The 144,179-nt window shown below is 40.9% G+C and overlaps 1 protein-coding gene and 1 long non-coding RNA gene across 8 annotated transcripts; one reads left to right on the top strand and one right to left on the bottom strand.

Moving 5' to 3' along the window:
- Positions 1–41,890: 41,890 nt before the first annotated feature.
- On the bottom strand, positions 41,891–47,777 carry LOC129784484 (uncharacterized). Its single transcript, XR_008747273.1, has 3 exons — positions 47,641–47,777; positions 46,485–46,666; positions 41,891–45,845 (listed from the first exon to the last, which is right to left on the bottom strand). It is a non-coding gene; the product is annotated as an uncharacterized LOC129784484 (long non-coding RNA).
- A 20-nt stretch (positions 47,778–47,797) lies between these two features.
- Positions 47,798–141,861, top strand: SATB1 (SATB homeobox 1). Of its 7 annotated transcripts, none has more exons than XM_013296994.3 (13): positions 66,324–67,045; positions 67,138–67,207; positions 69,974–70,209; positions 74,026–74,202; positions 75,036–75,162; positions 75,890–76,013; positions 93,928–94,039; positions 96,732–97,186; positions 105,838–106,050; positions 114,423–114,578; positions 136,755–136,958; positions 137,445–137,540; positions 140,157–141,861. In XM_013296994.3, exons 3-13 carry the CDS (start codon positions 69,999–70,001, stop codon positions 140,631–140,633), a joined length of 2,352 nt encoding a protein of 783 aa, XP_013152448.2. In that variant the 5' UTR covers positions 66,324–67,045; positions 67,138–67,207; positions 69,974–69,998; the 3' UTR covers positions 140,634–141,861. The 7 variants fall into 7 exon arrangements, with proteins under 7 accessions (XP_055660383.1, XP_055660387.1, XP_055660386.1 ...); XM_027782774.2 differs by lacking the exons at positions 66,324–67,045; positions 67,138–67,207 and adding exons at positions 71,887–72,032; positions 73,289–73,388 and having other exon boundaries at positions 70,081–70,209; XM_055804408.1 differs by lacking the exons at positions 66,324–67,045; positions 67,138–67,207 and adding an exon at positions 47,798–47,930.
- Positions 141,862–144,179: the final 2,318 nt, after the last annotated feature.

The raw sequence follows: 144,179 nt of genomic DNA, 5'->3' as shown, positions 1-144,179 counted from the left end.
TACACCTTGAAAGGAACTGGTTACAGACTGAAGTCTGTCCGATTTGGCCCAGGAAGAACAAGGTTTAAAATAAACACAGCAAAATGGCATTATGAATGCCAGTCTGCATCATCCAGCTCTGCAAACTGCTCTTGTATTCTTTCCCTGGGCAAAATGAAAAAGTGGAAAATGAACGTGCTCTTGGGTATGATATATTCTCATAACGATCATAGTCAAAGCATAGGAAGTCGACACAGTTAACAGGGGAAAGGAAAGCCTTCTATTAAACCTATGGTAGCATAGGAAAAACAGATGTTTTGGGCACACAAACCCCTCTTAAGATAGAAATAGAAGCTTTATAATTACATTATGTTTGCAATTGTTCAGGCAGAGACTGGGAGCAATACCATGCTGCTGAGGTGACCAGTAACACCACAATGAGCACAGCCCTATAGTAATCCCAAAGCTCACAGTCATTCTTCAGAAAGGTTTAACGAATACACACAATCATGAATTAACAAAAATACATAAATAAACAGATCTATTCAAAAATAATCCATAGAACAGGGAAAGACAAACTAATGAGTCTGTAAGCGATAGACATGGGTGTGAGAGGGAAAATTCATCTAGCTGCATGTGTATATTCATTACGTCACCCAGATTTAATTTGTACCACGAAGAAAGGAGGGGTCTTATCCCCTATCATCTTGCACATGATGAGATCATTCTCGTGTGCAAAGTGAACATGGGGTCTTACTCCATCAGAATTCTGCATTCCCATTGAAGCATTTTACACCTACCACACACTGGTCTAACTGACCAGACATATTATCACCTCAGGCATATTGTCAGCCTACGTATGGAGCTAGCTATGATTAGCTAAAAGATATAGTTGAAATTATTTTAATATATATGAAATGCATAGCAGGGGTGTGGGGGGAGAATAGTGGCTTAAGATAATAAAGGCCATTTAGTATTATATATAGGGAGAATTTATAGTTTGTTATAATTTGTTAGCACTCTGGACACATCATTTTTCATCATGTACTTTGAATGAGAGAAAGATACACTTTATAAGAATCCTCCATGCTTATATTATAGCATCATTCTCTCTTAATAGCCTTCTGGCTATCCACATGCTTCATAGTAGAAATTATCTGCCAAAATCACTTAATGTTGAAGATATCATGGGACTGCAGGAAAAAGTCCACATTATAGTTTGTCTTCATTTCTTCTTCAATTTCTTTATTTTTCCATCAATCACAATAGTTGATTCCTTAATGGTGCCCTTGAGTATCCCAACCAAGAAAGCAGAAAGTCCACAGACTCCCTCTCAGTCAGATGTTTCAAGCATACTCTGAGGATCTTGTAAATCTTCTCTAATACAGAATGGATCATTCAGGTCTCAAAATGTTTAATATAATCTCTCCTCCAGTCAGCCTAAGAGACCACAATCCTCAGGGCTACAGCCCCTCCTCTAATTTTCTGAGCTTTTGAAAATGTCAAAGCCAATCTTAGATTCACATAGGGGTTTTTTTAAATAAGTTGCTTGACCTTTGTGTTTCACAAATACTCTGACTGACCCAAACCAATCACAAGGAAAGTTTGTCATATTTTTTTTTTCCTTGAGATATTCATGGTCTTTCTTGCTACTGTCATTCAGAAGCAGCTTTTAAGACTTGTGAAAATCTATAGCTATTGTTGATCTGACCTCAAATCATTCTGCAGCTACAGATCATCTGTAGCTACAGCAACTACAAGTTCCCTCCTGGCTGCATACTGGCAGAGGAAATTTTTTCTCTCATAACCTTCAAGAATTGCCACAATAACAGATCAGTAGTAAGAATAATACCCTACTCCTGTGAAATTCTTTTTATTAACTGCTTTCCCCGAGTTTTACAAAGGTGAGGAAAAATTATTGTCATTTTTAATGGGCAAAAGCAAGCACTGGGCAATGCTAAGTATTCAAGGTCAACGAGTAGGTGAAGGGCAGAGCTGGAAATACAGACTTGGTCTTTTAAGGCCACACAGAGGATACCAACCTTATTAACACGAGTCAGTGTCATTCAGTAGGTTAACCAATCAATCAAATACTTCTTCCATTTTTCTGTTTTAGCACTGGCTCTGACACCTCGTCCCTCTAATAGCCTTGGTTAAGCCACTGAGTAGAATCACTTTGAATAGGCTAATGTCAAGGTTTTTTTACCCGCACATGCAATTTCGGCTTTCATAATTTTCTTCCTGATTTTGTACTTGCACAAGGACACACATATTTAATAACTGACTTTTTCAATTGTGTAACTTACACTGACAAGTCTTGATTGATGCAATCTGTAGATTTGCACACATAACAGAATTCAAGGTGCAAAACCAAGTCTTCCAGCTTTCCAGATCTAAATATGCATACACAGGAGAACTACCCTTCAGAAATATGACCCAGAATGATGCCAGATGATACATGATAGTTGCCCATAAGTCTCTAAAACTTCATCTTCTTTAAATTGACATTTAAGTTTCCTAAAATAGGAGCACACATTCATAGACCACATTGTGAATAATATAATTCAGCTAAATTTGCCAGGAGGTTGGAGGAATTATCTCATTGACCCAAGACCCAAAACTGATCTTCTATTTGCTTATTCTGGCTGAAAACCAGTCAGTTACAGCTACAAAGAATACAAATAAGTTTTTCAAGGATTTCACAATATTAAGGCCTGAGCAGGGTCTTTCAACAGTTTTCAGTGTCACTTCAATATTCTGTCACACCATTGTGTTCTGGCAACGGATACTTACACACATGGAGCCTATGTGACTCAGCAAAGCATTTCCCTGGATTTCTGTGCAATCAGCCTTTGCTGGAGATACACCCTTGATTGTGCATCCAGCAGCTGTGATACTGTCACACCACTGATCCTTAGGAAGTATATCTGCAACATGTTATGAATTCCAGGAAGGGTCACATGATTTTTCCCTTTTCAAACGCCTTGTTACGATAGGCAGAAAGATAAGAGCTGTTTGAAGACAATCTCTAATTTTGCCCAACGTTCACTCTACAAACATCATCTGAAGGTGATGGGATAATCTAAAGGCTCTCTCAATGAGAACAACTTTCCTACTCAAAGATGTAACAACACCATTAATATTTCCTGAAATTCTCATCCACTTTTCTCATCATTGTCCCTATTCTGTCAGTACGGAGCCTGAAAGCTAAGAGAGTGTCCTTCTACCAACAGCGTTTCTAACGTGGCTGTTACTGTAGTATTTCTAGACATCAGGTAAGGTTTGGATCTTTCCTTACATTCCTTGGTTATGTATGATGGAACTGATGGACTGACTGTAGGAAGTCTTGCAGCTGTTTTGTCTTAATGAACATACCTTGGGACACATTCTTTTCAATGGATATATCCCCTTGATTTCCTATTTTTAACATTTTTGGTGGAGTTCTTGAGAAGCAGCAGGTAGTCTACCAAAATTTCAAATAGCTTCTCCCTTTTATAAGAAAGGTTGTAAATACAAATATAGAAATAAACACCTATGTGAAAAGCACAGTCTGTGAAAGGGGAAATATCTTTAGCAGAAGTAGATTTTGCAAGTCTTCCTGATTTTATTACATTCCTGCCAAAGTTACTAAGCCATCATTCTGCAAAGGTGTAACACCTAGTGTGAGTGTCATGGGGAACTGTGAAGTTTTCTTATACAGTATAGCACTATTACAGAGACACCTGTGTTAAAAATAACTTTGAGCTTATTTACTTTGAAGTATTCCTTAACCTTTAAAATGTTTCCTTTCTTACCTGATGGTTTAATACCTGCATTATGTTCCAGACCACAGCTGTGACGGCAAAAGCATCATCTTTTTTTTCCTGTTCTTCTGACAAAGGGTAGTGTTTCTCTTTAATGACAGATAATTGCATCTTTTAACTGTTGTAAACACACACAGAAGTCTGTCAAGTTGGGATGAAAAAATCCACAGTGCAGCTCCTACTCAGTTTGTGTCTGTCTCCCTGTCCTCACATAAGGTGACTGCCGTGACCCTCTCCCACAAGTGGCATCATGTAGGTCTCTAGCAACAAGGCCCCTGGCTGGGGTGGCTCACCCTTCTCCATGGCACCCACTTCCACTCCAGTGTCCTACAACACTGTTGGAGTGAAACAGTAAGCCCAGTGGAAGTCCTGGCACGGACATGAATTGCTTCTAAAGAGGGGAATGAGTGTGACAGAACTGAGCTGAATAAACTTTACAATATCTGACCATCGAACAGGTCCTTGGTGACCAGAACAGACTTGCTCTACCTGAAACAGCTCATAGAGGAGCAGAAAAGAACAAGATTCTTCTTGCAATGGTCCTCATGAGAGTTTCTTCTTTTGGGAGTGTATTGTCAACCAGCAAAACTCATACATCTGACCTTTACTTAGCCTTCTTAACCCAAGTAGGTATGGCAGACATTTGACAGGTAAGAGAAGTGAAGAGCGTTAAAAAAGAGTGAAGTGCTTACACCTATTCACAGCTGCAAAATGCAACGAGTTAGGGACAAGTAAGGCAGCGAGCTGAGGCAGCGTGAGAACCGCAAAGCTTTTTACTTTTCACCCTTGTCCTGGTGGTTGTTAACACAGAGTAGTGCCTATCCTACAAAAGGTTTTCTTTGTGTATAATACAACATTTCTCTGTAGAATCAATAACAACTCAGACCGAAGAAAAACCACCAACAATCTTCTTCCTAGGAATACCACGTTCCTGATTCTCATTCACTACTTTATCCACCAGCTGTTTTAACTGATTAGTCAAAGGCACACTCCTTGTTGACATAAAATGTGTGGCAAAAACAAGTGTATAAATGAATAATTATTTCCAACACTTGCAATGAGATTAAGTGCTTATTGGATTAGGAAAATAACAGGATTTAATGGGGTCATTTATGCTGCAACTCTACTATAAAAATGTACAGTGCATGCATACATATCAGATTACTATCTTTATAGTCCATCTAGCTATAACCATTTAAATATTTTATCTATCCAGCACTAATACATTTCTGGTCTCTTCCTTTTTAATACACTACAGGTGAGTGCCCTTGGGCATCTCTGTAGTGAACACGTGACACAGTTGTTGTTGCCATTAGTGAACAAGCATTTTTCAGTATGAGATAATTTTGGTATCTTACAACTTTCCTAGATCTGGGGAGCTGCCTTTTAAGCCTCAGGCACATACGACAAATGCTTCTCTCCCTGCTTCTCCCTCTGAGTATTGCTGGAGTCACTGCAAGCTCTACCAGTCTTCATGGCAATGTCCCTACAGCTTCCTGGGAAAAAGAAAGGAACAGGAAAGGATGATTTGGTGAACCCACATATGTACCACATATGTACCTTTGTCAAGGTTTTGGTGGCAGGAGGGCTGTAGGGGCTGGGGGCTGCCCCATGCTGGTCGCAGACAGCTCCACTGAGCTCCCCTGCAGACACAAAGGACACAGCTGAGGCTATCAGGGAAGACTGTGGCACCTCTATGAAAACATACTTAGGAAAGGGTAGAAAACACTGGACAGACAGAGGAGTAGCAGGGAAAAGAGAAGGAGCAACAAGAAACACCAAGGTCAGAGGAGGTGGGGGGGAAGAGGTTCTTCTTCAGGCACCAGAGTACATATTCCCCAGCAGGCAAAGAACTACCCCAGGGCAGATGGATATTCTTGAAGGAACCGCAGCCCATGGAAAGCCCACACTGCAACAGGTTTTTTTCCCTGAAGGATTGCAGCCCATGGAGAGGGTCCTCACTGGAACAGGGAAAAGTGTGAGGAGGAAAGTGCAGCAGGGAGAAATGGCTACGTATTGACCATAACCCACGTTCCCCACCCTCCACGCAACACTCAGCAGGGCAGTGAGAGGAGCTGGGAAGGAAGGAGTGAAGCTGAGCCTGGGAAAGGAGGGAGGAAAGGTGTTGTTTTAATGTTTGTATTCTTGTTTCTCACTACCCAAATCTATTTAAACTGGCAATAAATTAAATTAATTTTCCCAAATCAAGTCTCTTTTGCCAGTGATAGTAATTGGTAGGTGACCTCCCTGTCCTTACTGAACCCACAAGCTTTCTCATTCTTGTCTTTTTCTAATTTTCTCACCTTGTCCTGCTGAGGAGGCGCAGTGCAGCTGGGTGCGCATTTGGCTGTTAGCCAAGATTAACCCATCATACCATTTGCAAATTCTTGATCGATTTTTTCAGATCCTATGATCTACAGATGGCTTCGTGGTATAGCCTATGTCTCTGCTTTCCAGGCTAATTTGAAAAAGAATGATCCTGAGTAACTGTTCCTTACTGCTAAGATCAGTATGGACATCTGAACGGTGGGAAAATAAGCTTCTTTTTTTCAGTCTAGATTGCAGAGCAATGAACTGCCTGAAGCCACCTTGATCTGGAGTTATCAGGCGAGTCAAAAGCTAGATGGTGCTGGAAACTGTAAGAGGATCAGAATAAAAAGAGGTCCACAAAAAAAAGTCTGTCTGAATCCCAAAGAACACTCACGAGTGTAGAAGCAACCAAGGCAGGGAATAGCAGTGGGTATTTCTCTATTTTGAATGACTCTCTGTCTTTTGACTTGTCTAAACTGAAGGAAGCTTGGTTTACATGCCATCTACACTGTGCCTTCTGTGTGCTTAATCTGCTACGTGTCTTCTAAAAAGATGTACCTGGCTGCTTAAATTGCTGAAAAACAAGCACTAGCATTGGCTGTAGGACTCAACTTCTAAGTGACAGAAAACCAGCCTTTTTTCCAGGAATAGAGTTAAACAAAGAGCCAGTAACTACAGCTGAGTGATTGTTGATGCTTCCATTCATAGGACTTTCAGTCAAAATGAAAAATGTTGAGCAAATCTCATTTTTTTACCAACTTTTTTAACTGCACAAAATATTTAACTTAAACTGAAACAGAAATTTCATTGTGATTTTGAGAGTTTCTTTACATTTTTAAACTAAATTTCAAAGAAAAATGGACACGTATAGTATTTTCAAACTGGAAAATGATACTATTTATTTTAAAGTATTGCTATAAAAAAATAAAACTTTTCTAATTTATTTTCAGGAGTTTAAGGAAAGTCACTTTTTGTTTGGTTGGTTTCAAGAAGTAACTTGATAAAATGAAATTAAATTCTCAGAGTTGTTTGGTACTGCTGAACTTGCCTTTTTCATGTATATGAAAAATACATACACTGTATCAGATGAAAAATATTGACAGACTCTACCTGGAGCCAGACACACTCCACCTGGAGTGTTAAAGCTCTGGAGCTGCCACAAGAGAGAAGTCTGGGGAAGGCTGAGGGATGCATCAGTGCTTCTTATTGATCCCAGTAAAGTTCCTTAGGTCTGTAAACACTAGTCAAAGCTGTAAAGCACGTAACAAAACTGAATAAACAAAAGAACAAATATGCCTTTTGATGTCATTTTATTGAGGGAAACCTTCCAACAAAGTAAAAAAAGACTGTATCTTATCTCCTTGAAAACTGAATCTATAATTTTAATGAATATATCTCATATTTTTTTAAGCTTTGTGAACAAAGAAAAAGCCTAGCCAAGAGAAGCAGACAACACACCATGACAAACTGATTGCCCCAAATCCAGATTCAACAGGTATAGCCAATATTAAAGAGTAACTACATTTTCACCAAAACCATCTTCCCCTCTTATTGCTACAGATGACACACCTCTCACATTTGAACTGTAACACAGTCTGAGGTTGTGTGAAGGCAAGATATAAAGACTGAACCCTGCTCAGAACCATATACTTAGCTTTAAGAAAACGGATGATCTTATAAAGTTTAGGAAACACTCTCATCCTGAGAGCTGAGCATGTATCTAGAAACCTCACCATCAGTTCCTAGCAAATTCCTGTGTCTTGCAAGTTTAATAAGTATCATGTCCACGTAGTTAAAACCAACCCAAGAGGTGGTCTACAAGAGGTACCCAGCTCTCATTTAGCAGCCTGACTTTTTTGCAGAGAGAAGGGGAGCAGTTTTGGGGGTAGAAAGGCACGGCTGATTTGGACCACCAGATGACTACCTTATCACAAGAAAATTGGGTTGAAGAAGGAAGAAAGAAGGATGCACACCTCTGCCCATACACAACCCTAAAACCTGCTTTCATATTTGAAGGAGGGAAGCAGACAGGCAGAAACATCTCTAACAGCTCACAGACAGAATGGGTGGAAGAGGAACGAGGTAGCAAAGGTGGAGCTGCTTCCATGTTTTAGCAAAGTAGAAAGGGAGAGTAACCTTGCCACAGCCTGCTGTAAGTGGGACAGGGCAGGAAGGAAGCTGGGAAAGCGGGACACGGATCATCTGCTCACCCAGCACCCAGAAATCCAACAGAAATTCTGACCTTCAAGCTCAGAATCCTGTCCCTAAAGATGCCAAGGCTGGAACATGGTGAAGTAGGACATGAGCTTCTTTGGGCTGGGTCTATGGGCCTACTTGGTTCTCGTCTTATCCCGCACAGCATGGGATTTGCTGAACGCCATGCATCATCTATGCCTGCAGTAACCATGACTGGATCAAGCCCAGCTATTTTTGAAAGTTTTCTGTCTTTCCTTACCCAAATACAGGACACTTCATGTTGTGAAACCCCAGTATCTCTCTCCTTTGTGATTTTGCTGGTAGAACATGGTGTTCTTCACAAAACATCACACAGCCAAAATCAATAGGGATATTTCCCTTGCTTTCATGCACTTACCCTGCATGAAGTGATATGAGGTATTCTGACTATTAGTACATACTACAAAGCTATATAAAGCCCATAATCAATTTTTCTTAGGAAAGGAACACTGTTACGGAAACCAGTCTCCTACTGGTGGAAGGCAAAATTGCTACCAAAGCAGGGTAGCAATTCTCAGGATCAAGTGAAGCCACCAAGGCAGCAAGTTCCTGGAGCAGTGAAGGATCTCCTGTGTCCATGATGTGAAACATGTTCCCTCCCACCAGACTCTCCCACTGATAAACACTCAACTCAGATTTGTGGACAAAGCCTGTCCTATGCTCTTTAGTGAGTTTTCCTGAGACCAAACAGATTCCATTGCTGCTGGGTTTTCTTAGTTTTTTCCTCTTCTTTTTTTTTTTATAAGACTGGCGCCTTTGACTTTTTGTACTTGCTCAGGCAGTCTGTATATAAAACAGAAATATATATGCATGTTCATCCCCAAAAATCTCACCACATCCAACTGGTCACTGACTGAATAAACTGACTGAATTTCTCCCATCTCAGGATCAAATCAGAAGGGGAATAGCTTATCTGATACTCTGTTCTATATTCTCATACTGGACAGTACCTAGGTCCCACCCTCATAATTTGTTTTTGAGGATAAAATCACTGTTATCTAAAAGAAGGCAATGTGTTCCCAGTAGTGTGCAAAACATTGGTTCAAATACTCTAGGTCTGTGATTTAATCCAAATACATTCTTTAGACTGTATCATCAAATCTTTTCCCTTTTCCTTTTTAAAATAAATCTATAAAATGTTATGATAGTTTGAATTGTTTTAACCAAGAAATTGGACTCACGGACAGAAGCTGGGAAACCCATAGTTGTAGTTTCTGCAACTAAACTACAGCAAGATATGTCATAGACCCCTCCTATGTATCCAACAGGCAATACATAAAGTCGCATGCTGTTTCAGTACACACACTCATAAATAACAATGAAATAAAATAACTTCAGGGTTTTATGTTCACTTTTAACCCTGGTTCACATGTGCATTTGCTGTGCAAAGCTAGGTGACAGAACTTTTATGAAAACTTGAGGTAAATTCACTATGTGCTATTCTACTTAATACCACACAAACACACAGATGTGCACATACACTCACTCCTGTCTAAATCAGTGACCGAAGCTGAAAATAAAACTGGTTTTCATGTTGTCTGTGCCTATATCACAGTGATGTTGCAAAGCTGGGACTTGAAAACACCTTCCTAGCTTGCAGGTGTCTTATATACGAGGATTCCTAAGCTCAGCATGGAATTTCTATTTTTAAACTTTCTTTTTGTTCCAATAAAGACAAGAATAAAAAAAAACAAAAAAAAAAAACCCAAAACATGCATGACTCAAAATAATTTGATTTAGCTTTTACTTCTTTTATAGCATCACTGTTTTCCTATTTGAAGGCCTCTTGTCATATTTTCCTCATTCTTTTCCTGCTATCCTCTTTACTGAGCTCCTCACATCTGCACTCTCCCAAATGTTCCCTATGTTTTTAATCATATTATCCATGCAGAGACAAAGATGTGATCACATGCTGCATTCCTCATCAGAGGATTTTGTAGATGTCACCATCACCCACACAACAGTGTCTCCCCTTCCCAGAACATCTCAGATCACTACAGACGGGCCCAGTCTCAGGCTTCCTTTGGACACCTCTCTCTTTGCACACAACTCATCCTTGTTTTCAGAAATGCTCTCTTCCCTCTGTGGATAGGGGATGCATTTCTATTTACAGTAATCCATGTATATTTTGTGGCCAAAATTCACAAATATCGTTCAAGTATCCAGGTTTGAAACAGCTAATCTCAAGAAAGTTGATTTAGATCAGAGCAGCCTCTCTGCTGAAAAGACGTCACACCATCACTTCATTTCCTCTGCTGGCTTCCTGTTGAAGAAAAAGTCATATTTAAGATTTTAGTCCAGATTTTCAAATCCACATAACTGACTAGTCTGAATTATGCGTGGGATTGCTTTGTCCTCTGTGATCATGACACTTTGCATCAGCTACTCCCCAGATGTGCACGGTGTCTCAGTGCAGAAACGTGTTAGTGCAGGAGACAGAACTTGGCCGGCAGCTGGTGTGCATAGCTAGAAAGGAATTCACATCCGGTATGCACAGGAGGACCACAGACTCATCACCTCAAACACAACATATATCCCACCACGTACCCCTAAAGCAACATTTCACAACAAAAGAGTCTGAAAGCAAAGCCAGACAGAAGATGGATGGACAAATAGACATCTTTGCAACTATAAGTGGCAGACTAAAATCATGAGTTGCTTTACTCACAAAGGATAAAGCTTTAACAAATATACCCAAAAATTATCCTTGGACTGCTTAAACCACTGGCCCAATATATTTGTCATGCATACACTTTGTCATGCAGATAGCAACCACACTGCTCACACATGGGCACATACCTATAGGCCAAGCACAGGTCAAACACACCAGTGTCACACTGAACCCATCCCCCTGTGCTCATTGCAAGTGGTTATTTATACATTGACTACTTCTGTGAGGAAAAGCAGGTGGGATCTAGACATAGATTTGCATATTTTGCCATTTACTTGAAGCCTCTTACACAGGTTTTAACTTGTGTCTCAATTCCTGGCTTCTTATTAATTTTTCACTAGTTTGAACATAAAAGCAAAAAAAAATTATGAGTCAGTCAGTAAGAGTATGTTCCCTTGTAACTAGGAGCTCAGATTTCAGACACAGGATCCGCTTTGGCTTTTGTATAGCTTGAACAAATTTACATTAAGTGACAAGTGATGTCATGCAGCTGAAGGACATAAATGTTAATAAGTGATGTATGGTTTTTATAGTCACAGATTCAAAAAAGAACTGTAGTAGGAAAGTGGGAGCGATTATTTTTCAATATCCAGAAAATTTCAGTTCAGCCCCCATTTATCTCAGCAGGTGCTGCATATGGTCTGCACTACAGAACCAGGCCCCTGTAGCCCTACTGCTGTAAGGACAGAAACACAACCTGAGCAGTCTCATCCTTCAGATATGGAAGGATTTACTCAAAATGTTTGTGAACACATTGTCTTGGCTATTTTCTGCCTTCAAGAAATGTACAAAGCAATCTGTAAGGATGTATAAATGAGTTGCTTCTCATCAGCTGTGGGATTCTGTAGCACCCTTCATGCATTTGGAGGTTGGAAGCTGTGTTATCAGTTAAGCCCACCACAACAAAATCAGTATGGGGTCAGAGTTGGAGGTTCAGAAACCATCAGCAAGAGGGAGGTTTGCTGTTCATGCTGGTCTGTGTTACCTTTACGGAACCATTTCCACCAATGTGTACGAGGTGAGGTCTCCCTCAGCTCTTCCTAGCCTTTTCCACCCCAGTTCCAGCCTCTCAGAGAATAGTTTGCATGAATCTTGAAAAATGACCTTTTATCTTAAAGTGCATCCAGTACCTTCCTTAATGTTGCATCGAAAGCAAGGACATGTTACAGAGCAGGTTTTGAAGACCCCTTTCTGATTTCTAAGTTAAATTAGCTCCTTTAATACAACCAAAGTAGCAATGTAACAGTGGAAACCCTGTATTTGTGCAGGGAAGGTAAGACCGCTAAGAGAAAATAAAATTAAAAAAAAATCCCCTAAATATCACCAGTTTGCAAAATGGCATGAAAATATAATAAACACGGCTATTTAAGGGAACAGGACATTAGTATGACTGGATGCAGAAAGAAAACTGATACACATGCATATCAATATGATGTTTAACCTCTTGGAAATCAGTTAAACAGAGTGGCTGAAACAGTGTAAAACAAAGCGTTGCCACTTCAAATTCAGAAATAGGCAGATGGTGGTAACGGAGCTGCATCTCTGGTCCACAGTTTCTTGCCATACTCTGTACTTCAGGGTTGCTTGAGCAAAGTGAACTGGTAACAGTGGGAATAGGAATGCTTCATCTCAAAGGCAGCTGTATTTTTAAATATATTTTTTAGCACTTCGTGATGTATTTGCCTGTGTCAGGAGACTTAAATATTTAAACAGGGTGACAAAGTTCATTTCAACCTCAATGACAGTCAAACCCCCTGACATCCCCCTTTTGTAATGTGAGCAGAATTTTCTTCATAGAAATAGCTTACCTCAAAGGAGCGGGGGTGGGGGGGTGTGGGAAGAAAGAAAAACCACCACCACACCGCACTTCTGTTCCAACTTTTAAAGCCCTGAACGTCTTTTGCAATGTCTCTCTCACCTTTACCTACCTAGTCACCCCACCCGTCCCCTACCGATAGCCATTTCTTTATCAAACCGAGCGGCAAGCACGCTCGCCGCGGACCCCAGCCGTCCGGGCGGGCGGGCCGGGGGGGACCGGGCCGGCGGCGGCGGGCAGCGACGCGCGGGCTCCCGGGCAGCCCCTCGCCCTCGTCTCAGGCCCCAGTCTTCCCAGGAGAGCCCGGGCTGCCGTTTTCTTTCCCAAGCACCGCTTTCAGGTCCGCCGGAGGGGTGTGTCTGTCCTCCGGCAGACCCGAGGATGAGCAAGCGCCTTTAAAATGTGACAGAACAAGAAAGGCGGATCTGTTTTCTCACCCGGCGCGGCCTCCCGGGGTTTCAGCGGGCGCCAGGTCACCCCGCGCGGAGCCATCTTGTGGCCCGCCGCGGGAACGGCAAGCGGCGGGCCCGGCCGGCACCGCAGGCCTCCGCAGGCTCCCGCACGCCCATGCTCGCCGGCCCCCCGCTCCTCTCCTTCCCAAGGAGAGGTGACAGTCCCTCCCCGTTTTGCCTTTGCTGCGCACACGCGTGTCCGTGTGCCCGCTCGGCGCCCGCCGCCCGGCCCCCGCCGTGCGCCGCTCGCCGAGGCGCGATGTGACTTTGGCTGGTGCGAGCCAGCGCGGGCTCTCCTCGCCGGATCACTAAGGGAAGGGCGGGCAGCGCCGCGCAAAGAGCGTTCGCTTGGCTGCGAAATGGTGATGGGTGTCCTCAGGTGAAGTGCTTGGCTCGTCTTATGGCACTGTCACTACCAGCCTGAGAGGAGAGGCGGGATGGAGCTCTCAGCCCCGTCCCTGCGCCATCCCTTATCGTGAAGCCGCGGCACCGCTGCCCGCCGCCGCCGGGCCGAGCCGAGCCGCCACGGCCCCCCGGGCGCCCCGCGAGGGGGCACGGCGCCGCCGCGGGGGCGAGGGGGGAGCGCCCCGGTGCCTCAGCCGCTGTCGGGGGCGAAGGGACGGGTTAGCCTCGGCTACAGCCAGAGGAAAGGGAAAGTCATTTGTTAAGTGAAATACCTTTTAAGCTGAATAATACAAAGGTACGGAAAAGGTACTTTGCATGGAGAGTCAGCAGCAAGTTCGCTGACAAACATTAACTGTAAGGGGAAATAACACCTCAAGAACGGCTCGGTCAAAAAGAATTTAATCTGCGGAAAGGGCTTGACTTCGGGGTTTTTTGGTTTTTTGTTGTTGTTGTTTTTTGTATTTTTTTTTACCAGCAACAAGCAGTGGGTGCGCGGAGGGGCTGAGAGGAGCGGGGCGGGCAGGGGAGGGCTGGGGGTCCCCGCGGCTGCCTCCCCCCCTCACAGCGGGGCGGGCGGGCGAAGCCCCGCGCGGCGGGCGGGAAGGGGACGGCGGCGGGCTGGGCGCGCGCAGTCCCCGTCCCCGCGCAGTGAGGGGGAAAGCGGCAGGACATGGGAAAATGGGAAAATGGGAAAATCATGCCCCGTGCTCTTCCAGAGCGTGGCAGTCCAGCACACTGCCAGGCCTGTTTTTCCAGCACTGGGGTGTAAAAGATGACAGCCGGCACACCCCGCGGCTAACACGGGAGTCCCCCAGACCCCATGTCTTCCAACAGGAGCATGACTGAGGCAGCTGGTTACCCGCCATTTTGACATTTGTGTCTACCTTGGCCTCTTCTTCCTCCTTTGAATCTTCCATCCACAATCAGCCAAAATGGACATGGTTTTCCACCCAACGGACACGATTTTAACTATGTCTAATGGGCCACTGCCTCCCTACCGGACAGCAATGCCACTGGCCAGGGGAGTGAGGGGGGAGCAGAAGATGCCTACCAGGAACTTCAGCTTCCCATGCAGGCAGGGAGAAGGCGAAGAAATTAAGTTTCTCCTTCCCCCTCCACTTCCGACTTCCCCTGTGCAACAGCCAACGTGGCTAAACAAGAACAAGAGGATCTTGTTATTCCAACATACTGCCCTAGAAACAAAGCAAGTCAGACATGTTCCTACCTCTCCCATTCTGCGGATGGTTTAAAGACCATATTGGTGTCTGCCCCCCCATCTTGCTTGTGCAAGTGTTTGCGGAGCTGCTTCATAAACCAGTAACTGAGACAGCCCAGCCTGAAGAAATACTTCGAAAACAACAAAAAAAAGTGCGGTTGTCCACAAAACATTTGTACCCATTACATTGCCTCATGGGGCTATTGAAATAAGCAGAAAGACAGCAGTCTTCAGCCAGCTTTCCCCAAGACAAAATGTCTGCTAGTCTCCACCATTGTTGAACTGTCGGAGTCACCGTAAATAGAAAAATGTTCCCATTGTTCCTGTGTGAGACACAGAGACGTGGGCTTCAAGTCCCTGCTTGGTGACCCTTAGAGATTCCTGTAAGCCCCACAGAGCCTGAGCCCGCCACCTGTTAAAAGCAGATTCCCTGCGTGAGACAGCAAGTAATCAAACGACTGTGACACACTCTGACATAGGCAACATGAGGCCCATTAAAGCACTGGAGTGAGAAATAGCACTGCAACCCTCAGGCTAGGGGTTCTGGGTAGGATTTCTGGCTCTGAGGGACAGTGACCACCTGGGCCAGCACAGCAAGCTAGCACAGGGCAGCTACATCGGTGTGACACTGTGCCCAGCTCGTCAGCTCCTCCAAGAGAGTTTTCTCACTGCCCTGGGTCATGTCTTTCTCAAGAAGATTTTACAGGGATGTCATAACTATACACATCCTCCCATATGCACAGTTAAGACTTAGAGCTTTCCTAACCCTGCATAATTATTAACATGAGAGCAATTAGATAGAAAGATCAAATAGCTTGTTATTAAAAGACAATGAAGAACGTAAAAAGCTACCAATTGACATAAGAAATCTTGATTCCAGAATACTAAAACCCATGACCTATGGAGTGTTTACTTAATATTGTATGATTTATGTGCTATGTGATGTATTTTTCAAATCCTGCCTGTCCTGTGCTATGTGGGAACAGTATAATTCATGATGTAGGTCTCCAGGTAAAGGAGAAGTGACACCAAGTGTGGCTGGCTTTTGCCTAATCCCACACTTTTATGATCAGACCTTAGAATATTATTTGAAGTTCAACTAAAACTTTAATTGGAGATTCTGATTAATAGCTAATTTTTTTTCATACTTTTTTTTTGCCTGATAAAGTAAGCTATAATGAGAACTTTCAGGATGATAGATGTCATTCTCCTGAGCGGTGCTTTTAGCACTTGTCCAGTTTCAGGAATATATATTAAGGAAAAAAAAAAAAAAAGACACACATATGGCTCGGTGTAACTATGTAGCCCATCAGAGTAAAAGAACTATTTAAAAGAACACAGCTTCATAAAGCTATGTTTATGTCCTTTTAATTTTTATTATTTTTTCCAAGTCTGTCAGCTTTACAGTAATTTTACATTTTGTCAAATGGAGCTGATAACGCTAATTTCACAGAAATAAAGGCCAACATTCATAAACTACAATAACAAGCCAACACATGCCTGCATCTGTGAATAGGAAGGGGGATAAGAAAAAGGCCTTGTTTTGGTAGGCAAACAAATTTCAGCTTGCGTTTCACAAGGGATTATCATTAGTCTTGAGCAAATTCAATGTCTGTGAACATCTTACATTATTGTTATGGTCCACAGGTCTTGCAGAGCTAGATTGACTTTGCAGACATTTCTTTGATGTAATTTAACTCTTCTCTCTTTTTTTTTTTTTTTTTTTTTTTTTTTTTTTGAGTAAGAATTAGGACTATACTGTAACTTAGCAGGTGGGGGAAAATGCACAGCTACCTAATGTGCCAGATATTTCTTTGGACCGTGGCTGGAAGCTACTACTAGTATTCCTTTCAGATCCTTAGTCCCTACTACCTAATCCTTCTTCACACTATGTTCATATTTGTTTTCCCATGGTGCTTTCTTCTTTTCTCCTTCACTTATTTTATCATTATTCTATGTGATCATCTTCTGAAAAGAACAAGAAGCTAATAATATTTCATGATTAGAAATGGTCTTTGAATGAGTTTGTAATGAGGTAAAATGAGTTCACCTATCTCTAGTTGTTTCGTATACAATATTCTCCTAATGGTGCAAAATACCTTGACAGAATCCCCTTAATTAAAACATTCAACAAACTGAGAGTCTGTGGTAGCCGGCTTTATGGATTTACACAGTACTGTACCTTAAGCAGTGGTTGGGTCGAATTCTAGGTCAAGTTGGTGTGATTTATGCTTTCTTTAGTCCAGAAGTATTTTAACACTGTCTTGGCTCTCTTTTAGTGTACTTAAACACCTTCAGACTTACTTAATTACCCAGAATAATTTTGATTCACAATCATTGACTAATGTGTTAGTTACATTCTTGTCACTTTACATGAATCCTCTACCCTTAGTCTATTTCACTATAAAAAGCTTTGACAATTTTATGGTGTGATTCACAGGATGCACTGTTGTTACACTAATGAACTCCTAGTGAATAGTGCAAATATATTCAAGAATTGTTACTCTGTTGTAGGAATCAATTACAATTTCTTTCCTTTGCAGCAACAGTGGCGTTTGCAGCTCTTTTCATAACATGTTTTTTTTTAAGGGAAGACATACAAAAAACTAGTGACAGAAAGTTACTTTCCCATTGAAAATTACTACAGCTCATATGTGGGCAGAGAGATTTTCATTTAATAAAGAGTCCAAAAGAAAATAAACAAACCAAAACTACTGTTTCATTGTAATATCCATGGCCCTTAACCATAGGTGATCTAAAACCAAGTCAAAAGCAGAAGCCGGCCAAAATGTATACCAGCCACTGTTTGAAAAAGCGAAAAGAAAATAAGCACATTGAGAAAGGAAAAACACATCTTTGGTGTCAATGTTTCTGCAGACTTCTCTGTAGCTGTAACAGTTGCTCTCCCCATTTTCCAGGGATGTGTGATGGACAACAAGGAACAGGACAGTGCCTGGAATAAGTGGTGCATCTGTTTGAAGCTACAGGCAGCAGCTGGGCTGGGTTCAAATGAGTTCGTTGATGGTAATTCTTGAAATGACTTATTCTTGGTGGTGTACTTTGATTAACTCTTTGAAAAAAGTTAGATTTGGGTTCTATGAGGCAGGAACTGACAGTCATTCTGCAATAGCATGGAAGTTTATAGTTTACTCAGCAAAAGCTTGCATGCTGGTGTATTTTAGAAATGTTGGTCACCTCAGTACCTGAGAACCCATTCTTGCTGGATTCTCTTAGTTCTCTGGAACGGAAATTAATTGCATAGTTTCAGAGTTTGAATTGCACTTATTATTCATCGTATTCATAGAACCATGATCTGAGCAAGGTCTCCACTGTGCAGTTAAGAACAGTTATGAACTCACAACAGGCTGTCCTGAAAACTCACCTCATTTACTGAGCACTGCCAATGTAAATCTTGCACTGATAAATTCAAAGGCCAGGGTCTCTGTCTTGAGGAACTGGCACAACTGATCCAAAGCCTTCTGATGTCAAGGGAAGACCCTTACTGAGCTCAGTAGGCTGTGGATCAACCTGTAGTTTCACACATCCCAGAATAAACAACGGCAATGAAAAATAGGAATGGTTATTAGTACTGTAACCTTAACATAGAATATTAAACTTTTATAGATGCATGGTGTCAAACCATTAAAAACACTTTTCTACACATACATGTTGAGGACCAAATTTCAGTTACAGTTGCTAAAGAGCTATAACCACTAGAAAGGACTTATGGCATTAACCTTAGACTGCAAGAAATCAAAAAGCTGCTTGCCACAGCATGTGTCAGAGAAGAGCTTGTTGGTTTTGTGAGGAAGAGAACTGATGCACTCTCAGTAACAGCCCAGTCAGTCTATTCTTACCTTGACCAGACTGCATCTATATCCTCATCTGTACCCGTCTCCTGTATTACTTGGGCTATACGTGTTCTTGTTGGTGTTGAACTCACACTCTCAAAGGCCCGCTCTACGCACGGAGGACCTAAGATTCCTTACATGTCTTTTCCACTGTTTTGGGAATGTAGGAAGTGAATAATGTCCTTTGCATGACATGCCACATGCGCACATCCCTGGGTTGTCAGTTGGTAGTAAATCCAGATCGTTTAGTGCAGTGTACTTCACCTGCCACAGGAGAACATGAATCTCGTTGAGCCGCTTATATCACACTATGCTGGAAATGTCAGACAGTGTATCTATATATATCATATGTGTATGCTATAGCAATAGGAACCAGAACAGATCTAGCTGGTTTTATTACTATTGTGATAATGTTGCTAGCTTGTGAAGTTATTATGGGAAAACTCTCTGAATAATTTTCATGGTGAATCACAACCACTAGGTTTGGAAAATGATTAGGTGATGTAGACCATTTCTCAGCATTGCAGGGGCCAGTAACACTGTCGCAACATTTAATTACCAACATTCACTTCCACTTACATAAGGAAGGAATCAATCAAAATGGGGGTAATAGTAAAGAAATATTCAGTTAAGTCTAACTGTTATTTGGTTTTAAGTGAAAGTATGGTAGTGGTAAAACACAAGGAAGTCCTTGTTTTTTCCAAAAAATATTTGTTAGGCTCACCACTAACTTAAAGAGGCTGAAAAACGGTAGGCTCAGAAATACTTGGAGAAAGTTAAGCAAATGCCTGAATGTTTGTATATTTGTGAGAAGCTGCTTCGTTGCCAAAACTGTAAAAGTAATGAACTATGTGCATATTTACATGTTCTTTTCATGGAGCAACACAAAGACAGCAGCATCTTCCTGCGAATCCCTAGTTGCTGCAAGAAGTTTCAAGTGTCATCAGCACTTGATAAAATTAAAGTTTCCTCAATGTTTTGCAGCTTTATTTAAAGCTATCCTTCCTACAGCCTCTTTAAACTCCAGCAAGTTTATTTCTTCTACAGATACTAAGTTTTGTGCTGTTCCTTTCTGTGCTTCCTGTGCTTCCCATAAGCAGTGGTAGTAAAAGCACTTTATGTATCCAAAGTCTTGTATACAATTTAAAAGGAAAAACCTATGAGGAAAAAAATATAGTGTAACAACTAGCTGTTTGTCCCCCTTTGTGCAAAAAATGGGATCCATAAGCAGATATTTTCAGTTGTCTCACATGTGGCTTTTTCTGTGATGCTCATCGCTGTTGCCGTACATATTGATTAAGCCATCTTATGAGTCATTTTTTTATTTTTACAGATTATTTATTTATATTTACAGATTTTATTATTAATTTAAAGAAATTACTGTAAAATTTCTCTTCCAAATGTCTGTGAAGGGTGAATAGTGATTAAATCAGTACCTTTGAGAGGTGGAAAACCTGAGGCCACATCAAAATTGGTCTTGGTGATCAATACCTGACGACTCAGACTAAACTATGCTTTTCTGAGAACCACATTGCAAAGCAACACAAAAATGAAGGTTGTTCTTTCCTCCTTGTGTTTATGGCTAAAAGTTATAGAGAAAAAATGAGTCTCAGTGTGATGAGCTGGCTACCTTGTGATTCATTCCCAGTAACCAGAGAAAAACTTTATCTGACCTTCTGGATGTGTGAGAGCTGTGAAAAAGCACCTATCGCTTGTGGTAGAGACTGCATCCTGACTGCAAAAAGATTACCGAAGGTAGAACCCAGGCTCTAACCTGCCCTTCCTGGTTAATCCAGCTGGGCATTTTACCAAAATCAACCCTTGTTTGGGAGTAGAAGGGTTTTGGTGCAAAAATATTAGGGAGGGATGCAAGTTGTCATTAAATGATACAGAGGAGTTGGCAGTGAAGAAACTTTCTGTTTTCTCCTTCCCACTCGCCACTTCACAGTTTGCCTCCCCCTGGTCGTGCCGACACAACTAGATGTTGGGTTGTGAGATAAACCAGATCCCCAAAATGATCCAAGTAAAAATAACTCTTATGACTGTCTTACAACTGAAGTATTACTCTTGCAGAGCTCTCAGAGACCAATTTTAATGATTATTTTATTTAAAATAAATAAGATAAAAAATGATTAATTGTCTTATCAGAAAAACATACTGTTAAGCATTATAAAGCAGTGCATGATGCCTTTTCAATTCATAGATTTTTTACAGCCAGAAGGGACTGAACATTATGGAGATGATTTCAAGTTCATGGAGAACAAATGAATCAAATTTTGAGTGAGAAGTAAAAGTTGACACACTAAACCTACTATATTGGCAGGATACCTAAAAATGCAAGAGTGCTTATTTTAAAAAGAGAAAGAGAGTGAGAGCTAACCTTAATAACAAGAAAACATGCAAGACCAAGTGTGAGTTTTTGAAAGATAAATTTACCCCACTTACATATTACTGCTGCTTGCTAAAGCTGTCCCCACCTAGTTTAAATAGATTTTTGAAAAAACCTGCTAAATGATAGAAATGAAAAAGTGTGCATTTCATACAAGTGAAGCAGGGAACAAGAGAATAAGCAGATTACCTAATAATCAATGTCTGTCTAAACGCTTGGCAGGGATAACTTCACAAGCCAGTGCCCAATGTCATGCAAAAGAGAAGAGATGGAAAGTCATGGGACAGTTCCTTCAGTAAAATGGCAGTATAATTTTGTTTGCTATATTATTTATTTAATATGCATTGTATCGTAATTCTGTTACTTTCCCAAAATATATATTGTTCTATTTATGCTGAAACGCTTTCTTAAAGAGTTGTCTGTGAAAGACAAAGTGATCGGATGTTAGTAGAAAAAAATCATTATAAGTTTGCCCTTATCAGTGCCCTGATAGAAAGTGTAGTCTTAGAGCTGGGGGTTGGCCCTCAACCAGAATACTGCAATTTCTGCTTTCAGTCTAGCATAGTTTCCTGGATTAGAGAGCACAGTTACAAAACAGTTATTCAAGGAAATTTCATTTTTATTTCTGCAGCTGAGAAAGCTTCAGCATCATTTTCTCATCTGTTTCTCCATTTCACTTACTCACTTGGACAACTTTTTCTCCTCTGCTCAAGCTGAAGCAACCTTTCACCAGCACTGTTCCAACCATCGCTTTCTCTCAGCTTCATTCCTATCAGATGGCGGGGCTATCAGCATTAGCCTGTTTAGGTTTTAGAGCCTCTCCTCCCATACGGTAGGTAGCTGAGACTTCTTTGGCTACAGAAAATTAGTGCTGGGAGAAGCTCCACCATTCTTTAGGGAGATTTTAGAAGAGTGAAAAATGCTCTATATCTTTCAAGATAGAAAATAAGCTTGGATTTACTGAACACTTCTAGATTGCAGGAAATTTTATAAGGCTACCAGAGCTTAGAGTAAAAGAGGAGCACGGAAGAGCTTATCTACGATGTAATATAGTAACTGAGATGCTTCACTGTTTAAGATTATGATGGTTCATCCTTTTCTGGAACAGAAATATAACTTTTGAAAATGCCAGTGCCATTTGAAAATCATTTATTGCTGAACTGTAATAAAAACTTTTTCTTTAGAGTGTCATTTTACTCTTTGCATATTCATTGTGGTCTTGTTCTCAGCCATAACTTCTAAGACCTAATCTAACATGAACAAAATATTATTTAAATTAAAAAAAAATTTGAACTGAGATTAGAGCACTTGTGTCTCCTGCAAACTCTTTGCCTCGGTGCCAGGTAGTATATTTCTCCTTCTGATATAAATACACATATGATTTTACTAAGCTGTATGTAGCAGGTACTCTGGCAGTATTTCTTTCCCACATTCATACCTATCAAAAATCTTTACAAAATGCTAATATAATCTGAAATGTTGGAAAGGAAAGCATCAAAAAAAAGGGACTATTAACAAAGAGTCAATTTTCATTTCAGTTTACTGGTGGACTTTCTTTTTTATAAATGTTGCATTTTAACACCTGTTATTTTAATTTGGTTTCCAGGCTTTTTGTGGCCATTGCTACAGTTTGGAGAAAGACAAGAGGAAATTGAAAGATGGGATGAAAAAGATTTATAACACCTTTTCCCTTGTTAGTTACATCCATGTAATTGCAGCCAAGCACTGAGTGGGTACCACTTTGCCATGCACCTGAAGCATTTTTTGCTTGACGGTGCATTGATAGTTTAGTAACACAGTCCCTACTGTGACTGACAGTTTTGGACTAAACACATAAAATTGAATAGGAGACGGTGGCGATTGGCTAGTTCAGCCAAAGTCTATTTGGCAGAGTATATTAACCTCCGTGAAGCTCTGCATTATTGCACAGCTCCGTGTGCTGCTGCTGTCTGCCTAGCTCGGCTAGAAAGAGTAGCCAAAGGCAGTGCTGTAGAAAGGCAGAGAATAACTGAAAAAGTTTCTTTAGCTGCAACAAAGATTACATGTGTGCCAAACACATCAGTATGGCAGATGACCTGACAGAACTGGTAGTTAAAACAATTCAGTCTTCTTATGAAAGTTGTTGCTGGAGTAAAAGCTCAAACCTCAGCTCACTCAAAAGAAAATTATTCTAGATTCTAGAGCATTGTTTCTACATTTAACACTTTGTGAAAGCAAAATGAGAAAATGAATACTATTACTTCAACACTTTTAACTGGTTTATTCAGTATTTTTGAAGAGCCAGTTCAATGCCGTCCGAATCTGTAAATTACTGAAATGGAAAGTATTTAAGTCTGTTGACTGGAAAAGTGAATACCATATTTCTATTGAAGAAGCCAAATCTGAAGGTGATCCAAGAAATTGCATTAATGTAAGCTTCAGCCCAGAATCACAGATGAGGTTAGCCATCAATCACCAGGGAGAGATAAGAAAATAAACCAAGAGAGTGAGAAGAGATTGGATGGAAACATGGTATAAATCCTGCCATCTGACCTCTGCCAGAAGAGCCCAGTATTGATTTGAGCTCCTGCGTGAGCTTTCCTAACCAGGTCTGCGCTCTTCCCAAGGGTGCCAGGACTGCAAGATTAGGGCTCCCAAGGGACCTGCTCAGACCCTTGGGAGAGAGGACATTGTTGTGCTACCTATGTGGACACGCTTTACTCCGGGCATCTAGACAGTTGCTATTCAAGGTAATTAAAAGGAGGAGCCCAAGATTCAATTACTTTGTTCAGAATTAAGCATCAAATGCTTGGAATACTTCAGGGTAGCCCAGATATCAGCCCAAGGCTCACAGGTATAACGCAAGCACTATAGGAGGGCTGTCCCCTCCTGCTGCAGCTGCTGCAGGCCAGGCAGGTGACACGAGGGTATCTCAAACGGTGCTGGTCTCCTACATTCAGGCAAGTGATCCAAGAGCCTAATTTCTCTGTATAGCCCCCAGGAAGACGTCGGCATCTGCATTGGTTAGTTCAGGGCACTAAAGTTAAACAACACGATGATAGCCCTTGGAAAGCATTTACAGAGGCAGACAGCCTTGCCCATTCTCCCTTGCAAATATAAGTCGTCTCCTCGGTGTTAGTGACCTGTCACTCCTGCCATTGAAACGAAGATGGGACTGTGTCTGTTGTTGGGGAACGGTGCAGTCCTTTTCCCTCTGCTATCACCTGCCCTTCCCCAGGAGGGAACTTCATTAAAGTGAAGCAGTGACAAAACTTTGCCTACTGCTGAAGCCTGCAGGTTCGGGCTGTCTTAATTCAGGCTGGTGTCTGACACCTCTTCTGCTTGGCTTGTCTCTGACTGCCTAAACAATTCACACAGGGTGGAGGAGAGATTTGTGCAGAGAGGTGGGGAAAATCCCACCCTTGAAAAAATGCTAGGATGGTGAAAAGAAGACATCTGTTTTACATGGCCTCTGGCAGGTTCAAATGTCCGATTTGAATGAAGCAAAATCAGGGCTTGCAGCACGGGTCTGTAATTTCCATGTGAGTGTCCTAATAACCTCTAGGTTACTGGCTTCTCTGGAGTTGCCTTAGAACACTTGTTTCATCCTGATACAAAGAGGGAAATTTCTGAATTTTTGGCAGGATAGTAAAACCACCCAGCTACAGTCTCAAGGCATGCACCCTCTCTCCATGGGAGGTGAGCAATCATGCTCCACGCTGTTCCCTCGGGTCCTGGCCCAGCTCCATGGGCTGATAAGGAGGGATAATAGGTCTATGGCCCCACCTCCTTCCTTTGCCTTTTTGACATCCTGCTCCCCAAATCTGAGTGACAACAAAGACTAGTGCCGTAGTTCTCGGGCTGCCTAGGACACCCACAAGGCAGCCTGTCAGGTCCTGCACACATGCCAGGGCTCGGCCGGGAGCAGATCTTCCACTACACAAATAGCTTTCGAGAGTCAAACGCACTCGCTTTCATTTCCAGCCACTGGCAGCATCACCCTGGGTTACCTGAATTACTCCAGGTCCAAAGTTTCCTTCCTACCCTACCACCCCTCTCCTGCGTCATATATCCCCTACAGGTACCGGCCAAGCCTCACCTGTCGGAGGGGTAGGAAGGAGAGGGAAATTAAACAGATACTCAGAAGGCTCACACAAAGTGGAAAGATAATGACTGCTCCAGCCAGTGCTGGCAATCGCTGCGCAGACTTCTCCGCACAGCACTGCCAGTGTAGCTCGCTCCTGACTGCGACACACCTGCTTGCTGAGAGCTGCGCGTCTCCATGCCAGGGCTGCCCACTGCAGCGCCCGCCCGTGCCTGCGCTGCTCTGCGCTCCGAAACAATACTGTGGCAGAGGGGAATCACACAGCCGCATGCACTCCACTTTTACATGCAAAGAGCCAAATTTAGACCTATAGCTCTCAGTCCTGGTGTATAGTATCCCACCCTTCACTTCCTTACCGCGTGTATACATGCTATATACCAAACCAGGAAGTCACACTTTTCTGTCCATAGAATCCTCTGCATGATTTGCAGAACATCACTGAGCTCATTTTAGAAGAATTCATTGCTGGAAAATGATTTTCAGAGAATGTTTTATTAATCAACACATGCCAAATCATATCTGCAGGAAAAAAAATACTAAAAGAAACCCAAACAAAAATAATAGAACAATTATTGCTTGAAGATTCTGATTGCCTATAAATTATAACTCTATTCAGCTCCATGACAATTTATGTTTTCATTTATGAAACCATTCTTGTTATTAACTTTCAATCTTGTTTACTGGGGGAAGTAGGAATACACCAAGCAGGCAAATCATTTTAAACCATGTCTTGAAAACCTAGGGTTATGGCACACAGGACACATTTATTACCACTGTTTTAAAGCATATGATAAGTTTAAAATGGGGCCCTATTTCAAAAGGCAGGGGTTGTTTAGGACAAGGCAACTTACCATGACCGCAGTTCCTAATGTAAAAGTGTCAGTGTGCTTGGTATATTCATAATGTGTTTATTCTCATTACAGTTTTCAATTTGTCAGTGTTTTACTGGCATGCAACCACAGAGCATAGACTGCTATTGCTGGTTAACCTTGTTATTGCAGACAAGTTACAAGTCCTGACAAGAGTTTGATAACTGTGCCTACTTATTTTAAGCCATACATGAGGAAGGGGTAGGAGGTTCAAAGTTAGTTATGCTTTCCTGTATGAGTCCCCATATGATCACTCAAAGTTACTGTAAATATAAAAGCAGAAGTGCCTGATTGCCTTTTTGTCACTGTGACACTAGACAAGAAGGTAATCAAAAAACAGAATCAAACATGAGGCTGAAGTTAGAAAAGTGTAAAACCCTGGAGCCTCGATACTCTAAAGCAAATGTGTGGATTTAGTCACCTGTACAGGTGTTTGCAGGATGGAGGACTTACTTGCAAATAATCTTTACTGGAATCTATATCCCAGAAGAAACAGTGACCAAACAGGTAAAGGGTGGAAATTACTATTTCTTATGGAAACATATGCTTTTCTCCTCCCCCTCCTCCTCCTCCTCCTCCTCTTCCTCTTGACATGTTTACTGCCTATTTGTCTGCCTCAGCCCTTTATTGTATCCGGTTGTAGACTGATTATAAACTTGCTGGGTCAGAATAATCTTTTTCCTATTAACAAAAACAAAACAGCTTGCAAAAAAACCATAATCCAGCCCTGATCCTTGGCTAAGGCAACATATCACTGCTGGAATGTAAATACAAACTTACTATTTGACCAAATGCTCTACAGCAGTTAAATAATAAATAATACAGTGGTTAAGAAAAAGAGAAATTAAAAGTTTAGGCAGTTCCTGGAAGCAATTTCACAGATCATGGTAAATCAGATAATGCTCTTACAGCTTCGCAAAAAGACACACCTAAATAAATTCATTTCAATATTCAGAGGCACTGGCCATGTGCCGTTCTTTAAAAGTGAGGATCATGTGTTTAAAGGAATAAGAAACAGGCGAGAAGCCATTGATCTTTAACAAGCATCTGCCAGTGGCCATTTGCACATCAGTTCTGATTGTTGTCCTGCTGTGGAAGGAAGTGGTGCTTCCCCGTGTATACCTTTGGTCTGAGTCGAACTTCCTTATCATTAAGGTGCATTAGTGTTCATTAGTGTCCTACAACACGAACAGCCAACATATGGGAGGCCGAGCAGAGAGGCAGAATTCTGTTCCCAAACTGCATCTGATGCAGATTGGAAATCCTGCTTCTTCAGTCTGGGAGCATGCTGCCTGTGAAAAGGCAGTATCTCACACCTTGCTTCACATCAATGCAGGTCCATTTTACCAGGAATTTAAAAGGGAAAAAAAAAAAAAAAAAAAAAAAAGCAGCTGAACTCAGATAGCATGGAGCTGCTGTAAAATTAAGAAAATCCTTTTCTCATTCATCTTTTAATGCTCCCTCAAATTAGATGGGGAGGAAAGATAGTTACTGGCTTCACCCTTACCCTTCTCCACCCTATCATTTAACCACAGAAAAGACTGATTTATAACAACAGTAACTTCTGTACTATCAGGCATCTACAAGTTTTTCAGTCTGCAATTTTACCTCACATGAATAGGTACTGCAGACTTAACACGCTTCAAAAAGTTAGAACCACTTTAATAAACTACTTCTAATGTGACTACACTTCTGAGAACATGCAGTTCTTTCAAATGTGTTTCCAAGTGAAATAATGCTTCTGAGATTTATTATAATGTATATTTTTTCCTGAAAATACACTAGAATTACGCTTTAATTATTCTTAAGTATTCGAAAGCTGGTTACTTTCTTCTGTTTTGACCCAAGCTTGGTTTAAAAAAAATGTAAAAAATTAAATGCAAAACTGTCCATTTCTGCATTTGTTGTTTGCAGCCCTATGGATATTCTGCATTAGGATACTCCACCTCAGAGTAGAAATTTCCTACATCATTTCACAAAACTTCAAGATGGAACACCTATTTTTCTGATAAAATGTTTGTTTAAAAAAAACCTCCTTCCATAAGTGCAAGCTCCCTGGTGCCAATTTTGCCACCTCGGTAAATATTTATAGATGAGTCACAAAAGCTTTGGATTGGGAGCCTGACTGAAGCACTGATAGTCATATGCATATTCATTTTTCACTTGCTGACCCTGTATTGGCTTTGTTTTACGGGAAAATCAAATGCTTTCATTATTACATTCAATTTCTGTCCTATATTTCAAGCCACGTCTAAACTGTACTTCTTGAGGCTCATGCTGATGTGTAAACCGAACGTTACAGAGATATCAGCACCATGGGTCTTGAGTAAAGTTCACACACTTGATGAACCTAAATGCTGAGAGACTTTTTGTTGGGTCTGTGAGAGTGAAATGGCACATTTAAATTGATTGTCTTTATATCCAGTGCACAAAAGAGACTTATTTTTATACTCTGATACACCTCGGTATCAGGAGGTGAAACATCAAGAGTAATAAGGAATAAAGGTTGTCACAGGCATTCCACCAAAGCAAATATATTTTATTGTACATGAGATGCCATGCTAGTGTTAAGCTCATTTTTAGCTCCATGGCTGACAGTCCATAGGGACTGTGGTGTCTCCACACAGCTATGTTACACAGGTGGCCTGTGTAATTGTCATCGGGCTCGTAGATTTACATGTCACCACATTCTTTTGGAAAAACATCAGAGTTTATAATTAAAGTCGGTTGGTTTTGGTTTTGTTTTGTTTGGTTTTTTTTTAATTCAAGTGACAAGAAGAACTTAAGAACTGACATGAACAGTGTGAAACCCATCACCATGGGATTCCTGCCCACCTATTTCACTCCAGTCATTCCCCACTTTGAAAATGCAGGCCAAGTTTTCTTAACCTGTTTCATCTCAGGATCAAAACAGGATTCAGACCAACAAGGTCCTCTGAAAGAATAAAAAAACAAGTGATACAGTCTCAGTTGCAATTCTTACATTGCTCTTCAGGAGGCCAAGATCGTTCCATATACGTCAACCCCTATCCCTCGATGCAACTGGAGAGCCAGAGATGTCAGGCTGATTGCTTTACACGTCTCTGCAAATGAATGTTGTGGACATGAATCCCAACAGAAGTTGCATTCGCAAAATGAACGCCCTACAGAAATGTGGGGAATATGCTGGAAGAAAAAGACCCTTCCTTCAGTCATGCAAGGCAAAACCACAGCACATATTATCTTGCAGGTCTGTGCACTACCTGGGCTTTTCAGGTGTCAGAACGATACACTTCCCTTACCTATAGCAGAACAAAAAGAAACAAGCTTTAAAAGAAAGAAAAACATGTGTTCAACTTTTTTTCTGAGGTTTTAGATTGGCAGAGAAACCCTAAAGTTAAGGGAAAACAAGACCAGGGAAGCCATGGCTAAATAATTAACATTCTTACTACTAGAGTCACAACAGCTGATGCTCTTCTTAATAATGTGAGATATATAGGACACGACAGAGGAGGGGTTGGGTGGACAGTAATATAAGCATTACAGAGGAAAAAGATAAGTTATAGTCCCATCAGCGTGTGACCCGCTGACATGGTTTTAACAGCACTACTCTTACTTAAAATGTGTAAAAACATGGCAATTAGCCTGGATTGTAGCACGTCTCATGTTCCTAATGTTAAAGATCAGGACTGCAGGAAGAAAAACTATGAAAAACATAAAGCAAGTGCAAGCCAGTATGGGAATACCTCCACGGTTTGTGGACAGACTGCCCCATTTATTGCAAAGTCATTAACTGTGACATCCTCTCGTGGTGCTTGAAGGGGCAACAAGATTACCCTTAGCAAGATGACAGTTAAGAAGGTGTGCAATAACAGGCTGATTATCAGAATCGGCACAAATATTTTGTTTTTCTGACTGAAAATAGTTGAAAGCAATAGGAACAAGTAACTGGTGCCAAAAAAAAATAGGAGTAATATCACTCCAGCATGGGATTCATAAGCCAGCTCTCAAATTTGAGCCCAAACTTTACTGACAATTCTTTAAAGAAAAGTTCAGTAATGTTTTTAAAAAATTCAAATGCTTCTGCAATTACTGTTTGCATCCAGATCACAAAGAAGAAGTATCAAAAGTGAAGGGAAAGGTCTGGCAGTCCTGCTGAGGAAGATGAAAACACAACAAGAGCTAGAAGACTCACAAAAACAAACAACCCCTCTCAACCCTATTTTTTTTGGTGGATTGTTTTTTCTGCATTCCCCCAAACAAGAGATTAGGAAGAGTGTTCACATACTGAGGAAATTATCCTTACAAAATGTGAGAGATTCTTCTCAATACTGCTCATTAGAATGTTATTTATTCCTGCTTGCTGAGGGTGTTCTCTCAAACTGACTCAAATCAAAGGTGCATTAAGGCAAACTTCCGCCCCTTTTTTTCTGTTTTTCTGTTTTTCAGTTTTCTGGGGCTGCTGTGGGGAGCTGTAAGAGCCTGTGCTGGCAGGAGAGAAGCCAGTCCCTGGTGGTGGCTGCAGGGGTGAGGGAGGGTCCCAGGAGCTTGCACAGGCATCTCTGCCATCCTGGTACAGGAACCGTGGAGATTCAAATCCTGACTGTGCATGTTGCTGAGCCCTGGACTAGCTGGGGTGGACGGACAGTGGCTCGTCACCATTGCCCGCAGAGAGGAGAGACAGAGGGAGGTGTCTGAGCAGTTCCCAGGGCGAGATCTGAGAGAGGAGCAGGGGCTGGGGCTCTGGAGGCAGACAGAGGCACAGGTGTCCACAGCCGGAGTGCCGGAGGGAGGGTCACCTCGCCAGCGTGGGCCCAGATGGCACTGCACATGGCTCTCCCCTTGCCGGAGCCGTGTCCACTGAGGCAGCACCTAAGGTCATGGCAAGGCATGGCAGAGACCTTACAGAATCCCCTCTCCCCCTGCAGTTGCTTCAATTTGGAAGGCCAGTGGGTTTGCAAACGACAAGCTGCTCTCCCCCGATCTGGGGAGGGCTACCTGGTGACCTTCCAGAAGACAGTACCCACCAGCCTTTGCCCTGGGATGGGTGACCTGCCTGCTCCAGGCAAAAAAATGAAAAGGCAAAACAAAAAACAGTGCTGCTCCTCCAGCTATCCCAAAATTACAGGCGCAGGGACGATTGTTCCCTGCCTGGGAGGCCACTACAACATCATTTGGCTTGTGATATGTAACCAGAGCAGCAACGAAACGTCAGACCTGGGCTTGGAGGTGGCAGCTCTCACCAGCAAGGTGCTGCACAACAGGCATGGAGGTAACATCGGTGCTTGTGAAGGGGCCTTGGCCGGTAGATACAGCACCTGGTCAGCTGCTTTTGATGCTCCCAACAGAACTAGCACTTTCTACCTCATGCTTGAACGTTATGTTCCTCCGCCCTGCCTGCTCCAACCGTGTGAGTGGCCACATACTGCAACACGTGTGCGTATTGTTGGGACCCACGCAATGGGACCAAGTGTTAGATGGGCTTTGCCAGGGATACCACAGTGACTGTGGAAGTGGGGACAAGTCCAATAGCACATCACACTGTATGCCCAGGGACGAGATTGGGATACTCGAGGGATACCATAAGGGCACCTCTCTCATGAAGATATGAGAGGAGTCAGAGGAGGTGATCCCCTCTGGGTCACCCATAGTTAAGAAAGCCTTGAGAGTGACATAAAGTGGCAGGATAGTCAAACTCCTGGCCAAGAGTACAAACTCCAGGAGTCTTGTGACTTACATATAGTTTTTGTGGTTTTTTTTTCCCCACAAGTTCCAAGAGCATGAAAACATGACCTGAATATAATTAATACAGTTACAACTATACATCACTCAAGCTGAAGCAAGAGAGAGAGTGGACTGTGCTATGCATCTCAGTAAAGTAATAATAGAATAGGAGGTGTACCAGCTCAACCAATAAAACATTCCTTATTCTCACCCTAGAGTTTTATTTGCTGTTGAGGCACACGCCAAAGGTTGAGCATTTCAGCTCATTTAAGGAGTTATGACCCAGCACTGTACCAGGGCTACTGTATTCCAAAAGACTGAACATCACTGTTCATCACAGCTTCCCAGCAGATCCAGAGAGGGAATACCATAAAATTGTTTAGTAAACAGTACATCTGCATTGAATAAAGACAAAAGCTCAATTTGAAATATTTGAACGTAACTTTTAAATGAAAAGATGTGAATTCTTATTACACGTTTCCACAAAAGCCTTTTCTGCTGCTATTGCGGTGTACCTTCCTGGGATAAATGTGTGGTTTACAGCATCTACATTACAATGTATAACTTTTAGCACTCACACTTTATGCTGTAACACATGCACAGACACATTATTTTTTTTTTCCTCCTCAATCTTTTGGATACGATTTCTTAAGGCTTGTCTACACAGGGGAAGTTAAGCAGCATAGCAATTCTGGGATAACTACTCTGTGATAGCTCCCTGTGGACACTTCATTGCAATAAAAAAAAAGACTTTATTTGGGAATAATTACTCTGCATTGTGAGTGGAATAATTATTCTAGAATAAAAATCAGTCTAATTTCCAGATAAAGTGTATACACCCATGCAGGAGTTTTTGTCTGTTTGTTTGGGGTTTGGGTTTTTTACCCCAGATTATGAATACTGTAGGAGAATAGCCGGAACATACTTTTTTTCCCCTGGAACAGCTATGTTAGGCCATTTTTCCTTATAGATGAAGTTATGGTATCGAGTTAAAGAAAATGTCTGTCACCTGGATTCTTGTTAGTTTGAAGTGCAGTTTTTCTCAGTCCAAAATATTTGTGTTGGCAGCCAGTAGCAAGCTGGTGGGCCTTTCCTTGACATGGTTTTTCTGTTCCTTGGTAACAGGGGACTTGACTTCCTCAGCATATTCTTCAGATAGAAAATCCATAGCTGGAAGCCAAAGTGTCGCAAATTTTATTTTGTGGGATCACACTGGAAAATATCTTCTTTTTTGTACATCTCTAGCAAAAGAGAGCAATTGTCTCTGCCCCATAAATCCGGAAGAGTCAAATCGTGAGTAGCAAACTCTGATCTAATAGTGTTTTGTCTCTCCTTTCTCCCTAAATGCAGCTGGCTATTTATTTTAAGCAGTTAGGTAATAGACAAAGATCAGAGAAGACCATGATGGTTTTCCTGTTAAGCAAAGCTGAAATAGCTCTCCACCTGGCCAAGACACGGGCCAACCACAGGCATCTCTCCTGGTCTTTTATCACTGATCTTTCTCCAAGTTCACTCAAGCATCCCTTACCTCCTGTATTTATGACCTCTCCTGCCTTTGTATTTTAACTGGCTCTGCTCTCAGGCTGTGGGTGGAGTGAAATGTGTAAAACCACCTGCCCATGATGCTGTGTTTCCATTCAGCTTCAGGAAAAAAGGTTTATTCAATAATTAAAAACTCTTTTTTGCCCTTAGATGTGTCTAAGCATTTCTAGCAGAAACATAAGTCACGCAAACAAATCCATTTCTCATTTATCTTGCTGGCTCTCCTTTCCCTTATAAAGACATGTAATTCCGTTTGAAGGTGATCTTCAGGGTCCTCAGTCCTTTCATAATATGCCCTTTCATTTCCCTCCTTACCCTTTAGCTTTTTAAAGAAGTTCTGGCAGCAAAGGCTGTTTCAGATAAAGAATGTGTTCATGATACTAATAGTGTTTAATGCATAGTCCAGTGCAGATATTTAAAGCATCACATGAACGATAAGGAGTTAAATTCAACTGGCTTCAATATGAATCAGTTTTATGTGCAGATAAATTGCCAGGCAAAGAGCAAACTGCAAATGCTGCTCCTGATTCTGTGTACACCAGCATTTTTGGTAATATTTAAATGTTCTATATTATCTTTTAAACAACAGATGGTGTTAATAAAATTATAAACCACACCCCATAAAATGCCAAACAGCAATAGCATTTTCCACGGAAATAATACAAGGTATAATATTTCCGCATTTATGAAAAGCTGAGCATGAAAAACATTCACGTTGCAGAAGATAAGACCCAAAATACTCCTTTTCATTTCTTGTTAATGCAGCTTCAGCATTTTAATTAGTATCAATTACTGCGAATAGAGTTTTGGATGTGTTTTAACTTGTTCAAAAGTTTCAAAAAAGAAAGTTTTTATTTGTGTTGTATTAGTCTCTCTCATTGCAAGTTCAGATGTGCAATGTGAAAAAAAAAAGCATCTACTTTAAGAAACGGAGTTTGCTTTGAATCAGTTAAAATGAAAGAGATGGATGACAAGTTAAGTTTTCTGTGAGCTCTGAGTATTAAATTACTTAATAAAGAAAAGTTAAATTTGGCAACGCTGGGTAAGTAATCAGAAAATAATGAAAACACTCTTAAATAGGTGACAAGTCAAAGCTCTATCAAGGGCCGATTCTTATTCCAGGAAAACTCATATTAACTTTGATCAAAGCGAGAGCTTTTGGTACTTCCACAGATGGAAAAGTATACAGACTAGTTAATGTAGAGATCTTTATTCTACTGACATTTTTCAATGGAAACAGACTGGCTTCCCCTTCAGATTAAACTCGTGGTCTGAATATCACTCCAGGAGAACCACAGTTGTTTCTCAGCTACAGGATGGAGACATATGGACAAAACAAGTGTCTTCTATACACACAGGAGAATGCCACCAAGCCTGTCATCACTTGGGTCACTCAGCACTTCCTTTGCCTATTTTGAGCCCAGCCTGCTGCCTTATTGCATTATGCTGAAGAGAGAATCTGTTTCTTCTCTCCTCCATCTCTCTTTTTGATATTCACAAGACAGTCCTCTGCCCGCCGAGAAGCCCAACCATCATGGCAGCTCAGCCACTTATCTTAAACAAATGGAAGCGAAGTGTGTTTGTTAGAGAGCTGGGCAAGAAGTCTGGTATTGAGAGTCTGAGCATAGCTAGACTGCAGCACAATGAAGTGTGAACCCAGTCAGACTCTGCACTTAATTATGGAAAGTAGTGATTATGCAGGATGAAAGTCCCGTCTCAGCCAACTGCTGCCAGGTCTACCTGTCTTAAGGTGTTCCAGCAAGGTGTGTGGCTACATCGTCACGGCTCCACCCTCCTTTCACGGTCTCCTGTGGCATGTGTGCGTCTTCTTTTTATAGACTTCAGGGATAGTCCTCTGAGTGCAGTTTATATGAGTCAAGAGACTCACGCTGGCGTTACTGAGATCAGAATCTAGCCATTTGTATGTCTGAGCACATATTCTCCTTGAAACAAGTTTGTGGTAGTATATTCAGGAATGTTTCGCACTCAGGTTCAGATCTGGTTCCAGCTGGAGTTCCCTTGTAATGTTCCAAATCTCATTAAGTTAATGAGAGTTTTTTTCCAGCAATTTGAACGGGATTCCCTGTTTCTGTGCCCACATCCTCGGCTCAGCCTTGCACACAGGGAGCCAGGGCGAGTGTCGGAGCAAGAGGTCATGCTCCATCCCAGCCGCTCCCTCTGCAGCAGGACACTGAACCGAGGTGTCAGGGCAGACGAGCCAGAGGTGAACAGTAGCCTGTCTCACCTGCCTCCTTCATTCCCTGCCTTTCCCTGTTGCCCACTTTTCTCTGTTTACTGGTGTAGTCAGGGATTTGGGTTTAGTAGTTGGCGCTAGGAAGGTTGCACAAGTAAAGAAAGGAAAATTAAATGGGAGCTGTGTGTGTTACCAAGCTTGGGGAGTGCCCACTGACATTACAGCGATGGGCAATGGCATGACCCCCACATGCAGGTCAAGTTCAATCATCTAACACGTGCTCTTTTCCTTTCCAAGTATCTTATCAAATTGACCTGTCACATCTGGCTGCCTTGCTGACCATCCCAAAACCAGAGACTGCAGACAAAAGAGATTGCCCTCAGATGAACTGAGGGATGGCTGGAAACCTTGCACAGCTGGTGACAAAGCTGACTTATTTTCATGGAAAGAAGACTGCAGCAATCAGGACAGTCAAACCAGTACCTTTAATGAGAACTAGATTCACCCACACAAACAAGTTGTATGGACTCAGAGATACGTATCTTCTCATATCCAAATCATATACTTCCTATTAGCACTACAATTATTATACAGACTCACTAAGAGAAGAAATCTTCCTAAATATTTATTTAGTGTTGATAGAATTGCTTACAAAACCTCTCTCATTCTGAGAATCTCTTACAAGACTCCCTTGTTCCCAAGTTCATTATAGCTACTTATATTATTACTGTAAATCTTTCTAATGCCTTAAATGTTTGGCTCTGAAGAACATTTTTATAATGAGGGTGGGGCAATGCAAAACTTTTCCTCTCCTAATTCATTGCTAAATTGTATTTGCAAGTTCAAATGCCAGAGTGATGAAATCACAATATTATTCATTGGATTTTGTTTGATTATTTGGTAGTGTTGTAGGGAATGTATCTATAAAACAACATGAAAAGCAAAGCAACAGAGCTTCAGGGGTTTTCCGGATCTTCTCTTCCGCACACATCAATTTTACTGTATGACTGTCCTGAAAGATTTATGCTTTGTGTTTTGAGGGCCAGGTTTTAAATGGCTTCACAGAATAAAAATATTAAAATTTAAATGCAACTTTAAAAATGTGTGTTGGACCTTTGGGCCTTCTGAAGAGGTCAAGTTCAAGACACTTATAAAAAGACCATTCCCAGAGAGACTGCATGGGAAAGCCTATTATCATTACTGCTTTCCCTTTATTTCTCCTTTGATCATAAAATAAGGTTATGGGTGGCAAAAGCTGTAATGGTGGGAAGATCCCAAATAGGATAGTACGATTTAATCTACTTAATACTAAAAAAAAAAATCACCAACAACAATGTGGTGGGGTACCAAGCAAAAGTATGACTACAAAGTGCCTTGCTAAGGAAAAACAAACACAAAACCACAAAAAAAGCCCTGTACAAGTCCACAGTAGGAATGAAGTTTTTTTTAAAAAAAAAAGAAGAAAGAGCATTCGCATTCTACTTCTCCTTCTTCAATTAAATCTCATTTTGTCCATATGACAAAAATCATAACTATTATTTAAAGAGTTCCTAAATCCTGAATAAAAATAAACAAGCTCCACATCTGGCTTAAGAAATAACAAAGGACAACTATCTGTTTATGCTAGGGACATGACTCAAAATCTCTATATTCCATGCAGAGAATATTGAAACCCTCTTTTCCCTAGTTCTGCTGGCCTAATAGTGACAGTGACTGATTTAGGAGAAGAGAGGGAGAATATACAAGTCTGCATGAGCACTTCTGTGCTCATTTTCATCCAAACAAACTGGCTTTTGACTAGTTATATATATTTTATTCTAAAAGCTGGGGGCTTTTCCTCAATTTTACTCTATTAGGTAAAATTTAGAAAATATACTCTATGAACTGTCTTCCATTCCTGCTCAGGCCATTTTTTATTGTGTGGGTATCAAAAGGTCCCTAGCGCAAAACAGACTCAAGCTCATTGATTTTAAATAGTCCCATATAAATAAAAGCAAGATTTGGCTCTGAACACCTCTAGCAGAAAACTCTGTTATTGTCATGAATATCTTAAGTGTAATCGTTTTTCTTTTAATTAACATTCTAAAGAGAAGAGGAAGTTGGAAATCCAGATAAATCTGTTATGAGTCAATTAAGAAGCCATGATTAGCATATGCAATCAAGATGGGTGCAGCAAGATTTCATGGAAGAGTTCATGAGGAAGCAACCAGGATGTACCATTTGCATGGGCAACCTCCTTGGTTTGTGTTCTTCTCAACCTCAGTATTGTTGACTTGACTCAGTGCATGAATATTTCCAAGCAGTAGCAAACCACGATTTCATTTTCCTGCTTGCATGGATACAACTTACCATAACATGCGGTTTTAAAAAAGACAAATCATATGAACTAGGACAAGCAGTAGTGTTCCTTTTCTTTCTTCTGCAGATACCCTTTTTAATAAAATCTTTTTCTAAACCCCTTTTGTTAAAATCTCATCAGTAGATACTGCAGACTGTCCTACTCTTCCTTGATCAGGTAGATGATACGGAGTACCCCTCAAGGACTGAAGTGGGATACTTCACACATAGGTCACCTGAGTCATGGAAGCTTTTATCAGGGTGTGACTGATTAGTGGAACATAATACAAGGAGTTGATGAACTCACATCAGTTACTATCGGATGAGCCTTTATACTCTTAAAACCAATATCAGATTTCAAGGGAATGCAGCTTTTTTTTTTTTTTTTGTAGTAAAACAAAAAAATCCTGAGCTTTATGGGTACAAAGCCTGAAATCTTTAACATTTTTGAGCCTTCTTAATTTTTTGAACTATTTTATTCTATTATATTCTAAATTCAGGTCACCATGGAGAATCTTGCAAGTCCACTACCCATGGTGTACCTTTTCTGCAAATAAACTGTAGGCATGAGTTTCCTGGGGTGAAAAGCTAGTGTTTTCTGTTTTCCTAACTTCATATTTGACAGGAAGGAGAACTGAAGGCTTTTAGAATATGTTACCCAATGGAAATAAAAAATAATTTAATATATACCTGTGATCTCAGTTGTCCTGAAAAAAGCTGTCCATGGCGCTGCAGAACAATACAAATTTAGCACAGCTGCTGAAGGACAGTCCCTACTGAAATAATTTCCAACATATGGCATGATTTTTCTTAGATCTACAGATTGAGGGAGTTTGATGAAAACTGAACAATCATTCATAAATCCTAAGCCTCAGTTACCATGGTTCATGGGAAGCCGTACACCTAATGCCAGTTAAAAAGATCATTTGTTTTGTTATGGCTAGATCAAGAGTCGAGAACATGAAGAAATAAAAAACCCTGAATTTCAGCCACCAAAGATAATGCTGTGTTAGGAGAAGCTCATGTCTGCTTTTGCTGAACTTCATATTCACCAGTTACAGTAGGCTTTGCACAACACCACTTTTCCTCATACTGACCAAGATTTATATTGATATTAGTTTAACAAAAGATGTGATCCCTTCAAATTCAGAAAAGAAAATTATACTACTTCACAAATCTACTTTCCTAATTTGAAGTTTCCTAAACCAAAAAGCAATACTGGGTTTCTGGGTGTTTTTTTTTAAACATGCGGCACAACTGGAACTGTTTCAATAAATATGAATGATGGCATAGTCCTGACGTGGCAGTAAAGACTGACCTCTGTAATCATGGCAATGCTAAGCCCTTATTTTAAGAGAGAAACTTCAATGTATCGGAAGAAACACATCTACTGGACCTTTTTTTCCTCTTACTGAATCTTGCTCCATTATATTTCTCTACATCATAATCAGTCTAAAGGGAAAAAAAGAGTAAGGAATGCTGCACATCAGAAATGCTCTACACGGACTACATTTTTAGAAGTTACAAATACATTAGAATATATCAATGTATATGAACAAATTAGGGTAGAAGGGTGTGTTTCAGAGGCTTTTCAATGTGTGCACACTATTAAAATCTGTCTGAGATCTGTTTGGAGAAAGCAACAATTATATTTCTTATTAAAGAATATGCAATTACAGCCCTCTTTACACTTCCTGCTTCCTTCAAGAATGAAGACCTGTCTGCATTGAAGATTATAAAGTCCTGCACTGTTTCACTAGGTCACCAGACTAAACAGGCCAATCCACTTTCATGGCAATTTATTCCAGATTTTCTCTTTTGGGCCAGCTTCTTTTGTAGTAAAACTGGGCCTAGCTGGAGATTTACGGCATTGTCACTGCAGGAGAGTTAGGCCCTGTAAAATTAAGTAGAATGCTGTTTAAACTTAAATACCAAAAACTTTTGTGAGGACCCTAATGTATTATTCTCATGCCTATTATCTTTGAAATCTTTGTCAAACACCGGGAAGGACGGTCTTTGGAATTGCCAGTTTTCCACAAAAGCTACCACAGCCATAGCTGGTGCAAACAGTTTACGTACTAAACCATTATTTTAGTCCCTTTTTGTTTATGGTATTTGTCTGTCATCAGAAAAACCAGAAAGTCTACAGTTCAGATTTCTCAGGATCGTAAATGGTTTGATTAAACTACAGATGTTAATTAAGACCCAAATCTGTATCTTCATGCATAGCCAGAATAACCAGCTTGTTAGCTAGGGAAAGCCCATGATATTTAGAATATTCCTTATTGTAGGATGCAGATCACAAGTGGAAGGGTTCCAGGGCAGCTTTGTAACCTCCTCTTCAGTTGTATCAAGCAGGTTTGGGGAAGGAAACATCCATGGGACAGTCTGTCTGAACTGTGCCCATGCATCCTGCATGTGGCAAAAGCAGTCAGTCATACCACGGCAGGGGAAATCTCTGCACTGGACTGCTGGCACGTTGTTACCTTTTTGGAGGAATACATTGTCCCTTGATTTTGGAAGTCTACAAGTAGGTAAAATGAATTTAATTTTAAAGGAGAAATAAGCATCTTTGAATATCACTATACTTTTCCTAAAACAGGTCAAAATTTTAGTATGTATTTTAATTTTAATTTAGTTAAATTCCATAAAAATATAATTCCAACCTTGTATCTCACAGGACTCAAATCAATATAAGTGTCTAGCCATGCTACCATTACAGCTTCTAGTGGGAAACACACTGAGAATTTTCATTATAAATAATATGCAATCCAACAGTTTTCCTGTGCTGTCCTTTGTGATACAAAATAAAAATGGACTAGAAACTCTACTGAAAAGAACAGTTGTGAGCAGATGCTAAGTATTGGTGTTAATATGAAATCACCTGTTATGAATAAAGATACTGATTTATATGCTTTATGGCCTAATCCTATAAAGGCACTCCAAAAACCTTTGGTGCTCCAACATTGAACTTTTTGGCCCATGGTCCCCCACCAGGTATTCAGCATCATGTTTTACAAGCGCGACTTCCTGCGTTGTACATGGAGGCACCTGGGTGGCCTGGACAGCATGCCTTGACCTCGACATAAGATGACTGGAATTAACCAGGGAAAAAATGAGGTTTGTCCCATACCTAAAATCCTGCCTCCCTTTAAAGCCAGGGCTTTACCTGAGGGTTACCTCTAAAGACAGGGCTCTATCCAGGGCTGTCCTGAGAGATGCCTCCATCCACTCAGCATCTACACCCTGATTCTTTTTATGAAAATAGGTTCCTGTGATCTTTCCTTCAAAACTTATGTTTTATTAAAACATAGCTGGAGGAGAAGCCAGCTTCCCATCTCCCTCAATATAACGACTCTGTGATTAGAGCACTCAGGCAATCATGGGATTCATCTCTCATGCCCTGAAAGGCCCCAATTCACAACTCCTCTCACCCCAGGGAGGGCTCTGACCATCAGGCTGATGGTTATTTTAGAAAAGGCTGTCTCGACCCTTCTGCTGAAACAGTGCCCTTGAGCACAAACAAATTCAAGATTCTTTAGATCATAATCTAATGTTTAGGTTATTCCCAGGGCTGGGGCACACACCGAGTTTTCTTGGGATTATTTCTGTCTTCGCTCTGTTAAATTGTTGCAGAATACACACAACACCCCCCTCAAAAATGTCCTGGGAGTAGGTGCCATCATTCCCATTGTGACCCTGCTGCACTTTGTCAAGGAACCAGTCTGTGGCATGCTCCAGGAACGGCCAGGAGGTCAAGCCAACCGGGACACTTGGGTGGAGGAATGTCACAGTCCTGGGGTCCAGAGGACTTGCGCATGAGCTCAGGAGTCCCAGGTGGAAAAGGAATTAATCCAAGGCATGAATCATGAAAGGCAAACGTAGTTCTTTGAGGTTTAGGCAACTGCTCGGCAGAGGTTTTCGGAATCACACCTGTTTTTTCACATGCTTGAATTCTACCCAAGCCCCACTCTTCACACCATCCAGACCCTCTTATTGACCAAAATGCAAGTACTGACAGAGACATCTTTGCGCTCACCAAAATTTATTTTTATTTATGAAAAAAAAAGCGACCAACCCGCAGCAGTTAGTGAGGACACTTAACGTTGAAAATATTGAGTTGTTACCTTCACAGCATAATCCTTGTCATAGCTCAGCTGACAGATTGATTATTCAAAGTGTGGTGCACCTATGGCTGGGAATCATATTGCAGGGCTTAGGGCTTTAAACTAAAACTGCCCTGTCTGTCAATAAACCCCGAAGGAAGAATTGTGCTAAATCCTGTTCTCACTTCACAATATTCCTAAGGTGAAGATATAATTTTGCGTAAGTAAAATGTTTGGTTTGACATTGTGACTAATGTCTTGCACTCCATACAGAAGCATTAGTGGAAGGCCTTACTAACTAGATATGGTAAACTACAGACCAAAGACACATTGCTTTAAAACTTCCTTATTCTGGGCATGTTCTGCAGAGGCTTTTACAAAATCTCTACACTTCTAATAACAAGAGGTACTTGTGTCTGTAAGCAACTCAGTGGTGAGGTGCTTATATTCTCTCTATATGTAATAGCAGGAAAAGCCTTTCCACCGCACTTAGCAGGAATACAAGAAAAAAAGGTGATTTTCTCTTATTTCTTGTTTACATAAGCCCATTTACTAAGATCTAGTGGCACACCTTGTAACTCCTAGTTAGGTATTCAGAATAGCAACATGACTATAAGTTAAATATAATTTGTGAAATATATGCCATATTTGATAAAAAATGCATGTAGTCAGAATCATATGATGATTTTAATTTGCATAGATGTAAAACCTGAATTTATTATACACAACCTATATTTGTGAAAGTAGACAGTCACCTGGTTTCTCTTCACTGGTTTAATCTGGCAGTCCCTCACTAGAGGCAACAGAATTTTTAAAAGCAGCCAAGGCGAACCAGACACCAAGAGGAAGGAGAAAAGCAGAACAGACAATGTGCAGGTTCACACAAATAATAAAACAACTCCTTCAATCCTTTCAAAAGTTATGAATTTAGACTGAAAGAAGATGGAGAGGGCAGTCAGGCAAAAGAGAAGTGAGCCTGATGTCACTGATGAACCTGCAACAAGTTGATCTTCTCTTCCGTAAAGCAGATGTTTTAAGGAAACGTACAGGGTGCAGTTTACAATTTTAGGTAATCAAAAGATGCCCTGTAACAGAGATGTGGAGCAGAAAATAGTTGTCACCTTGGAGAGAAGCTGAATGGACTGAGGTACTGTGTAGCATCAGGGCCTGTAAACATGAACCTTTAATGAATGACTGGAAGAAACCTAAGCCAGTGTGGACACAGACAGATGAATTCGTTACTATTGACATGATGCACATTTCAGTCAACACATTTTCAGGAAAAACATTCAGGTAGTGAGGTGGCATAGGCCTAAGCTCAGGAGATTGGTGTCTAACCAACAAAGAGTAGAATAATCAAAAGACTACAGAAATGCAGTGAAAGTAGCAGCCACATTCAGAAAAAGTTATCTGAGTGTCTTCCACTGAGCCACCATTATGGTACCACTGTGGTAATGGCCACTTGCATTTAAAACATGCACAGAAAGCCACTCCAGCCTCGTTGTAGTCGTTCAGCGTCATTTTCATCTGACAGATAACACTAATACCTGTTGGAATATAGTTATTCAAACCAAGTCTTAACATTTCATCAAGGTGCTGAGACAGCTCTGTGTAGCCCGTGCTGGTAAGCAGGTTTTTTTGCTATGTTTCACAAGTACTAACATAAAAATAGATTACAAAACTTAGGCTGCTGTTTTTATATGTTAAGAGGGAAAAAAAGACGCAAATGTTATTTTCAGTTTCTGATGTGCTTAGCTTAAAGCAAACCATGAAGAAGGCAAGCAATCATAAGAAGAAACATGTAGTGTTTTTCACTGCTACAGCATTAGCCATATACAAGCTGGAAATAAACCATACTTGGTTAGATACATATTACTGGAGAATGACCTAAGCGTTCTGAGCGTTACTGAAAGCTCTGCTGGCCATCTGTAATTTCAGGCAGAAGATGGCCTTCTCTATCAACCATGGGTCAACATAACTCTCAAGTATGCACACGTCCATGCAGCATTTCTTCTTAATAATGAACATTTCATTTCAAGCCCCAGCTAATATCAGATACAGAAAAAAAACCCCACAGGTATTTATCTGGTTCCTGGATTTATGTGGGTGCTTTTAACCCCACTCCACTCCTCGCTGCACTTCCCACCCCTCTCTACTCCTGTCTAAAGATAAAGATATTTACATGTCTGAAAGGAACTGGAAAGCATCTGTGATATTTCCCAGAGGATCTGATAGCTCTTCTCACACAAAGGCGTATTTCCACATCTCTATGTCACAGCAGCACTTCAGTAAGGGGCACCTCAGGAAGGGCCTCTGACAGTTTCAATTAGCAGAACCACAACTTTCACTACCTCACTTGAAAGAGAAAGATTTGAACAGAAGTATTTTCAGTTAATATTGTCGTTCACTTGAATTGGCTATGTCTGTAGTCCTTATAGGATGGGTCATCCATAAGATGGTTCCTGGATAAATGCACTTTTACAAGTTGTGCAAATCCCTAAAACTCATAGCACTTTGAAATCATGTGGATTTCTGGTGCTCCTTGGCAGGCTCTAATCCACAAATTCATGAGTGGCTCACTGTGATTCATATGGCACTTTCATTTTTGGCAGGTAATGCTAATGGTATTGGAGAATGACTATTTGAATAAGATTTGCACCCACTTCCCTCAAATCAGGACTCTAAAAATGCTCAAAATGGAGCTGTCAGCATAAATACATAAAAAAATATGTGAACATTTATTCTGTATAGGGTTTTGACTGTACAATTCCAGCCATCAGGGATGAGCAGGATGAGCAGGACTTTCTGTAGTTCCTGTAGAAGGTTGGGCAAGCAAGCATCTGGGGGTGGACATTGCGGAAGAGGAAGTATCTACGTGTCAGTAATAGGAAATTTATATTGTACACCTGCTTTTTAGGCATGCCACCTGCGCTCAGTCATACCATAACATCGCTTTGATGACATGTCACAGCTACAAGTCCAGCAATATACATCTTGTTTCATTGATCTGAGTGACACAGCTTGGTAAAACTCTCTGCTTAATGGTATCAATCATAACTCTCAGCAGCAGTATGTGGTTGCCCCGTACGTTTTTCAGTGTTTAGACCCATGCTAAGTATTTTGATACCAAAAGCACTGAAGGAGCATGATGGTGAAAACAGAAGCACACGAAGTAAGCAACAGCACCTTATCTATACTAATGATGGACTGCTCATTATATTTTGTTGGCCTGGAACTACATAACATCCAGCAAACACTGTTTACAGTAACCTAATAATGAGCAATTCTGTTCCTGTTACAGCTCACAATCTCATATTAAATGTTTCTTGTTTCCAGAGTAAACGGCCCTATGTAGTTGAAAGGTATCACCACACTTTTAAAAAAGCTGGATAAATCTCATCTTTAGGAAAGGAAATGTGATCTAAAAAAAGGGATGTGTATTTTGACTAATATACAAAACTGACAAAAAGTAAGGTTTATGTTACTTTTTTTTTTTTTTTTTTAAGAAGCCTTTTCCATATTGAACTTGAGCATCTTTAAGAGGGAGCTTGGTCTAAATTCAGTTCCAGTCCTGGATCTACTCTTAAATCCATGTGTGGCCTCAGGCAAATGTGTTAATTTTCCTGTTTCAGTTTCCCTGCCTTTAAAGTGGGAATAAAATGTGACTAACACAAATAGCTTAGCTGCAATTTATGAGAATGAGTAACTTGATTATTAGATTTCTGAGACGTGAAACATGATTATTATTAGGACTTACTGACCAGCTAGTCAGAAGATACAAATAAAGGAGATGGGTCTTTGACAACAGAAGGATGCTGGTGAGTCAGTCAGTCAGTCTCAGTAGCTATGTGAGGAGGCAGCTCTAGGGTGTGGATAGTTGGACCTATAAAAGTGAGAATGCCCCGTTTGTACTGACTTTCTGTTTATTGCCCTGTGGTACCTAAAGACCATAAAAAGCTAAGTCCTCTCTGAGAAATGAACAGGTCCAAAGCGCTACAACAAATCATCTGCAGGCAAATAATTTTTTATCTGTATAAGAGAGCTCGATGTTATTTTCTAGTGGAAATGTCACAATTGATTAAAGACTTAGCATTTCTATTTAAAATGAGAGTAGTGGATGATACATTTTAAAGGGAGAAAAAGTCAGAGGCCTGATAACATGGAGATAATGGGGTAAATTAATTTCTGGTGTTGCTGCAGTAATTCGGCACTCAACATATGGGGTCCAAATTTACACCACCGTATATAGTATAAATAGGAGTGCCTGTTAATAACTATAACAAAAATACTCTCCCCACTGGCAAGGTCAATATTATTAATTGTTATTCCTATTATTAACCTTTGGGCTTGTGTATCCTCCACGGATTAATGATTATTCAATAACTGTGCTACAAGGTTGCACTTTCTAAAAGCAATTAGTGGAAGGGCGTACCACTGGTTAACTAGGAAAAGCACTGAGGTATGGACCTCAAGGTCTTGGTCTTGTTTCCCAGACATGCAAAAGCACCTGCAGGAATAGTACCTGTCAGTTCCCAGAGCTGAATGAGGAAATCTGCCTCAAATCAAGGCAAACAAAACCCGGAGATTGGGCTGACATCCAGGGTCCCCTCTTCTCAGTCTCCTAGGGAGCGAAACAGCCTCAGGTTTCGGGGAGAGCTGCGCTCCATCGCCAGGTTCACTCTCCGGGAACTGCACTTCCATACCCTGTACCGGCGAGGATGGGAAAGGGCTTAAAAACAAAAGAGGAGAGAACAAGTCCCTCCCCAAGGAGAAGTTAACACGAATAAAGGCAATTCTCAGCCCGCGTTACTGCGGAGCACGTGGTGCCACCGGCGCGCGAGCCGCCGGTGATGCGCGGTGGGACACGGCCCCGCCGGGGCAGCGGCGGGCGGCGACCCCCGGGGATGCCGCCCTCGCCCCGGGCATCCCCGTCCCGCCGAGGCCGCCGGCGCGGTCGCGGAGCTTCGGCCTCAGCCGCCTCTAATGGCCGGCGGCCGCGGGGCGCTGCCCGCCCGAGCGGGGCCCGCGCCGGGGCGCGGGGAGCAGCGGCGGGGGCGGGGGGCAGGTGCGGACATAAAGGAGCGGGGGAAGGATGCGGGGAGGGGGCCCGCGGGGCAGCGGGGAGGGGGCCGGGCGCGCCGTGCGCGGGGAATGAAACGCGAGGGCGGAGGAGGGCTCAGGCCCCTCTCGCAGGGCAGGGGGGGCGGCAGGGGGGGCGCGCACACGCACACACCCCCACCCCGGCAGTGCCACCAAGTCAGCCCCACCGCCACGCGGGGCCGGGGGCCGGCAGCGGGCGGGGACGACGCGCACACACGCGCGCACACACACACGCACACACACAGGCGCACACGCAGCCGCCGCTCGGGGTGTGTGTCTGTGTGTGTGTGCGTGTGCGTGTGTCCCGCAGCCCCCCGCCGCCGCGCAGGCGGGAGGCAGCAGGCGCGGAGCAGGCGCCGGCGCCCCCCCCCCCGGCCCCCCCGCGGCCTCCGCCGCCGCGCTGCCCCGACGGCACCGCCGCCCCCTCCCCGGGGGCAGCGCGCACCTCCCCGCCCGAAAGGGCCGTACGCGGCAGCGGGCGGGGGGGGCGCAGACACACACCCGCGCACACACACACAGGCACACGCACACGCACACGCACACGGCCAGCCAGCGGCAGGGCTGCCCCACGCCGGTACCTTGCTGCCCGGGTGTTTTCCGTCCGGGCTCCTCCTTGCTGAGGCAGCTCGGGAGCGGAGCCGAGCGGGCGGGTGTGTGTGTGTCTGTGTGTGTCTGTGTGTGTGTGCGAGAGCTAGCGAGAGCGAGAGAGACTCTCCCCCCTCCCCCTCCCCCTCCTCCTCCTCGCTCTCCTTCCTTTAAACGCCCACTCCTGATGGGTGAAAAGACAACTTGAACTTCAGTGCAATTAACTTCGCCGGCGCCTCGGAAGCCGGAGGTGTCGCCGGCCTCGCCCGCCGCGCTCCCATGAGTGAGTCGGTCCCGCTCCTTCGGCGTCGCTCCTCGGGGACGGGGGGGGACGGGGCCGTGCCGGGGGCACCCGCCGCCGTGATTTACCGCGGCCGGCGGTGCCGACCCGGGCGGGCGGGGGGGAGGCGCGGGGCGGGGGGCTCCGCTTGGCGCTGCCGCTGCCGGAGCCTCCCGGCCGCCACGGGCTCACACCTGCCGCCGCGCCGCGGGCGGCCGCCGGGCCCGCTCCGCTCCCCTGCCCGCCGCCGCCTCGCCCGCCGCCGACGCGGGGGGGAGCGGGGGGAGCGGGGGCCGGGGGAGAGCCGAAACCCCGGAAAGTTTGGCAAACTTCTTCCCCGGCCCCGCGCGCCTCCCGGCAGCGGCGGGCGCGGGGCGGCGGGGCGGCAGCACCCCCGACGGCGGGGGGCGCGGGGCGAAGCGGCGGCTCGGGGCGGGTGCGGGAAGGGGGTCGCGGGGTGGCGCTTCCGCGGCGGGGGGCGCGGGGGCTGCGCGGGCGGGCGCGGATCGCCCCGCCGGGGGCGCGCCCGTGGCGGTGGGTGGCACGTCCCCCCCGGCCGCCCGCGGCACGACCCGCCGCTGCCGCGGGGAGCGGTGCCAGGAACTCGCCTCTGTGCTCCGGGATTTTATTTTTGATTTTTCCGCTCCGTCTCCACACCCGCCGCCCGAGGTTTTCCTCAAACCGCCGTCCTTTTGTCGCCGGCTGCGCCGGCTGCCCGGGGGAGCGCTCCTGACGGGCACCTGCCCGGGCCGGAGTTTCCCTCCGCCAGCCTCGGGCTTCCCGGACCGCGAGAGAAACTTCGCTAAAACCAAGTTGGATGCGACACTTCGCACCAGCTCCTGAGCTGCGATGAGTTTAAGCTGAGGCAGGCTCTCCGCGGGCTGCAGCCGGTCCCACCGAGCGCAGCGCTTCTGTGAGAAGAATTCACAAATTCAGACGCAGAGACTCCCGGGCGTACGAGCCCGTAGTGCCCCTTTCCCTCCGGTCCCTGCTACTTGGGTGGGAGTTAGCGGCCGTCCCTTACTTCTACTTTATATTATTTCGGCACAGTGCATTCATATATTTGTCTGCTGTAGTCTGCTGGCAAACATTAGCATTCAAGCTTACATTTTTGACAAATGTGCAGACAGGAATAGCATGAATAGGCATCTTAAATATTAACAACCTAAGCATCTGTTGTGAAACAAATTTAATATATTTACTCTGTTTTTCTCACATTGTTAGAAAAGGTTACAATAAGTGTAAAATTTCAGCTGTAGTTAGCACAAGGAATGCTTGGATATTTCACTACCTCTTCAAGCATTTAACACAATCACCAGATAGAAATGTGTCAAATCAGGCGCACTATTCAAAAACAACTTGAAACAGTAAGCGTAAAGACGTGAATGTAGGATGTTCTCTGCAATTTCTATCTTCTAATTACTGTGCAGCGCTGTTTGTAGAATTTGAGAGTGCTCTTCTCAATCCCGTATTCCTATATGCTCTTTAGCAATTTTGTACTACGCTCATTTTCTCATTCATTTTCTCTGTGAGATTGTTACTGGTATTACCTTGCTTTTCAAGTCGAAGCAATGGTTTGCACAGAAATGTGTAATAACGTGGAGTAGGTAACAAAACAAGCAGGCAGCAAGTGCAATGTGTTCATGTATAAGCATGCGTCTGAGCAGATAGCGCACACACACATAATAAGGTAACAGAGGAGAAATTAAAAACACTGGCTAGTATGCTATGTGTGCCCACACTTGAATGCAAACAGCTAGTGGAAAAGAAACAACTGACTCCAAGGAATTCCTGCATCCCTGGAATAAAACTCTTCTGAGTAGGACAAGAGCACAGAAGAGTGAAGTCTCCAAAAAGACTGTAGAGTTATTTCAGGAATCAGTGCGTTCCTTCCCTTTTCCCACAAGTTCAAATATGTAATAAATAAGCCCTTTGTATGCAAAAGAGTTGACTGGAACAAAAAACATTTAAATGGAATGCTGGTTGTGCGTACACTTTGAAAAACTGGCCGTTTCCTTTTTATATTCTTTGTTCTTAATACTTCAAATAGGAAAGTAGCTCTCGCAGTTTCTCCTCTCCTGTTATTTTAGTGATACACGTGAGTCCCAACCTACTGCTGCACACTCCTGAGAAAGCACTGTGAAGGCAGGCAAGTCCATCTCTGACTCGCTGCTGGGACACGGTGCTTTGGCAGGATGAGACGCAGAGGGTCTGTCACGATAGCCCGAGCTTGTGCACGAGCAGGGCACCTTTGGGGTTTGCAGCCTAGGCCCAGCAGGTCAGCTGATGAGCACCTGCCCTCTCGCCGAGCCTCCCAAGGCAGGGCAGGCAGCACCAGCCCTGCCTGCAGCCCTGCCTGCAGCCCTGCCTGCAGCCCTGCCAGCATCCCACGGCCACCGCCACCCTCAGTCCTGCCCGCACTGCGGGCACAGCCACCCCTCCCGTGCAAAAACCTCTGCAGGGTAGGAAAGTCCTGAATAAGCACTAACTCATCCCACGTTTCGGGTTTGGGACAGGGAAGGGTTTAAATGTGTGTGACTGCCCTTTAGATGATGATCAGCTGAAGTCTGGTGTTCTTAGGGAAAAAAACCTCCAAATCTTTTAATTGTATCAACCACTCAGTTTTTGGAAGTATTGTCACCTGTTTTTATTGTCACCTGTTTTTTTACTCTAGACATCATCAGATGAATTTGAAGTCCTTCTTAAGGTTTCCAGCTGTATTTTGGGGGGAAAAATATAGGAGATTATTTTATTAATAAAATACTTTACAATATATAGAAGAAATATGTTAAAAGTAGATTTCTGGATTAGAAATGTAGGAAATAGGATTTCTGAAACGTTTCAGTCATATTTCTAGGAACTACGCTATTTTACCATAGATACTACTGAAGCATTATATTGCCTTCTTGTATATAACTGCCATTGCTCTCTCTAGGTATATTTAATATATATCCAGTGAAGCCACAAACTTTCCTTCTACAACAGTTTAAACACATCTGGAACATTTTACTTTCTTATAATTTATGTTAATAGATGTAGAGTGTATATACAATCTTCTCTGAAATCATTGCTTTTTCCAAAGGGGATTTTTTTTACTTTCAGTCAGGGAATATATTTATAAGAACAAAATAACTCAAAGTATAGGCAATTCTATATATCATTTTATTTTCTGTTATATTAGGTTGATTATATAAAGCTTTCATTTAGAGCGATGGGATGATGAAATTACAGAGGAGTGATTGGCTTTTGTTTTTTTTTCAAATGGTTCAAGTGGAGGGCTGCAAAAATGAATGTTTTTGGTAAAGTTCTTTGAGTACGTAGTATTTTTCATAGAATTCTGACAAATTAATTTAATAGAAAAGCCACAAGTCTCTTCACATGGGGGGCTATATTTTCAGGTAAAATGGAAGTTCTGCTTTTGCCATTATAAGCATCAGGATTCAGTAATCTGTTCCTCTTGTGGAATGAACACTTTCTACTTAAAGCTATCATGCACCTACTGTTTATTTACGCTGCATTAAACTGACAGCACGGCAATCAGAGGAAAAATATGACTTACTTTCCTGAAGTAAACACCAGTTTATAGGTTAGTGCATGTATTTATATTCCTGTCGCCACTAAATAATGACTGTCTCCATTTTAATATCTACCTGTGGTGTTATCCAGGGCAGCTGGCTCTTCCCTGTTTAAAATGAGGAAAAAAGGAATGGGGGGGTGAGAAGAAGAGAAAGTTTTGTTATCATTCCACTCCAAGAGGAACCTAATAGAAAAGTGATTCGGTATTCCTTTCTGTGGCATGCAGAAGCCAGTTTTAAAGACATAGCATTCAGTTTTACTTGGTGTATTTGAATTGCATCTCAAACAGGGAAAACAGAATTCCTTAACAGTATTTGTCTATCCAAGTCACTGAAATTGTATATTCAGGCAATGGCAGATTAAGGGCAGAAGCATTTTATTAATAACTGAAAGCACATATGTGTGTGTGATGAAAAATGTTCTGCAAATCTGTCACTATGCAATCAAGTGCATTTTTTAAACTTTGGTTGTCACAAAGTTGCTACTGATTCTAAAAAAAAAAAAAAAAAAAAAAAAAAGTAAAACAGTTTGATGGTTAAAGAGTAACTTCCAGTTCTTATTGCTTGTTTTACGGAAATTTTGCAACTTTATAAAAGTCTGTGTCAGAAAACGCTATTGATGTTACTTGTAATCTTGGACTAATGCATCTAAGTAGCTGGCTTTTGAACTGAAGATAGCTGCAGTCAGAATAGCCTACAGTTTGCAGAAAGCTTCCCTAAATTCTCCGTCGGAAGAGTCCATTAATAACCTCTACCTGGGAGGCCCATTTTTTCCTCAGATTCTGAAATTATTATACTTAACATTAAGTTAGCTTGTATGTCAGTTTCCATGTGAGCAGCATCATGAACTCTCAACAGCCCTCATCACAACTTGTGTCACTTCAAAAAGGGTATACTATCATGTTCCCTTAAAAAATGCAGGTATTTTCCAACATTTGCCATCCTGTGGCATCTACGTTTACCACAGTTATCACCAACGCTTCATTACTTAATTGATGTCCATTTTGATGCTCTGCCAATGTCGACTTCCTAATGGTTTCTGCACTGCATTGCTCTCAGTAGGTGTAAGTCATGACAGAGATTAATTTTAAAGAGATTTACCGGTACTGATCTTGGTCATGTGTTCTGCTCTGGTCCTTGTGCCCTGCACCAGCTGTAATCTACTCAATCTGCGTAATCTGGTGCAGTGTAGTAGGAACGGCATAGTAATAGTAGAGTACAGGAGTAGAGCATAGTAACACACCTCAGGGACCATCTGAATTGTAAATATCTCCTTTTAAACTTGCTGGGCCTGACTTTCCTCCCATGCACACTGGTGTATCTCTGCCGAGGTTGGTAGACCTTCGTTTTTACAGTTCTTGTAAGGGATGAGCGTTAGGTGTTCAGACAGGCTGAGGGACACGCTACCACTCTGTTTATGCCAAGGTCACCTTTCAGCATTTATTTAGGACACCAGTACGCAGCGATCTCTTCGGAGCTCAATTTTCCTGTGAGACTGTGTGCATTTGTGTATGCTGGGATTAGGACAGGCTGTAAGGAGGCTCCCTTTCACCAGAGCCTGAGCTAGGTTCTCTGAGCTGTGGTAAGGCATCACTGAAAACAGGTCTCCACAGCTGTAGGTTCCCAGGAGTTAACTCTCGCCAGCTTGTGCTTTTCTGTCGTGAACTGCGGGTTGGATCGGCAAGAAGCATCTGCTCGCCTGCAGATGGACCTCAGTCACCCCAGCTGCACCTGGGCGCAGAACATCAGGATGGGCCACGTCTGTCTATCGGCTGTGTTGGCCTTGCGTAACTCCCAGCGACTATCTGCTCTATCTCTTTCCCTTGGCACAGTGTGACATGATATGACCTGAGGAGATGAGGGAGGTGCTTTAAACCTCGAGTGCATCTCATCTTCCCAGGATCCTGCTCTGACAGGATTTATTTGGCCAGCAGCAATCATTTGTGTGTCCCACTTGCTGCTCACTAGAAGAAGTGGTGGTGCACTCAGATCGTGTATGCCTGGAGGATTGTCTCGTAATCTTTTCTGGTGTCTGGACTCTTGGTTCTGGTTGAGCCCTGACAAAAATGTGTGATCTTGGGTAAAAAACTGACCGCGCCACATTTGCAATCCTTAGTGCCGTGACCCTGATTTTGAAAATACCTAGCACTCACAACTTCATATGAAAGAAAAGGAAGCTGCAGCACACAGTCCCTCTATAAATGCAGCCTCAATATGCCCCTGGCTTATTTATCCACATATAAAATTACTAATATATATATATATGTTTCATAGAACACCGAAGGATTAAATATTTCTTTATATTTGTAACTCAGTCCTAAAGCAGAAAGCATGGTACAGCACAAGTGCAAAGCATTGCTGCTCTAAACTCAAACCCACATGCAAAGGTACAGCAAAGATATTTCCTTTTCAGTTACTGCGCTTAGAATATATCTCTGTTTGTAACAGCCAAGTAATCAAAAACGTTTTCCATGAGCAGGAGAAAAATTCTAAATATCATACATGCCCTGTATTCCCAATTGCAATGCATTGAATAAAAGACAGACAGAGAGGAGGGGAGAGAGAGTCTGTGTGTGCACAAACTCACAGAAAGACCAAAGGCAAAAAACAAAGTGGAGAGAAATTGCAGAGTGAGTTTTAAAATGTTTATAATCAAAGATTAAATTAATATTTTTGTGGAGAGCCATATTAGAAAGATTTTTAAATCATTAACACGTCTCATCATAGGTGGGCCTCCTTGATAAATGTAAGAAGTCTCAAGAATAATTAAAGGCATCTTAAAACTTAAAAAATGACAGTTTTAGCTTCTAAGAGTTCATTGTAATATAATAATACTGTATGCTTTTTGGTGTTAGTTCTGCACTAGACATTTAATTACAGTCTTTGTGAGACATGTTATCTGTATAGTAACCAGTGCATAAAAAGAATGATATATAATTTTACATACAAGCTCTTGCTTGCCAGCTTTCTTTTTAAGATTATAGATTAAGATCTCCAATCCAGAATGTTCATGTCTTCAATGAAAACAACTTAATTTTACAGAATTTTGGGGAGGAATGGGGCACAATGTAATAGTGTTTCTTCTGCTACACTTCTTTTTGCAATAATACTGAAACTGGCTTTTAGCAGGGTTGTTGTGGTTTGGGTTTTTTTCTGTGCAAGGGCCCAAACTCAGTGCTTCTTTGCTTGTTCAAAGGATAGATTTTAGAATACCAAATGAAAAAAAACACGTTTAAGTTCTATATTGAGAAGTAAGATTAAAAAAATCTAAGAGTAGTTTGGTAGGTTATTCACATGTACAGCTTAGTGCTTAGAGGAAATTTGGAGCTTGCCATGTCACATATTGAATATTGTCAGAATCACATTCTGGATAATGTAAATTTATGGGGTTTGTAACTTGGTCCACACATTGCTGCGGAAAAGAGAGTACATTTGCAAGAAAGATCAGGTGCATAAAATTAGAGGTTTTCTTTTGATACATTTGCAGATTCCTATAATTGTGCAGCTTGCGAGAAGTGCTCCTCCACATACTGAACTTCCCACAGTTCCCCGTGTTTTGCACTGCGGTCGTTGCAGGACGAGGCACAATGGAACCGCATCCAACCATTTCAGAGCAGAGCTTTTCGATCGATCATATTTATGTCCTCTTGCGGGTTCTGGTTTTCACTTCTTAACTAGCAGTAGTGTGCAGGAATGGTACAACATTGGTGTTGAGCCCTTAGTTTCAGTATGCTTTGTAAGAAAATCTCACAGTAAAATCAATCAATCAAAATCAATCTCTGTCCCATTGACTGTATTTTATTGACTTTTTCTTTTTTTCTTTTCTTCACTTGACTCACTGAATACCATAACCTTTTGTCCATTCCTGAAGAATTTTTTAATGATATTTTTAAGATAAGGATGTAATAATTTCATAATAATATTTTTATATTCAAAACTTGTGATTCCACTGCTTACTTTATTGGAACTGCATGTCCTGTGAGAGACTGACTTCTGCATTGCCACTTAAAATGACAGTTAGGATACTCATAGATGTAGTTTTTATTTTCTAAGCATTCCAGAAGAATTTTATAGATACCGTGCAAGAAAATTGAACCAGTAGCATTTTTTTTGTATGTGTAGCATGATGACAGATATGCCTTAAGAAACATTATACTGTCTGATAAATTGCATTTCCAAGCTGTATTTCATATAGGTTCTGTCTCTTTAAAAATGCAGTCTCCTCTATTTGCCCTATTAATTGTTGATATGTTGCCATCCACGAGACAAAAATTAGAGCTGTAATTAAATAATCATGTGATGCTCCTTAGTGCCAGTGAGAGCAAACTCATTTTTCCAGGCCCTGATGGTCACTGATTATTGTATTACTACTGGCTTGCTTTATTTTTTTTTAATGGCTCTATATTGCTGGGTTACCTAACCACTGCCCTTCTTTTCAAAATTAAAGGAATTGAAGAACATTAAGTCACTTAATTGGCCAGTGGTCTACGGGGGACACAAAGTAGTCATACCTTCTCTGCTTTTTGGTCACTCAGTTGGTTCTGCTGGGAGAACTACATCAGTGGTGTGGTTGCGTGCCATTTAATTTACACTGGTGTTTTGGCTGGGATGGATGCATATAGGGAATGCCAGGAGAATTACAAAAGGAGCAGGGTATTAAAATTCAGAAATGATTAAAATTGAAATAAAAGGATGCTGCTTCTTTGCCAGTACTCTGGCAGTCATAATGACACACACAGATTAGTTTCCACCTTCATCTTTTCCTTCTTTCTCATTTCCTCTTGTTTATTGTTGACACATTTTCCTTATGTCTCTGCTTCTCAGTGGTTTTTTTCACTGTTACATATTCCTACTTTTTCTCTTTCCTTAAGCATGGAGAAGCTTACTTAACCTTATTATAACAATAACAGAATAGGTTATTAATATTTAATATGCACATGATTAAAATTTCTCTCTTAAACATAGGTCAGCTCTATTATTAACTGACATGTTATTTTTCATTAAAAAAATTTTATTCTGCCCTTACGGTTTCTCAAACACCCTTTACTTTGGTGGTGATTTAACACATAATGTTTAGAAAACTCTGTTAGGCTAGTGAAAAAAAAGAACTTACCAGTCATGGATAATCAATTATGCATGAATTCAGATATAACAGATGGAAACTGGTGAGTTAAAGTTTCTCTTTAGCTTCGTGATTTTTTTGTTTTGTTTTTGTGACACCTGTCTCTTATGTATAGATAAACATCTAACATAGCATACTGCTTTTCAAGCATCTTTGTGTTTTTTTGCTTTTTGGGTTTGGGGTTTTTTGTTTCTTTTTGGTTTTGTTGGTGTGGCATAAACTCATTTTCCCCTGTTTATAACTTACTATTTTTAATTTGTTTGTCTGCTAGCATTTCTATACTGCCTTCCTTTTCTAGGGCTAAACTGTCCTATGATGAAGCCAGCATTTAATCTTCCAGTAAGTTACACAACATCGTTTAACCTTAGAATTGTGTCAGCATGATATTTTAAATTGTGTGAGTTCACTTCTGCCTTCAGCTGCTTATGGCCTATAGTGTTATGACATTAAAGCAACAGGGTAGACTGTGACTGTATATATATTCATATGTGCATATACACGCATTCTTGTGATTGTGATACTTAATATAGGCGTTCCCTCCAAAGGCATTAATTCAATTTCTTTCAATCATTTGACAACGAAGCAGATTGCTTTTTATTAAAAAGTTCAGTATGGACTGGGCATAATATTTCTTTTGGTCATGGAAAGATTTTCCCAGACCACAATCAAGCTAAAAATACGATAACCCTTTGTGATATGCCCACAGCATCAATCGGTTGGTATTAAGAAAAGCTAAATGTGTTTTCTTCCTCTTTTTACACAGGAATATTTAAAAGGGGTTTAAGCACAGGCTTAGGTGTGAGCTGACAGGTTTTTTTGTGTAGTTCATTCATGCCAGCGTGTTGAGGGATTCTTGTATTTGAAGGTGTCTCGTGTTTCAGAAACACAGGGGTAACTTGATTTGGACATTACTTTTCTATGACTGCGATCATTTGGAGCATATCTTCACCTGGCTCCACCCACCTTTGAAGCAGCACATTTTCCTATGTGGTGCAGAGAGATTTTCCATCTGTATACCTATAAAGAAAAATGAGTTGAGAGAACGCACCGCATCTTTTTCATGAGCAGAATATTTCAAAATTTCTCGTGAGCATCTTATTAACATTTGTGAAGAAGAAAAAAAATCTAATACAGGAAGGAGTTTGTTGTGTAACCTGCCAGAAACAAATTATATAGAAGAGATCCTAAGGAAATGAACACAGATGCTGTGAAAATAATTAGTTTCGAATGTTATTTCTTCTTTCACAGCTGAAGCTCTGCTAGGTAACTTCATGTGCGTGCCTCAGTTTCTTCTTACTCAGCTATTCTTACGCTCATGTAAAATACAAACGTTCCCCCCCAGTTTTTGTGTTTAAAACAGGAACTAATTTTTACACACTTACTCAGGCATTCCCTTCTAGTGCTTGCATGAGTATAAATGAACTATCATAAATATTAACCTCATTTTGCCCTAAAAATATTGTAATCTAGCGGGTTCCCAACTGCTGTTCTCCATCTCAGTTTGTTTCCGTTAGAGCTACTTAGCAGGATATCTAGAAATGTAGTTGTTTTAGCAAATAGATACGTTAAATACTTGAATACATTTTCGTTAATCCCCCCTTGCCCCCCTTTTGGTTTTGGGTTTTTTTTTTCCTGTTCTTTGTTTTTGTTGTTTTTTTTTTTTTTTTTTTTTTAATATTGAACATTTATGGGGTACTTAGAGTAACATTTTGGAGTGACTTGTTTTTGCCTGGTGTTTGCATTTAAAGAAAGCATTCCCTGACGCATGTGTAAGTGACCTTCAAGGTTAGTGACATTGTATATGCTAAACCTTTTTTTGTGTTAGTGCCTGTGTATTAACAGGTACTTCTTCCTGAAAAGAACTGTGAAAAACTCGTGCATTCAGTCTTCCTTATTGTGGAATCATCTGAGTTTGAGATTGGAACCAGCCCTAGAAGAAAAAGCAAATTCGGCCTAAACCACCAACTTTCAATTTGTTTTACACCAAAACCACACATTTTGCATGTATTTTATGTACAATGCATATTGACTTCTGTCAAGTTTGGCTGTAATTAGATGCACAGTGTTATTTAAAAGGTTTTGAACCTTAGAAAAAGTGTAGTAGAACCTGGGCAGAGTTCTGAGTTAACAGTGAAACTGGAAACAGGACATTTCATGTGGTTTTGGGTTTCATAATGAAAGTTTGACATAGTTCAAGTCATCAATCAGTTCTAACCATTTCCTCAGACTAGAATTCTTCCATGTTTTCAACTTTTATCAGTAGATTTTTTTCATACTATCAAGTAAAAGAAAAAGGTGGTTGTCCCCGTTGATTAGGTATTTCTATGTAACAAGTCACTGTGGTTTCAGCTTGACAGCATGAGCATCTAAGCTCTAGCTAATAATGCTTGAATAATCCTCTGTAGTGCTAACCACAGGGGTTCGGACTGTTTTCTACCATAATGGACAGCTTTGCTTGGGCTGTGTGAAATTCATCCTCACCCAGAACTGCTGGATGAAACTTCCGTATTCCTAAAAGCATCCTTTTTTTTTTTTTTTTTTTTGACCGGGAAAGAAATGCAGTTGTTGGATGTGATGGAAGAGGATTTGGGAAAGGAAAGAGAAGCGGAATTAGTCAACAAGGTTGCAACCACTTTAGAGATAACTTGGTGTAACATTGCTTTTAACAAGTTAAAAAAAATGAAACTACAGATTTATGTGTCTGGGGATCATGGCTCACATGCTATTCAATTAATAGAGTTTCTATTCAGACACATTGCTAAAATAACTGCTTATCACTAACTCTTCTTTTAGGTAACAATTGTATGTCCATTTCATGACTAGGTGTTACCTAGCACTGTAGTGATCAGGGGTTTAACAGGAACCATTCTTTTTTTCACCTCCCCCATGTCCCATGTCCAGTGTTCCACATTAAACATCTTCACACGATAGGCCTAAAAATTATACCTCTGGGGAGAAAGCCGTGAAATTAGTGAGCTGCTGAACATACACTTATGACACAGGTAACTTGGCTCATCCTAAAATGCCACTTTCCTCCTTTCTTCCAGCTGCCTAATTGCATTAAATATTATTATATAAAGTTCTATTGCGTTTTCTTTATTTGGTCTTTTTTGTGGAAGCAGTTGGCTGTAGCTACCACATGGAAATTACAAGCATGACTCATCAAGGATCTAGTCTGCTGTTATGGATGGAAGAGGATACAGTCCACAAAACACTTTTTTGGAAGTTGAAGCTTTTTATTTGAAGTAGTTCTGAAATCCATAGTCGTCAAAAATATTGGTTTATATTAAATAATGTGTAGATAATGTTTGTGGAAGTTGCAATGCATGTTCATTTAGGAAGTGAATTCAGAGTGTTCACGTACCAGGCAGAGCCTGTGCAGCTAAGTACAGAGTAAAATTTATGTGATTAACCATTAATATTCATTGGTGTGGTCTTTTGTGGGAAAGTGGACACCTGTCTATTAGAATTTCAACCAGCTAGGATTTCTCATGGCAGCCAGAGATGAAAGACTCTCTATTCTCATTAGCAGTCATGTTCACCCTTCACTTCATTGTGCCAAACAGTTTTGTTGAGTTTTACTTCATAATTTTCTTCCAGCATTTTGCCGCTCCGTGACTCATTTGGCACGAAGGGGCAAACTGAAATGGCTGTTGGGGCCATATCAGCAAATGTATGTATTTCCTTCGGTTGTACAAGCATCTTAGTCAAAATAGACATAGAGCTATGAAAGGGACTTGTGTAAAATGGTGCAGTGGTTTGCTAAAAGTAACTTGTTTTATCCAAAACCACATTTTGCATATTCTGATTCAACTCTATTTTTAAAAAGATTCCATGATTGAAATACACTGCAGAAAACGTTTGCAGGAGTAAACGAGCCTCGTCACAGAGGCAATCAATAGGGAGATGTCTGTTTGTATATGATTTTACATATCTGCAAGCTAGCTGAGACATCCAACTACAAAATGCTGCACCATGGGACACTGTGTAGGTACCTGATACTTTCCAAGGGATTTGGGGTCTGTAAACTAATGAATGCACTACATGTAGCCATATATGTAGGTTTTTCACCTCTGACGAATATGGTAAGGATAATTTACTTCACTTCATAAGCAATTAAGTGCAGTTCAATACAGCTGACTATCGTAAGTTAAATATTCATTTTACGTAACTGTTTCAGGACATCGTGTGTGAGAGAACACAAACGAGCAGAAATTGCTCATGCAAAATGTGAGAGGGGACGACAGCTTGTGTGCGATGCCTTTCAGTGCTATGAATTTCATTTCATAGCACTTTTGCTTTTTGACAGGCATCCTATCCAGGCTAGGGCAGGTTGCAGTCAAAAAAATCTAGGTTGGTATGCAACTTTTGAGTTCAGCGTGGGGGATGTCACAGAATGCTGCAGTTCGCATCAGTGTGCATCGGATTCTCGGGTCGTACATAGGCTGAGATTGCCACAGGCAGGTTGGTCACAGGGTTTGAGTGGTGTGAGGCAACTATTGTTCAGGGAAAAATGGAGGGGAAGTCAGTCAGAGGCGAATGAAAAACAACTTCAGAGGTGCAGAACTTGTAGGGCCAGGGGACTGCATCCGCACTGCAGCGGTGACTACGCTGAGGCTTGCGCAGTAGGGTGCATGCCCCTTCACACACACTTCTGTCTAACCCATGCGGCAATTAGGCGCAAGCCCATCGGGAAGCCATCCACCTTTTAGCCGTAGGTGTTTACCTTCAGGAAGCCGTGGATTGGTATTTTCATTGCTTTGCTGTCCAGCAGTTACCATTAGCCATAAACGTGCACGCATCGCCCCTCGCAGTGGGGAAAATGCATTCAAATCCCCACTGAAGTGAGTTTCCCAGCAGTCCTGCTGCTGCTGCACAGCTCTGCATCCCCTCCAGCATGGGCTGGTGCTTACAAGTTGCCCGAATGGCCACAGAGTTGTCGGAAGTACGTATGTATAAAACCCAATCAGCCTGATCTCCCCAAAGAAATCTGATAAAAGAGAATACACAGCCATGCTGGTTTTGCTTTGCTGCCAGGTCATTTCTGTTTGCATTGCACAAAAGCCAAGCCTCAAGATTTGGGCCCGTATTTCCTAATTTATTTTGAACAAGAAAAGATTGGAATAGAGACCTTAGGAAGCACCGAGGCGGCCGGCCTGCCACACTGGAGAATTTGTTTTGTTTTTCAGCTACTGAGACTGCTGCTCAGGAGTTAATTCACCAGGGGGTTGAAAAAACACGGTCCAACTTTTTAAGTATTTGTCTTATTTCAACACAACCTGGTGCAAAATGCATGTTCGTATCATAAACACAGTGCAACAACTTTATTAAGGATTAATAAGCTTTATTAAACGTATATTTGTCTGCTGTATGTTGACTAGAAGCTATGAAAAATGTGATGTTACTATTGCTGCGTGTTTAAATGATTGCCTGCGTATGTATCCATGACAATATCTATTCATCTTCTGTTCTTTATATATGTTTTTATTATAAATCTCTTTATTCTAGTGGAACATTTTAATATCAAAGTTGACACAGTGAAGTGCAAATTGGAATAGGACAAATGTAAAACCAGATATCTGTATCTTGAATTGATTCCAAGTAGTTTGGTATTGATAAGAGATATCTGATGGTTGTCTATACGTCAAGACGTAGCAGCCTTCAGTAATTCATACTTTCTAGTCAAAGCAAGGGTTCCACGCTGAGCTTTCCAAGTCTGTAGTAAATACTTTGCCAGGCATAAGTGATATATGGGAATTAGATTAATCCATGTTGTAGGGAGTTTATAGGGTTTAGTACATACATGCAGTTTCAAGAAGAGAGTTATATTCCATTATCATTTATCTCAAGCATAGGAAGCATATGCATGATTATATAATTAACAGAATATTTGTTTGTCAGTGTTTGGTTAGTGTGCGTAATAATATCATTATTAGGCCTTCTGTGCTCCTGTATTATCAGATTGTTATCTCCCTGCTCCTTTAATTCACTGTCTCTGCTTTTTAGATTAATCACTTTGTTTTAATCTGGACATTTTAAGGGCTTTTTTTGACCATGAAGGGAATGGTTTATGAACACCAAAGCGAGTTATTTTAGAACAGATTTTAATCTTTTGTTGTTGTTGTTCTGTTTTTTTTTGTTATTGCCATACCCTGTAATCGCTGGTGGTTTAGTCCCAAATCTTGTTCCAAATCATATTTCTAAATATCTGCTCTAATTCTAATCAGCTCTGCATTTCTCAAATTATCTTGAACGTCCTTTTCTCCCATCACACTGCAGGCAGCATACTGCCAGCTGAAACGCTCACCCTTCACGAGTCTCTTTAGTGGTCAGCCTTGCTCACTGCTCAGGTTCACTGTGTCACCCTTTCCAGAGAAGGACGGCAAGGGATACAATGTTGGTGTTTTCCATTGTGCCCGCAAAGTTTGAATTCAAGTAATTTAACACCGTTTTTCCTCCAAGTATTCGAACGTATTGGGAAATAATAATTCTCTCTTTTTCCGCGCGCACCCCCCACCCCCCCTTTAGAGGGACTGAATAATAATCAGTCTTGTTGGAAAAAAGATTGGTTTCTAAATAAACAACCCACCAGACAGTTATCCCTTCATCATATGTTATGGAAGATGTCATCTACATTTTCCCTTGTTTTTCTTTGTGAAACATGTTTCTTGGTTGGTTTTCTTTTTTCCTTCTCCTCACTCTCGGTAACAGTATTAGTAACCTTTCTCAGGACATGCCACCCAGGCACAACTTTTCACGTTTCCTCTGTGCGCCACCTCCACTTGCTCCGCTGTGAATAACAGCATTATGTAACACATTCATTTTCAAGCGCCGCATTTCTTTGCTTCTGAGATTATAATCTATTTTGTGCATTGCTGAATATGATAAATATTTCATGTATTTCACCCTATTACCATTTTCTGTTTCCTGCATGCCCTGTACGCTGTTTGTGCTCGTTTTGGTAAACGTCAGCTTGTTTCTTTACCTAGTCTCAATGCAATCCTCTTCTTTTATAGTAATATGCGTGTAGTGATGATTTTGCTCTTCATAGATTTATTGATTCACCTTTTCTTTGTTCAGAGGCCATGCTGTTTTGTGTATTAAAGAACCAGTATTAGCCTCCTCACTTGCCTACTCTTGCTGCTGCTTCAAGTTTGTGTGTGCAGTTCGGTATGGGGGGTGTGCGTGTATTTGGGTTTTGTTGGTGGTTTGTTTGTTTTTTTAAAAAGTTACTATCCCAAATATTTTCGTTACCTATCTGTGCAATAATTCACGTTTCCTTTGGTCGCTGACGCAACTTTCCTTTTCGACGTAGCATATTCAAACACTGTTCATTTTATCAATAAAGAAGTTTAATTTTTTGCTTATCTCGTAGCTTGTACAAACTTGTTGCTTTCAAGTTTGTCTAGTTGGGTTACTTTCCCCCCCCCCCCCCCCCCCCAAGTGCATGACGGGAAAAAGTCATGTCTGTCTGGCACTTATTTATTCTGTCAATACGTTTGCACCTTCCAGCGTTCCCCTTCCAGAGGCGGCTGTCGGTCCCGCTCCGCAGAGGCGACACGGGGGCCGCTCCGTAGCGTCCCGCGGCGCGGCGGCCCGCAGCACCTCACCGCAGGAGCACGGAGCGACTTACTGCGCCCACCGCGGGGTGCGCGGCCGCACGACGTGGCCAGCCCCGGCGCCCCCCGCCTCACCCCGCCGGGGCTGGCGGCCGGTGCCCTGCGCGGAACGGGGGCTGCGCCTCCCGGCCCCCGCCGCCGCCCGGCAGCGCGCCCTGTGCTGCGCCTTCCCCTCCGCGCTGCCAGGGGCGGGCGGCCCTCGCCCCCCAGGCGGCCCGGGGCTGCCCCCGCGGCGCGCCGCGCCCCCACCTGCGGCAGCGCGGGGCCGAGCGGCCCGGGCCCCCCCGCCGGCCCCGGCGCGGACACCGGCCGGGCAACGCGCCGCCTCCGCCGTGCACCTGCCCGCCGCGGCGCGGCCCGCGCAGTCTCTGCGCCGAGGGGCGGGGGTTGCGCGGGCGCGGCGCGCTCGGCGCGCCGGCAGGATATTGTTCAGCCTTCACCCCCGCCCCTCCTCCTCCTCCTCCCCCCCCCCTCCCCCTTTCCCCTCGCCACCCCCCCGGTCCCCCTCACTCCGCGCTGCCGCCGGCTCGCCCCCTCCGCCGCAGGCCCCATCTGCCATGTGCGTGCGTGCGCGCAGGGGGCGCGCGGCCGGCGCGGGGGCGCGCGGGGCGGCGGGCATTGTGCGCGGCGCAGCCAGGGCCGCCTCACCCGCACCCAGCTGGCTGCAAATTCGTGCGCGCCCGGAAGCCGCACGCCCTCTTCCCCCGGCCCCCCCGCGCACCTACCGGCGGCGGCCGCCCCCCCGGCCCGGCGCCCCCTCCCCGCGCCTTCTTGCGGTCCCCCTTGCCACCTCTCCTCTCCCGACCCCCCCGCTTCCCACCCCCCCCCTCCGCCGACCTCCCCTCCCCCCCCCCGCCTCTCTCCTTCACCACCACCTCCTCCTCCTCCTCCTCCTCCTCCTCCACTGCCACTTTCTCTCTCTCTCCCAGGACGCGTCGGATGATCCGGGGCCGCCGGGGAAGGGCTCCGGGCAGCAGCAGGGAGGCTGCGTCCTCCTCCCGTCTCGGGCTGTAAAAAAAAAAAAAAAAAAAAAAAAAAAAAAAAAAAAAGCCGGTGGCCTCGGTGTTATTTTGTATTAAAATGAGGAGGAGGAAGAAGAAGCAGCGGCAGCGGCAGCAGCGGCAGCGAGCGGTAGCGGAGAGGAGGAGAGGAGGCTGTGAGCAGGGGACGGCGGCGGCAGCAGCAGGAGGAGGAGGAGTAGTGATGAGTCAAGTAATAATTTAATGGGGACAGAAACAGAGAGAGAGGGAGAGAGCGAGAGGAGGGGGGGAGAGAGCAGAGCAAGGCAGCTCCGTCCGGGGACACACACACGCACACACACACACACACACACGTATATCCATGTAACATCCAGCAACAACCACCAAACCGGCCTAAATAACAACCATACTCGGCCAGCCAGGGGAAACGAGAATTAAAAAAAAAAAAAAAAAAGACAAAAAAACAAAGCCTACCATTATTATTCTTTTTCAATTATTATTGGGTTTTTGCTGGCTTGGTTTTTGTTGTTGTTGTTGGCTTTTTGCAACCTTTCTATTTTGTATTTTTTACCCCTTCTTGTGAGCAACTCTTCTCGGAGTTCCCAGATTTTCCTTTTTTTTTTTTTTTCTTTTTTTTTTCTTCTTTGCAGAAGCAGAACCAGTTTTTTGTGTTTTGGTGGGTTTTTTTATTTGTTTGGGTTTTTTTGTTTTTGAATAGAGAGGTTTGGGATATTTTTTTTTTTTTTTTAATTATAATTTCTCCCGGTTTTGGACTCGGAGGGAGTGAAACCTCGTCACTTTTTGTAGTGGTGGTGCTGTGCCTTGTTGTGTGTGTTTCCTTCCTCCCCTCTGTTCTTTTTCTCTCTCCCCTCCTCTCTCGCTCCCTTTCTCCCCCCTCACTCGCACAACAGCCCCCGGTAAATGAGAGGAGACAGGTCCTCTCTGCCTTTTTTTTCCCCCCCTCCCCCCCCCCCCCCCCCCCCCCCCCCTCCCCCGGACCGCAAAGGCGAGATTAAAAGTGGCATTTTAGTGCCTTTTCCTGCAGTTTTCTCTGCACTTTTTTTTTTTTTTTTTTTTTTTAATCTTCAGTAGCGATCTCTGGGGCTGAGGTTTCCGCAGAAAGTTTGGGGGCTGTTACGGTGTGTATTTTTGCGGAGGGGGAGGGGAGCGGGCGCCTTCTGTGTGTGCAGCTCCTCTGGGTGCCTATTGGAGAATAATAGTGTAAGTGACAACCTAGAAGTAGACTTTCTGCTCTTCACACTGGATAGAAAAGCTGCCTTTTTTTTTTCTTTTTATTTTTTTTTTCTTAATACCCCCCTTTCTCACTTGCTTTTGTACGCATTGGTTTTATTTTTGAAAGGATAGCTAGACTTAATTCACCCTCCACCTCCATTTAAACCTGCTACTTTATTTTATTATTATTATTTATTATTGTTATGAATTCCTTGTTTTGAGCGTTACACTTGTCTGATCAATTTGATCTTCAGCTCCTTCCGTTGCTAAACCTCGAAAACTGGCTTTCTCAAAAGACATTTAATCTGTATTTTTCGTCCATTGCCGGTTTTGCTCATGGCTACTCTGTTTCTCGCTATCTATTTTTGCCCCTCCCCGCCTAGAGGAAAATAGCAACAAGAAAAAAAAGAAAAAAATAAGGGAATATTAGGGGAAGTAGTCCTCAGGTCTGCTGCCCCCCCTCTCCCCCCCTCCAAAAAGGGGGGGACCTAGAAAACATCAGTCTTGAACTTCTTCCTCTTCAAGAACCCGGGCTGCAAAGGAAACCTCCTTTGTTTTTGTTATTTATATGCTGTCAAGTTTTGAAGTGGTGAGTTTCGGGTCGGTTTTGCTAATTTCACTCAGAAAACTGCAGTGTTTCTGTTTCTAGATAAGTACTTTGCTTCTTTGTCTCTTTAAAAGGTCACAGGGAAAGCTTGGCCTGGATTGTGAGAGCCATATGGAACGGATAAGTGCGGAGCCTCTCTCAAATGTGATTATGGGTTTTTATGGGGGAGGGAGGGAGGGAAGAGGAGGGGAAAGGCATGGGGAGGGGGCTGATTCAGGAGGAGAGAAAGAAATAATATAATACCGGTGGCGTTACGTCGCGACAAAAGGAGATACCGCACCGACTCTCATTCAGAAATTGCGCGGTGTGCCCGTACGTGTGTACGCTGTCTCTGGGAAACTGTGCCTTGAAATTGTGCTCTTCTCTCAATGCCTGTGATGAAAACTTGTAGTTGTGAGAGATGCCTAAACGCGAAACCCAGGGAAACTCTTGGCCTGGAACCGGCGGAGGTGATAGTTCCTCTCTGCAACCCTCTCCCTGGGCAGGCCACGCTGGTTGTTGCTCATCACTATTCCAAACTGAGGTTTCAGTGAACTTTAGCCTTGGGCATGGAGTTTAAATGAGTAAATTAGGTGTTTTATGTGCATGTAATTTTGCTTTGTAACATAAAGCTTTTTACAAGATGACTAAGCGGTGAAAGGATGCCGATGGGTGGGTATTCTCAGGCCAAGCAAAAATGACCCATTTGATGTTTTGGTTGTAGTCAGTGCATTAACTTAACTGCGTTCTATCACTTTTATTCACTGTACATGTTGTAGTGCGATTCTGACTCATGATGACTAGATACTTTTTGTAGCAAAGAATCTCAGTGCCTTAGACTACTTCTGAAGTTGCCAAAAGTGACAAGGATTTTCTTGTTTGAGGCATTTTTGTTTGGTTTGGTTTTACTCTTCCCCCCGCTCCCCCTTTTTTCCTCTTTTTTGTTAACATTCTTATTCTTGAGAGAGACCAGTCTTGGAAAAGCAGCTTTATAGCGTGTTAGCATCATCAGAAACATCGGAAGATGTTAATGATTTGAATCTGCAATTCTTTGCTTAGGCTGCAGTTAATACACTAAACAACGAAAAAAAAAATCTTTTCGAAAAGTGGCTAAAATAGGCACGTTTACTGTTAATGAGACACACAACCTAAAACAGGTGGGATCAAGATGAATGGTAAACCTTAGCCTGTCACCTTACAGCATAAGGGAAAATGATTTTCTGAACTTCAGCTATTCAGTGGCATTCTTGAGGTTGCTTGTAAATGTTCGGATTAATATATTAGCTCTTTCTTCACCATATCGGGGAAAAGCAGCATGATTTTCAAACAAGAAAAAAATAGTTTACAGAATTGTCATTGGCATATATACCGATGACAGAGAAATATATTAAAAAAAATCCTAAGATGTGTAGGCTTTAATAGCTTTGCTATGAAATGTCAGAAAATGTATTGAATTACTAGGCAACTGAAAGAAAGTAGCAATTAGCAGATTCACACCAGTCTTTCTAAATGTGACTTCCCCAGTATTAGTATTTTTACTTGCTAATGTAAATATTAGTTCATAAACTTATGTCTAGTCACCTGTCCTTAGTCATTATATTATATACATAACATAATTGCCAGTGTAGTCACACCTTTCGCAGTTAGAGAAAGTAGGGTGAAACACCTAACAATCACAACAGTATTGAGGAATGAAATCATAACCAGAAAGACGTCTCAGTTCTCAGCAACAGATTTTATTTTTTTTTTGGGGGGTGGTGGTGGTGGTGTTTGTTTGTTTGGGTTTTTTAGTATAATTAGCAAAACAGATTCTGATGAGAGACAAAAATCCTCTAAACTTAATCCATTATGTTCTAGGCTTGGGAGATTTTTAGTGATTTAACTGGAATCGTTATTCGTGGACGGAGGTTTAAAAAGTTTATAAAAAGGGTAATATAAGCATGCTAACATATAGCTTTCCTTAATTTGCTATTGAAAATACTGCTGGGTTTTGGTTTCAAATAGCTGTGCCAACACGTAAGCTATCATCCCCCAGGTTTGGTTGGTATTTTTTTTTAAAATATATTTAAGGGCTTCAAAAGTGCTGTAGAAATTGTGGGTTTTTTCCCAGCATTATGTTTTGTGAGATGCTCTCTGCTCTTCTCAATTATTTTTTTTAATTCAATAAATTACTCCATTTAACACTTAAAGCTTAACATCTGAAAAATTTCATAGACATATTTTGAACTTTGCAAAGTTGATAAACTCTTTGTATAGCATTGGTTAGGAAACTCAAAAGCAACCATATCCCGCCACTGGTTTCCGAAGTTAAATTATCCTCTAACTTCTATTTTTAAGGGGGGGGGGGGGGGGGGGAAGGAATTGTAAATGAACAATTTCCTACATCTCTGATAAATCTGTTGCTCCCTCAACTAAAGTTTTAACAGTCTCTCTATTGTTGTGCATCCATTTTTTTTAATCAAATAGATTGAGAAATATCTCACTAGAATCTTTTTCTTTCTCTCTCTTCCTCTTAACATATTAAAAACACCCGGGATTAATAACAGACCTTTCTGTGAGATTTGTAACAATAGCTGTGTTGGAGCACATACCTTGACAATCATCATTGTTTAGATGAGTCTTAGACTCTCTCAGATTTAATAGAATATCTCTGAAGATTATTTTTTTTTTAAAGGGTACTCTGGTTGGCTTTTAAGAAATAATTCCACCCGATTATGATGCGATCTCTCTGTAAACTGGGGTATGAGGTCATTTTTGGAGAGTAAGTTTGTTTCTTTTAAAAAAGGCATCTCTTTCCAGTTAAAATAGTTATTTATTCTTCTTTGTGAGCTTATGATACATATATATCTCTGTACATGTGCAGGCTGTATACGTATACATATGCGCACACGTGTACAACATATATTTTTTTTTTTTTTTGAATCATGGCAGGTGATCTTTAGAGGCGGGACTGAGTATGGATCATTTGAACGAGGCAACTCAGGGGAAAGAACATTCAGAAATGTCTAACAATGTAAGCGATCCGAAGGGTCCACCAGCCAAAATTGCGCGCTTGGAACAGAATGGGAGCCCATTAGGAAGAGGAAGACTTGGAAGTACAGGAACTAAAATGCAAGGAGTGCCTTTAAAACACTCTGGACACCTGATGAAAACTAATATTAGAAAAGGTAACACTTTTGATAATTCTGCATTGGAGAAATATGGATGATAATATTTTTTGGGGAAAGCATACTTTTGCAGACTCTACTTCATTTATATTTCAGGATTAAATCTCCATTCTAAAATACTATATATTCCCAACTCTGATATAAATCACATTTGGGAAATGTAAGCTTCATGCTTGGGTGGAGCATCTTGCTTTACAGGGTGGAGTCTGATTTTTGTTAAGGTAAAGGCTAGCTGCCCTGATTAAAGCAAATTCCTACATTGAAATAGAAGTAATGTAATGCATTAATTCTTTGAGTAGGTGTTGGGCTAGGAAACGCAAAAATATCTAAGAGTAAATACCGAACCCCCAAAACAAATTTTGCCTTCCCTCTTAATGATGGTCCAAGCTTGGAAGGGCAGCAGTATTTCCATAACAGTTGCAAGTTGGTTTAAAGGAGGGAGTGTAAATCTTTAGGTATCACATTGGAAAAGTCATTTATGATGTCAATCTTTGCAGTTTATTTTCTTAAGTACAATTCATTATTGAACAATGAACAACTTGGGTGTCATATTTTTCAGTGGCTGGTTTGCTGTAATTAGACATTTACACAAGGAAAAGGCACATTTAGAATCATTGATGTTTATATATGGATGGCTTTTGTTTGCACTGAAAATACTTTTAATGGACGATTATCTATAAATTTTGCTTCTCAAAATGTGTAAGTCTTTTTGACCATGTCCTGCAGGCTTGCTAATTTAAATCAAAATTCGCTGCAAGTAATTTGGCATTTGTTTTAAAACAGCCTCTACTTTCCTTAGTATAATCGGTGTATGTTTATAGTCCAGATTTTTCTTGCATTTGCTAAGCAAAGTGCAAAATGCAACCAAGACTATTAAATGCACAAAGTTAGAAGGCAGTGGAATTTCATTGTGTCTGATGCATAACATTTATCGTACAATCATTTATTTTTTCCTTGGTTTGGTGAAAACAAAGAATATATTGATCCTGAAATGAACAGACACAGCAGTCCGTATTGTTAGATCTTTATCTATTAAAAATGGAAAAACAGCACTTCAGCAAATTCTTTGGCCTCTGCTCATGATTACCCTATTTATTGATTGTTTGCCAAGAATGTATGCATCTTAAGAAAGCCAGGGTAAGAGCATTAAAAATATAATTTATTATGGCTTTTCAAGCAGAGTGCATTAACATTGTACAGTGAAGCAGTGGGGCTATATAAAAAGGACTTTCTGACGCCTGCAAACATATAAGTTCCATAAATTCCTAAATAGGAGATTTCAGCTGTCTCTGGTATTATGTGATATTTGCACAGCAAACTTTAATGCCAGGACAGTTTTAGACAAGGATTCTACAGACTTCACTGCTCCTTATGGCAGACGTGCTGTTTACACAGACTCGTAAACCTTCAGCAAAAGCTCTAACACTGCCTTCAGGTTTAAATCATTCTGTATTTTTAGCAGCAAGCACTGACCAATGCTCTCCCCTTTAATACTAGAAGGTTATGAAGTTGCTGCACTTGGAAGTCTTGCCAAGTACTAGCAGGAGTGATCAGCCAGCTGAGATTGTGCTCTCCTGTATAACATTTTTCACATTAACAGAAGGACACTAGTGACAGTTTGCTAAAAGATTTAGTGGCTTGATTTGTAGTCAGATGATACCTGTGTCGCACTACCAGGATCCACCTCTGATAATCTACGCTGTACATCACAATTTGGCCAGAAGGTTCTCCCGTGTTGTTTAAAGTACCACATTTTCCAGAATGCTGCAACTCAAGAGACTGTGTCCCTGGCAAAAAGTGTGCTGATATGCAGCTAAGTACCTGTGCGTTGCTAGTTTTGTGTCTGATCATGGCTTAATTTGTAGGAACTGATAAGGGGAAAAACAAATAAGCTTTAGCTGTTTTTGAGTGTATCTGCACTGTTTGTTAAAATGAAGCTTTGTTTACACTTCATCTTCAGGTATTAACTGTGAAACTACTTAAGAATTTTGAACCCTTACTCTGAGTCAGATGGTAGTAGGTCAAACATCAATTGTGAGAGCCTGGAAGGGGGGGGGTGGAAACACCCGCACCACCTTTTTGCAGATGAAGCATGTGTGTGCTTTAGAAAGCTCTCCACAGCTTAATTAAAACCAATGAAGAAATCGCCAATTTGCATGTACTGTTTTTGCTTTGGTCTTCTCTCCCTTCCTGACCAGGCTCACTTAGGTTTTGAAAAAACAGGACAAAAAAAAAAAAAAGCTCCTTCCTGCACTACATAAATATTGGCAAGCTTTTAGTCTTGTCTTTCATGCTGAGCCTATTGGGCAAACTGGAGTGAGTTTGTGAGCTTTTCCAAGCAAGCCTGAAGGGGTTTGTTTGCCAGGGATTGACTCTCTGGTGAACAGATGTAGTTTAAATATACGTGCTTAAGAGGTATCTTTTTTTATCGTGATTTTTCGCTATACATTAGAGCACAAGTCAACAGTCTCGGTCTTAAAGCATTTATCTGTTGTCAAGAGTAAATCTTCTTTTCAGACTACAGCACGTCTGGTGCACCTTAGCAGGTTAGGAGGTTTCCGTAAGTCCAGAGGGCAGTGGTTATAGAGGCATTAACATTGTAGGACTAATTGGAGTTCCTGGGTGCCCTGTTAAAATAACCCTTGTCATCATTTATGCTAAAGATGATACCCCTCTGGCAGGCTGCCATAAGACAGTTCTGTACATCTGCTTTTAACCCTTTTGCTTTCCATCATTAAGAGATCCTAACCTGTGCTGCTGGAGCCAGTGAGACAGGACCGGGGCCTAAAACGGCGGGTCCGAGGTCATCGTGTCATCGGTGTCCGGCTGGGAGGCTGGGAGGGGTTTTCACAAGGTCTAGGAATCTGATTGCTGGGAGAGACTTTGTCCCCAAAACAACTCAAGTCATTTGTTACTTCTCTGTCTGTTGTCAAAAGGGAGGGGAAAAAAATGAAAACAACAACAAAAAAAAAAAAAGGCAAAAGGAAAGGAAAAAGGTTATTTGCTTAATATTCTGTGCAACATAGGGAAGGGTTTGTCGTGTGATGCTACAAAACTGGAAATTAGTAATTACTTTCAGGCATATCAAAATAGCAGTGGATACCAGAAAGTGGAATGTAAAGGGCAGGAGGCAACAACAGCAGCAGCAACAACAACAACAAAAAAAGCGTGAACTGCAGGTACGCTTCTTAAAATGGCATTGAAATCATGATTTGATTCTTAAAGATGCGAGTGAAAGTAGTGCTCAAGTGCACTCAGTGAATGAAGCACGAATTAGTGTTAACTTTTGCCTTGTTTCCTTGTGTACTCTTTTCAGAGTGAATGTATGACACACAAGGTGATTTGTTGTTGATGTTGAAGGCAATTAAATATTTTTGGCAGGGCTAAGAAAGTTTTAATGTTAACGCACAAAATTATGTAGCTGGTACTAAAATGGCTTACAGTGAAGACATCTGCAGTATGTATTTAGGTTCTCATGCTGCCTGCTACTCACAACAAATCAGGCAGGACAGAGAGAATCAACTTCTCTTCAGTCAACCTTGTTATTTCTATAGAAGGTAATTCTTTAAATCTCTATCTGATCAAGCGAGATAAATTGGCATTTCTGCTTTTCAGAGATGTATGTTTTGTAGAACTTTCTGTTTTTTAGGGAGGGTGAGGGGAAAGGACTCGGGGAATATGTTTATCAAATATTTGTGATGATTCTTGATGCTTCCTGTGCCTGTTCGTACAGGTTTTATTTACATAATGCTGTATAGACCCACCTACTCTACTATAACTCAAGTTTAATACGTTAAATTTAATTTTTTTTTATAGGAAGTATGCTTCCAGTTTTCTGTGTAGTGGAACATTATGAAAATGCCATTGAATATGATTCAAAGGAGGAGCATGCAGAATTTGTGTTGGTGAGGAAGGATATGCTTTTCAACCAACTGATTGAAATGGCATTGCTATCACTTGGATATTCTCACAGCTCTGCTGCCCAAGCAAAAGGTAAATAAGATTATGAAATTGTACGATGAATTATGTTTTTTGTGCGGTCTTGGGGGAGGGGCAGGATTTCCTTCAGGAATGTGATGCAGGTTTTACTACTTAAACTTCTTGCAGATTCTATCTCTGATTTCTTTTTTCCTTAATGTATTTTGTTTAGTTAGTACATGTTTTGTTCATGGGGAATGTGGAGGTAAATTCTTTTTCTTTGGTTGGGTGTTTTTTTTGGTGGGTTTTTTTTTTGTGTTTTTGTTTAAAGAAAAAAAAAGACTTTGACTGAATCATTAGTATGCTTATTGACCTTAATAATCTGCTCCACTGAGGATCCACAAGGAAGTGTAAAGCATATTTGAGCAGATGGACTGTTGAGAGTCAACTTGCATTTATGACTGAATATCTAGCTCTGTTTCTTGTATTTTGTTCCTGATGATTTTATAGACTGCAAAGTTGTGGGGTTTTTATGTACACAGTCCTTACATTGCAAAATCCTTTCTAATTTATTAAGAGGGATGCTAACTATTATATCATGTCCTGTTGAATTCATGGGAACTTAGGAAAATACACTTATATACATATTAAAAAAAATCTCTACTGTAGTGCATTTGTATAATTTCATAATATAGATAACACATATCCTTGGCAGTGTGTGGGTGGGGGTTTTGGGTGGTGGTGGTCTTTTGTTTTGCCGGATTTAAGAGGCTAGAAACAAAGGTGGTGATCTTGTTAAAGTCAGAGATTTCTTTTGCCCCTAGGAATTAACAGGTAAATTACTTTTTTCAATTTTTCCTGTCTTTCTTGCCCACTCCCCCTCCCGTCAAAAAACAAAAATCCCACAGGGCTTATCCAGGTTGGGAAGTGGAATCCAGTTCCACTCTCCTATGTGACAGATGCCCCTGATGCTACAGTAGCAGACATGCTGCAAGATGTGTATCATGTGGTCACACTGAAAATCCAGTTACACAGGTAAGCTGCATACCAGTTCTGGGACGTGAACTGTTACTTGTCTGCTCTTACTGTTAATATTGCTTGTATTTAATTCCCACTGTGCTGTCTGCTCAAAGCACAAAGGCTTATCTAAATTCCTTTTTAGTTACTCTAATTCTTCTTTAACTTACAGTATACTATTGCAGAAAACTTTTATAGCTCTGATACATAGATTTTCTTTGGATATCTCATTAAAACTATATTGCATTTTAGTCAATTAAATGATGCATTACAAGAAGGCATTTTACATAAAGTTTACTTAAGAGAAAAATATTTTTGCATATCATGAACAGTACCATCTGTGTGCATTTTGTAAAAGAATGACTTGCTCACACTTATTGTTGCCATCTAGGTTCTTAAATTTCATGGTAACAAAAAAGAAAAAAATGGTTAATATATTAATGCTTTTCATGATCAGTCGTGAGAAAGCATTACACCTTAAATTGTTTTACCAAGCGCATCAGAGCAGGAAGGTAGAAGTAACATGAAAAAATAGTCGCCACATGCAGCTGATGTATAATTCATGCATCAATACAGCAGATGTGTTGTATAAAGTAATTAACTAATCGGAACAATCAGGAGACCGAGAGCAATCTCCAGATGCATCTGCTTGATGCGCAAAATGAAATCTGTCTGTCTTAAAGGAATGTTCTGCAGCAGGATGCAATCTTGTAATAATCCCTTTTCTAATCTGTGTTTCAAATAGTTGCCCTAAACTAGAAGACTTGCCTCCTGAACAATGGTCTCACACAACAGTAAGAAATGCTCTGAAGGACTTACTGAAGGATATGAACCAGAGTTCATTGGCCAAGGAATGTCCCCTTTCACAGGTACTTAGCATAACATGTAATAAATAATAAAGCACTATAGGCAACGCTGATGTGAGATTTGAGATTTCTACAGACTGTAGCAAGTAGTACCCGTGGAGTGAATCTGCCAAAAATGCAAATTCATTTGACCACTTTGTGATCTTTATAAATATGCCTGATTCATTTTGAACGTAGTCTTACAATGTTTCCCATGGGGAGTCGTGAAAGGTTGTTTACACCACACTAAAATTGTCTCACAGCAAACTGGATTTTAACTGGTTTTTGTCTTCAGTCTTTGAACTGCTTTGATGCAACTACTTTTTTCAAGCACATGTGTTCAAGATGTTAAAAGGCTCTTTACTTACTGCTGTCAAAAGTACTATTGAGTCTGAATGCTTGTTAGATAACCTACAGTAGTTTTAAATGCTAATTCATAAAATGAGACAGTCTTCGGCATGCTATATGAGCAGGGAATAAAGAATAAAGCTCTTTGGATGATGTGCTGTTGTTGCAAACAACCAAAGGAAAATCAGTCATTTATTAGTTCTAATCAAAATATACCTAAACAAAAATGAAACATCAATTTATGCATTGCTAAAAATTGAACTGATGCTTTCCTCGAGTCCTAGTTTTATTGTTCTTTTTTGCCGTTCTTTTTGTCATTCTTTTGTGAAATAACTGTGAAGGTGCAACTTGTTTTTTCTATGCAGTACTGTGTCCAGTGATGGCTGTGGTGGGAACATCATATTTATTTTTACCTTTTAAATTTTAAAATGCGTTTTGTTGTGGTGCAGTGGAGACAAATCCAGTATACAAATAAATTATGCTAGTTGCAGGGAGGGGGAAAAGGAAATTAAGGAAGTCATGGGATTTTTATGGGAATTTTATTTTGTTTGCTCAGAATATTGGAGTCTTTGTCTCTGAAAGACTTCAGTTAATCTATAGAGGACTACTCTCTTTGTCTTTCCAGTGGATATATTAGCAGGTTGTTTTCCCATCACTTTTTTTTCCCCTTATGGTTAGACTGTTTTCAGTGATGTGGCTCCAATATAGGAAGTTTTGAAGTGGAAATAATCAAAATTATCTTCACTGGTTGCAAACCATTCCAGTAATAGGTCTGCAAAGTTATCTTGTACATACCTACTATAAAAGCATGTGAGGTTTTGCACTGCTGGCTTATGGAGGCTGCAGGTAATTTGGGATTTTTCTCCATTTTAATCTAATAGTGCTGTGTTTTAATTGATACTGATAGAAAGCAAGTAAATTCTATCGAGATGGGATATTTAATTTCTATTTGGACATTTTTTTTCATGTAGCAGCTTCTGTATATATGTAGGTGATGCAGTGGTAAAGCAGAAAAAAGTTTTTAAAAGGAATACTTCACTAGAGACAGTATTATGGTACCGGAGACAATTCAATAATTACACTCTTTTAAAAAGTTGATTTTTAAACTATACTGCATCTTTATATAATAATTTTAATGGACAGAAAGCATCTTGCCTAATCACAGCTCTTGAAGTTAGCACTTGAGATGACCAAAACCCCAGATTACAGAACTCTCATTTGGGGCTGTTTATTTACTGTTTTGCACTTCGTTATTTGTAAAACTATATATTTAAAGCTGTGAGCTTCTTTCTGTTGTTAAAAGCATGCTTATTACTTTTGTCACCTCTGTCTCCACTGGCACTGCAGTAGTTGGGTTGCAAGAATGTAAATAGCTTCTGCTTTTCTTCTTTCTTTAAAGACCAAATCACATTAAGCTTAAAATACATTTATTTATTCTTAACTTTTAGAAGAACAAGCTGTTACAGCGGTTGATCGAGAGCCCATCAGTCTAAATCTTTCCATTTCCCTCCGGGAGCTTGAGGGAGGACGTGTTGATCTGACTGTGTCCTTTTCACATGACTAAACTGATCTGCATGCTTCCCGTATTTGCCTAAATAACTCATCGTATATTTCTCCTATGGAAGGGACACCGATTTAAGAGTGTCTGCGTTCTATTAAATGTATTAAAGTTTGTGAATTGCCCCGCAGTGGCGTGCTGCAGTGACAGAGGTGAGAAGTAAGGGCAAGGCAGAGGTCAGGAGGCAATGCTTCCTTTGAAGGTCCATCAAAATGCCAGCATGGGAGAGTCTTCTGAGAGCAGAGAAGTGGTGTCTCCTGTTATGTACTTCATGGGCATAGGTAATGCCATGTGAAGTGCTTCATCACGAATGCAAACTAATGCAATGACACCGTACCATAACTTATTAACACTGTTATGGATATCATTTATTAACCACATGATGAGATGACTCAAATTGAGAATGAGAGTAGTTATCGTTTTCTGTCACTGTCGTTAGCGGTACTCTATTTGGTGTAGATATGGAAGGATTTGTTACAAAGTATTCAAGTTGCTGTGCTCAATGCATGGCACCTCTGAAGCCCCGTCTAAGCACAGAAAACTGAGAATCATCATCCTTAAAATTTACTGTATTTTCATAATTAGTCTTGCATTTTGTGTATTAAAAAATTACTCAGGTTTATTCAGAATACTGACATTCTATGTACTGCAAAAAACCCCCAAGCAAACTATTTTTTGTAGTGCAGATATATTTAATAGCTTGAAAATATGTGAGCAAACAAACTTTGAGATCCAGTTTGTCTTTACTATAGAGTCTGGAAAACTTAACAGCATCATCTACCGAAGGTTTGTTTTTTTTTTTGGTCATAGTTTTTTTACCATTTGCTTTCTTGTCGAACTAAAACCTTGGAAGTGTACAGGATTAAACTCTTCATGCCTTCCCTTGCTAAAGCACCACTGTGAATCTTGCTTTCATTAGGAGAGTTGAATACATAGTCTCTTTTGAAGCTACTGTAATTGTCTTGCTCTGTGACTTCTGTGGCCACCCCTGAAGGCCAGGTTTATTGCTCAGTGTATGAGCCTGCATCACAGGGAATCCCTGTCAACATGACTTGGAGTGCTCGGCACAGACTGGATCAAATACATGGCTCTGAATTGCCATGGAATCGCAGGCATCTGTCTAGAGGTTTAGTCTCACATTTTTGCTAACAAGCAGGCAAGGTAAAAGGACGCTGCAAACTTTGTATGGACAAGCCAAGCCTGTTCTGAATTATGCGCTGCAGTATGTATTTTCATTCTTTACCTTGGGTTTGCAGATTTTATTGCTAGAGACTAGCAGCATACGCAGATGCCAGGTGAAAGACTTTTTGCATTTGATTCGCATGACTCGCTTAATTTCTGCTTCCTCTCCAGACCTCTTTTGATGGGGAAGGCAACTTGGAATTTAATCTGAGGCTCAATTTTGGGCAATCTTGTGCATTCCATTAAATTGGTGCATCTTGCGAGTGGCCTAGATCTCATTTCCCTCCTGTTTTGGCTCTTCAGTCTCCAAAGGGTTGTGAAGAAATTGTTCTACCATCAATGCTTATTTCCAACCCCTTGCACGGAAGCTCTACTCTACTCCAGTCTGTTGGGAGCTGCTCTAAAGTGATCAGGCAGGCAGGCTGGCCTGTTGCATTTATTTGTGTAATGTTAGTTCTTTCATGCCTCTACTTGACCTTAGTCCTAGCATTTTCATACTTCACTTCCATAGTTGTGTTCTGTTTTCTTTTTTAGCACAGAAGTCTCTTATTACTTCCACAGTTGAAATAACTGAAATACTACTGACAGTGTTTATGCTGATATGAATAGTTTTTGTTTTGTTTTGTCCCTATTGTATTATTCTCTCTCTGTATATATATAAATATAGTTAGATAAGTTGTTATGAGGGAGAGGAGAGCAGCATGGGCTATTGGCCTGAGAAAAGGCTGGAAATTCTTTTGATAATTCTGGAGCAAACTCACTGTGTGCTTTTGAACATTTAGATGTACCCCTTATCTTGAGTTCCTGGAACCTTTTCCTTGAAAGGAAGATAAGAAGTCACCTACGAAACGAAGAGATCGTACAGATTAATTAGTATCTGGGCGCTGCTTTGAAAATATGGCAGTGATCAAATGACATTGACTTTTCTACTAGTATTATCTCACCTGATTTTTATTTTTTTTCTACAAAAAGATTCTCTGAACGATTGTCATTAGTGTTCACAAACAGGCACTTTATCAAAACACTGCAAAAGCACTTCTGAAGCAAGGGATCCTTTTGCTTCTCTCCTAGTATCCTGGAATGCGAAGGTGGTTTTTTGCTGTGGTTTTTTTTTCTTGTTGTTTGTGGAATTTAGGGGTTTTTTTTCCTTTGGTCATCCTTTGAAACTGCTTGTGTCTAGCCTGACTGTCAGGGCAACCAATAGTCAGTGCGTTACAGATGAGAAATTCCAGGCCTTGATGTATAGTAGAATCTCAAATCTCATGATTTATTATTTTTTAAAATATTTTGTAGGGGACATGCAAGATTTCTGTGGAATATATCCAAAGGATGCGATACTTGCACAGTCATTTACAGATATCGCATTACTGTTTTAATTTTTTTGAAGATATTTGTGTGCACCCCCACCCCCCCATGTCTTTAATGTCTTTTACATAATTTCGCTCTTGATGATGAGGGAATGGTGTTTTCTCAGTTAGAGGGATATACGCTTGCATTCCATGAGATGTATGCACACACAGAAACAAGCGCTGGTATGATACCGAAGTCTGAATAGTTTTGCACTTGTGATAAATATAGCCATCCTGACTGCATTTTGATCAAACTTCTGTGCCGTAGTGAATAATTGCCTGTGTCTGACATGGGCATGCTATAGATCATATACTTCCCTTTTTCTTCAGATAACCTGCCCTGAGTTTGCGTGCTGTTTTATGCAGATGTTGTGCAGACTTTATGTGATCTGGCAGAGACACCAGACAGAAAGCCTGCTCAGAACATCAGTGTTTCTCAGTTCACCTGATCCGAAGGCACCTGGCCGTCATAGCAAATAAGCAGTGCAACAGAAATCCGCACGCGCCTCCTCGCTGCTCTTCTGACCCACCCACCCCCCTTCGAAACCCAAACAAAAAAAGTTGCATTTGCTAAAATTAAAATTTCCAGACCTATAAATAACCAAGGAATGAGCTATTAAGAGTTGCCAAAAATACATGCTTTTTATGAGCCATTTTTAACCGATGATTTACAAAAATGAAAGGTGTTTTTTGCCCTCCCCTTTCAACCTTACCTGCCCAGACCTGAGATCAAGTCCCTTGGATTTCTTTGTTCCTTGTCATTCTCTTCTCTCCTCTTCTCCTCCTCCCCTCCCCCAATAATTAATAACCTAAGCAAGGAATGCAGCTCCTTTTCTACTTTAGAAGTTACTGTACCTCAGATTTTAAAGTTGTCATTAATTATTTCAAGGAAGTAAATCCTTGAGGGCCTGGGCTCAGGTTTTGGCAGGTAGGGCCTTTCAACCCACCCCTCAGTTGCTTGAGAGGATTCACTCTGATGTCTCTTCAAGCTGACGTGTATCTGGATTTGTAAAACATTTTTAATTGACTATTAAAATTTGTGCCTATGTTTTTTAGCCATCCAGATAGAATGGGCAGTACTGAGCCTATTGTTGATGGGACAGGGAAGATGAAATACGTGTGTTGGTAGAGTGGTGTGAGGACATTGGCAGGATACTCGGCCTTTCAATCACTTGATCTTTTGATCATTGATTTATGTTCCTTAGATGACCTAAACTCTCTGTGTTAAAGCTCTATCTGTCTGTCTGCAGCTGTTTTATCTGAGCAGTGCCCTGTTAAAAGAGAAAAAACATAGCTATTTTCTTCTGCCTCTTCATTAGAATTAACTATAATGAGGGTGCCCCACTTATGGGGCCTGGACTTGCTGTGGGGAGGAGGGGAATATACCTTGTTTCTCAAATAAATGCAGTTTCTGACTTCAGAGGACTCTGCAGCATCAGTGCGTTCCTTAGTATCCGCGCTGCATGAGGCCTTGTTTCTGCTTCTGAAAAAGTGAGGAGTCCAATAGAGGGGTTGTGCTAGTAGTGTTTTTTGTTGGGTTTTTTTTTTTTTTTCTTTTACACTCCTGAAGTCAGCTGTATGAGGATGTAAGTAGCTGTCTTCTGCCAGGCTGTCCTGTGAACAAAGTACAAAATTCATGTGTTTCTAAGAGAGTAACATTTTTGGAACTGTGCTCCCCACTTTGTGTGCTAACCACTTGGGGTTGTATCTCAGCAATTTTGAGAACTGTGTCATGTGAATGATTATCTGCATCATATGGACTTCAAGTTTTAGGGAAGTGATGGAGCAAAAAAGGAACAGGGCACATTATCTTCTGATACATTTTGCTTCTGAAATGTGCACGTGTTGTAGAACTGAGCCCTACTCGACTCAGTGGTCCTGAGAATGTTCTATAGAATAACTTGCTTTTTAAATATTTGTGATGATGTTCTGCTTTATATATATATATATATAAAAACCTATGCGCTGCTTTTTTTTATTTTTACATTCAGTGGGTTAAGAAACAGTCAAGTAATGCATGCTACAGAAATCTGTATTCATTCATTCATGTTTCTTGCACACTTCTTAACGCAATCATGGCCAAGTGCAAACACTGATTTTTTTTTTATTTTTTTTTCCCCATAACTTTATTAGAGGGTTAACAAGCCACTCCTCCAGTGTCCTTTAAAGCAAGATTGCGAATAAGTCTCTTTTTTATTTTTTTTTCTTTCCCCTTCTTATTGGCAAATTGTTGGCTGTAGAGTACTGCACAAGTATAAACAACATGAGAGATCCTTTAACATAACATGAGAGAGCCTTTAGTCGCTTTGCTCCCTAGCTTTGGATCTCATTGCCAATTGAAGTAAGGAAAGCTCTGGCTGTTGGGACTTTTAAATCTAGACTTAAAAGTTATTTGTTCTGTTTAGCATTTTTAAAATGATTCTATTAGGAATTGTATGTGCTTCAGTTTTAATTTTAACTCATAATGATTGTAAAGCACCCTGGGATGCTTGCACGAAGGGCGCTACAGAAACCCAAGATTGTATTGTACTGTGTTGTAATGTATTGTATTATTACATGGTGCTGGAGTTGGACCACGGACAATTCATAGAGAAAGCATTTGAATACTTAGCTAAAGATAAGGAGTGCGTGTGTGTGGGGGTACTGTCTCTTCTTGCTGCTTTTTCCCCTTTTCTGTCAGTTATTTTATTAAACTAAATTAACATGGCAGTTATTCCCTACGAAATGCCAGCATAATTTACTGCTGCAAAGGGGCTCAAAATGTAAACCAGATGATAAACTAAAAATAAAAAAGTCCACATTAAGATTTAATTGCACTTCCCTTTCTATATTACGTTCTTATGTAAAATACATTACAAAACAGTACTTTCTTTATCACTTCCTTCACTTTTAACTGAATTTCATTAACAATAAAGAAATATATTGTCTCTGTTTCAGTAATGTCACTTGACAGTTAATCCCTTAACTTGATGTACATGTCTTTAAGATATTTTTTTTTTCTTTTATAAAGAACATGATAGCACTGACTGGAGCCAAGTATTGCACAATCATGTGATTTGCAAGTTTCCCAGCTCACAGCTTTGCCAGTGCAGGTCAATTCACACCTGCCACACTTATGCCATTCTGGTCCTCATGTTGCTTTTCCTCAGTGATTGTCAGAGGTAGAGAGACTTGTGCGTGCGGCTCCTTCCTTCCCCCCTCCCTCCTCACTCCAAATGTGTGGTAAACCTTGTGCATTGGAAGTGTCTGCTCAGGAATTAAATGGAGTTTAATTTCTGTCCATTAGGAAGCTGCTATCCACATCGCCAATTAAGCCTTCTATTTAAAGGGCGAGGAGATATGTATGTCTACATCTTAATCACTGCTGCGACTGGTTTGCAGAGACCTTCCCTGACTGGTTCATTTATTGCTAGCGGTGGTGGGAGGCACGGAGATCAGCATGGTTATAAAACCTACCAAAAGCTGAGCAAATGCTGTAGGTGCAGTAGCGTCACTGTCAGCAGACTTAAAGCTGAGGTACGCCTGTGTTAGGGGATGCAAGGGTGTAGGCTTAAAGATGTGTTGGGAGAAAATTACTTGAATTGGTAATAATTTTTTACCTGACGGGAATGAAAGCAAAGCAGGACCCACTTATTGAGAGGCAATGCGAAGAGAGCAGCAACCCTCGCCTTGTCAGACCAGACTCATTGCGTGTCTTCACTCTAATCATAACTTCGGAGATGTGTTTTTTAAACAGGCTCTGAGCAAAACTCTCAGAGCTTGTTCCCTCCCCAATGCTTTTTTTTTTCCCCTTCTTTTTTAATTAACAATTAGATTCTTCCTTTTTATTTCCAAGAAACATGGTAAGAGAACCTAACGTGAGGGTGAGCTTTGTCTGTCTTTCCTCGGACACTTCTTTAAGAACAGTACAAATACTATCAGATTCCCCTGGTGCCTTGCAGCAGCGATCAGAGGACAGGTTTTTCAGGACAGCAGCAACCTCAGACCTGCCTTACTGCAAGCCGTGGAACAAACTGCTCAAAAGGGAAAGTTCTGTTCCCCAGGGGTGGGAACAGATGAAAGGTTCTCCTCATATACACCGGTCTCTTAATTATTTTTATTTTTGAAGTACTAAGACTTCCTACACTGAGAGTTGCAGTTCTTTTGTAAGCTTGTGCCAGAAGAGGGGGAAAACTGCACTAAAGCATAACCTGTGCCTGACTGTGCCACCTTTCCAAAGGATTTGATACTTTTTAGTGAACTCATGGAGAAGGGTGGGTTTCATAATGATGAAAAACTGAAGCACACGCGAAGGGCCTAAGTGTCAATGGCCTTTCTAGAGTTGAGGAAGGGATTTCAGTTCCCTAAGTTTATGTAGTGTGTTTGTATTTGAATCAGTATATCTAGACTTTTTCAGAATTGTGGGGGGTTGTATGTATACACACACACACATATATATATACTTGCCAGCTAGTATGTCCCCAAGCTCTTAAAGCTCTGTTCCTTATTCTGAACTTTTTGTAAGAAGGAGCTTTGTGTACTAGACCTGATCGAGCTACATTTTTTAGATTTATTATATTTCAATATAAGGGGTAACTAAGAAAAAAAATTAATAAATAGACCCTGAAAGTGCCTGTGCGTATTCCTCATGAAAAGCTAGCAGGAATATTTCTGTTCTGTGATAATTTCATAGAGACTTGCATCTTTTTATGAATTCTTCAGAGCATCTATACTTTTGACAAACTCTTGTCAGTGAAAGGCAGCAACACAGAGGTGAAACTAGTATCTTGGCTAACATAGCTGCTTAAAATGTCACTTTCATAAGATTTTACTTAGCAGAAGTTAAGAATCCATAGCAAATTTCATAGTGTAACTCATTTTTCTCCTGACAAATTTTTACGTTTTTCTCGGGACAGAATGTAGTTTGTTTGTGTGCTTTTAGCAGCATAAATATCCTCACAGCATTTGGGTCTATGTGGTTAAGAATAATCAGATGTACAGGTGGCTCATAAAGAGGCACATGGCCTGGAACAATAAATCTGACACTTAACCATTTAAACAAAGGATAGGCAAGGGTTGTTACATTTGGCACTAGAGGGGTATTTAAGCAAGCAATCAGAGGCCTGAGAGATGTACTGTCTAGGAGCAGAAATCAATGAAGTTCAAACTAAAAACTAGTCATACATGAAAAAATAAAATAAAATAAAAAAGGTACCTATCTAGTGAAAGAGGTTACCATGGGATGTGGTGAAAGATCCAGCACAAGAAATCTTCAGATCAATATCAGATGTTTGCTCTATCTCAGCCACAGGTAACTTGGCCAAATTTAGAAATTCCTAGATAAGCTTCTAGGGTCTCTTTTATATAGAGTCCAAACAGATGCTCAAAATGGTCCCATTTGGCTTTAAAAATCTGCAAAAACTTGTGTAGAAAAAGGAAAAGAGATCAAAGAAAAGGCTTATCCTGAACGCCAAAAGAAATTCTGCAAGACAACTGTTAGTGCTACTGAGTCTGATGACTTCTTGTCTGGACATTGTGCCTTAGGGCTCAACTTGATGCCAGACATCTGATGCTTTGCCTAGCAGAACAGTGGAATCCGAGAAGAGACATGCTGAAAATCATGTCCTATTTCCCAGCAAGGAAGTCTTCTTTAACGTGGTGGATAATGCTAAGCAATTTTGAAGAGTCTTTAACAGAAACTGTAGTTAAAACAACCATTGCGGCTGGTTAAAGATAGAACAATTATCAACATCTCCATCAGCAGAATGTATATACTTCATTTTTTTGGAAGAGGTTTCTGTGCCTACAGCTGAATGTAATGCATTAATAGAGCTAAAATGTCCCCTTATCACACACAACATTTGCATTAGGATAGCATTTGGAAGCACGTGCATTAGGATTAGTGTTTCCAGATAGGAAACAAGTCAGAAGCACTCTGACCTGGCTGGAACAGAGTAGTTGGAAATAAAAGCAATCCACCCAAGAGGAAGGCTGAAGTACCTCTTACTCTGGATTTTTACTGGATCAGTCTGTGAGATCTCCAAGGCCCCACCTACCCCATTCTTGTACATGAAATGCTGGTTTGCCCTGTACGCGTCCATTGCGCATGATCTGGATTGTCCTTCTGGGCTCCAGCTTCCCATACTCACGTTCCCTGCGTCCTAAGGAAAGGAGGTGATTGTAGGCACGCAGGCTTCATGTGGCATTGCCACATGAATAGGAACAGCAACAACCTGGCAAGGGGCTGAGGACCCTGTCTCCACATTATGGCAGTGAGAAGGAGTGATGGAACTTACCCTGTGGACTTGAAGTCCAGCCATGGTTGGAGCGCAGCTTCTGGGTTTGGCTTCGTCTAGCAGAAATTCTGCCTGTACGCCCCAAGATAGCTTTGTGATGGGCACCGAAGTAGGAGCAATGGGGAGAGCCCTCGAAAATGTGCATTCCTAATTCAAGCTAAAAGAGCAGTTCAAAGCAATCTACTTCACAAGTTTTCTTCAAGCAGATTCCTGCCGAAATGGATAGTGCTTTCCTTACCCATGGAGCTCTAAGGTTTCGGAGCTCTTCTGGCAAAGGCACTTGCAGAATCAAAATCTTAGAGTGCAGTAATTCACCCCTCAAAATATAGGACCATTTTAATTCCATAAAGTAAACCAAGAATTAACTTACTAAATACTGATTATTTTGCAGTTTATATTTCATCCAGGTTGATTTTAGGAAGGATTTAGCCAGGACTTTTAGTACTAAGTACCTGCCATTTACAAATAGCATGCAATAAAAATCAGGATTCTTAAAAAGATCCATGTCGGACACCTGCCAATGAAGACAAAAATGTGTTACGTGTCCTTATCTTACATAGGTTGAGGTTGTGATTTCTTTTTTTTTTTTTTTTTTAAGTCTAAGGCACTATGCCATAAAGCTTGTAAAGCAGTTATGAAGTTCTTTAAATCTGTATTAACATTTCCCTCCTACCTATCTTTCTCTCTTTTAGACTTTTAACCTTTGTAGATATAAGACTAGTATCTTGGGAAGCAGCTTACTTGAGCTTTATTTATATCTGTCAGTGGGAGATGCTTGGAAAACATTGGGAGAATGCTGCTCTGTCATGCAGCAACCGGGAATTTACATTACAAAATGGTAAAAATAATCAGTGCAAGAATCAGTTCCTTCAGATGCTGAATCCTCATTTCTGGTTTTCAAAATCTTCTTGTGTGTGGGTATATTTCTGTACGAATATAAATAAATGTTCATAGATGTATATTTTATCTGGGTTCTTTTGGTTTTATATCTTCCCTCATTACATTCAATGTATCTTTGTTTACATTAATACATACATTTATAATACTTAAAGACAACATAAGGCAGAAAAGGAGGAGGAGATAATTTAGGCTTTACAAGGTTAGGAGAAAGGAGGAAAGACATGCTTGTGTATTGGAAGAAAAGCTTGTGCCATCATTTTAAATCTGCCTTTAGGTGATTTTAACTTAAATGACCAGCATTTGCCATGCAGAACCTTACTTTGCCTGACTCTGGCAGCAGTATGGAGGTCAGATAACCATCCAAGTGCAATGCCAAAGGCATAAAAATTTTTTTCCTCTCTGTTCCTCTGTGGGTTTTTCCCTTTCCTACGTGTTTATAGGGCATATGACAACAAATTCCCTTGCATTACTTGCTATAGTTCAAGGTAATAGACCAAGGAATTTAACATAATTCTTCATACTCAATTAAACTGTCCATTTCGTGATTCCTTATCCAAAAAAACAGCTAGTGGCTGGGTATGTTTGGTCTGCTTTTATTCGGAGTGGCAGATGATAATTCTCTGCCATACCAGAACACTAGGAACAACATTCTGCCCTGGTTGGGTTTTTGCAGTACGTGGGCTGGTGTAGGCTCCGACAGGCTAAAATCTTTTGATTTGGGGATAATCTTGTGTTATCCGGTTGGGGCTTGAATGTTCCCTTCTCATTTGAAAAATGTTAACGCAGAACCTCCTGAGAAATAAGCGCTCCTAAGTGTTCAGCTTGTATTAAAACTGATGCTTGTGATTTCCACGCAAACAAAAGCCAGTGATAGTGGCTAGGATAGGGGGAACAAAGTTCCTCTGTCCTTTGTGAAAAGATCCCTCCCCCCCTTGCCCAATCTTTAAGTTCTGTTCTGTTCTGCAACTTTATCACTATTCAAACTAGGTCTGGGGACAAAAGCCTCGTAGCTTGTCTCTCTTTTATTTTTTTTTTTTCCTTTTCCTTAAGGGTTGCAGCATTGGAACATGCTACCCTGTTGATGTCTAGGGATGTAAAGTAGAGGATTTATGAAAGAGAAAATAGAATAGAGCCTTAAAAGTTTGGCCTTAAAAAATGGAGCCAGTAGTTTGACAGATTGTTCAGTAAATGTTCATTTTATTGAGAATTATAAAAAAGGTGCTTAAAGCCTCTGTGCCATTAATATAATACATTAAAAGGTTACTGTCAAGATTAGTGTTTCAGCTCTGAAAATTGACTGTAGGGTTTATGGGCAGCACTGTTCATACTCTGCTTGGAAGATGAGGTGTCTTCTACTTACCACTTGACAAAACCATTATGTTGTTACAAGGCTTTATACTGAAAAACTTGACAAATAGTAAAACATAAATAAAATCTCATTTGAAAAGCTGGAGAATAGTTGCTGTCTGTCTTATAGCCAGATTTAGCAGATGCGGGTTTGAATGTAAAACAGTTGTGAAAATAGCCAGTGTCAAACTAGTGCAAAATTAAACTTGTGGGGTGTTCTGTTTTCAGTGTCTGTTATTGTTGAAGTACTCCATTTCAAAAGCATGCATTCCTTCCTACAGAAAAAAAATCAGATTCCTTAGTTGAAATTAATTAGCATTCAGAAACCAGATAGCATGTTTTTGGGTATTCATGAGATCTCTGTTTGAAAAAATGTTTTTAACTTGTAGAAATGTGTTGCAACACACAGATGGGAAGAAAAAGAAAAAAAAAATCTCTTTAGCAAGCACTGTGTATAAAAGGAATATTACATTTTGCACGCTCCTGATTACCCTGTGTAAACAGTTTTTGACATCTGTCTTTATAGTTTTCGAGGAGAGGAAGACTTTGTTAAAAGAACCATTTTTATACAGCAGTCACCATTTCAGTCTTGCTTTACCTGTATTATGAAAGCAGATGGTCTGCATGTCTTTTGAATATTTATAACTATCAAAAACAATCTCTTGCTATTCACCCTTAGGCTTATGAGATGTCAGGACTGTTCTGGTTGAAAAAAAATCATCTTGGGTGTTTACAGAAAGAGGATTACATTAAGCTGAAATGACTATACATTTTCCAGTTTAATATTTGTCCATCAGCTGTTTAATCGTATTTAGATAATTGTGTAAATAAGTTGTTGCAGCCCTTGCCCCTTCCACTGAGCAGGCTTGAAGCTTTAAACACCGATGAATGAGCTGCAAAAAAGCTCGGATTTTTTTTTTCCTAGTTAAACAACCTGGAAGGCCTAAAGAAGTTTTGGTTACAATGCTCCTTTTGAAGGAAATATTTCATTTGCAGAGGAATCCCCGATATCTAATTCAGCCGAGTTGTTTTAGGAAGCTGCTGTGTCTGTTACTCTCTGCTAAGTCTGCTAGCACGTATTTGTTCTGTGTAAATACTGCAGCCCAACTACCCCTTCATGAGGCATGAAAACAACCTCATTCTGCCCATATGAAAATAATTTTAAGGTTATTTAGGGGAAGTTTTGGGACTGTGGGGGTTAAAAGCTTTTTTGACTGGAAGCTGAGCAATCACTGATAACAGATTTTGCTGTGGTTGGTTGATTTGGCAGAAAAGCATGAACAGTTTTGGTTTAGATGATTGAATTAACCTGATTAACATTGTTTTTGTTGTTTTGCAAAAAGGACAACAGTATACTTTTAGCGATGATCGAACAATACTTCACCTGGTTGGAGAGCAGTGTTAGAGGCAATGACTCAGAAATGCCTCCCTTGTAGCACCTGCAGCGGTGGCTGCAGCGACCAGCCGGCACGAAAGGCTCGGTCCTGCCCGTGTCTTGCAGGATGCACCTTGCATTAGATTCTGCTGCAATGTGAAGGGTGCTGCCATTTTAGTGGGGTTTATTTGATGGGCACGTGAAAAGAGTTCTGGTTAAGGTTTAAGGTATTTCCCCAGGGAGTTCCCCAACTTCTTTGAGAGATGATGGTGTCTGATTTTCAAATCTCGGGTATTCAGTCTTGCTGAGAGACTGGGATTTGGTTCAAACTATGCTGGGTGAACCTCAGCTGAACTTCAGAACGAATTCTACCCCTACCTCCACACAGTTTTTGGATGCCTAATTATAATTAACTTATTTGGCTAAAAAAAGAGCACTTGGGCTGCAGCAGATGGTATCATTCCAGAATAGTGGGATTTCTGTGAAGGTGGCACCATTTCAGATGAGATCTCCTGGTTTTCAGAACAGGACTACAAGTGATGTGGTTGCGGGGGTGGGGATGGAGAGGGGGTAAAGAGGGAAATTTGGGATCTGGAAATCTCACAGCTTTCAAGGATAAACTTCTAGGAGATACGTTATGACTGCAGATCTGTGACCAGTTTTTGCCTTCTATCAATTTTCTTTGCGACGTGTGAAAAAGAAATCAGATTATGAGTGATGAATGTGATGCATTTGAGTATTTGTATGATATATCGATATTCATCATCCTTGTCCATGGAAAGCGTCTGCCTCTGTGCCTTACAGATAAGGAATGCCTATGTACAGTAGTACCTGAATATGATGTGCCTCAAATATAATAATTTTCGTTTTGATTATTGATAAGTATAAGCCAAGACATGGGGAGCTCCTCACATGTAATGACCCGGGAAATAAGAAAAACTTTAATATGCCTCCAGTCTAGATCGTGGCTCTCTGAGACCACTAACTCACAGGGCTGATCTTCAGTTTTAGGCCCTAAACATAGTGGGCATTCATATATGTAGATTGCCGTTAAAACATATAGGAATTCTACAGCAATAGGAATTTCATAGGAATTTCTATAGCAAAGTGCATCTTGCTGCACTGATGTGACTGCAGGTTTGATGACAATAAATAAAGCATAGAAACAATGAAATTCAATGTTGTCATGTTATTTTCTGAGTTAACAAGGTAGTAATATTTTATCTGGCTTGTAAAATTTTGCCTTCAGTGAATTAGTAAATAAATCATTGATTCCTCCTGATGAGGATTCTTAGCGTAGGTAATATCACTTGAATGTTTGCATGAAGTGTTCTTGAAGAAAAAGCAGGATAATTTTCATTTTTAAATGTGTTGATAATTTCTGTGGGGTTTATTTTATCTACTTTGAAGAGCTGGAGTAAAACCCCAATCTTAGCCATCAGAGCCTGACGTTCATGTTGTGTCAAAGCAGCTAAAATTCCTACCAGTGTTATTTAAACACACCAGTCCCCTATCTGGCTGTAAAATAAAGTAACTGCATTAAATTTATTCCTGAAGAAGCAGGGGATGTCACAAACTGCCATGTCATTGGCATATCTTCTTTGTAAAATGACATGGAAGAGTGGACTAGGAAACCCTAGAGAAACATCTTCATCAATAATAGGTAATTTACTAAAATTATTACTAATACACATGTTTTCATACTTCCTAATGTTATTTGGGCAGGAGAAGGCACCTGAAAGGGGCAGAGAAAAATAGAGAAAACCACCTGGAAGTCTAAATGACGTCCACAAAATATGCACAAGCTCATATGGGATGGTGGCCCATTACATGTGCAGTTCCCCATTTTGCACATGCGGATCTGCAGGTTTTGCATATACAGTAACTGTGCATTCACAGAATTTACCTGTTCAGATTCACGAGACTTTTTAAATCATGTCTTATGTAACATGTGCCATTAAAATGGTTTAATCTTTAAAAGGGCTTAAACAATAATTTTGGAAGTATTAGACATTAATGATACTGGTGTTATATTGGAAATTGAAATTGGGTTCAGCTGAGCTTGGTTCAGGTCATTCAGGCTAGAGTTGCAGTAGTCTATTAAGATTTCATTCTCCTTTTATACCACTGACAAAAGGCTTCAAGCTAATTTCAGAAATGCCAGATTAATATCAAGGAATGGTAAGAATTTTGGTGATTCAGAGAAACATTAAAATAGCTGCTTGGTGAGTAGAGGGTGTCCACGTTTGACATAAATAATACTGCTTCACTCTAGCAGTTCTAAGCCTCCACAAATAGCTTGTTACTGAGTAATATGTTAGAAAATGGTTTAGTGAGCTTCACTAAGATCAATAATCCAGGTACTTTTACTCAGAAGCTGAACTAGCCTTATAAAAGAAGACTTATAGTAATATTTATTGCATTTTTATTCCCAACTTTTTCTTCCAGTGGTTATTGCAGTTTGTGTAACAAAGGGTTGATGCTATACATCGATTTTACAGCAGCACATAGCTAAATGTTACATGCTGAATAGTGAAGAAACATAATAATCAGGGCTTTGTCCTCTTGACTGTCATTGTTTTCTCAATACGCTGGACAATTCCTGTAGTTAAGCTAAAAGTGACTACTTTCCACATAGAAATTGAAAGGGTGGCAAAGTTCAGTCTATTGAAATTATATTTGCTAATTTTGTTGTTCATACATCATATACTGAGTATAATTTTCAAGTTGAAGCATTATCTCATTTTTGCAAGGCTTAGTCTTAATTGATTTTGTAAAAGAATGTACTGGAACTGAAAGTTTTATGCATTGTAAATTCCACTATTTTAAAATTGGTCAAAACTGAGCAGAAGGTAAATTTCTCACTGTAGCTATCTGATATCTCGAGAACCTTTGAGAAAAAATTGTTTCTATCATCCTTTGGTCTATTTTACAGCTAATACTCAGTTACAGAATTAGACCTGACAATAAGTGCTTTTCATAAGCCTGTTTCTGCGAATCACTTAAAGTACCCTGTTTAGGAAAAGCAAGTCTGGGTTCATTTTGGGTTGATACATACATATTTTATTCTACTATAAGCTCCCTTATTTTATCCTGCAAATAGTTTGTTCAGATTAACATGCATCCTATGATTTTCTGGGGTCCACCCTGTGATAGGTGGCACAAAGGGAATGGGCACGGGTAACTTGGGGCATTGCTTTCATATTTGGAGTCAGTGCAGGATTTGTATGCCTGTAAACTTGTGTGGGTATGTGAAAGGTCAGTCAAGTTTAAAAGCAGAAATAGCACAAACAAAATGCACTTTCAAGATTAGCGTCTTCCATCCAGAGCCCATCCCATTGCCTGATATTTCTTGGTCGATAACTTTGTTCTTCCCTTAGTACATCTGCTTTTTTTTTTTTGCTCCCATTTACAATATACCTTGGTTAGGGTTTATGCTCAATTATGCTCAAAGTTTTTTAAAAAGCTTTGGACGATAGGATTAAAAATGCAATATGGTTCTCAAACTCTAAAAATATAATGGTTTCAACAATTGAAATAATTTGTGCTTTGACTTGTACTGCTCTGTATTACAGATTTTTTTTCTTCTCCCCTTTTCACACAGAGTATGATTTCTTCCATTGTGAACAGCACTTACTATGCAAATGTCTCAGCAGCAAAATGTCAGGAATTTGGAAGGTGGTATAAACATTTCAAGAAGGCAAAAGATATGATGGGTAAGCAGAAAAAAAAAAAAAGAAAAAGAAAAAAAAGCCGTGATGGTGGATACATACCATTATGTGTCACGTTGAGGTCTGTCACAGTCATATAAGAAGCCAGGTCCCTTCACGATGAGTTTAGGATGCTTTTGATGAGTAGATGTAGAAAGTACATATATAGTGAAAGAATTCATTTAAATAAATATTTGCTATTGAAACAGCCAAACTGACTTGAGTTGCCAGAGATGTGAAGCTGTCATTCTTTAAATCTAGAGATCTTCTACCACCCAGAATAATTGTTTAAAAAACCTGTTCCTGGAACTGTGATGGACTGATTTTTTTTAATGTGTGTATTTTTTTCTTGCGCTGGCTAATGTATATTTAAAGAATCAGGCTTTTATAACTATCACTGCCTTCCAAGAAGAATGCTATAATTTTATAAATTCTTATCTTTCTCTAACTTTGGGGCCATTTTCAATTCATTTTAAGAAATAGATGTTGTAACAGTTGTTTGCTTGTTGTAGTAAGCACAAGGAAAATAATGGAGAAAAAAAAATCCATCAGTGGGACATACTAATTCTGTAATACTTTTTGTCTTTCTGCGTTGTCCGTTTTTAAAACTATTTCTTAAACCTGTTAACACAGTTTTGAACATTTTATGTCAGAAAATTTCTATGTAGTTGTCAACAGAATGAAGAAATGGTACCTCAGTTTGGATTGAATTTTGAGCTTGACTTAGCTTTCCGTATTTGAAGCAAAATCATTCATCTACCAAAACTGGTTCCTTGCCTTTTATAGCTTAAGGCTGTAATGAAGACAATGCATCACTTTTGTGATAATTGCTTGAATTACTATTCCAAGTGAATGGCCCACTTGGGTTGATCTCTACTTCCCGCTAGTGAAAAAAAGGCAGCTTCTTTCCTTATCTGCTTTGTACCTTCTGTGCAACACCAAACCCTTCCTCTGACACCACCGAGGTCAGTGGTAAGGCTTCACTTGGTTTTGGGTGGTTCCTGTGCGAGGAGCAGAGTGTCTGCATGGGAGGGTGAACCTTTCCGCAGCAGCCTCTCCCACCTCCATTGCAGCAGCGCTCCTGCATGGGGCAACCCCTGCAAAAATTTCCTTACATGACCTGCCAGGACAGGTTCACCATCCATTCATGAGGGGACAATGAAGCCAATGCATAGGAACCATACATACGTGTGTGTGTGTGTGTGTGTGTCTGTTCCTGTGTATCCTAATGCTTGGCGGGAGAGGCACCATTGCCCCCAATGCCACGTGGGTGAGGAGCATCGGGTGCTCTGCTGGGGGGCTGGTCCAGGCTACGGACACCAGACCACTGTGCAGAACTACTGGCTTGCTTTTTGGTTTTTAGATTTCTGCCCATGATAGGAGTGAGGGGGAAGGCAGGGCTGCAGGTGGGAATCCAGGTGCCGATATCTTCTTCCAGCGCTCATTCCTGTGGAGGAAAGGGTGGTTTTACACAGAATGACTGTTAGTGGAGATCATAATTACTATGAAAAGCTCAGACACTGCCTTTTTTTAAGAAATATGCTTTACGCTTTACTAGCATAACAAAAAAATTGCTACGACACTTTTGTGAAGATACTGGCGTTTTGGTTTTTAAATAAACCATGTTTTCTTAAGGCTATTTCCAGACCAGCATTGCTAAAGCTCTAGAACTGAGATTGTTTAAAATGAAAAAGTGACATACATTGATAAAAAGGAGACTCCTTTACATCAGCCTGGAGTTATTTTATATTGTCTTATCGTGCACAAGAGGGGAGCTGGAAAAACTCTTGTAGTTTAAAAAACTGTGTTGTTAATTAAAAAGGAGGGTGTGTCAAGGCAGATGAGTTAATATAAGAAAAAAAATTCAACCATGTTGCAAGTCACTGAAAAAAACCATGCATACATGGTTGCAAGATAAAGCAGCCCATCTGTGTAATTTACATAAATTATACTAGTTCCTAGCAGTCCCATACAATTGATGCAGCATCTAGAAATTAGCAGAGCATGGGGAGGTCCACACCCCACCCTGCTTGTTACAGATTTCAAGTAGCTGGGGACTGCAGATGTCATGGCAGGGACACCATGGGAGGAACAAAACCAGTCACCAGGGGCTTCTCTCTCTGGTCAGGGTGTGCTTTCCCGTAACAGCCCTCCTTACCCTTTGTGCAGATGCACTTGCCTTTTCACATGCATCTTCTGCAGCACATAGAGTGGTTTCTCATGTCATGTCTTTGCCCCTTCTCTAGTTGCTTACCACCTTGTCTGAAGTCCCTGCATCCCTTGCTGCAGGGATGTGCTCTGCAGCCGTGCGCTTGCCGTTCGGTTGCGTTGCACCTTGGCAAAGCTTATGGGAAGTTACTCCTTTGCTGTACATGGCTTCCAGCATGTGACTTTTGCCTCTGATGTTCTGTTGGTTCCTCCGAGGGCCCAGTGAAGATGATGGGCACTCGGTTTTTTGTTTGGTTTTTTTGTTAAGAAAATATTTACTACGCCATTATTTGTAGGTAAATTTTGAAGGCAAATAGCCGCAACAGTGATGTTATGGGCCTACTGATCTAGGCTGAAAGTTCACTAAGCTTGATCCCGAATGTGTGCCATTTGATATGTGTTTATTTTTATTAGAATGTCTTGCAAGGAGTGTGAAGTTTGTGATTTTCAGTCTTATGCTAGCTTTTTTGATGTTTCTTTTCCACCGTAGTTGAGATGGATAGCCTTTCTGAACTATCCCAGCAAGGTGCCAACCATGTCAACTTTGGTCAGCAGCCAGTCCCAGGGAACACAGCCGAACAGCCTCCATCCCCTGTTCAGCTTTCTCATGGTAGTCAACCATCAGTCCGGACCCCGCTTCCAAACCTGCACCCTGGACTTGTATCTACTCCCATTAGCCCTCAGCTGGTAAATCAGCAGTTGGTAATGGCCCAGTTGCTGAACCAGCAGTATGCAGTGAACAGACTTCTAGCCCAGCAGTCCTTAAACCAACAGTACTTGAACCACCCTCCTCCTGTCAGTAGATCCATGAACAAGCCGTTGGAGCAGCAGGTCTCAACAAACACAGAGGTGTCTTCCGAAATCTACCAGTGGGTCCGTGACGAACTGAAACGAGCAGGAATCTCACAGGCAGTATTTGCACGTGTGGCTTTTAATCGAACTCAGGTCAGTCATCTTTTTCCTTACTTTTTTAGAATCCAAGATTCCCTTTCTTTCTCTCTCTATTTAGTCATTATCACCTTTTATGTCTCTCTCCTCATTTCTGCCTTGTCACTTAGCTCCTGTGAAGGAACCGCGTTTCCTTGCAGGACCAGTGTCCATGTTGATACAGTACAGAAATCTTCAGTGATTGGTTTGTGGAAATACCTGCTGTTCTTACAGACACCTTCGTTCCTCTCCAGTTGTGATGGTTTATGAATAGCTGAGTCTTCTCTGGAAAGGATATGAGCAGCTCTGTGCAGAACCATTCACAAAGTCACCCAACAGATTGCCTTTTGTGTTGCAAAGGTATACGCGTATTGACCACATGCATGCACTGAACAACCTGTCTTCTTTCACAGGTGTATGGAGACGGTCTTTTATTCTTGTTTCCATTTCTTTTTAGTATTTTCTAGTGAAAGTCTTAATAACATCTTCTCGGGCTTCTGAAAAGATTAAAAATTAAAAGCTTTATTTTTAGATCATCTACTCTTTTCATGTATTTTTGTAGTTTGTTGCAAAAAACAGTAGTTGCTGAGATTGCTGATGTCCACGTCAGAACATATACTTCAGCTCTTCAATGCAGAAAAAGCTAGCCCTAGCAAAGCTGATAAGTAACACTAAAATGTGTTATTTTTTACACCTGTTTTAGAAGCTAACCCTGTTATAATTTATTCTGCTCTATGAATTTAACTTAATGCCATGTTGCATGGAATTTAATCAAGCAGAAATTATGGAAGAAATTACAGTATATCCAATGCAAATAATAAGATCTCAAAATCTTTGTGTTCTGTTTTAACAGAAAATAAAATAGCAGTTTTGTAAATAGAAAATATTTTACAAAGACATTGTTAAGTTTGCTTTAGATTCCACATTTTTAAACCTAATGAACAAGTATTAGTCCATGGTAGAATATAGTAAAAAAAATCATAATTTGGGCTTCTCTTGCAATGTTGATGTTTCTCCCTTCATACCTTAGAAAATACAAATTCTGGTTCAAATGCATTGATGCCAGATTTGAATAAGCATGTCATTTGTAATTGTTCTGAATTATTATTGCCTTAAAATTTTTTACATCCTCCTCTAGCTAGAAGAAAGTAAAGTCATTGTCTGAATTTTCTGTAGAGCTCTGTGTGTTTGTGTCTTTCCTTTTAACAGCAGAGGAGGTTTTCAAGATCTGGGTCTTTCGTACCAAATTTCTTGGGATACATGAACTCATGCAAGGATTACTTAAGTAAGTTAGGTCCAGGCAGTACCATTTGTAATATTTACAAGTAAGTGACATAGAGTTTTGTTTAATACAATGTTTAATATTTTAACTGTTGATACTATAAAGTACTGAAGTAATAGTAGTAGCTTCAAGTTGCAATGGCTTGCAGCTGCCATCTTACCTGGACAAAAATCCAAGCAAATAATTCAGAAAATAGTTTACCATATATTTAGTTCTTTTTCAGATATGCCTAAAATCACCTTGTTTTCTCTGCACTTTCTTCCCCCTCCAAAGTAATTTGTTCAGTTTTTGTCAGCTAGTTTTGCATGCAACTTTTGGTCTATCATTTGTGCATGAGCAGTATTTGTTACCTGAAATACAAGGATGATTGATTCTGACTGGACATTGAATTTATGTGATGCAATATGAGAGGATGCTTTTGAGATGTGATAAATGCAGCTATAGAACCAGGTTTCTAATGCAAATACTGATTTTTGCTTACTATATATTTTTCTTACTACAAATGTTACTAAATATTTGGTTGAAGTTCAATTCATCCACAGATGTTGTGGTTAACCAGCTTGGTAAAACATGTTCAAAGTGACCCAAAACTGGGAGGAAACCCCAAAATGAACGTTGAAAACAAATCGCCTGAAGAGATGCGACATATACCTATAATATATTTTGGCAATTGTCAACCAGATCTACTTGAAAAAAGACAGGGTAGTATCCCTATATCCTACAAATAGTCTTAGCTAGTCAAATAGTATTTGCAGTTAGCTACATAAGATTTTCCAGTATTTGTTATATATTGTGGCAAACGTAGGGAACAGAAAGGAAAAATATTAGGAGCCTAGACAATATTAGCCTCAGCGTTGCCAAGAAATATCTCAGCATACTTTTCATATGAAGCAAAGCCCCACTGAAATCCAGAGTTTGTTGTAGGCACATTTCACCTTTGCAGAACTGAAAATTGTTAATTTTACCCATGGTAGCAGCTAATGTCCAAGTATAAACGTAGGCAGAGATACTTGTGATTCTCATATGAAAACATTTACATTTGTTCTGCTTGCTGTACTTTGGAATTCATCACAGCTTATTTAAGGATATGTCACATTTAACTAAAACTAGGGCAGTGCTTTAATAACCAATGCTATTTACATGTTATTTTCTAATATTGATGTAATATCTTTTTTTTTTTTTTTGTCTAGAGCAAGTGAAAATGCTTGTTTAAATTTATCTGCTGTTTTCTGAGATAAAAAGCTAACTCAGGCTTACAACTGACATTTTTGAAACTGTCATAAGCATATTTGAGCCGTGTCCAGGGAGCATATCATGCCATCAGTTTCTAAAGGCAGAAGATCTCACTGAAATTGGTTAGGAGTTCTGTGCAAAAAACCCTGATGTTGAGATATGGTCTCAGATGCGGGGAGAGATTCGCTTTCAGTGTAAAAGTTAAGGAAGGAAGTGAACTATAAGAGTAATCTAGCTTAATATTTTGGCAATAAAAATGGACTTTGGTGTAATTGGTTGAAGGTGTTGGCACTTCTTTTTTAGACTTGTGTTCTGCAGTATGAATACAGAATTTGCTGGAATTTTTGTGTGGGAAGGGGAGTTCTACCAGCTTAGTGTAGTAGTTCAACTTGGTAATTGAACACTTGGCTCTGATTTTCAAAAATTTTTGATTTGGGGGCAAAAATGTCAACTAGAAATATTTCTACTTCTTCCTAGCTCAAAGGAAAGAATTTAGTAAAATTACTTCTGAAAACTAAGGTGTCTTTTATTGTTAAATAATTATCATCTATTTATGAGGTAGACCCCCCCCCCCCCCCCCGCCACACCTCAGAAAATTGAAAGGATGTCTTTAATATCTTCTTGGATAACTTCAACAGCAACCCTTAACTTCAGAAAGGTAGTTTCAAAAATGTGTAGTTCTCAGGAATGTGCCTCGCAAAGTTTAATCAAAGAAGGGTCCAGATAGCTCTAACTTGAAAGAAAATTAACATATATACAGACACAATAGAACAGTTGTTGTAGGGAGCAGAAGCAGTTTCAGAGGGTGGAGCACCTCTCCACACGTGAAATTTCACAGCTTGCTGACTGCAGAGAAGCAGATTGAATCCTGTTAGCACCTCTTAGTAGTGCACCATGGAAGTTTGTCGAGTCAGGATTTGTACTAGCAGGTCTGAGTTTCACCTCAAGCATGGCTACCAAATGTGTCTTTCAGTCTCTTTGTTTGCTAGGGTAATTTTGGTAAATTGAGCTGCTTTTGTTTCAGCTGCCGTTTGACCAAATTAATAAACATTTCTTCCAGCTGATGCCAGTGCACTGTGCAGACACCTCTGCTTTCTTGAAATGGCAAGTTCAGTATTTCCCTGCACTCTGCTGGGCAGAAAATGGCATTTTTTCTGATGGCGCAGCCACGAGGTGATGGCACGGATGCATGGGGGCAGCTCGCCAAGGTGCAGTGCCCCACTGTCTCTGCCACAGCCTCCCGTCAGCAGTCAGGCTCAGACTGCCCCTGCAAATTTGCAGTCAAACTGGGAGGTTGCCTACTCTGTTTTGTTCTTCTTTTGGTGTTTTGTGCAGCTGAACCACCTTCGGAGCCCTAAACAAATAAACAAACTCCTCTACCCATTTCTGTCCTGTGTTTGTCAATGTAAACACGAGTCAGGAAACGCAAAGCTTTGGCTTCCCCCACGCAAGGCTGACATTTGACTTGAAGGTGTAGCTTAACCTGGCGCAGGGCAGGGTGACGTGTATGTACTGCGCGAGCGAGGAATCGTGTTAGTCATGGTTGTGGTTGGAACCGTAACTCGGGGCTGCCTGGCTGTTTGTGTACACTTTCAACCGTAACATTTGCTGCATGGACTCGGGTGCTGCCGTATGGAGATGACCTCTCAGCTCCATCTTCGCAAAAGGAGGGGGAGTGCTTTTTGCTGCTTTTGCCATCTTTGACTATTGTAATTTTTCTTCTTCCCACTTGTGATAGTTTTTCATCTCAAGGTTTTTGAGTACTTCTCAGTGTTTCTGCCAGATACCTTTTCTCTCCCCCTCCTTTCTACTTCACCCCCATGCTGCTTTAAAATATTAGCTGCCAGAATACATTGCCTTCCGTTCATGCATAATGCCTTTTCTCATATGTGGAAACTTCTGTGTATTTAGGATTGTGCTTGTGCAAATTCAGGGCAATTGCTATTTCAAGGGAGAATGCTTGGATGCAAGAAACAGCTCCATGCAATTTTAAAACAAAATCTAAGTTTACACAAACCACCTTCCCAGGCACTTTTATTTTTTTTCCTTCCACTTTGTCTTTGGCACACTTTATTTTCCAGTAAAATGAAAAATGAAGATGGATTATTCAAAATTGATAACAGTAATGGACCATCATGTAATGTTTTATTGAATTTGAGTTCTGTAAATTATGTGGTAGAGAGAAATTTGCCTGCTTAAGTATAACAGAAATTGCCACTGTATTCATATAATTCTTCGTAGTGTAATTTAAGAAAAAGCACACTATCCATATCACTATTGAATAAAAGGTAAAAAGGTGCTATTACACTATCATGACAGCTCTCCTCTTGCTACTAAGCGACATAGATAAATGTGTCTGCTTATAACTTACTTGGCAGGGATCCAGGCTTGTGGGTGGAGCTTGCGAATAATCTTCCACCTGGACATGGGATGGGAGCACCCTGGGATGGAGAGGGATAGTGTTCAGGGATGTTCTGCATGTTTCAGAGAGTTTGGGGCAAATTGCATTTTTCTTCTGGGAGCTTTGAAGATCTATCAGGCTGATAAAATCTACTCGAATCGGTGATTACATTCAAAGAGGAGACAAACTGGGGGCCAGACAAGCAGCGTTTTTGTTCATATTGGCAGACACTTTCATTTATCTCCATCTTTAAAGAATTCATAATTAGCTTTTGAAAGCCCTGATAATATTTATTGAACATTTTTGTGTAGTTAGTAATGAATTATACTTGTGATGACATGGAAACTTCCTTTTTTTGATGGGACCTGGTAACATTTTAAAAAAATATATTTCCAGTGCAAAAAGAATACAAGGGAGGAACACTGAGGAGGACTCTGAGCCTAACAGTGTTTATTATTTATGCAAAACAGCATTTAACTTCTATGTGACCTGAGGTACAATATCGGGAGATCACACCAAGACTTACATCTTGGCAAACCAGTTCCAGACTGGTAAAACAAATGGTGAATCTCTGCACATCAGCATGGGACAGGATGCAAGAGCTGATATTCTCTTTCTAGGATTTTCCCATTTTACATCATCTAATGATCTTTAGCTGAAGTTTTATGCTTAGAAAATTGAGGCAGTAGCAATGGAGTAATATCTGAAGCAGGCAAACTGTATTGTAAGACTTTGCCTGCACCTGGTACAACACTTTATTTTTCATGTTATTTCCTCACGTATTCTGACCTTTAGTTTCAAAGCTCCTAGAAGCAAACACCTCCTCCTTGCCTTCTCCCTGCTCTCTCATCTCCCCTCCTCGCTCTGCATTCCTGTGCTCTGCTCCCAGCTCATGCAAAGAGTCATGGAAGTGATGGGGGAAGGAGAGGGGAATGAATACTTAATGGCATTTAATCACCAAGAGGTGTCCTGCAGCAATGGTTACACTGACAAACGCTGGAAAAATACAAAACCCGTTTTTCTTTGTTTACTTATTTCACTGAGACAGGGAAAGTTACACAAGAAAACCAGCCTTTTCTGCTTTTTTTAGCTGCCTGCTATGTGGCAAAGGCTTATATGAGCAAATATTTTTTATTATGGGCTAAAGTATTTTTCAAGGACGTTGACTGTGGCCGGCAGTGGGCTGGCTGCTGGTAAAGTGTCTCCTTTTCTGCCAATGATCAGTCCAGCTGAGTTTAGTTTTTCTTTCTTCTTTTTAATCCTGATGATGTTTTTTTCAGCACAGTAGCAGTCAGAAATCAGGTGTTACAACTACCTGAAAGGAGGTTTTAGCGAGGTGGGTGTGGGCCTCTTCTCCCAAATAACAAGCGATAGGACAAGAGGAAACGGCCTCAAGTTGTGCCAGGAGAGGTTTGAATTGGATATTAGTAAAAATTTCTTCACCGAAAAGGGTTGTCAAGGATTGGAACAGGCTGCCCAGGGAAGTGGTTGAGTCACTATCTCTGGAGGTATTTACAAGACGTGTTGATGTGGCACTTCAGGACGTGGTTTAGTGGTGGACTTGGCAGTGCTGGGTTAGCGGCTGGACTCACCTTAAAGGGCTGTTCCAACCTAAACGATTCTGTTCCATTTACTGTATACATCCTGTGCTTTGCAGACAGCTTCGCCTTGTCTCCATGGCACAAAATCATTTCTTGCCTCCCTTGGAGGATGGGTTGTGTAACCCTAACACTGGCAAAACAGTGGTAACTGTGGGTTTGAGTACTTAGAAGTGGAAGCAAATGGTAGACGAGAATTTGATTCCCATATTTGCTAATAAGTGAATTTACTATTAGAATAATCATTAAGAAAAATTTTAAAAGTTATACTCCTCCCAGATGCCACTTTTTCTGTAACTTGTTTATTTACCTTCTGAGTAGTTTCTGCCTGGATACCAGAAAATACGAGGGATGAAGAATAGCGCTAAGGAAGTATCTCCCAGGATTATTTTATTTTTTTAATCCTTCTTCATATTATTTTTCCTGCTTAGTGCTGGAAAGACTGTTTGTGTTTTCCATCTCATTTCCCTCTTAGTTAGGCAGGCACAGAGAGGTCTTTGAGGACCACAGTGGCCCCAGTGTGGTGACTGACACCTCCATTCTCACTGCCCAGGAGGGATGGAGGGGCGACAGGGCAAATGCAGAGATCAGAGCGGTACTGGGTGGGCTCTGACCCTGCCTAAGCGTGGCTGCCTGAGAGCAGTGGCTTTGCAGCACCTTTGTAAGGGCTTTTGCCTGATAGGGTAGGACCTTTGAGAAAGGTGACAACTCCTATAGGTGCTGTGAGCATCAGACTTCCCTGCAGAAGAGGCTGATGCATGGGCTGTAGCTTTCTGTTGCACTCCCTTAGGAATGGTATCTTCAGTCAGGACTGCCTCTCATAGTTTTAGCTTTTTCATTGCCTGTCTCCCTCCCTCCATTCACCCCTCCATTATCCCAAATAACTTGCAACAGTTCTTTAGGAAAAGAAACAGCGGGTTGTCTTATTTCTTTAAAATCACATCCTTGTTCCCTTGTTACAGAAGCAATAAAAGCCTCTTAAACCAGCCCTCTCCTTGTCCCAGCATGGCAACAGCATTTATTCCAAAAAGAAGTTAGCATTTCGTTTTGCAAAAGTTAATTTATCACCACCTTGTTACTTCAGCACAGTAGAGCATTTTGTACGCCTGACGTATTTAAAAGGAGAATTTGGCAGCGGGGAGGTTTCAAGAACCTGTTGACATTAAAGTTGTAGTTGCACTCACAGGTTCATAAGGTGTCCCAGACCGCCAGGCACGCTCCATTGCTGAGGTCTGAGGTGAAATGACTGTGTGGGAAGCCTGGTGTGGTCTGTGCAGGCTGTGGCGGTGTGCTGTCGTCTGCAGCCTGCCCGTCTCTGGCTTGCTGCTGCAGATGCCCTCTATGCTGTTTCCCTCTCGTTTCCCAGTGCTTGTTTTTATCTGTGGTTGCTGGACTCTGAAAGTGGTCAAAGGACAACAGAGGTAAATGGACGCAGGAAGCAGGACCTGCACAGCAGGTGCTCAAATAAATAGCCCAGATGATGGACTAGGTGAGGATTAGGGTTGTGCTAGTGAGAAGAGGAGGGTGGGAGGAAGAGGAAGGTGAAGGAGGGGGAGTGTCCAACACCGAGTTTCCTCACTTGTTAAACTCCAATATACAACTCTCAGAACAAAACGCTGACTTCTAAAAATTATGGGCCGGAGTTAGTTAAGCACTACTTTAGGAAAGTTACAAGTTTATCATCTCAGATTAGTTGTGAAATATCACTTCCTTTCAAAGAGCTGTTCAAGTTGCTAGAAATGTGGAAAGCCATATTTTTTTAGGTTGGCTATGCATTTTGTCTGAGAACGCCCCAGTGTCAGGCCTCTGGACTATCTGTATTTCACTTATTCTGAACGTCTTGTGATTGTCTGTCGACTGTGAAAGATTTCATGGCAAGTTAAGCCGGTCAAAAGAAGGAGACCTATTAGACAGATTCAGTTTATGTAAAACAGATGCTTAATAAAATTAAGGGTACAATTGAGGCTGTCTTCTCTGCTACCTAAAATGCCATTAATATATTCCTATGTGGAGTGGATGGTGCATTTACTGCTCTCGTTCTCAGCCCAATGGAAAGAAGAAAGAGGACTGGTTGGCAGTGGCTTTGCAGACCACAGTTTCGCAGGCGCTCACCTCCGCTAACTCTCCAGCATATTTTTTCTTTCCCTCCCTACAGGGCTTGCTCTCAGAAATCCTCCGAAAGGAAGAGGATCCCAAGACTGCCTCGCAGTCCTTACTGGTAAACCTTCGGGCTATGCAGAACTTCTTGCAGCTGCCAGAAGCTGAACGAGATCGCATTTACCAGGACGAAAGGGAAAGGAGCTTGAACGCAGCCTCTGCAATGGGCCCTGCACCTCTCATAAGCACACCACCTAGCCGGCCTCCACAAGTAAACCACTCTTCTGTCTTTGAGATTTGCTTGTTGCGTTTTCTCACTGTCCTGCTGGGTGATACCTTTCTTAAAAAGAGGAAAGCTTTTACTGTTGCGTTTTTTAAACGCTCGCAGGATCGTTGTTTGCAGTGCATATCGCAAATTAAATTTAGGAAATATAATGGATGATAGTAGCAGTTTATTACTACCGATTTTCTAGTTTTAAGATAAATTCTATCCGTTATGGCCCCTACAGAGGTTATTTTTTTTTGCTCATTTTACCGAGATATGAGCTTTACTGGGCCTGGAAGATGCTGGCTTTTAGCTGTTTTCCCCCCCTGTAATTCTCAGGTGGTGTTTTTAGTGTTAGAGGTTGAAACAGGGATTTTGAAGGATTTGGACGACTAAACTGAGTGGGAATGAAAGCAGAAGTAAGAGTACATCGTAATGCCTTAAAAATTATCTTCCGGAAAATGAACAGATAAAACTAAAGGGATGGAGTTAAGAAGACTCCATCCCAAAATTCTGGGCACACTTTCACCAAGTTGAGCTACTAACAACTGGATAACATAACAGACTTGCTATATCCATCGCTCTGCAAGATTTGGATATGTTCCTTAAAGCTTCATTTTGTATTTGTTCAAATGAAACTCCTGGTGATTTCTGTAAAATCTAGTGGGACTACTGGTTTCATTCTCCCAAAATTATAAAGTTTGATAGAGTGGGATCCAAAAGGATCTGTGTGATGTGTCTGTCAGAGGAAACTGATGCTAGTTTTAGGGTACACGAGGAATACAGGTGTGAGTCATAGGAATGCATAGGATTTCCATGAGGAAGAAACACTTGTGAACGAAACACTCCAGAAAACTATCTTTTTCTGAAATACTCTGCATTGGTGTAGCTCAAAGTTGTACCTATGCAAGGACAAAACAAACTGATCTGCAGGTATGTGGGAATCATGCTGTATACACAGTCCAGATTTGCTGTACAAAGCAAGGTCTTGGGATTGTGGGAATTTTGTGATGGTTGAGTATGTAAACACAGGTTTTTGCTAACCAGGCTTAGGCTTGTGCCTATGACTATATGCCACACCCATTCTGAATCCTATAAATTCCTCGAGATTATTTTCCTGATTTTCTTACAGCTAATGGATACTAAAGACCACACTAAAGTAAGAAATAACAAAATCGTAGGAAAAGGGAGGGCAGAAGATCACTTTGACCTGATGCAGTACTTTTCACAAGAACAGAAAAAAAATTTAGCAGAAAGAACAGACTGTGCTAATGGTCTAGTTTTTTTATCAGCTGAGTTTAGTCTGTGAAATATTCTGTAGATACTCTTCAAGATAAAGGATGAGAATCTATTTACATAGTAATGCTTTAGTGGGAAACAGTTAAATATAGATAACTGTGTTTAAAATAACATTTGAGTTTGTTTTAATATCTGTACCTGCTCCCACAGCCCAGGTAATTCAGAGCAAAGGCTAACCCTTCTTCTTAACTTACCTCGTTCTGCCAAGGTAATGTCTCACTCCGTCTCAAGTGGTCTTGGGCAATTTCACAGCTAAAGAACAGAGTTAATTACAGGACCTTCCTGAAGGATGTCAAGTCAGAGGTAGTCCTTGTATTGGTTTTAATTCACACTTTAAACTATAAATCCCTTGCAGCCAGAATGAAAGTGAGACTTAGGGGTTTTCTTAACTGACAAAACGTACTGTAAGTCCAAATGTAGAGGTCGGGGCGGGGGGGATCTATCTGTCTCTACTGTGGTCTTGTTCATAATCACATTTCATTTTTTTAGTGGGAGTCAGGAGTATAGTTAACCTAATTGTGACAGTTCAAAGTGGAAACAGCATATGGTTTTGTTTTGATCCTTTTCAAAAGGAAAACAGGTTAATAAGGAAACCTTACAGACTAATACTTGAGGTTTACAGAACAAAACAGTTATTTTTCTAGTTGTTATGTTATTCTCTGTAACTTATCAAAAGATACGCACTTTACCTAGTAGATGGACTGAGGGTGTAGAAACCTCTGAGTTGGAATTCTGTGTGACCTTTTTATACATTGCTAGAATTTCCCACATATAAAGACATGAAGTACTTACCACCTGCTACTAAGTGTTCAGGGCCCTAAGTTTGAAAATGGAAATATCTGTGTAACAGAAGCACAATACTTAATGCTAGAAATAAGGATGAAATTATTATACATGTTGAGCTGGCAAGTATAACTTGAAAAATTGTACCAGAAATAAATTATAGTCAGGATACTGCAAAATTATTAATGCAAACTACTACTCTGATACTCCGTCAAATGTCCACAGTTTATTCAATATTGGATACTAAGGAAATAAAACTACTAGTGTCCTTACTACTAAATTTATTACAAGCAATTATTTAAAGGTCACTATACAGGAGTACAGTATAATATTTTTTTAGCTTAGCTGTGAGCTTCTTGGATAACTATTGAAAGGGAAAACAGACCGTTTATCCTGACAACAGAATTTATACAAGAGCCAACATATTTAATGTTAAATCTTTAGGCCAGTGTAACATTCGAAACAATTAAACTACGAAACCATGAAAAATGGGAGCTAATATGCCACACATGAAGGTTTATTTTGCAATTGCAAGTTATCAGTTTCGGAAGGATGTGAAAATAAACATCCTGAAAAGGATCTATTTTGCATTTTTGTGTTGCCAACTGGTGCCCAGACAGTAGAGCAGACTTAACCATTTAGCAGCTGAGCTTGTTCTGTGTGAATTTTGCATACTGTTGCATGCAAAAACAGAAAGCGGGACCTTGGGGGTCTGAGAGGATAGTAAGAACTCACCAAGCATAAACCCTGGTGCCTGAGTTAGAAGGAACTGTGTTGAGTTTATCTCATTTTTACAGCATTCTTACTAGTTGCTACTTGAGCTAATGTATCTGGATTATTTCCAATTCTTTTTTGAAATCCTTTAAGAAGCTCTTTGTCCCCCTTACTTCTCCCTTTCTCTCTGACTTAAAACAAAAAAGCAAAATCTTACTTTTTTTTTTAAATTGAAATCGTTAGCCTCTAATGCATACGCTTTTGGGATACATGTATAGCCCTCTACGCTGGTCAAGTTGTAAAAGCCAGCTACTATCTTCCACACTGGCAGACTGAGCGTGAGGAGACAGTGCACGCAGGAATTTTTCCTTGGACCTTGTTCATCTTGCTGTCTCCTGGGGCAGAAGCCTGTCTGTCAGGCTTTTCCCTGGGGCACTGGAGTTCCTAAACGTTAGCATATCCATCAGGTAGGTACTTCGTGGAGCCATAGTTTAACCTCTCCAACCTAGAAGGAAGAAAAAAAGGTCCTTTATTGTTCTTCCTTCCTTTAACTTTTTTTCTTTTCCCTCTTCAACACCTCCGTGTTGCAGCTCACGCCCCAGAGGTCCTTTCTGGGTATCCCTAAGTAAAGTTCAGAGAATGAGTCAGTCACACGTTGTGTGAGAGCGAGAGGAAGTGGGGATACTTTAGAGGATGCTGAGTGTGGAGCTATGTTCAGGGTGGATGGAATTTCCCAAGGAGGTGCTAGGGATGGCCTCTTCCTCACATTGGGGCAGTTCGGGGTGTGGGGGAAAGAGGACTCTGCCCTCCTTAATACAGCTTGAAGGGTAGATGGAGACAGGTGACCAAGTCACAGATTTTCTTTTCCAAAATATTCTAGTTAAAGCTTGTTAGCCATCCTGTAGTCATGAACACTTCCTTCTCAGGGCAAGTAGTCTCTATTTCAGCAAAACTTAGGAATAAATCCTTCTTGCTACCCATATTTCCCAAAGAAAATTTGTGCGAACTCTTGGGGCCCATCATCATCCTGTGTAAAAAGAGTACGTGTCACGTCAAGAGGAGAATATAATTTTAACAAGGCAGTGTTTTAAGAAGTATCCATAAATCTTGCGTGAGTCATGGTTCAGGGTAATCAATTGACAAAAACCTTCATTTTCATAAATATAATCCTGGCCTCCCTCTGACTGCAGATAAATTACAGTTCCGTGGTGGTAAAATAATTTCAGCTTGGGTCCCAGAGATTGTCACTATTGAAAGACTGGGCTTGAGAAGAACACTGCTCTGCTGGTGGTTGAGGACCAGTGACCCCCCATAGCAAGCACCTCTGGATATCACCAACTGCCGCGAAACCTGGCGGCGGAACCCTGGAGTTCAGCCACATGCACATACCATACGTCACCACCAGCAAAATTTTTAATTTTAAGTGTTCAAAATTTGAGATTTAGGTTGATAGTCTTTGTGCCAAGTTGCATTCTAATGAAAGTAAAACTGAACGAAATAATAAACGCAACCCTCTCAGCCCCCTGTGAAAATCACCATGGAGGAGAGTTAATGGAAACCCTGACACTTAACTATAACTGCACTTCCAGGCGCCACTGTAATAATGGAGTAGTAAACCTTGTCCTGATAAAAGCTATTCTGAAAGCAACAGCATTTATTGTACCTCCTGTGCTATTTGCAGAGCAGAACTGAAAAGTAGTTTGTTTTGCCTGGAATGAACTACTTTATGAATTTTAATGTACAATGTAATATTAAAAGCTAAACCAGGATTAAAGAAGATTTTTGTTCCCAAGCTAAAACAGTACTTATGAGAATGTGTTAGAAAAGATTTTTTTGTTTCAGTTTTGAGGGGGAAGAAACGAACTTCCATGTTTGTGAAAACCTCCTCAGATGGGTTATTCCTTCTATAACCTTTGTTTTGGAAAATTGAATTAATCCAGAACTTCTTGCTACTGTAATCAGTCTTATTTGATGAGAATATATGTCTGGGCAGGTTGGGAGGGGATGGATGTGGTTTGGGTTTTTTCAAATATTTTTAAAAGACCAAATTGATCAGTGATAGGAAGATGCCAAACAAATTTCTCATTCTCAGTGTGTTACATTTGTAGAATAATGCTCCCCTGTTCAGTTAATGTTTGCAAAATCTGGTTACCGTAAAAAAATTTAGCTGATCTGTGGTTTCGTTCCTAAACAGAAAATGTGGCTGTAAGCGTGGGTGGGGTGGGAGGTTCTGCTTAAGTGTGGATGAGATGAGAGATTATGTTTTGTTTTGTTTTTCTCTCCAAAATGAATACTTTTTCCACCTCCTCTCCCAAGTCCTGAAGTTGTACCATTGAGGGCTTTTTTGTTTTCTGTTGGGTTTTTTTGAGGAGGAGGGTGTTTTTTCAACCCAGCTTCAAACAGCCTCTGTCTTGAACTCAATTCTAAATTCAACACAACAAGCTAGATGCTTGCTATGTATAAATTATGAAACAGTTTTATGTATGGATATTCTCCAAGAGGTTAATTAGCATTATTGCATGGAATTCATCAGACCAGAGCAGACCAATGGTCCATCGACTCCAGCCAGAGTCTATACCTGATCTTTGAAAAGAAATTATTAAGAGGTGGGGGAAGAATTTTTATACTTGGCCAATGATGTAAATTGGGAAGGGAGAGGGTATGATTGTGGACAACAACCTTTAATAATCCCCAAACTCATCATTTTATAGTTTTAAGATTTTTATTCTCCCAAAGCTCTTTGCGCTAATATGGCTTTTTGATGCAGATGTTATTTTTTTCTGTTGTTCGCTTCCTAACTCAATATTAACAGAAGGCAATAGACATTTTTTAGTTTGTGTGTTTGTTTTTAACTTCAGTGACGTATTAGATGCGGTTGAATTTGTTGTACCCGTACAGAGATAGATGTGATTTGCCAACCAGAATGAGTATCTTCAGTAATTCCACTGGGTTAAATGCATCTCTGTATTAAATAGGGCATTGAAAAGTGTGGACCAAAATGCACAGTTTGAATTATGTCTCCAACATGGTGTGTGAGTCTTGGGTTTTGATGATCTGGGTGTTCACAGGTCAGTTAAGTGGTCTATGAAGTCCTGCTACCGTGTGAAGCTGTCTTGTGAAGCTGAGTAGCAATCAAAAAGGCAGTGTGCTTACAGAAAAAAAGATGTTGAGATCAGGATCACAAGAGCAAAGCGTTTCCTTCCCAAAAGATACCGTGGACTTGTGTAGGCTAGCTGAATACCTTCATCTTCTCATCTTCCCCTCAGGGCCTTCAAAGATTAGTTACCAGTTAGAAATATTTCTTTGGGAAGGACTGAAATAACTTTGCCAAAATTTAAACCCGAGGTCCAAGAAGGTGTGTTGACAAAGCCATCAATTTTCATTTTCTAATTTAGCTTAGCCTGAGTTTTAGATGCAAGCAGGGGAGGCTGTCTCCAGTTGTATATTTAACATCCCCATTGGTTGTCAGTTATCTTTTAGTGAGTCCTTTAAGGTTATAAAATTGCCATGGAATTCCTAATTTTCAAATGATTTCACTGTATGATGTTCAGGAGATGCACCTGCTCTTGCGGCCCCATGCTGATTTGCCCAGTGTGAGGCATGTGTTTGCCTGCTCTGCAGTGGGAAGAAGGGAGGTTCATGGTGCTGCTGCTCACGCTGCCTGCTGCCAGGTGTCTCAAATGTTTCGGAGCAGCTGTTGGCCCCGGCTTGGCCATCCTTTGCTGTGGCGTTGTCTGTAAAATGTCACACTGCAGAAAAGGAAATGCCTCACTCTCCAGGTTGTGGTTTCAAAGTACCAGTTGTTTTCAGATGAAAGCAAATCACGCAGCAAACTGTGTGCCACATTTTCTTCAGTTCCCTTTTTATTCAGGACTCCTGTTTTCAGGCACCAGAAATCTAATGCCTGCCAGAAGGAGGCAGGTGGAAGTGTACGTGGATGCCTTGTCCTTGCTGGGGTTTCGCCCCTTGCAGCCTATGGGCATGTCCTAGCACAACTCCCAAAAAGCCTGATAGACAAACCAGGCTCAGCTAAAGTGGCATGCACTCCCAGTTTCTGGGCTAAATTATTTTATCTTAAAAGCAGTATGGAGGATAGTTAACACAAATTGAGTGTGACATTTCTAGGAAAAAATGGGCCGATGATTTGCCTAAGTACGTGTCTCATCCAAAACCTTTGACTCTCATATCGTGAGAGCTGTGACATGTGAAAGCTCATAGAGAGTGAGATTGGCAAGTGAGTTATCATGTTGTCATGATTTCCCTTTGAACCTCAAAGGACTTCAGAGCACAGGAAAATGCTGACTTGCACTGGATTAAACTGATAGTGAAAGTGTGGGTTTAGGCGCCTCCTTAAGAGCAGGGTGAATCACCCCTGGAAGCGCCAGGCTCTGTCCATTAAATTGAGGGGTAGCCTGAATGACTAACTTCAGACTAGACATGTAACTTCTGAATGGCTAAATTCAGCTCTCAACAGCCTTAGCATGAACCAGTAGGTTTGAGTTGGAATCTAAAGGTTTGATTTTGCATCATCATCTTGTAGGTTCTTGGCAGAAATACAGGCCGTCTTTTCTTCTAGTCCGCTTTAGGATTAGTGCTCCATTAGGTCCGCTGTTCTTGGGCAAACTTTACAAGAGTAGCTGCTAAAGAAAGTCGTTATCCTTAACTATTGAGAATATTGTAGGATAAGCTGAGTACTTGCTGATTTTTTGTACCTCTCAACCGATATTGCAGAAACTGCACTAAAACCCATTACTTCCATCATTTTCAGAGGATGGAGGAAAGGATAGTCTTCTGAATATCATGTTACTACTGATGCATTTTTTGTTGCTTTCCTTAATGCTGCAGATGCAGCACGGAGGTGGTAGTATAATCATTCTGTTTCGTTTTCATGTTATCTTCTTTTAACCTGGACTGCAAGAGGAATAAATACTAGATTTACGTAAGTGAAATGCAACTAGAATTGATTTAAGAAAGCCCTATCTTGATTTCATGACTGGGTGGTTAAAATACATATTATTCTAGTGGTTAAAATACATATTATTCTAAATTATTGCTTTCTTAAAAACAGCTTGAGTATTAAACTGATAAGATAATATTTAAAAGTTAAATCTAAAGCCACAACTTTTCTATGTTATCATGCATTTGAGAGTACTGGACATAAGGCATGAATCAAGATATATCTGTCACGTCTCTATTTCGTTAGAGATTCTTTTATGCTGCGCTTACATTTTTCACTTAATTTGCGTGGGGCAAAGAAATCGTGTAAAGGTTCACAAGTCTCTACAAGGCTCTTTGACAGGTTTCCACCCGATTTGTTTTATGTTGTTGGAATTCGCAGCGGTCAGTTAATGATAACTCCTATTGCAGATGCACTCACCTGTTAAAATATGCTGAATTTTCTTGTTTCCCAGTTGCCTGAACCATGGATAACTTATAATAATGTTAAGTCTCTGAAAAACTGAAAGAATATCAAAGCAAGATTGAATAAAAGGAATAAAATGGAAAGGGAACTACTTGGGGAGGGAAAAGGAGGAAAATAACTTTTTTATAATGAAAAATGTCTCATAAAATATATTTTCTAGGTCAAAACTGCTACTATCGCCACAGAGAGGAATGGAAAAACAGAAAGTAATTCCATGAACATTAATGCTTCCATTTACGACGAGATTCAGCAGGAAATGAAGAGAGCTAAGGTGTCTCAAGCACTGTTTGCAAAGGTTGCGGCAACCAAAAGCCAGGTAAAGTTTCCGGGCGCAGCGGTCTCCCTGTGCGGTGTGATGATGTCCTCCCCCAGTTTTGCTCTGTTTCTGTGTGCGTTATAACGAGCAGCTGGCTTAGCACACTAGCCCGTTACCACACCTCAGAGCTCCTTCCTGAGTCAAAGGTAACCCTCTGGGTACCCTTGACCAGGCAGGGTTGAGAAGCGGCTTCCCGAGATGCATCCTTCCCTCTTCCCCGCCAGTGAGATGCCTTCGCTGTGCACCTGTGGGTCTTGCGCAGCTCAGAAAGCGTCAGTCATCAGTTCTTAGCTGGCGTGGATGTGGCAAAAGCTGTGGGTGAGCTATGTATCGATGCCGAATTAATCTCGAGGCTTTGGTGTCTTGCAATTACATGAGCTGTAAGAGGGAATGCTGGTGGTGTTTTTTGCAGTGAGTCTGTGCATGGCAGGTGGGGCAGCATCGTCCATGCCAAACCCCCCAAAAATACTCAACAAATTACAGTTATACTGAGTTACAGCTGAGAAAACACGTGTGATCTTTGTGGAATACAATGGCTGCTTGGTTACTTGCATGTGTGCATACATATACATCGTGTATTCAGTTTTAAGCCCTTGTTCTGTGGTTTCCTATTCTGTTTTCTTCAACGGAAGAATTTCTGTCAAGTTTAGTGGTGAGAGAGGGAAATCAGCAAGCACTTGTTGGGTGTGATTATTGTAAGTGACATGTCTTCTGAGAAAGATCACCAGAGTTTAGAAAAGCATTGATTTAAATAGGAAGGCACTCAAGAAAGAAGGGAAAAAACTGAGAGAAAAATGGGAAAGGCTAGAACCACCATTATACCAACACTTAAAGAAATGGTAAAGGCACCAACGCTTGCAGTGTTGAATTTTCTCATTAGATTAAATGTTAAATCCACTTAATCACTATTCCTTTACTTTTCTAAAATTACTTCATAGAAAAATACAGCATCTTCCAGTGGAAGCTGATAACTATCACCTACATCAATGTTTCTTGGGCTGTCAGCATTTTAGTGCTGGCTTTCTTTTTAACTTTTGACTTCTGCGTTGCTCATGTTTTGGAGTTTACTCCACTTCACTGTACAGAAAGGATGTTTTTTCTTAAGTTATATGCTGTAAGGAGCATTTAAAGAGATATTTTGGAAATGTTATATCAAAATGATTAAACTCAAGCTGTGGACTGTAAAAATTATAGCTTTATAGGCCACATGCCTGCCTACCCTTCAATCACTGTCAAAGTGATAATTTCTACAATAATATGTTTCTTTTATTGTGGGATTCTAAACACCAAGTGCTGTTTAAACATTAAACTGAATTGTTTATGTTAGTGCTGTACTCAGTGTGTCATACATCAGGCCACTATAATCTCCCATGGAATGTAAAAATTCTGTCATGAATCATGGCTTGTATATCAGAAATTACTGTAATTTTGATTGGAAATTACAGGGCTCTTAAAACGTTTCTAATTATGATAGAATGTTACAGCAGCTTCCAACCTGTGTGCTCCTCAGATGTCTTTAGTTACATGTCAAGACTTGGGGTTAGAGAACTGTCCGTTTTTTACAGCTTCCCTTTCCCATTGCAGTTCTCCACAAAACTAAGGTATGAAGCCAATCTATTGGTCCACATAATTTTGATCTGATGTGATTTCTGTGATGGTATGTTTATTTTAGTGTGTAGTCTTAAAATTTCCAGGTGTGACAGCTCTTCCAATGCTGACTTTGAAAGGGACAAGTAATCAAAGTGAAGCACAAAAGCTTCCAGAGGATGTGGTGCAGTTGTTTTAGAGTCTTGGATGAAATGTAGATTCTTTTACAAACTTTGCTAGCAAGTATAGAAAACAAACACCACCGAACGTGGTTCTTTTCCCTGTTACTGTGGAGATTATGCCTGTTACCTGGGAAGTTATTTTTCTCCTCAATTTAGGCAATGCAATGTTGATTTATGTGTTAAGCAAGTTTTCAGGTCTGTAGTTAACCAAAGTGCCATTTGTAGTAGACAGCTGCTTCACAGAAGTAACCTCTTAGATAAATTGGATGTGTTGGGTCTTCTTTAACCAGACGACTAGTCAGATGATTAGTAAGATTTAAATATATAGCCAAGCCATGTATATTAAAGGGGATGCCTGTATTGTAAAAAATTCTGCATTGGAGCTTGTCAGTAGTACAGAGAAATATTTCTTGGGGCAAAGAAGTCTCCCTTGCATAAAAAAGAGGTTTGTTCAAACATACTCTTCAAGAGAACCTCTCTTGAGAGAGGTCCGTTGTTGGTTGTTGTTTTTTTTTAAAAAAATTGTGGGGATATTGGTTTCTTGCTCAGAACTGGAAATCCTGGGATAATCGCTTCTAGTTATAGTGAAAAGTTAGGAGGATGCATATTAGAAAGTGATGCACTGGTTAACAGTTTTGTTTTCAAATCACTAAAATTGAACGTTGCTGCTCTTATCTTATTTTGGGTATAAAAACTTGATTAAGTCCTGAGTGTAATCTGGAGTTACGGTATAAAACAGCGTGTGACCTAAAACAGCTCTGCCAGTGGACAAAAATAGTTGTTTGCTGGAGAGCCTTTTTGTTACCTTTTTTTTAATTTTTTTTTTTTTAAAGGATCTGATTTGGGTCAACATTAGATTGGGTATCTAAGCAGCCAGCATCTGCAAGGTGGCTGGGCTTGCCTGAGCCAGGAGACTGCAGATAATGTTCTGCTGACTCGAGCACTTTGTACAGAAGAGCTATTAAACGATGCAGTACACAAGTTTCTCTTTAGGTAGCGTCGAGGTAAAAAGCTGAGCATCTTCCCTTGGGCTGTGTTAGTGCCTTTGGCAAGAGTTACCTGATGGGCGGAGGACCTCATACAGAGCTGGTGCTGGACAGAGCAGCTGGCTGCCGGGGCTGGGTGCAGCGCAGGTCATAGCGCAGGGCGAGGAAGGGGTGATGGGAGCAGGAAGAGGTTGCAGTGATGTTAGGGCGATCGTGCTCTGCCTTAGGTGAGTGACAATTTGCAGGCTTGTAGTTTAATGGTCCACTTTGCTGGTGGCTTGTTGGCTCTTCCGAAGAAAAGGGACTGTTTGGTACAGAGGTTTGAACGCGTTTGGGGACTTAGTTAAACGATACCTTCAAATGCTGAATTCTTTCCCTGTAAAAGAATGTATGCATTCTGTATGTTCTTAAAGTGTCTGTGTTTTTAAAGGTTCGATATATTATCTGCAGAATAAATTAAAATTCTGTTAAATTCAAAATATACACTTTAAAAGTTACTATGGCTATACTAAGGAGCTAAGGAAGATATTCTAATTCAAATTGCTTGAATACATCTTATCTTTGGGGAGTTTTAGAACTGTAATGGGCAAAACACCTAATGTCAGTATTTAAAATCTTATGGTTTTATTGCAAGTTGTCTGCCTAATAGGCCTACATATTTTTTTTTGGTTAGATTATGTTGAAAAGACAGCTTTAGAAAAATGCGTGCAAAAGGAAGACAGAAAGGTTTACCAAGTGCTTTGTGTCTGCTCCCAGGTTGTTGGTTTTTAGTCGTAGAATGGCAATACTAACAATATTGTTTACTAAAATTCAATCAGCACACCTGAGTAAGTCAAAATGAAAAGAATCCACAGATCTATAAATTTCTGTGGTATACATTACTTTTACATTTTAATCATATTGGGGTTTTATTACATTTATAACGTGACAGTCCGATTCAAGTAATTACGAAAGCACATTCTTAATTTTGTTATTTCAAACAACAAAAAAGTTGATTTGTATAATGATCATTAAGGCACCATGGTTCAGTAACTGTGCATTGGTTACAATGTTTTCATGTGGGAGCCAGGGACGGGGTTTTTTCTTGATGGTGACAGATGCTGAAATCTAATTTTATTCCATAAAAAAAGACAAACAAACAAACAAAAAATCCCCCGAACTTAAGAGCCCCAAGAGATAAGGCAAGTAGAGACTTGTAGTGTTATCTGTACGTTTGTTCTGTTTTGAGGAGTTACATTTGTGTTACCGGCTTACCCTGAGAAGCTGTGGCCTGCACATGCTAGTGTGAAGCAGGGAAGAAAGCAAAACTTTGCTGAAAATCAGCTTACGTTGCTAAAGTTCTCTTAAATGTAAGAAATTAGAGTTTGCAAACACTGAAGTAATACCAACTTCTGTACCTCTGAGAGTCCCGTGCACTATAGTGTAAGGCTGTTAGCCTGCATTGTTATACCTAAATAAGTTTATAGTAGAATAAATAGGTGAAATTGATACTTTTCTGCAGCATCAGTCCCACCAACCGCTGTGTGTGTGACCGGGTAGGTGCTGAACACCCTCCCTTCTCACCGAATGCGAATGCTTGTACGTTGAAGGCAAGACACTTGGCTCTCACAGAATCATACTCTGATTTTTACTTTAGAATAAAACTAATGAAGTACTGCCCATACCTCCAGAAACCTCACCTAATTACAGAGAGTTTTGACCCATTACTTCTGAGCTGTGGCATCGTGTTGCCTAGTTTCCAGTCCTCCTTGTCCCGTTCATTCACTTTGGTTAGGCACTTAGCCCCTTGGAAATGAGTAGTTTCGCATGCAAAGCATGGAGGTGAAAATCACTGCTTTAGACCATGCTCGAGACTCCATCCGAAGCCATCAGGCAAGTATTTTGTGCAGTTGGTATTTTATTAGAAAGTGTTTGACTTTATGCCTTAGTATGCACCTGGAGCGTCCTCCTCCGAAAGTCTGCCTGGGGAGGCACGAGGCAGAGCATCTACCGCTCCTGAGTAGATGGGAAGGAGTTAAATGGGAAGGGAACGCTAAACATTGGCACTAGAATTGCTTTTGGCATGCAAATACCATGCTTTTCCTGACATAAATATTTTCAGAATAGGCCATTAGAGTTCAGGTATATAAAACCCTGCTTTTACTGGAAATTTTAATGTTGTAGTAAACCCAGAGATTTATAGTAAAAAATTGATGTCTGTTATCTCACTTTTATCTTTTTAACCAGCAGTTTTATAAATGCTATATCTTTGATCTGGCTTTTTCCATCTAGAGACTAAGCTATATACTCTATTAGGAAAGTCATTTTTAAACAGCTTCCCACACTGAACAAGCACGGTATTGTGGATCTGGCACGAAGATGTTACATGCCATTACTGCAGATATAGAACAACCTATTCAACTGTTTTTCCAGCTGGGGGAAAAGAAACCTTTTTATCACCAGGAGTAACCCTCTGGTAACAATGTGGCTTTAAGAGGGGGGTCTTGAAATTCATTTCCAAAGCTGTTTCCTCAGGGCGCTGCACCTCAGGCTGCCCCAGCGGGGTCCAGGCTGGGGGGCAGGAGGGGGCTCGACTGTTCAACTGTCACCCTGCGTCTCTGTCAAGTCTTTGTCCGCCTTTGTCTCCCAGAGCAGCTGAGTCACTTCCTGGGTTTAAATCTTGGCTTCAAAACCTTCGTTCCCCCTCCTTTGGTGTACAATGGATGCTCTGTGGAGCGGGGAGGGACACTGCACGGGAGACACGAGGTGGAAACGAAACGTGCTCTGAGGTCTGCTGTTGTTGCACAGGTCAACCTGGAAATATACCCCTTGCCCTGGTGGGAAGGCAAGATGCAGGAGTTAGAAAAGATTAGCTGCAGAAGTACACCACACAACAGCCTCTTTTTTATTATTTTACTTTATTTTTTATTTATTTATTTTACCTTGTTTTATTTTCTTTTCCTCCCCCCTCCACTACGCAGGGGTGATTGCTCTGGCAGTTGAAGAGGTGCCATGAGCAGCAGGAGTCAGGATGGGATCGGGTGTCAGTGGGGATGGGAGAGGAAGAGTGTGAACTGAGAAAGCAAGACGGGCTTTGCGTGTGATCAAGAATGGCCCCATAAAGCGGCGTGTCATTCAGTGAGACTGTGAAATTTGGCAGATAGAGCTGATCTGTTTCTTTCACAAAATACTGTGTTGCAGAGTCATAGTGTGTTCTGCCTCACCCGGGGCAGAGGCAGAGATGTTGGGTTTTTATTGCAGGAACAAAATGAATGCTCAGAGCGCTCCAGGTCCTTCCTCTGCCCCATGTCTTAATTTCTTTCATCATATCTCTTCTCAGAAGTAAAGGTTAAAACCTCAGGAAATTTCCTTAGGAAGTTTTTAAAATTAATTCTCAGAAAGGGGGTAGAAAAATTGAGTTCAGTTATCTCACTTATTGCTCAGTCTGAGTAGACTCGGAGAAGGGCTGGTCTTGATCCTGGCCACATCCCACATTATTAGTATGACCTTGGTGGAGTGGGTTGACTTCAGGGAGTTTTGGGTTCCCTCTAGTACAAAGTAGACAGCAACTTCTTGAGTCAACAAAGATGCGCTGAAGAGAAACCTTAAAATCTCTGAGGTGGTTCGTATCTGTGCAATTGCCCATGGAAATCTGCATAGAGGGGGGGGAAAAAAAAAAGCATTAAAACGTGAAATAGTTCAAGCCAAAGAAAAAGGTACAGAATGGAAAATCCTTAAGTGGTAAGAGGATTATACTGACCTCTTCAAACAGCTCCTTGGGGCCAGGCAGCCCTTTCGACACGTAAGGCAAAGGATGGATTTGTTGACACACTGATGACAAAGTGTGCTTCCTGAGCATGCTTCTCGCATGGGGTCAGGGTGGCTCCAGCCTGAGGTTCCCAGCCAGGTGGGTGGCAGAGGAGCGGTTCAGATGCTGCTCACAATCCGCATAGAGGCTGTTAAAAGAACTGGTAGCAGCTTCAGAAAACGCTATATTTGAGCCCTGAGGAGGGCTTCCCTGGAGGGATGTGATGCACACCTGCCCTGTGTTGGTCAGGAGTTAATCCTTAACGCCTTCATGGCCTCAGCCTGCTGTGCGTCTTGGCGAGGTGCTGGGGCTGGGACTGCTGAGCACCTGGCAGGATGCAGCCCTGCAGGTGGCCAGAAGCAGCAAAGGGGGGTTCTTGGTTGCATGATTTTTGTCTGCTGGGAGGAGAACGAGCGTGTGGGAGAAGCAAGGAGAAGTACAAGTTTAAGTCATTAAATGTACAAATGAAAAAAGAGAGCCAAGTAGAGAAAGCTCTTTACAAAATACAAAATTCTGTTAAAGCAGCAAGACGGCTCAACATAAGGAATGTTTGGTACATGTTATTGAAACTGAAAAATCAGAGTATGGAATGAATTATAATTTAGCATAATCCATAATTTTACAGTTTTCATTTTGAATTATTTATCTTATATGATTTGATTAAAGATAAAACTGGCTGACAAGATCTTGAACATCTCTGCATATCTTAATGACAAATTAAAAAAGTCCTTGTTATAACTTCACCATTTAAAAATTTTTATTTGTTTTGTTTCTATATAGCTCCTTTTTATTTGTAAAGCCTATTTCAGATACGCATTGTGTACACGCATTCTATAACCCATCAGGCTTCAGTGTTGCCTCAGTACCTCTGATTCAGTAAATCAGATCATAGGCAGCATGCTGTCATATAATAAGGTGTCTGATCCTTATTACCAGTTTGTTGATGCACAGACTCCTTCAAATTGACCATTGCAACACATGGTTTCCCCTGAAACTAGCTGTGATAATTAGCGTGGCTCTAATGAGACAGAATGTCACTGATCTTGTGCTGAACTGTCGAGTATCGACGCTACGGATGGGAACTGTCAAAGCTTGCCATCTGTGACAGAGCTTGGCATATTCCATTTGCAAGGTAGAGCATGCTCAATAGACTGTTTTTAAACAAATGGTCCATTTCTTGATTAGGGCTCTGTGTTCTGTTACCGTGGAAGACTTTATATCATAGTTAAACTTTTTTCTTTCTTTTTTCTCCTTTTTTTTTCCTGGGGTAAGCTTGTTAGGGAATGAAAATGTTACTAATTCTCAAACTGGTGCCTTCAATCTTCTGTTAGCATTTGGGGGAGAGGTGGGGGGGGAGCTGATCACATAGGTATTCTTCTTCCTTCCCCCGGTTACTCTAAAGTAGTTCTTCTAAGGCTAGCACTTCCACAAGGCTTCTACCTGATTTATTTTTTTTTTTAAGCAGCAAGGGATAGGGGTGGTGTGGTTTTGAAGGATAGAGGAACAAAAATTAAAAAGTCTTAGATGACGCGCGGCAGGAGCACGTGCGCCTGGGATGAAAGGTAGAATGGGTCAGGAGAGTTGGGCGCCCAGGCTCCTGAGACCAGCCCTGCAAAATGCCGTGCAAAAAGTCCAGTGCTGCTTATCATTCCAAAATATGCTTTGTTGCTTTTTATTTCCTCCTTCTCTGGCAGACCACACAGGGCTTGTTCTGAAGAACATTTTCACTAATCTGATCAGGCAGCCAAATACGCCGGGAAAACTGCTTTAATGATCCCACTAATTACCTCAAGTCAATATGAACTGTATTATTAGACTGAGGGAAAATATTCCATTAGGTCTCCCCCTTGGGAGTTTCTCCGCTTTGTGATGTCACCGAAGCCTTCGCCCTCTCGCTTGTAATTAATTTTATTTACACACGCAGGCACGCACAAGGTCACACCTGCACAACCGGAGCTGGCCAGGGAGCTAGTGGCACTCAGGCTTAATCAGATCTGTCATAATTACCATTCTGCATGTTTCTGACACACGCTGTGAAATATTTCAATTTAACTGCCGCTACCAGCACAACCAGATGTAGTGTGAGTGTGGCTGCATTGGAAATATTATTCCTCAGGATAAACTCTCTCCTCCTCCTTTTTCCTCCCACCCCCTCTCCCTTTTACAGCTAATGTGGCACAGAAGCTGATGTATCCTGTAAATCTTGAATGCAGCGCTAGATTGATAACAGCAGATTAGACAGTTTAACCACAAACAGCTTGTTCATTTTTCACAAATGAAAACCACATGTGGTGTAACTAAAATTTCAGGCGCTTTTTTTTTTTTCCACCCCCCCTCCTCTTTGGTTGTTGTTTCCTTTTGTGTGTGCATGTGTGTGTGCGCATGTTAAGGTCTGCCTTTCGCTGTAAAAGAGTGAAATGAAAGAGTAAACATATAAGGGGAAAGAGACGCTACCGTCTTTGGAGTTTATTTCTCCATGACCTTTATTAAAAACCTTCCTTGCTTTGGCAAAGAAATCCAATATCGCACAGGGGTTTTGTCTCTCTCTCTGCGACTTTCCAGTCTCTGGGTTTTATGCCCGCTTATTAAAGGAGTCATCCTACTGTGCTGTTTTTCAAAATAACATGCCAGCAAACACCTCACTTTAAGAAGAGCTTCTAACCAAAAATGTAGTCTTCACTGCTACCTGGATTTAGTAGAAATAACATTTTCTGCCAAAGTTTTTCACCACGGATTTTGTCTCTCTGCTAACTCTTCCCTCTACTTCTTCCTTCAGGGAAAAGATTCTTTTTAGAAAAGAATCCTCAAAGTGTCTAGAATTTTGGCAAATGTAAAATATAATTTTTTTATTAAACCATTCCATTATTTCTTATGAAAACAGATTATTGTTAGTTTTCAGAAAACTAAATGTTGTCTGTAAATTGTCTTGCTTTTTTTGTAATTCCATTTTTTTTAGTTAAATTGTTCAGCTTTCCCTAATTAAGCAGCCTTCAATACTTAGTGAGGGGGTTTTTTGAAACCATCTACTCTTTAGTAGATCACTGTTGGCTACTTTTCCTACACAGAGAAAAAATTAATGCAATTTTAATAGAAAGCTTTAATTATAAGGTTCTAAAACAATTCTTACAGCAAGGAAAAAAATGTAAGTGTGAGAATGCAATTGAGCAGATTCCCCAAAAGCTGTTGCAGGTATTGTCAGGCGAGAGGAGTGGTGCAGTGCATCTGATAGAAATTCATCAAATCTAATCTGTAATAAGGCTTCCAGAGGAGGTTTTTTTAAAAAAAAGTAGCTTTAGTAAGAGATTGTTCTATCCATTGCCAGTGATTTGTGATGCAGTAGCAATATCAAAAGCGCAGGAGACTGTAAGACTCAATGTTCAATGTCAGTCTAAGAAAGTAAGATCGTTTTTGAAAGTCACTGAAGGCACAGCTTGTAGGAGAAAATTTGGCTACAGACTGCTGAATTTGGCCCCAGAGACTGCTGCAGAAAGGGTTAACGAGCGATGCTCATACCACTTCCCCAGCAGTTACTGACTGCGTTACTAATCCCCCAGAGCTGGGCTGGAGTAGGTTGGCGTAGGTGTGCCATTAGTGTCACTTGTGGCACGGCAGTGCCACCTCTGTACTGACTCCCCTGGGGTCCTCATGGACCTTGAGCAAAGGGGAAATCTCGTCCTGAGGGTGCAGCAGAAGCCCCGGAGGTGCTATGGCTGCAGGTACCTCAAAAACGAGTCTGGAGTAAGGTGAAGAGCAGGGCAGGGAGGGCTCGTGGTGGAAGAGATATTGCTGAAATGGACCGTCAGGGTTCTTGCAAGGGTCCAGAAATCTAGCTCTTCGCAAAACTATTTGAAACATGTCGTATAGTCAGGAAGCACTGGGTTGCCAAAATAAAAAAAAAGCATGGCACCCTCTCCCACCTCCTTCGAATCTTTTATTTTTAGGTTTTCTTTCTTAGGTAGAGGTGTTTTCATTCCTTCGCTCCAGATGCGTGAATCAGCTCTTCCCCAGGCAGCACCTGCTGTCTGCCTGACTAGAGGTGCTGTTTCTGGCAGGATGGATTTTCTTAATCTCTCTTCCCGCTTTCTGGATCCTCACCTTCTGTTTTGTTTTCTTCTTGCCACCTTTGCTAATCCCTCTCGTTACAGTGCTCCTCTTAGCCTTCCTTTGACTTTTCCCCACCCTGTTCCTCTCCTGTACACACCATCCACTCTCTCCACCTGCTTCTTTCTCCGCTCCTACCGCTGTCTCCCACCTTCTGGCATCCAGTGCCACCCCGGGTGCACCCCGCACACGGTCACTTTGCAGAAGTGACCCTTGGTAAGAGGGCGCAGCGTGGGCACCCCGTGCCCTGGGGCTTTGCTGCATGGTGGGGAGCCGGGGGCTGGTCACCACTGGTCACCAGCGCTGCCGGCTTCGTGGGTGGAATATCATTCCGTTCCCCACGTGGCAACATGGATTTAGCTGGGGGAAGAGCTGGGTTCTTGGTTTCTCAGGTTGCTTGGGCCTGCTGTGGACAGATCGCCCGTTTGGGAGGCTTTTAAGATTGAGTATATCAGTGTTTTAACATGGAAACTAAAGCACTATTTAAAAAAAAAAGGGGGGGGGGAGGGGTGGCGGGGTGTGGTGGGGGAGTTTGAGTGAGCCGTATGAGAGTTAATGATGTACAGAAATGGAAACAAAGCTGTAGTGGCAGAGCCAAGGAGGAGGAGGCTGAGGAGGCAGTGAGCAGCCCCGGGGTTCCCGGCAGGGGGGTGGGGGGGAAGCAGGGTACCAAGCAAACAGTGAGCCGAACCCCTAAATAAACAGGAAATGACAGAGTAAAACCTCTCCTGAAAAACCCAGAGCTGCTAAACACGTTGCCACAAAGATTAAAGGCATCTTAGGCAAACACAAATACACAGTAACCGTCCGAGAAGCAGTTTGATAAAGGAGTGACCGATGGCGATTCAGGTGAAGGGTTGCTGGGCAAAGGAAGAAGTAAGAAATACAGATACGTGTTTTCTCTCATAATGTTAAACTGGAGAATTTAAAACACATTACTCCTGAAAGAATGTTACAGGATTTCTAGGTGCTAGGTGAGAAAAGATACATTGTTTTGTTCCACGTCATTTTTAATTTCATCGTTCCTGATAATTTCTCATTGTGGCCATCTCTTTTATTTTCTGCAAATTTAACCTCCAAGTCAAACTTCAGATTTTTGGTTAGGAATTACACCAGACTGTTGGCATGTAACAAACAGGCTAGGGCAAACACGCAGCTAGCTAAGTGGGGGAAAACTCCTGTTTGCAACTATTTACCTAATTCCAAATCTGCCAGATTTTATCTCAAAAGACATTGTTATTCAGTGGTCATCTCATTTTTATTCCTGTGCAGTGTCATGTTCCCTTAACTTCAGGATGGCTTTTGAGAAACATAAGAAAATAGTTTTCAGGATCTTTGTAAAGTAAAGGCGTTTGGACTGAGTGGACCGTAGCAGAATTCCCTGAAGTTTTGGACCCCAACTGAGCAAGATTTGCAAACATATCAGATACATCTATAGATTTACTAAGGTGACTAGGTATTATGCTGAGCCTGGTGCTTAGCATCTCTAGTATATGTAACATGCAAGAGAAAGCTCTGCTTTCCACTGTTTATATAAAACACAGTTATTTTTTTTAAAAAAGCTATGAAGGGCTTAAATGAGATTCTTTTTCTTTTTGCTGTGGGGCAGCCAGTTTGCTTCACCTCTGAGAAATCATTTGCTACTCTTATTTAACATGAGGAGAGAGTTTAACTAAAGGCATTGATCCTTTTCACCTGGGCAATGGGCTGGAGGGATCAGGGCAGGAAGAAACGTGCCTCCATGCAGCGCCTGATTTAAGGGCAGGAGCTGCTGCTGAAGATGCTGCCTGGCTTGGGCTCAGCTGGGCTGGTGCTTTTCTTGGTCAGTGAGGAGAAGTCTAACAGTAAGAACTGCCCTCTCTAGGAGCTTTTCCCTTATTGTTCCATCCTGACGGCAAACTACCTGAAAACAGTCTTGTGTTGGTTCCCACCCAGGAAGGAGAAGGCCGATCTCTCCAGCTTCCCATTTGATCCAGCTTTCCTGTTCTTTTAAGTCTATGCCCTAAGCAACCATACCACAAGTAAGGGCATTTTAGCTTTCCAAGGGCTTCACTGCATTTATTTTCCCATGGGTGAGGAGGCACCGGTCTTTCACAGGTGTGGATTTTAAAAATATTTTTTTAAAACTGCATTGGGTAATGAGCATTATTCATTTTCTGACCGTTTCTGTGGTTAACAAAATCTGGAGGAAAGTCAGGGAGAAGTTTCTTTCCAATTTCCTTAAGATGCCTTTCACCCTTGGCATGATCAGAGCATTAAGCGTTCTTCGGGATGAAGCTGAGAGCCACAGAAGCCAGCTGAACTGCAGGAGACAAGTTGAAAGAATTTGTCTCAGAATGTTTAAATGTCTAATTCAAATCTATATGAAAACATATAGTTAGGCCATAAAAATGTGAAGGGATGTCTGAGAACGGATTTGAGCTGTGTGTTTTTTGGAATGATCTCGCTTGTTGGAACATCTTGTCAGCTGAACTGAATTTACAATGAAGTCCAAATATCTACGAGCCTGTGATTCCTCGGTGTGTGGTAGATCTTCCCCTGATTCAAAATGAATTCTGGAAAGAAAAAAACCATATGACAAGAAGCCATGGATTTAAATTACTCCTTCTGGGAAATTATAATCTTTTTTTTAAAAAAATAAATCTAACAACTTGATATACACACATATAAGTAATTACGGAAGTGACACTTTGGCCCTATGGCCTTTTTACTGGAGGTCTTTCCCCCAAAGCAAATGTTAGATCTCTGTAAGCATTGTAATAATAAACATTTGCTGTTCACTTGTAAATTGATAGTAGTAAAAAGATTTTCAAAATTGCCAGGCTTTTTCTATTAAAGACTCTTCTCTAACTAAACTGCAGATATAGCTGCCATACAAAAATCGATTGCATGTTTAAGAATAAATAAATATGGGCTATTAAGGATCGTGGCTGGATTTAGAGTTGTATTTACTTTCAAGGGAAACATTGGTATTACAGTGAAATCAGTACTTCTCTCTACTTAAATAACAGATAAAGGGCCATATATTACCAGTCACCCTCTGTGAAACCCACTGACCCATTTTATATGCCTATACTATAAAAAGCAATGTACCAGACTAAGACTGACTTACTTAATTAGCAGTTGGTGTTTTTTGTTTAGTTGGTGGGGTTTGATGTGGTGGGTTTTGGTTTGTTTGTTTGTTTGTTTGTTTTTTTTAAGTCCATTTTTGTCACATGTATCTCAGGTTTACAATGCCAGTTGAGTAGTGTGTGTGAAAGGACATGGAGTAGAGCAAGGCAGAAGAATAAAGCTTCATCAGCGGGGTTTTTGCTTCTGTTACTTTTCCCTCTTCTTTTTACATATGAATGTAGTTGCATTTTATGTAAGGTTTTTAAAGACATGCGTTTTAATGTTTTTGGTTAGGGATTGTGCCTGTCTGTCATTGCTAGGTGATTGAAGGCAATACTGTAAAAAGGATACATTTGAACAAGGGAAAGGAAAGGTGGAAGAGGCTGAAAGCAGAGAAGCCAAGCTTGGGAGAAGCTCTTCATTTAGATTTTTTTAATTCCCTCTGTACTCAACTAAAAACCAATGATGCTTAATGTTTTTAGTCAGTTTTAGAGTTAGGGGTTAGGGTGGTGGGTTTTTTTCCCATGAGTCGTTAGGACACCTCAAGTGCTTATAACACGAGGAAGTACCCACCAGTTTAGATACAGCCTTGGACCTTAATGTGTCATGTTTTTCGCCTCTTAGCCACTCGCTGTGGCTCCAGGTAGAAGGAGAGGTCTAATACAACAGACGAGGCTGTGGGAGCAGGGCCGTAGCTCTCCAGGTCATTTTGGTTCTGTACTCATTTGCTGCTTGTCACTGAATTTTAGAGGTTGCTTTAGCAAGTTTCCTTTTCTTATTTATTTGTTTGGAAGTTTACAAGAATAGAAATATATATTTAATTTTCAAGTGTTACAAAAGAGAGAAGAAAAGGCAGAGGAAAGAATAGATGTTAAGAATCCTTTCCCCCTAAAATATCCAGATAGTGGATATTTTATATCCACCAAAAGGTTCTGGTGAAGCACTCTCAGTACCACTGCCAGCTGCTTGGTCATTTGTTTTTCACAACCCAGAGAAGAGGTGGAGGTAACATACAGGCAGATGGTGTAGCTGGATAAGATTGGTTTGATATAGAATAAGGTTGGATAAGAAATTTAAGGAAACTGCATAATCTGTTTCAGTATTCTTCAAAGGAAGTTTTTCCTGCCAGTGAAGTTTACCTTTCTTCTGAAAAGCCCTGTGAGGTTGGGGGGGGTTTGGTTTGTTTGTTTTGCTAAATCCCACCTATTATGATGGCAGATACAGATTTACTTAAAATTCACATCTGGCTTCCACTTTCAATGTTCTAGGAATGAAAGCCCGTAAAATAGATAAACCAGAAATATCTGGAGATAAAGGACAGCTTCAGGTTTCAAACTTCCTGTGATTTAGGGGAATGCTCAAAGGCAAAGCCTGAAACTTAAGGCTGATTAGTGTAAATAAAATACTAAGGCAACCATCTTTCTGGGGACATATTTTATCACTTTAGGCCATGTCTCAAGAAGAGGCATTCATATTCTGGTATCTCTACTCATCTTCTGAAACAGGCTGAAAACCAGCTTTTGCTTCTTGAATTAAAGATACAAGTTCTGTGAGAAAAATAACAAAATCCCAAAGTACTGAACATTCACAGCAGTTTTTAAAATTACTCAAAAGTTTGTGCCTCACAGAAGTCAATGAATGCTTAAAATTATTTGCAAATGTAAGCTAAGCTGGAAAGATTTTCACTAGCAAACGTGTTGGTCAGTATAATCCACCAAGTCCGGTACATTATTAGTTTTCCTGAAATTTTATAAAAATATCCAGTGGCCTTTCTTTTAATTGACTTCAATTCTGTGAAGCATTTAGCTGTATTCAGCTTTGCATAGGCGATAACCAGGACAATTTATGTTTTTTAGGAAAGCTAAGCCTGCAGTCAGAATAAATTTTCCTGCAGTCAGGAAATTCCAGAAGAACATTTAAGGCTAAAAAGGACCGCTGTCGTTATCTAGGCTTGTTCCTATGTCTGAACCCACAGGTATTTCACCCAGAAAGAAGGCAGATTTAAGTAATCTCAGCCTGAAAGTGAATTTGAATTAAATGCTCTGTTCTTACCCTGTGGTGGGTGTTCCCTGCTGTATTTTTCCAGATAATACAATGTAATGCAAACAACATTTCCCAGATAAATTAAAGCAGTGTCCATTGTTACTTATTTGTCATATTCGTTTGTGCTGAACTGACGTTTGTTTATTTTGCTTCTCAATGCTATATGTATGAGCTTACTGATTCAGAACTCCCTGAATTTTCGATCCTGTTGAACACTGTGGGAAATCTCAGTTGAAGGGTTTAATGCGTTTTCCAATCAATGTGTAGGGGAAATCTGGCCTTATCAATTTAAATGCTGGCGATCCTTTCATTGCATTATGGAAGAATCTTCTCTAAGCAGAGATTATTCTTAAGAACTTCATAACATTTAAAGGTTAATATGTTAGGTAAAGAACAATATCTTAAGACAAACATTTTTATTACAGGACATGAAGGGATAGTTCTGATTAAATTACACGATTATTTGAATGGGAAAGAAGACAAAGTGCATCATTTCTTGCCCTCAACTTTAATGCCTTTAATCAAATAATGACCTTCTGGAAATAGTTAATTTTAAGCATTTGGAAAGATCAATACCACTTTGCCACCAAAAAATGGCCCAGATGATGAAATTTGATGTATTTAAAGTACCATTTCACCCTTTTAACCTAGTAAATAATTTAAAATGCTTTCAGTACTCCTTTGCTACCATTATGTATCTCATTCAAACTATTATGACTTTTCCAAAAGCAACCTTTCTGTGCAATGAGCAGCTTATAAGTTTAATGCCCAAGACTAAGACTATATGCATATACGGTGGTGGTGATGTCGGCCTTTTTTTCTTTGCTTCTGTACATGGATTCTGTTTTGAAAAAAAATAATGGAAATATCTATGATGAATGCAGGCACTTGGAACAAAAACGAGATTTGTGAAACAAGTTAGATGGCTTTTGAAGGGGAAAAAGTCAATATTTAAAGTTTAGTCCGTGAGTTCTTTTCCTTTGTTTTGTGTATAAGCTTTTGTGTTAAAGGTGAGGGATTTGGGTTGCTCAGACAATTAAGAGCCCATTTTGCCAAGTGTAATTTTATATCTGTGTTCTGTAAACTGGAGTGCCTTCAGCATTGTAAATAAAAAAAAAAATTGCCCTCTATTAGCATGTTTGTGGGCAGATTAAAAACAGTCTTCATTAGCATAAGTAACACTTACAGATTCTTTTAAAAGTAGAAAATTATTTGCTGAATGATAAATTGCTAGCTTTATAGTTAGTTGCTGAAAATGTGCTCATTCAAAATGCCTACTTTAGTTTGTCTACAATACTCAGTTTTTTTGAGTTAGAAGTACTGTTTAATGGATTATGTACTTAGTCTTTGTTCACAGTAGATGCTGAAATGCAATTCACACTTTCTGCGAAAATGTTTGTATCAAATACCTCCCTATTTAGACTGATTTCTTTTAAGACCATATATTTTTATTATACTGTATGCCCCAGAGAATGATGCAAAATAATCTTACATATGATATACCAAAGAAAACCTCTTCGTAATCTTACTTGTTTGCCTTCTTAGGTTCAAATTACAGCTCTTCTCAAAAATGTTGGAGCCTTTGTTAGTTATTCTGTGAGAAATCTTCATCATGTGGCAAATTATTATCACTATAACAAATTCACCAAACAAAAGATTTCAGTTGCTTCACCTTGAAGCCCTTTCTTCCCTGATGAGATGTGTTTGTTGCCGATTTGGAAAGCTTTGCCCAGAGAACATCTTTCATGATTGTAATGCTGCCCTCTTTGATCTAGTTACGGTTGGTGTTTACACCTTAAATGCAGATTTCAAATATCTTTTTTTTTTTTTTTTTTTTTTTTTTAATAAGAAAGATACCCGCATGCAAGGATAGTTTGTTTGAAACTGTATGTGAAAGAGCAGAAGATTTTATTTAGACACAGCACAGGTCAGACTGAATAAAATAGCGTTTGGATGCATAGATAAAATGCATAGATGCTTTCTTTAAAACAAGCATGTTCATGGGTCTTGCAGAGTCTAATGTTTGGCAGTTATCCTCTTTGCGCTTTTCCTGCAATGGTTTGGCAGTTCGGCTTTCACAGGTTTTTTTCCTCTAATGTCTTATGTTTCTTCACTAAATCCGTCTCAGAAAACCAGACAGAAGACTCTTATTTATTTTAAATATCTTAGTTTTAGCATCTTTTTTTTTTTTCGCCATTTTCTTGCTTACTGTAGCAAGACCTTTGCAGATGGTGGTTGGTTACTTGAAAGTGCATAACAGTATTTTCTTTGTAGCAGATGGATTTAAGACTTTTAGTTCCCAATAAATGTAGGTTTACAATACATAACTTTACAGGATTTGTGTTGTATATAACAGGTTTGAACATATTATCTCAGAATTCATCTGCATGGCATTTTCAGCTTATCCAGGGCCCATGCCAGTATTTTAAGTAATAGGGAGAGCATAGTGATTGATAGCAGCTAAAGGCGTGATTTTGAATAGAAACAAAGGTTTTAGAACAGAAGGTGTCAAATTAAACTTTGTCAGTTTGAAAAGTAGTAACATCCTGAAAGTTCTCCAAACATATTTACATGTGGCTAATGTTTATATTTTGCTTTGTACTCTCTTTATATTCAGTGTAATGTTGCCTGGCAAATTTACTGTTTTAAAATCAAGGTTGTTCCCAATGTCATTGTGGAGTTTTGGGGAGTTTGCCTTGCTGCATAGATAAATCAGCTTAATTATTTTCAGGCTGTTTTTTTTAACAACATACTATATATGCTGTATAAACCGATTGTGATCTAATCTGAGTTATAAATATTTCCTTGTTGTTTTCTGGTCCTTTTCACTTCCTGTAATATAAAGACAAAAAAATACCAGTGGCCCAAGCCCTCTTTCAGAATAATTTGTTTGAATTAGACAGAAATTGCTCTAGACTCAAATGAGTATAAGAGGAGATAAATCAACTCTGGTACATTCGCTTGTGAATTCAACTGCATTAACTACAGTATTCATACTTCTTTAGATCAAACAAAACCAAAACTTGCTAATTTTACAGAACTTAAAATTCTCTATTAGTAAAGTCTGTATGATTACTTTTCCTAAAATTTACAAAAACATTTCATACATTCTCATTTAGCTGAATTTTATGAATGAGCTTTATGTCGTATACAGAATTCTGAACCAGAAACTAGATTAAATACTTATGGGTTTGTTTCTTGTTTTGAACCAAAAAGAAAGCATATTGGTACAAAGCTTTTAGTCTCTTAGCGAAGTAAGCCCCTACAGGCTCTGTTACTGCCCATTCACTATGTCATCTGAGAATATTTGTGAGATCAACTTTCACAAATATTTTCAAAAATAAACCATGAAGACCAAAAAATTATTTCTGACACTTTAATTTGAGAAGAATTCTATCGGCTGTTTCCCATGTTGCCCATCATATGTTTCATCAGAGTATGTCTACTCCTTTAAAAATATGATGAAGCCAATGGAAACGAGACATTTTGGTAGATCAGCAGTTTGTCCTGTGTGCTGTGTCAGAAGCATCTGATTTCAGTATCTCAAAATTGCTGCTTCCCTGAAAGGCTAACAGAGACGTGCTTCAGGTTACAATTTATCAAATCAGTTTTAGGTAAGGAGTTAAAAGTATTATTTCAGTGCAAAAGTTGATAGAAAAATACTGGAAATATATTAGCCATCAGTAATTAATAAAAATAAGATCTGATCTAGTAAATATAGAAACAGAAAAGACAGTAAGGGGAGAAGGAATTTCTAACTTAACAAAACCTGTTGTTATGAAATATGTTTAATCAGCATAAAATGTAATTGCTTAGAAATTATTTTTACTACTGGACATTTTAAAAGAGTTTCTATTCTTTTTTTTTTTTTTTTTTCCAAAAAAAATCTGTGATTGACAGGTCACCAGGCAAAATGTGTGCAGCTTCTAAATGCATGGTGCAGTTTCTTTTCCAGTCTGTCTCTATACCTTGGAGGGGTGTCATGGGAGGGGACAGGTTATCTTTTTTTTTTTTTTTTACTTTCACCAAATTGCCGTGATAGCCATCTCTGCTCTCTGTTTCACCACTATTAGAAAGAGGACCAACAGTTTTGATGTGAAGCAGTGCAGACTCCAGACAACCAAGGGACAATTTTTATGCTTCAGGGGCGGGCTGTTTGATTTTTTTTTTTTTTGATTGATAACTGCTTTTCAATTCAAAGATCTAGATTTATTTCTCTTCTTAATCTTCTCTCCTCCATCCCCAACAAACCACCTATGCTTTCTGATTGCACTTCTTTTTAACTCACCACAGAAAACTAATACTGCTGTTGAGCTTAATCCAGCACGTATCCCCATGGAAGCAATGTCAGCAGAGAACCACGAGCAACACGTTGATTTTGTTAGGGGCAGGCAGGGAGAGTTTGTGTATGCTATCATATCCCAGGGTACTGTCTGATGGGGAGGGAGGATCCACAGACCCTTGTTACTGTTTTAAAAACATGCCATACGATTCCAGCTGGGACAGGCTGTATGTTATGTGCTCTATATGAAGACGTTTGGCTGCATTTCACGGTCAGCTTGCTAAACCTTGGGGCAATAGTGGGCATCCGCCCTTAGCATGTGGTCAAGGAACGGGGTGTACTCCATCCTTGGGATGCAGCAGGACCCTTCTGCTGCCACCACTCTCTTCCCTCTCTCCTCGCTCCCTAGCACACCTAGTGAGCACCAGGCAGGTTTTGGCACCAGTTAAATTTTTGCTTTCTCAGCTCTGCTACCACCTTCTCTCTAACATTTGTCATTTTGATTATTTCTGTTTCTCAGGGGCATTTCCTCCTGTGTCATTTGTTCAGTTTTCCACTTAGATCCAAGAGAATATACTTCAAATTTTTATATACACCTCACTAAATATTTTCATATACAATATGAATGCATTAAGATTATTTGTTTACTTTCATCTCTTCCTATCGTGGTAATATTTTTTTTAAACTGCATTTATTAACTCTTAGCTAAAGAGATTAATGTCTTCAAGAAAATACATATCTATATTGTATCTATGTATCCATTGTATCTACTAGTCAACTAGTCTGCATAAACCATTTTCAACTACCAGTACATATAAAAAGGATCTAAAAGCTTCTGTACATTTATATTATTTGTTGATTCAATAAAATGTCACATTATCTTTCCTACAGCATTAAGAAATAAAATTGCATGGACCTAGTTTTGAAAACAGATCCTTGAAGCTAAAAGAAAGGAAGTGTGCATGTTTTATACATGTAATATTTTGTTTCTAAATATTAATATACCAAAAGATTGCTGCTGATACACACTGTGCTTAGCTAGAGTGTTTGCATCTTCTTTTAAAACTACCAGTGCACAATTAAGAACAAAATTGTCTATTAAATTTTAAGAAGACGTAAGAAAACAATTGTTAAATTTGCAAGATGAACTTGTATGTCTCGTTTAAAATCAGATTAGCAACCGCTGCAGTTCTCGCAGGGGATTCTGTAGCCAACTTTGTAATATGTATCCCAAACCCACGTCTGCGTTAGAGTGGGTAAGCTCTTAGGCAACGTGCTGTCCTGTGACGTGGAAATGGTATATAAAGGGTGTATCCGAAGCTGGAGCGGATCTTGCTCCAACCCCCACCCCCCCACACTTCCCCCAAGCTCTAATAGTGTAGGTAAAACAGAGAGTTTGTTTTTTTCTGGGTCGATGAGAAAAATCCTGAAACAGATGATCCTCTATCACTTGAAATAAGTTCACCTGCAGAGGCAGCTCTACTTGTAACAGATAGGAAGGAGGTGTTACTTGGCTGCGTCTAGTCAAAGGATTCCTGTCTTTTGAAAGGACATTAGGGAGCTCCTCAATTGCCATGATTTGCCTTAGGCAGCCGTACACTCAAGGCAGGTATTCAAAGTACTTTCTTGGTTTGAGTGGTAGTACCAAAACTTTAAAAACTGCTCAGCAAGCAACCTGCTGGCTCCTGAAACACGGTGTCGATACTCTCGGATGGGTGTAGCCTTGCGTAAGAGCAAACAGGCGGCACAGAGAATATGCTGGTGTCAGTGACCCCCCCGTCTGCAGAGGGGAGCGTCTAAGGGATTCGGCCTTCATCAGCCGCCTCATTTCTAAGCAGGCAAAGGGCAGTGCTGTGGTGCGGGACCGACGGGAAGGTGCCTTCCGAAACGCTCGGGGTTAGCGAAGGTCCGTGACACTGCCCGGCAGCCTCCCGGCGTGTCAGGGTGTGCTTTAAGCCCAGCCTGTACAGCGACAGCCCTTGACTGCCGGGGGAGAGCGTGAGAGAATGCAGCACCTCTAAAGTACACGTTTCACCCTCGTTTTGCCCCTCGTGAAGTGAGGAAAAAAACTAATGTTTTGCTGGTGTTATCTTCAAGGGGTGGCTCTGTGAGCTGTTACGTTGGAAAGAAGATCCCTCACCAGAGAACAGGACCCTCTGGGAGAATCTCTCCATGATCCGAAGGTTCCTCAGTCTTCCTCAGCCTGAACGCGATGCCATTTATGAACAAGAAAGCAATGCAGTTCATCACCATGGTGACAGGCCTTCCCACATTATCCATGTGCCAGCAGAACAGATTCAGGTTAGTTTACCTTGGCCAATCCCGCAGAGCGCTAAGTAAATAAAGCTTTAAACGTAGCAAAGGAAATTAGTGTTGCTTTCCTCCCGGCCAGGCTAAACGCAGGTCTCCCCGTGTGAGATAAGAGCGCGCTGCCATCCGCCGCCCGAGTTCGAAGGAGAGCGTGGGACAACCCACGGGTTTTGTTTCGGTTCGGTGTTTTTTTCACAAACGTGCGTGGACAGGCTGGGCCGCGGGCCGGGCAGGGTGAGCTGCTGTGCCGGCCGTCCCCGCGGGCAGCAGGACCGACAGGCAGAGGCATTTGGCACCCGTTGTCACACGCCTTAACCGGCGAAGCGGGAGGACCTTGTGCTGCTGCTGGAAAGCTAAGCTCAAACCCCCAACAGCAGCGGCTCGCCCCGGGTAGGCATGAAGGGAAGGGGATTCCTCATCCCGCTTGAACCCCAGTTGAGACTGGGGGGAGTCAATGTTTGTTTGTTTTTCCTTCAGAGCCCCTCTCCCACCACCCTTGGGAAAGGAGAGCATAGAGGCGCTTTCTTACCAGGCCTGCTGACCGCTGGACCTTGGCTGGGTGCTGCTCCGCAGGTGAGCTGGCACAAGGGCACTGTCAGGGAGAGAGAGGAGGGGACGCAGGACCCACGCCTGGGGGCTTGGAAACAGCCACCCTGCTCCAGGGCAGCCCCGGGGGGCTGCACCCCCCCTTGGCTCGCACACGGCTGGCTGCTTTGCTGAGTCTTGCAGCTCAGGTCAGCAGTGCGGACTGCCGTCTCGCTGGGCTGGGGGCTCTGATCCTTTCTCAGGAAAGACCTGAAGTCAACCCATTAACTGTTCCCTCTTAAAGGGCAGCTATTACCCTCTGCTTTCCCAGCCTCAGCTGAGACCCGGCGTATCGTTTGTATTACCTATACAGAAAAATATTTACAAAGCTAGGAAGTATAGAGTTATCTCGCAGCCAGAAACAACACGTGTGTATATTAAAGATAAAGCAAACTGAATAAGACAATCCCTTAGGATATCAAGTACTAAAATAATTGTGAAAGTCTGGAAACTTGCTGTTTGATTTAGCAAAAAGAGAGAGAAAGATCTATATTAAGTAATAAAACAGCACTTGTTTGAAAATGTACATTGTTTTTAATAAAATCACTTCTTAAGGGGATAAAAGGAGAAGCTTATGCACAGTATAAACATTCAGCCACTATGCCATTTACTTAGATTTGCTTGCCTTGTTGATAAAAGTTGTGTGTTTGATCTCACAAATATTATTCACATAAGCAGTTGCATTGTAATCTCTTAATATGACTTGTAAGAGTAAGGATTGGGAGATTGGACCTGAGTTTTGTCTCTGCTCTTCTACGTGGTAATTGTTGTAGGTGCATAAATACGTAGCTAAGACCCAAGTTTTCACACTGTATATACAAAGCCTCCAATCTTGTAACAGTTTAATGTGCTGGGAGTAGTCTTGAATCTCTTTGGGACTGAAGCCTTGAACGGGACTGCTCACTGACCACAGGACACAAAAGGATGTGAATAGGGATGAGGCAAGCGCCCTAACTCCACTAGTATTTGTGTCAGGTCTTACAAGAAGAAGATCACTTCAAACAGTGGCTTCTAAACCAGGTATTGAGACCTATGCAAAGTCTTCCACAGCCACAACTGGCACGGCAAAGTGGACAGAATTGTAATTCCTCCGATATTTATACTATTCATACAGTATTTTGTGCTTCTTAGGGTCTGCATGTGAGCTGCAACTCGAAGCTTGGAAAGCACTACCAATACAAAAAAAAAACCCCAAACTGTTGAGGGGAGGCTCGCAGAGGGAAATGAAATGTAGTGATAGCGACTGCTTGTTTTGCTGCTGCTGGTTTTTTAATAATAACTGGTGGTTTGTACCATATGACAAGAAATTTGCTGATCCAAACTATCTTACTAACCGGTGCTTCCTGTGCTGTGAAGCAAAAGATTTGTCAACAAAAACAGGAGCTGATAAATTTACTTTTGATTTTAAACATGATCTTACAGTGTACTGTACTCTGGTGGTAACCGAGAAAAACATTTCTGTCCCTAGGGCTCAGTGCCTCACCTTTTAAGAATGTTTCTGAATCCATGCTTGCAAAACTTCATTTTAAGCTCTTGTTAATAATTTACATCATGATTTGCTTTATCTTATTCTTCTGATGTGCACACTGGCTCATTTTTATTGCCCGAGTTTTTGGAATGCAGCATGTTCCCTTCTAATAATAATAGTGGAACTTATTTAGAGCTTTGCATCTTAGTGCTTTATAAATATTAAGTAAATAATACCCAGCACAAATACAGAAGCAGGTAAATTTGTTTGTTCCCCGTTTATACATTGGGATACTGGAACGCTGGCAAGACAGGCCCTCTCCAAGACCACGGGCGAGAGGGGTCAGAGCCAGAAGAGAAAGTACAGATCTCCTACCTCCAGATCCCTTTGTCCTTGCCACGGCTGGGTTTGGCAGCGTGACGTTAGGCACTTCCAGCTAATGCGTTCTGTCGTAACGTTTACAAGTTTGACAAGACTTCAGTGCATGTTAAGGGTCAGATAGCAGTGGGATATTTCCGCACTTAGCTAAAATGCTCTCCTTCTCCCCGGTCCCCTCAGTCCCTTAGTCTAGCTATTGCTAGAGATTTGCAGCCCGTGGTTTTGGGCAGCAGCTGCTGCTGCTGGCAGAGCTCCTGTGCGTTTGCCCTCATCTGGCACTTTTCTCACTTTGCCCTTGCTACAGTTCTGGCTAAGCTGGTCAAGTTAATCCTATACTATATCATCTACTTAGCATTTTGTCTTGTCTGCACTTGACTCGTGGAGTATGTTCATTAAAATTTGTCAGCTAAACCTCACCGATGTCACGTCATTGGTGCTTTCAGTCAGACAAAGCCAGAGTGTTCCTTCTTCCTCTCGGTCTGTATCCCACCATCCCTTTATCCCCATCTCTGCTCACACACATGCAGACACATGAGGTATACGGAGAATTGCTAACTCGTATTTTAATTCTGGTTCAGCAATAATGGGCCTTTTTTTTTCCCCCTCTTTTTTTTTTTTCTTTATGTTCTTTAAACTTACTAAGCCTTTGTTTATAGCTTTGCAATTTCCCTCCCCTCCCCGCCCCCCGGATTTTCTTGGTAACACAAAAAGTAAGTAAGAATACACGTACAAAAAAAATGCTGTGCTTTGTCTTGCAGCAGCAGCAACAGCAACAACAACAGCAGCAACAGCAACAGCAACCAGGTCCCAGACTACCCCCAAGGCAACCGACAGTAGCATCACCAGCTGAATCTGAGGATGAAAATCGTCAGAAACCCCGACCGCGAACAAAGATTTCTGTTGAAGCCCTAGGGATCCTACAGAGTTTCATACAAGATGTAGGCCTGTATCCAGATGAAGAAGCAATCCAGACTCTCTCCGCTCAGCTTGACCTGCCCAAGTACACCATTATCAAGTTCTTTCAGAACCAGCGATATTATCTCAAGCATCATGGGAAGCTGAAGGACAATTCTGGTTTGGAGGTGGATGTTGCAGAGTATAAGGAAGAAGAGTTGCTCAAGGATTTAGAAGACAGCATCCAAGACAAAAATGCAAACACGCTTTTTTCAGTTAAACTAGAAGAAGAGTTATCGGTAGAAGGGAACACAGAGATTAATGCTGAATTGAAAGACTGATCTAAAAGTATTATTTTCTTTCAACAGTGCCACTGGTATTTACTAATGAAATGAAAATTCCATCTTGTGTTCTGTCAAAAACCTTTATTATTCATTGTTTGGCCAATGAATCTTCCAAAACTTGCACAAAAGTTGAAAAAAGGATAATGCAGACTGCACTAGATGTTTTACTCTCTTTTACAAACTGCTTCGCAGCAACAGATGAAGCGTTGAGGATTGTTTGATATTAATTTGTGTTCACTGGATACACTGTGAGTGTACCCAATAAGCATGATACCAGTGATTTTGATTCTGGAGCCTTCAGACAAGCATTACAACTTTTGTGATTTACTGTTTTTCGTTTCTGTTTTGTTCTTGTTTTTCAATTATTACTGTAGCACTCCACACTTGATCTTTGGAAACTCACATTTATTTAAAAAAATAAAAAGAGTTTGTTACTCTTGTTCTATTGTATGTTACAAAAGAACTATAGACTGTGGAATGCAGTTTAAAGATAACATATGCCAACAAATGCCTTGTATTATATGGCACTGCCGTAATTCAGATTTGTTTTCTTTTGGAAGTAAAGGTCACTGTATTTTTTTTTTTCCATTCTCATTGTTACATGGTTTTAAAGAAAATGAAAAAGAAAATGTGAAACACAATTTAGTCCTCATTATTTATTTGTAGATCCTGCAGCATCATGTTGTAATTAATTTTTTTGGAAGTTTCCGTTAAATGTAATATTGCTTCTCTTGTTATCATACTGATTTTTTTTTCTATTTATAAATGTATTTTGATGGGCAGTAAAACAAAGTGTCTTAAAAGTTTTAAATAGAGAAAATGTGCTTTACACAGTTGCCTATAAAAAGTGCTCTATGTTATCCAAGCAATTCATACTATAAGCTTCACTCTTATTGTTGTATGCAATTTTTACTATCATGCAAATAAGCTTAGGTAAATAAAACTAATAGATCACCTTAGAAACTTATGCAATTAATGTGAAAATAATTGATGTTTGCAATGTGTCTTCCTTTGGTTTACAATCAATTTTAAAGCTACAGCTGTATAAATTTTCTGTATAAAGGTGTATTTCTTTTTTATGAGTTTATTGCTATGAAAACACCAGTTATTTTGTTACAGCTGGCTGTTTTTATAAGTGTATCACAATTTTCTTTATGCAGAAATGTTCTGACTAGGAGTGGTTATTGACTGTAACTACACAATTAAAATTGTTTGTATGGTATGATATGGCAGGGTTTGTCTGCGTGTGTGTGTATCTGGGAGGAATAACTTGTTCTTAGTGCACATTGTACCTTCTTGCCACCACTTTGAAGACAACATTTCAGTTGTTCTTCTTTAAAATCACAGGCAGATTTTTTTAATGACCGTCTTAAAATTTGAATTTAGATAACATACTTCAAAAAGGAACACAGTTTGGTTATGAAAATCATAACCTGTCTTTTCTTGGTTTAAAAACTTGCCTGCCCAACAGAGATAGCAGGTTATTATTGAGTCAAAAGGCTATCAGGCATAAACATATTTACAGTTCCTGGCAGTAATGCACTTATAATGGATACAGCTGGTTTTATTTTACACTAGAATTATGCTAACACTATTCCTTGCACTAATGTATAAACATTAAAAAAAAAACATTAATAATCATGAAGTAAATAGGAAGGATGGGCTTTGCACATAGCGGTCCTCTTCTAAACAAGATTATTTTTAATGATCACTAATAAGGTTCTTGATAAAGCCATAATAATTGGTGAGGTCTGAATTTATGCAGGGCTCATCTCTAGGCTAAAGAGAAGTCTGCGGTGGAAAGCTGTGGAGTGCACACTGTTCTCTTCTCCTGGAGGAGAAACAACTTACACCCAGTGTGATTCGGGATTCGATTCTTCTAAAATGACTAAAAGTCTGCAAAACTCAAGATGAGTTTCAAAGGCACAAATGACTCTCAGGTTGCAGCCAATTTCTAATTTTAGATCCGTTAAGTTCTTTAGGAAAATACATTTTGGTCACCGAAGCAGGTTTTCATTCTACACATTCAAAACTGCTGCAGGCTGCCTAGGTCCTCCCTCAGCACCCTTGGGGTTCATTGAGCAGCTCCCAGCTGTGGCACCTTTTGGCTGCTCCAGGGACTGTTGGGGCTGCACCATGATTTGGGCTTGGCATCCAGTCCAGCTGAAAGAAAAGAGCCTTAGGAGGGACCAGGGATGTGTAATTTGGTGTTGCATTCCAAGGAAAACAGTCAAACTATACCCTTGCATAAGGGATGCGTAGTAGCTACAAAGCTATTGATAGTCCAAAGCCATGCTGGTTGCAAAAGGGAAAAACCTAAGCCTAGTCCAGGGAAGCCACTGTGGTCACCGTTGGATTTCTGCACTTATTTCAAATGGGATCGTTGCTCTGTACAGCCACACAGCTGCTCGGAGCCATTCACAGCCGTGGGACAGCATGAGATGTAGCCCAGGCAATGCACGCTGATTTGATGCAGGACAATGCCACTGGCACCCTTGGGGTGGCTGCAGTGCCAAGTGACCATTGCAATAGGACTGCCTAAGGAAAAAAAAACAAAACCAAAACCAAACACTTTTAAACTAATATGTGTACCTATGCTGGGCAGAAAGGAAAGTGAAGGAAAGATTTTTCTGGAATATAGCTCTCCGCGCTAAAAGCTAATACTCCTAATACCAGAAACAGGGCAACAAGTCCAGCACCCTACAAAAGCATAAGAAGAAATGTTTATAAAATTGTCTTTTCCATTTTGAAAGCAATTTCCTTTTCTTTTATCCTTTTAAGTTTTATGGGTGCTGAAGTAGAGGCCATGTGCTCTTGCAGATGGTTATTATAGCTGTTTCTTTTCCATTATCTTGGTTTTTCTTTCTCCTAGCATAGCTGAGGGTATCTTCCAAGTAGTTCAGCCTCTGTAGTCACATATTACCTGCGCGGAGGGTTGAATCAGTGCATTTTTGTGTCCCAGTGGGAGGGCTGTGAGTACAGTCTTTTAACTTGGCCTAAGTGACCAAAAGCACTTTTGTTAAATCTTTAGCAGCATTTTCAAAGGTGCTATGGGTATTAAGGATCCCAACTTTATGTGGATGCGAGTGATTTATACTGTTAGGAGTTAAGCTACTGCAAGCATATGCCACCTTGACTCATGGACTGGCTAGGCTACCTAGAAAATTACCTTATGTCCTTTTCTGTTCCTGTTTCTCACCATCTGGTGTAATCCTACAAAAATAAAACAAAATAAAATAAAACAACAGCCCCAAACCCCCCTTTTCTATTTCTGCCAAGATTAAGAAACCAGACTGAACTTCTGTAATGAAGAACACAAATTCAGACACCCAAACACTATTAGTTGGGAAGCTGTTAGTAAAACTCACCAAGTAGGACTTCACTGAGCATGTCTAAAATGAGTATTTCGTTTATACGTGGGGAAGTATGGGGAAAGAATATTGCTTACTAGGAATAAAATATAAGCTGCAAAGCAAGCCAAATGCCTAAAAAAGAGGGAACCGAGTGCTGAGTGGGAATGGCAGGACTTAGTTTTTGCTATAA

Source organism: Falco peregrinus, chromosome 5 (assembly GCF_023634155.1).
Source record: "Falco peregrinus isolate bFalPer1 chromosome 5, bFalPer1.pri, whole genome shotgun sequence".
In the NCBI taxonomy this organism is placed as follows: Eukaryota; Metazoa; Chordata; class Aves; order Falconiformes; family Falconidae; genus Falco; species Falco peregrinus.
The sequence above is the reverse complement of the archived record's forward strand: the minus strand, read 5'-3'. Positions and strand labels throughout refer to the sequence as shown.

Bases quoted from the DNA above. Each gene is read 5' to 3' on its own strand.
- SATB1 (XM_055804408.1), top strand. From the start codon at position 69,999: ATGGATCATTTGAACGAGGCAACTCAGGGGAAAGAACATTCAGAAATG. The intron at 114,579-136,754 runs GTAAAGTTTCCG...GTTATCTTCAAG, and splicing joins TTGCGGCAACCAAAAGCCAG to GGGTGGCTCTGTGAGCTGTT. The intron at 137,541-140,156 runs GTGAGCTGGCAC...TTTGTCTTGCAG, and splicing joins GGCTGGGTGCTGCTCCGCAG to CAGCAGCAACAGCAACAACA.